Source organism: Sylvia atricapilla, chromosome 1 (genome assembly GCF_009819655.1).
Source record: "Sylvia atricapilla isolate bSylAtr1 chromosome 1, bSylAtr1.pri, whole genome shotgun sequence".
Classification (NCBI taxonomy): Eukaryota; Metazoa; Chordata; class Aves; order Passeriformes; family Sylviidae; genus Sylvia; species Sylvia atricapilla.
This window is the reverse complement of record NC_089140.1, coordinates 60,241,531-60,385,709: the sequence shown is the minus strand read 5'-3', so window position 1 is coordinate 60,385,709 and position 144,179 is coordinate 60,241,531. Positions and strand designations below refer to the sequence as shown.

At 38.8% G+C, this 144,179-nt stretch overlaps 1 long non-coding RNA gene across 1 annotated transcript; it reads left to right on the top strand.

The window, feature by feature from the left end:
* Positions 1–47,706: 47,706 nt before the first annotated feature.
* On the top strand, positions 47,707–110,800 carry LOC136367431 (uncharacterized). Its single transcript, XR_010744693.1, has 2 exons — positions 47,707–47,812; positions 110,720–110,800. It is a non-coding gene; the product is annotated as an uncharacterized lncRNA (long non-coding RNA).
* The last annotated feature ends 33,379 nt before the right edge of the window (positions 110,801–144,179 follow it).

Here is a 144,179-nt window from a genome sequence, read left to right as displayed (position 1 = left end):
GGTTATTGCTGAGCAGGGCTTACAAAGAGCCAAGGCCTTTTCTGCTTTCCATACTGCCATGCTGGCAAGGAACATGGGGATGCTTGGGAAGCTGGGACACAGCCAGGACAGGTGACCCCAACTAACCAAAGGGGTGTTCCAGACCATGTGACATCATGCTCAGTATGTAAAATGGGAGGAAGAAGGAGGAAAGGGAGGACACTTGGAATGATGGCATTTGTCAACCCAAGTAACCATTACATGTGATGGGGCCCTGCTGTCTTGGGAATGGCTGAACACCTGCCTGCCCATGGGAAGGAGGGAATTAATTCTTCGGTTTTCTTTTCTGCTGTGTTTTCTTTTCTACTGTGTTTTCTTCGCTTTTTCTTTTCCTATTAAACTGTTTTTTCTCAACCCACTAGTTTCCTTTACCCTTCCAATTCTGTACCTGATCCCTCTGGTGAGAGAGCGAGTGAGAGAGTGTGGGGCTTGGCTGCTGACTGGGTTCAAACCACAATACTCACCTAATCTCCTTCTGTGACTTGATCTCTTTCTATGGCTCAGAGGGTAAGAAAAAGACTATGGATGTTGCCTACCTAGAATTCTTTAATTTTGACAATTTGACATTGTCTCCCACAATGTTGTCCCAGAGAAACCAGCTTCCTATGGTGTGGATGGGTCTACTCTTTACTGTGTGGAAAAAATGGCTGGATGGCCAGGTCCAGAGAGTAGTAGGAATGGAGTTAAATCCAGCTGATGTCTGGTCACAAGTGCTGTTTCCCAAGGCTCAGTACTGAAGCCAGTCCTATTTAATATCTTCATTGGTGACTTGGATAAGGGGATCAAGGGCACCCTTGGTTTGCCGACAACACAAAATTGGTCAGGGGTGTTGATCTGATGGAGGAAGGAATGTGGACAGGCTGAATTGATGGACCGAGGCCAGTTGTACAGGGTTCAACAAGGCCAAGTGCCACTCCTACACTGGGGTCATGACAACCCCAGGAGGTATTACAGGCTGGGGGCAGAGTGGCTGGAAAGCTACTCAGTGGAAAAGGATCTTGGGATGTTGGTTGAAAGCAGCTGAATGTGAACCAGTGTGTGCCCAGGTGGCCAAGAAGGCCAGTGGCATCCTGGCCTGTATCAGCAACAGTGTGGCCAGCAGGACCAGGGCGGTGATTGTCCCCTGTACTCTGCGATGGTGAGACTGTGCCTCAGGTCCTGTGTCCAGTTTTGGGACCCTCACCATGAAAAAGACACTGAGGGACTAGAGCGTGTCCAGAAAAGGGCAACAGAGCTGGGGAAGGTTCTGGAGAACAGGTCTGATGAGGAATGGCTGAGGGAGCTGGAATTGTTTAGCCTGGAGGAGACTCAAGGGGAGACCTCACTGCACTCTACAATTGCCTGAAAGGAGGTTGTAGCCAGGAGGGCGTTGGTCTCTTCTTCTAAATGGCAAGAAATAAAACAAGAGGATATGGCCACAAGTTGTGCTAGGAAAGGTTAAAATTTTAGGAAAAATTTCTTCACCATTAGGGTTGTGAAGTACTGGACCAGGCTGCCCAGAGGGGTGGTTAAGTCAACATCCCTGAAGGTATTTGAAAGACGCATTGGTGTGGTAATTAGGGACATGGTTTGGTGGTGGACTTGGCACTGCTGGGTTGATGGTTGGACTTACTGATTTAAAATGTCCTTTCCATCCTTAATTGTTCTATTATTCTGTGATCATATGTGTCTATGTCAAAAGTTTATCTGGCTACAGTTCCTCTAACAACAACTTCCACAGGAAAATTACAACCCACAAATTTTTGCTTACTGTTTTAATTGTCCACAATACATTTCTGGGAGCTAAAGTGAGTTTTGTAATTGGCACACGAAGGTTGTACTGAAAGACCAAAGTAATGGCAAGTCCAATGTAGCCAAGGCCACTTAGCACAAAATTACATTCTGCTAATCCTCCTGAAACAACTACATCCAAAATGTCAAGGGACCTGACTGTGCTTTCAAACCCTTGTGAACAGAACACAATTTATTTTAAAAAGTTATTTGATTGTAGCTACTCCTATTTTCTCTATTTGTTTTTGTTTAAGAAATACATAAGATACAGCCAATGCTGAGTGTTTGCTACCTTTAAATGCGGGATTTCTAGAGAATGATGTTAAGGCCCTTGTCTTTCTTTCATCTCACCTTTGTGAACTGATGTTTAATTATACTTTCTACAGTTTATTTTGTTATTTTTCCTGTGTTTTATGTCATATATTTACTGTTTCATGCTTTTCAAGTCTTTAGATCTACTTTAGTATCAGTAGACATAAACAACTGCACCTACCTAAGCCTATCTTTGGTTTTCTGCAAGTAAACAGCTTCATGGGGGACAGCCAGGGCAGTACAGACGAGCTGTGTTCTCAATGAAGTGTGCACAGAGCGTGATATCACCCAGGCTATAACTTGTGAGGAGATAGATTCATATACTGATAGATTCATCTTCTCCAGCAAAGCTACTAACCTAACCTTCCTGAGCAAGGATTGAACACAATGGCTCTAAAATATACTGCAAATAATTCAGCTCTTCACTGAGGTAAGGGAAGTGTAACTGAACTCCATGAACACTCATATCAGACTCACAATGTGTAGGTGTGCAGGCATATTAGTCTCCCTGTCTATGCCTGTTTATCCAGGAAAGCTGCTGTCATTCAGGAAGGATGCTTAAAACTTCTTAAATTTTAGCACTATTTGTCATCTGTTGCTCTTGTAGATGTAAAAGCTAATACACAAGAGGAAATCTCAAGCCACAGAAGCTCTTTTCCCACAGCATATATAGCTTGAAGGACAATTAAACCAGCCTGATTTATGATCCTAGATTTGTAATAATCTTGTTCTGCTTTGCCAAGAGATTACATCTTATCAGGTATCCTCTGGACTTGCATGAAGCATACATACTGCAGTTTGGTGGGTTTGCTGCTTTTTGCTTTAGCTGTAAGCATTTGGCATGATCTAACAGTTCAACATTTTCTCCTAACACCAGATTTCACAAGGAACTTTGCAAACACCTCCCTGAGACCAGGACCTGAAACTCAGGCACAGCAGGATTTCCTCCACTGCAGGATAGGACTTTCTCAAGGGGCATTCTTCTGCAAGGCCTGGGCTAAAGCATGCATTGGTCTGCAAAAGGGGAGTTCCACTCCTGTACTTTAATGATTTTCTTCTCTAAAGGGTTAGTGCGCTGCCAAATGACTTAGTGTTCTTTCTCACTTTGAAGCTGTAAGGTGCTGGAAAAGAAACAGGTTTAACAAGACTGGGATCACTTGTGTACACAGCAGTCAAGCGAGGATGATTGTCATCCAGGAGAAAGAAAGAATGGATGAAGAAAAAGGAAGACAAAAGGAAAAAGGGAACCAGAAGGATAGGCATAGACATAGACACTGCAAAACTGAAATTCGGCTTCCTTGTGCTTGCATAAAGGCATTGGGTAGAAAAATGACCTCTTAACCCAAGCTCCTGAAGAAAGATCGTTCTCTGTCAGTCCTAAATATTGAGGACCTAATAGCAGGCAAGCTGCTGTCTTACTCCACTCTCATGTATCCTTCTGGTCCAGTCTTATTTTGATTTGCATTACTTTTGCCCTAGTTTTTCTCTGAAAGATGATATCCAAAGGTATGTCACGTAATAGTTGTGGTTTCACATTGTTGCATCATCAAGATATGAGTAGCTGTTCCACAAAGATTTAGGTAGAAATCTTTTTTCTCTCCCTTCCTCTGCAGTAGCATGAGACTTGCAGCAGATGCCAAACAGGCTATCCCACAAACAAAATGTGTGAAATGGTTTTGCTGGTATAACCTTGCACTGTAATCAAAGGATGAGGAGGGGATAGAATCAAATAATGCAATACCGATGAAATCACTGTAGACACACAGAGTAAATAAACCAAACCATTGTCTTTATTTCTACTGTAGCTGAACTATTGCCCTGTATATAAATACCTTTACATCTGAAGAAAATATGAGTAGCTACACGAACTTTGCATTTCAAAGCTACTTCTTATTTTAAAGGTTGCATTTGCTGGAGTGCCATAAATACAAAGCTAGCTGTGTTTAGAGCTGGAACAAGTACTAGCCTATGAATACCAAGTGGTCTCAAGATGCCTGGTGACTCATGTAGCTGATTGCTAGGGGAAGACAGGGTATTTTCCATTTAAAGTGAGGGAATGAATGAAATGGAGAGCTAGCAATGCACAGAACAGCCAGTTCAGTTCCTCCTCGAGGGAGGAAAGGGACCTTGACATACTCAGTAAACTTCAACCTGGAAAGCTTTCAAAAACCCACTGTCTGTTACTTTAGAAGCAGCAGGGCATTTTTGATGATAATAAAGATTGGATGTAGATGGCAACAGAGATGTTGCCACATTGCTAAAATGTCCAACACTAACATAGCCACCTCTTACTGAATCTTGACATTATTGTCAAATTTTTCATGGCACTCACAATTGGGTCACGATGATGAAAACAGCTCTGCATGTGAAGGCTCACTATGACTGGCACAAAATCAAATATTTAGTTATCTGTCATCCATTATATACTGAAACATATTATATTTATGATGTAATGAAATATTCAAGCTTAATGTTGAGACACTTATATCTTAGTCTTAGAATTCTGCTAGCTCTTGAAAATGTACTTTGCATACACAAGATGTATATTTCATATAAAAAGATGTGCTCTGAAATATTAATAATATTTCCCTGAACTCTCTGCATTGTATTCTGTAGAATATGCCATACTTAAATGCATTCATTACATCTGGCTTCCACTAAAATGTGCTGTATCACTCATCTTACTTATGTCATCCATGGTCTGTCATTCTCATTTGAGTCCAAGCCCATCCCAGCTTTTCTGCACTTTGCCCAGTTGCCTCAAATCATGTGCTGATCTCTAAAAAAAGCCCTGAAAAACAAGGTTCATTTTATGCCTATCTCTGAAATGTACTTTTAATACCATGCACAAACAAATCTTACCAAAAGTGTTTTTTCTTTTGACAATAATGCCTGCTGTTCAGCTTTCCTGACAAGCAATGAAGATTTTCCTTTTCTATTCCATTCAATTCACTAAAAAAACCTGATTGTGCTAGTTAACAATGAAAGCATATCAAACCGAGACAAAATGTTTAAATAGCTCTTAGCCACCACATTATACCTAACTGAAAAGAATCTTCTTTCTAATTTATGCAAAAAAAAAAAAAAAAAAAAGCTGTTATCTCACTGAATAAAAAGAGAAGTGGGTCTTTTGTAGATAAAAACACACATAATATGAAGTCCTTGTTTAAGTGAGAAAAGAGACAGCTCCTCAGCATGTCTAGAAATCTTTATAAAATTAAATAATTTTAATAGGAGAAAAATAAAAAAGATGCAGGAATTGTGGAATTCTATCACATATTATGTGAACATACACATTCACATTCCATTTGAATTCTATCCGTGGTAATGAATTAGGTCTCCATGAGTCGATGCCATGATAGATTTTTAATAAGTGTTTATTTTTTAGTTTTTCAGGGAAATTTGTTTGTTTGTTTGGGGGTTTTGTTGTTGTTTTTCTTTTTCTTATTTTTTTCCTTTTATTTTTTATGCAATTGCCATCATTACGTTGCTAGTGCAGAAGTTGTCAGCAAATCACCTTGAAAAATGTGTTTACCCTTTCCAAAACAATTTGGGAAACCGTTTCAACATCAGTAAAATGTGAAATGTACTAACTCCAGTCATTTCTCATTATGTTAGTTGAGTCATGGACAATTACAGTTTTATCCTGGTCTTTTCTGATTAGCCCACAAGATGTTTGACCAAGATGTTCAGATGTGGTTATTGACCCAAGCTACCCACCAGGAGGCAATTTAGAAGGATCTAATTTGGACACAATCTAGCCACCAGTCCTCTTCATAACTTAGTTTAGCTGTCAAATTACCCCAGTTATTTTAAAAACTGCTGACCTTCCGGGATTTTTATTTCTTTAGTTTCATTTACTTGGCTCTGGTTTATAATGAAAGTTCCGTCTTTGTCTTCAGTGTATTAAAATCTATAGAACTTTTTCAGAGGTGAAGGAAACGTTTTCATAAGTGTGCAACAGTAATAAATAATTGCCTCTTATTTGTTTTTATTTACGGTAAATTTTAATTCTTAAAGCATTACCAACAGATTTAGACGAAAAGCAGAAGTACTGTGAAAAGTTGTCAAGTAAATTGCAATGTCTCAGCACAAAAGGAAAAGTGGAAGAGAGATTTGGAATGATAATTGACTGCTTAGTGTTGCAACTACACCTTGTACAACCTTCAACTCACAGTAAAGGAAGCCAGCTATATTGCATTGTATTCCTTGTATATTGAACTATTTTGACAAAGACATTTCATAATCAGGTACACAGTGGATTCCAGAATATAATACACCAAATATGTGGTGGCTTTATAAATATTTCAGTATATCCTGCTGGTTTCTTATGTGAAGTTCACATTTTCATTAAGTAACATACTTTTTATTTTCAGTGTACAGTGTATCAGTGTGACCTCATTATTCTCCCACTGTAGCCATGTTGGGGGTTAGATTTGTTCCTTTTTACTATGAAGAATTTTTCCCCATAAGTTACCAAGGAGACTAAGTGTCACACTTAAGACTATTTAACAAAAATCAAACGGGTGTTCGAAGCTCGGAGGAGGAGGTAACGTGAGTTTTGGGGCAGGTAAAGGACAGAGCTTGAGGCAGTTTGGCACTCTGGTTTTTCAGCATTCGGGGAGAGAGAATGGCTGGATTGCTCGCTCTTAGAAGAGTTCACTCTCTCTGGAGGAGTCCAGTGCTGGGAAATCTGCCATCATCTGCTCACCCTGGAATTCTGGGCTTCTCTGCTGCCCTGCGGGAGCTGGGCCAGCCCTGCCCCACTGTCGCGGTTTCGTGGGCACTGGTCCTCTTGTTACAGTGTGACCCTGCACCCCCTGCCCTGCCAGGACATCCTGCCACTCCAGCTACCAGCCCGGGACTTCACCACTGTTCCCAGCTTGGTGCTCTGAGGATCCTACAAAGGCACTGAGACCAAACTGCTGTGGGTTTTTGTGAAGCAAAGTCCTTGAGGTTTTTGGTACTATTTTTGTTATCAATGCTGTAGTTGTTTTTTGTTTGTTTGTTTGCTTTGTTATACATACTAGTAAAGAACTGCTATTTCTATTTCCAAATTCTTTTGCCTAAAAGCTTTTAACTGCAAATTTATAATTGGAAAAAAGGGTGGTGGTGGTTTACATTCTCCACCCCAAGAGAAGCTCCAACTTTCCCTGGCAGATACCTGTCTTCCCAAACCAAGACAAGCAGTTTGCAGATTTTGTGTGTATCATACATATGTTTCAGTACGCTGTGTAAGAACTCACAAAATATTGACATTCTTAGGGAAACCAGATGTATTTTCTATGACTCTGTATAGGGCTGTGATCTGTGGCCCTGCAGTGGTTGCAGAGATGAAGTGTTGGGGTCAAACATGACACTGACTACATGCCCTGAAATTAGGCCTTGCTGAAATGGAATGAGGCTTGAATGCTTTTTTCATCAGCTCTCCAAACGTAACATTTTCATGCATCAATCATGTTTGAAAAGATCAAGTGTATTGATGTTTTCCATTAAAACTCAGACTTGGTCATGTTTTGAAGAAATTCCTCCCAAATGGAGCCCATCCAGGGCTGTAAACCAGAAGCTGCCACACTTAATTTTACACTTTTTAAATAGGCAAATACAAAATTATTAGATTCTACGCACTGGAAATTCTCCACACCCATAACTGGTTTCACAGAGAGAGCCTGTGGCACTGATGGATTGAAGCAGGGGTTAAACTTTAGATTTTGAGTGCATGCAAGAAGACGATTGCTTCTACTGCAAGGAAAATTGTTTTTCATTGATTCTTCCCCTGGTGAGTAGCTAGAATGTATCATCATTTAAAAGCAACAGATAATAATCCTTGTTCTTCTAAATTCTACTTCTACATTAATTAGTTATGATAACTAAAACATTAAAGTGCAATTATGTATTTCCCTGACCAAAAGAGTGAAAAAGAGAGTTAGGTCGACATCATTATGCACTAGCAGAAATGCTCTTAGGTACACAGAGCCAAACGAGTCTGAGTTCTAATGCTGTAATTCTGACTCCATCCCCATGCCTCAAGCAAAGAAAGCTTGAAAGTGCAGTCTACACTAAACCACCATTCTGTTACTTTCTTCTTCCCAGGAATTTATTAAAAATGCACTCCTGTTTGAAATAAAATTGATGTATATATATATTATCAGACTCTCAGTTATCAATATGAGCAGTCACTGGAACTGCTGAAAGCCATAAATTTCTGCCTCTGATTCAAACAGAAGAGCTCATTTTCCTATTTAGAGTGGCTTTAGGCCCTAACTAATATGAACTAACTTAAAGCTTCGATTTAGATGTGGTGACAAGAAGATAAGAGCTCTGACCCTTTAGAATTTTGGGAGACAGGACTAAGTCAGGTTAGTCACTAGTCAGGTGCACTACCTTCCCTTCTGTCTCATCTTGGAATAATAGCCTCCCTGTTTTCTTTCATTAGAGAGATCCTTCTTTTCTAATCCTGCAAAGCAATTCCTTCCCTTTGGTGTAAAAAGGGTAGCACCTCTGCAGTCATGGCAACTTGTCAACCTCATCTCACATGACTTATATTTTTTGTCAAAAGTTCTTTACCCTTCTTTTAGGAGAGATCCTCCCCTCACTTTTTAGTTAGTACTAAGGGTCAAAATTCAGCCAAGTATGCTCAGTCTACAACAACTTCTCTAGTTCTAGTTCAATGGCTCAGAGGTACTAGCAAAGATAAATTTGAATTTTATTTAGAAATCACTGAATTGAAAGTGATTCTAAATTTATTTCTCTGCTTCTCAATGGCTGGATCAGAGAAAATGCTCTTGTCTAGACCATTCCAAATTTCTGTGTATCTCCTCACAGAACAGCTATCATTATTGCTGCGACACTTATGCTAGAAATTTTCTGTATTATTATTTCTAGTATTATACTGAGTTGTAAATGGCCTAAAAAATTGATTTTTTTTCAAGATTAGTTTCATTTAAGAACTCCTGAAAAATATTAATGTCCTTGGTAAAGGACAAAGTGGTGATCTGCAAACCTAAGTAATCCTCTAGGGATTTGACTACCTGCCTGTTTTCCTTGCTGGCAAATCTGTGCACTTTTCAAACTGAAGGTTACATTAACATTACACAGAGAAAGTCAATTAATTTAACAAATTATCAATTTGTAGAGTTTCTTGAACATGCAGTAACATATACACAAAGCAACTCTTCGTGATCCCACAGATGTCCTGTCCTCAGTGCACAGCTTCATTAATCATGTGCTATGCATGTTATTGTCTACATTGCAATGTCATTTGAGGCAGGGAAAACGCTGGGAAAAAAAGTGTTGCTCATTCTTTGCACACTAGCAGAGATTTCAAATTAACAGAGGGTTTAAAAATACTATCATCAGTGCTGCGAACATTTAATTTAATTCTTAAAACTATTTTAAAGCCCAAACAAAATTATTTATGCTATTATATCTATTTCTACAGCAAAACTGAGCATACTCAGCACGACATATCCAGTTCATGCAAGAAAGGCTGAAATCTGTAGTTACACCTGAGGAAGGCAAAGGTGTGTCCCTAGGTTTGGGTTATGCCTCTGAGAAATCAAGGAAATGCTGTTAAGAGTTCACGTGGTTCTGTTACAGTGATGCTGAACATGATCTCTACTCTTAGTGCAATGTAGACACAGGCACTGGACTGAATTTGCCTTCTTCCTAAACACTGAGCGAAACTCAGCTAGGGCAGAAGAATTCCTTCACACAGATTTTTACCACATCTCTGTTCTCATGGCCACTGCTGGCTGCTGGCTGTGGTCTCCGTTTTCTTACACTAGATAAACATATAAACAGATGACTATATATAAGTCATTTCTGATCTATACAGCGAGAGAGCCATGGTAATTTGATATGAATTGTGTACACCCTTTTGGCCTCATTCAAGGGTATCTGTTGCTTGAGGCTAGGACCTTCTGTGTGGTGCCAAGCTAGATGTCAGTACTTGAACAGCAGAGAGACTGCGACTTAAAATGTTTCCATTCCAACTACATCCCTAGCAGTCATCAGTCACGTGACCTGAATATTTCAAAATGGACTGTTATCTAATGTATCCTGTCAGAAATTTCCCATACAGCTTTCCTCAAATGTAATTCACACGTTCCATGATTCACAGATTCCATAATTTCTTTGCCTAGCTACCTATAAAAATTTAATAATAGACACAAGTTGACAAACATAGGAAGGATAACATTTTTATCTCTAAGAATGTGGTGAACAGTTTACTGCTTGAAGGACAGATAAAATTCAGAGAACTCAAGAGCAGAGCACAGCATGTTGAGCATTTGCTAAACCTATGTAAATTCTCAAAAAAACATTTGCCATTATTAATGTTTGGATTGCTGGCAAAATAGAGAAAAAAAAAAAAAAACACAAAAAAAACCCCCAAACTAATGAAATGATAATATTAGCGAACAAAAATCATAAGCAAAATTAAGAAAAGGATGCAAAGAAGGGGTTAAAAAGAGAGAAAGTCACAGATGTGGACAGAAAGGCCTCTCATTCACTGCAGCCATAAAATCAGTATTACAGATACCCCTAGGGAAGGAATGCTACAATTAGGATCCTTGATCTGGAAAGGCCTACTTGTTACTTCAATCAAGATGAAAGGTGAGATCAGAAAGGAAGAAATGTTGTTTGAAATCAACATTTTTGTTGGCTTGGAGGCTGAGGGAAAGTCATTCAGCCACTTCAGGCTAAATGGCAGAAGTGACTCTGCACTGTCAGTTCAACCCTCACTTCAGTCTGATGCCTTATCAGAAGCTGACACAAACACACCAATATTCTGTGCTGCTGATATTCCTGCTTCTGTTCTATACAGCGTGTGAGAAACCACAGAGTGCATCTGGAGATCATATCCCTGTAATCTTGCTAATAATGCATGCAATGCCTGAAAATGGAGAGGGAGAGAGTAAAAGAGGCTTGCTGCAAATGGCTCAGAGCACTGCAAATTGGAGTCATGGCACATGTTGTTGAAGAAGTGGTCACATACCCTTTAGTCCTCCAAGGCCTTCAGAAGAACACAAATTAAGCCCCTGGAGGATAGCCAGTAGACATTCAGTGGTGCTTTTTTTTTGCAGATTCTAGTAAAATTCTGTGCTTAAAATACAAAAACATCAGGCCATTTTAACACTCCAGCTGTAGAAGAGGGCTGGGTGCATATCACAAGAGCCACAAATCCATGGACATGTCTATGGCTGATACCTTTTAACCTGTTGGTGGAGTAGAAGAAACGTGCCTTAAAAACATGTTGCCTGTTGGACCTTTGTAGATCATAACAATCCAGAAAGCTACACATTTCTTGTTTTTCAGGGACTGTTGATGGAATTAGATCTGAAAACTTTGCTTTCACAATTTTTTTTTTGCCAAAGAAATCTGCATACAGGCTTATTTTGCTGCTTGCTAAAATCAGAATAGATAATGTATCATGAAATGAAATTTAGTTAATGTGAACTGTTTTGTTACTAGATATTCAGACCACAGTGAACTTTCATTTTAAAATATTTAAGATTTTGGATATGAAGTCTTTGGAAGTCTTTTTTCAAAAGTCTAAAATTTACAAGTTAGATAATCCAGAACAAAAATGTTTTACATCAGGACAACATAATTTGGGGGAGTGAATTTTTTGACCACTGAGCAATTTATGTGTTTTTCACACATTTGGGAAAGAGTTTCAATTTACTTTTTAAAAACTTTATGGTCCTGTATAAAATTTTGAAGAAGTCTCCAGAAAAAAAACAAAGCTGAAACTTATTTGCAGTGGTTTTACATTCCTCCCATTTTCTCTGTTCTTTTTCCAGAAAATAACACCATTTGAGAAAATTAAATGTTAGAGACAGTGAATATGAAATACTTAATTCTGTAGAGTTCATTCTTTCTGTGGATTATGTGACAAAATGTCTTAATATAAAAGAGACATATAAAACAGACACAATGCTTTTCTCTCTGTTTTTTTTTAAACAGTATTTCAAAAATTAAAAAAAAAATAACGTAAGAATGACTTTTTACACATGACGTGTCACTTTTTTCTTTTTTTTTTTTTTTACCTAGTGAATTGAATGAAACCCTCTAAAAATTTTATGTACATTCCTTTAAATTTTTAGAATTAATTTGACAATTTCTGTTTGTGTGAGTCCCCTAAATTATGTTTCAACTGTCCTTTTAGCTACACAGAACGCAGGAAATTAATTTCATATATTTCAAGACTCAAACGTGCATACAAAGCACAACAAACCAGCCTGGAACAGTTAACATCTTTTCAACACACCACCATGCCCACCTTGTAATTGCACATTTTTTTAAATGGATTCAGGAGCATGAGAGAAAATAATACAGAGCTACATCTAGCCAGGTGAGAGAAACCAAACCCAAATCTCCCAAACCCCTGCATCAAAACCTTTTGTGCTTCAGGTAAATGGGGATCCATTAGGTACGTTTCTGAATTAAATCCTACAGGGAAGAGAATGTTAGGCATTGCTTTGCAATTTGCCAGATGTTTCCAGGTTATTTTTCTCTTTCCACCAGAGTCAAGTAAATCATGTTCAATAGGCCACCCTGCAAGGAAGAGTAAAAGTAACTTCCTTAGACAGCTGCTTTGCATAAACTGTTTGCTTTCAAGGAATATTGTGCAGCCTGAAGATACTGGAAAGTAATAACAGAATAAAGAAGGGGAGGGAAAATCTGCTCACACATCACCACCCTACTGAGTGCTTCCACATCCTTCCAAAATGAAACTAAAGCTTTGTTTTCATCTTAGGGGTGGCTAAATCAAAATTTGTCGACGACATTAAAAAAGCCAACTTGATCCACAGTGAAATACTGCCACCTCATCTTCCTTTATGACTCTAACTAAGAGTTAGAGTAAGGCTATTGTCTGAATAGACCTTAGCATGTAAATAATGACTAAATGATAAGACAGTTCAGAAACAGGGTTTCCAATCTATAGAGAAAGAAGTACAGTGCCAGTGGCTTAGTGCAGGAACAGAGTGTAGGAACAGACCCAGGTCTGCTTGCTAGCTGTCTTTTATATTTTTAAATTGTTATATTCTCTGTTCTCCAACTGCTTGAAAAAAGTATTTCAAGGCCTTTGATTACACATGGAGAGATTTAAGACAACTCAGCTGGCAAACACATTTATATCTGGGAAAACCCCCACATACATCAATATAAAAAATACAGACACAATTCTAGTGTTGAAAACTCCCTCAGTTTTTATTGCATAATTATTGTTTTTAGAGAATCCGATTTTAAAAGAGCCTTACCAAAACTATGATTTTATGACAAAATAATGGGGTTTAGATTAGGCATAGGGAGTCCCCCGTATAACTGAGAATCTTCATGCTCACCATCATCTACTTTTCTAGTTTCTTAGAAATAGAAATCTATCTTTGGAAAGTTGACATTATTATAAGATTTTTTAGGACTTTATCTACTGCGTGCAGCTTTCTTGATCATAGATGTCATATCGAACTCTGACTTATAATTGCCAAAGAAGATTTACTGCATACACAGCAATTGCCATGCACCAGCAAACACACACATACATAAGCCTAGAGAGGCACATGAGGCACACATGCATAAATATACTTACAAGTATATAATTGGGGGTGGGAGGTGGTGGCATTAGTTAGTGGACATGCAACACAGTGGATCCAAATACATCTCTGAATTTAATTACAATGTCTTCTGTAGACAGTTTTGAATATGATCCTTGACTCAAAAGAAGGAGCAGTATTGTTACTACAGAGAATGCTAAACAAAATGTACTGACATACATTGAGTCAGTAATGCATGAAACACAGAATTGCTACTGGTCCCAGTGGACACAGCTGAGTGGTAATTTTGCATTAACATTGCATTAATTATTAATTAATTAATTAGATCTTCTGCCTTACCACAGCTAGGAGAAGAACTCACCACCAAAGGGTGCAGCACCCAGGGGGTGGAGTGCAGGGACAAATCTTCAAAAGAAAAATCAATTTTCAGTCCTTGTGACCAGTTCTGTGTCCTTTTAAAATTTTAAATGTTTCTAGTTTTTACTCCTAATAAAGTGACTCCTCAATGTGTGTGTGAGAGTGTGTGGGAGTATAGAAACCTTCTGGCATTCCTTGTAGCACTAACATAGAAAAATCTGGGCACATCCCCATGACCCAGCTGGAGTTGGAGGTGTTTTCAGTCTTCCTATACTTAGGAACCCTGGAACTTTTTCCAATAGAAGTGTAGGTCAGTAGGAGTGAATATAAACCTCCTCATTACTTTCTGCAGATCTCTTCTAGAAGAATTGCTTGAATGAGCATTTGAAAATGACTGTGCTTTATCCCTTTTATCACACAGTCACCACGATTTACTTACTCCCTGGCAGGGACTCCAAGCTGTCTGCCTCCATAAATCAGTAGTAGTCGCCCTAGCCTTCTCATGGAGGGTTCAGGTTGAGGTGCATGCAGGTTGGGATAATTCATGGGAAACATGACAGCCCCCTTAAGGACTTCTTTATGACTTGATAAATGCGCAGATGTGCCAAGGTTTTTGTAGGTGAATGATACTTGGATGTTTGCTGCTGAGAGATTATACTTTGATATAGACATCCAGTCTCTAAAAAAAAAAAGCATATTTTTGTGGATATATTAACAAATGTAGCTCTTGCTTAACACCACTGTTGTATTTTTTTTTTTTTTGCCTCTTTAATCTTAAAAGTAACATATGGACTAAAGACCAGCATTCGTTAAACCAACGTGGGAACAGACCAGACATTTATAAATCTAGTCCATAAGCACGTTTTCTCATGTTTTGTTTAATCTGATTGTAATTATGTTGTGTTGGGAGAAGAGCAGTAGGAGCCAAACCCTAGCACCTCAGTGGCACTAAGATCTGAGTGGCTCTGAAAATCTGAGGTAGAAACCCTTGCATTTGGCAGAGCTACATGGACAGATTTTGCACCAAATGAGCAACCTGAGGAGCACGTGTTGTTGCCCCTCCACCCCACATGCTCCACGCACTCTTGTGCTCACAGCATGTTCCCAACGTGCCCCTAACAGCAGGAGCTACTAAAAAGGGATGAGGGAGAACCAGGACACATCTATCTCTGGGCTGTGAAGAGAGAGGCTGTGGCACAGACATCCTGCTGGGCAACCTGTGCTGCATGAGGCTCAGCCATAATGTGCAGACTCATCCAGGGCGTTTGGCTGCTTACTCTGACAGCAGTAAACCCCTTAATTCACAGTGGCTAATTTTAACTTGGAGGATGTTCAGACACCAGCTTTGCAGCAGCATGGACCACTAGCATGCACCTTATCTCTTCCCTTGGCACCCTGGCTTCCCTGGGAAGATGGGATCCCCACAATGTTCCCACTGGCATTTCAGTTTGGCACATGTACCCACAGGTCAGCAGAGACGCAGGCGCTATTTCTTTTCAGGAACAATGGATGTAGTGAAAGAAGCAAAAAGACTCAAAAAAGGAGAGGTAAGGATATTGATTTGCTAGAGAAAAGTGTTACTCAGAGCCCGAGCTGGGATAATAGAACCGCAGGACACGTCCCTACACAAGGAACAGCTATTCATGGCTCTCCTTGAGATGTATAGATTTAATGGCAGCTGTATCGCCTTCTAAAACTGCCTTGTGCTATGAGACACGGTATGTACAGTAAAAATAGCACTCTCCACACAGCAGGTTTCTATTATGGGATTAACCAATTGTACCCACGTTGTAAAAACCTGCTAACGACTAGCAAAGGCAAATCTCCCCAAAGCAGCCAGGCAATGAAAGAAAGTCACAAACAAAAGACTAATGACTTAAAAGTAAAATTCAAACCTGAAAATACCACAGAAAATACTGATTAAAAGGGTAATGGTAGAAAACTGTGTGAATTATGCAACTGAACCCAACTAACAGCATCCATTGTTTGTTCCCCCTTGTCCTGTGCTACTACTTCTGTTAATGCCTGTGAGATTGTAAAATGCAGAGGAAAAGATTACATGGAAAGTGTGTGTATTTATGAATTCCATATTTAATGATTCTTCAGCTAAACCAGAAGAGGCATGGATGATTTTGACTAAACTGGAAAGGTTATGCTAACAGCAATAGACAATCCCCTGCTAGCCCCTGCAGTGACTGAACTTTTATGCAACCCATCTAGATAACTCTGAAATAAATCAATTTCTTGATTTCTGGACACTTCTAGAGTTGACCAGGTCATTCATTTAATTAAACTTCAACAAGTATAAAAAAAGTTTTGCTTTCACTTCAAATGGTCTCGTATTACATCCTTTTTTAGCATATGGTACCAGGCAGATTGCCAGCCCTATATGGAAGGAGAAATTCAGCAATATGTTGCAATAAAGCTCTCTCTTGGCTCCTCAGTCAAAACTTAATTTCACCTAAAATATTCTTTCTTGCCCTTTCTTATTTCTAGGATCTCAACGTAAAGTCATCAGCATTCATGCTGTAAGATTAGATTTAATGTGTTTCTAAGGCCTCCCATTAACCTTTCAGAAAGTCTGACATTTCCTGATTCACCAGACAACTAAGTCTTTTTCTATCGGGGTAGACAGTCTCTTCTCAAATCACTTGCATGTGTCAATAATGACTCCTTTCTTTCCCCACAAGCTGGAGGAGAGTGGGGCCCCAGCTTCCTTTACTGAAGGGGGTTGCTTTTGCAACAGCTTGTGCACAAGCAAAGGCAGGGATGGAGAAATAATGCTAAGCAGCTTCACAATCAAAAGCTTCTGCAGATAGCCTCAAACCCAGACATAAGTGGATTGGGTAGTAGATAATTCTTTATTAAGGTACTGACAGAAATGTAGTCTTTCAGGATGCTTATGAGCCTGAGGAAAAGGCACTATTATTCTTGAGTTTCCATTCCTGCTGAGCCAGCACCTGTTTGCACTTTTCCCTCATTCTGGTCAAGCAAAGATTCTCACTTAGCATGTAATAAAATGTTGCTTTATTTCCCCTGTAAGCCAAACACATTGACATCATTGGGTGTGTGCCTGGTTTATAGCCCAGGGATTTGGTCTTTTCTATGTACACAATTATCTAGATCACTTTTCCCCCCTTCACTCCACACCCTCTACTCCCCTCCCACCCCCAGACTCATGTCAAAACAACAAGTTTCTCAGGTCTAATTTTTAAGTTAATATATGTGAGTGTCATATGCTTGCTGATCTATTTGATTTTCTTGAGATGGAAGGGTGAGAGAAATTCTTTACTTTTTAGCCATTAGTTTGCTTTATAAAATTAGAAATCACACAGCTTTGATGATCTGGTCAACTTACTTGTCTCCTGCAAAAAACAAAACTAAAAAATTTCCTATAACCTAGACACCACGGAAATTCTTGATTGTGTGTACATTTGTCATATTGAATGATTTATCAATTGACAATGAAGTACCTGTTGAATAACATTTTTGAGGAAGGACAAAGAAAAATTTGGTCTTTTGTCCTTGATTTTGTGTTTTCTTCCCACAATCCAAAATGGCTCTCAAAAACATATATACTTAGGATTTTTCTCACAGATGTGAAGTACAAGATATACTATCAGGAATTTATTGCCACAAAAGCTGAAACAAAGTAACATCTTTTAAACTTGCTTGGAGGCCACACACAGCGTTTTTTATGCAACTCATATTGCAAAGAGGAATCCCCTCCTTCTTTCCTCATTGTCAACTCTAACTAAAGCAATTGAGAGGAAGTACTGTTTTCCCTGTCCTATATGCATATATATACGCATCTATATGTCAATGTAATTATACAGTGATCTCTACCTATACTATCAGTATTGATAGCTATATTGATACATGTTTATATATGTATTTATAGATATAAATATATACATATATATATATTTCCAAATAAATAGTCATATGTAGCTACACATTAAGAGCTCACAATAGGTATCACTACCAATGTGCATTCATAGATGCTGTTATCTATTTATACTAACAGATCTTTATAGGTACTGATCCTTTTTGACTTGCATATTGATATCCATAGGTATGACTGTCTATTGACTTGATAACTAGTACTGCCTATGGATTTGAATATCTGTTGATAGGTATTGGTACCTGTTGGCATCAATACCTTTTGGTAATATTAAGGCCTCAATACTTAACAATACTTATATTAATAGCCACTGATATCTATCAATATTTATATCTATGATATTAATACCTATCACTAGTCACTGATAACATTATTACCTCTCAATAAGCAGTGGTACATTTTGCTGTCAATAGGCATTGATACCAACCAATATAGATCCTTTTTTAGATCAATATGATAGGCGTCAATACCTATTTGTTTGGATACCTATTGGTGGGTACTGATGAATAGGTATTGATATCAATTGATATGTCCAAATATCCATACCTGTTGATAGTCATCAATACCTCTGCTTTTTGATATCTTTAGTGATGAGTATCTATGTCTATTATTTTGGATATTGATTTGGATCTTGATATGCACTGTTAAATATCAACAGCAATACCCTTTGATAATATTTATCAAGAAGATTCGAAACTGAACAATCGAAGTTCAGTGTTATCAAGAGAAACAATCGAAGTTCACTGTTATTAATATCAAGAGAAACAATATCTATTTATATTTGTAGCCACTCATTGATACCTTCTGGTATTGTAAACAATGAATAAATATCAATACCCATGTATTTCGATATCTATCAACAAGTAGCAGTATCAAAAAGTATGGCTACCTATCACTAATACCTGTCAATATTGACAAATACCTCTCAGTATCAATAGTTGTTGATGGTCATCTATGCCAGCCCATTATGAATAGTTTTTTTTCACCAGTATCTACCAATATTGATAAGCATATCTAATACCTATAATTTTTGATATTGATTTTTGATATCAGTAAGCATCAATGCCTACCAATACCAATATATTTTGATATCAATAGTCATCAACAGACAATCAACACCTATCAATTTTGATACCTATCAAAGGTAGGTAATGATAGGGACAGATATCAATAGGTGTATCCACATGTATTGATGGACACGTATCCACATCAACTGGCATTGTTAGACATCAATACTTACGGGTTTCAATGCTGATTTCAATATATATATTTATCAGTAGCTATCAATATTGATACTTACTTTGATGCCTATTTTGGCATCTCTTAGTGATAGAAGGCATACATACCTACAAACACCAGTAGAGCTACTCTTCATCACACTGTAAAAGCTCCTTAAATTTCTAAAATTCAAAATGCGTCTTTATTCATCCCATACTAACTCCTGCGTTCAATCAATTAGTCTGACACAGAGACACTCCACACTTTAGGAGCTCCTTCTGAGAAGTTCTGTCTGCAATGAAGCCCCAATTTGCACTAGGGTCAAAACATACTTCTTGGCAAAGCTGTGCTGATAAGCCTTGATACAACAAGGAGGTCAGGGAGTCTCAGTTGTCAACAAGGACAACTTCCATGGAGTATTTTGATAATGCAATAATGTGTTGGAATAAAATGGCCTGATGGCCTGGCTCATATAGTGAAGGATAAATTATTGATATGAACTACATTTCTAAGACATCTTCATGTAAAGGCTTACGTGACAAATGCCTCCATGGAGATAACTCATGCATAAGTGGCACATATTTTCATTATTGATTTACTAAAAGGATATTATTGCTACTGCAAATGCAGGAAAATTGTCTCTATGGGTCAAATTCCATTTTAATGTTACTGCGAAGAAGGTAACAAATACACCGGGGATATTTTTTTTAGCCTTCTCATCCAGCCCATCAGATGAACTCTAGTTTAGCTGGTGGTTTAACTTTTCCAAAACCATATCCTAATATGTTTTGAGCTGCACTAAGTGTCTAAGAAGAGAATAATAAACAGAAAAGAGCTTACTCCAAACAACTTAAGCCTTAACAAGCTGGTGAAGCATGAAAGATATTAAACCTTTCTTTGCTGGTGAGAATTTTGATTAAAATAGAGGAGAAATACAGAAGGCAAACACCAGGTATGTAGGTGCTGAACCCTTCATGACTGTGAGAAGTTAAATGCTCATTGCTAATATGGAGGCTCTTCCAACCTGATTGCAAGGGCCCAGTCCCACAATGCTCCAGCAAAGGAGAGGGGCAGACCCAGAGACTGCATCAGGTTCAGTCAAAATTCCGACAATGAGTCACCTCCCTGGGGATGGGCTGGGACATCAGCCTGTGGCTGGGCCTCTGTCATCGGAGCCTGTGGCCAGGTTAGGCTGTCAGGAGGTGGTATGGATGCAGCACCATTTCCTCAGGGACGGATGGACCTAGAGGGTTGGAATTGGGTTCTGATCCATGGACAGGGTGAGAACACTCCCAGAGGGCTGGGTAGAGATTGTCAGCACTGATGGTGCCCCTGAGACCATGACAGGATGAAAGCAGCAGTGCCAACATTCTGTAGCTGGGCATATACCTGATACGTATCATGCCAGGGTTCCCCTACCAGACTGTAGCAGAGTGTCACTTTGGAGAACACTTGCACATTTTTCTACCCATTTCTACAGAACCTAAACAATACTAAAATAGCATCAAAACAAGACCTCTCCAGCATGCTAGATGCATGGTAAGACCAGGTAAGGGTGGGAATTCTGAAAACTCCTCTGAGAAAGGATTATGTTCCAGCAGCAGCAGAGTCAGTGATAAGACTATAAAAAATCCCCACAGTGGTGTACACACAGCACTGCTGGAAAGGAATATAAGCTATACAGCTTGTTTCTTTTCTGAAGCTTTCCATCCCTGGAGAGGTTTGGTTTCTGAAATCCTAATTCTGGACCAAGTATGGTTAAAACAGAGTGTGATAATCCAAGATGATGTAAATTATATAGAGTGCATTCAGATTGCAAAGTGACACAGACATGAGGGAAATAAATGCCATCATATTTAAAATACATTTAAGCTCCCAACTGCCAAATCTAAGTCTGGACTTATGATTTTGAAATCCAAACTATATATTCACATTTGAAAATTCTGCGATCATTATGAAGTATTTATTAACTGTTCATTATCAAATAAAGCAAATAATTATTTAAAAAGTGCTTAGCTATCTAAAATAATCCATCTAGATTTCAGTTCTGTTTTCATCCCAGTGTTAATATACTACAATACATTAAAAGATTTAAGTAAAGCTTTAAGAAATCCTATTTTTCCATGTACCTAGGCCAATAGTTTTCTACCTTTGGAGGGGCCACTTCTAAGGGTTAGGAAAAAGTAGCCAAGAAAAGAAGACCTATTTCTAGAAGTTTTATATTTGCTATACAGATGTATATTTCACAGAAATACAAAACCAGTAATACGGGTGTTAGAGAGAGTTCCTGCCAATAAATTATTGCACTGTTCTCTATTTCTATATAGAAACAGCTGTATTTTTCTCCTAGGAAAATTTCAGGGGAACTACAGGGGCATTCTTGTTGCTGTTCAAGTGAGCCATTACTCTGTCCATGCTAGCTAACACTAGCATCATCTCTGTCTTTGATTACCTTTATCAGACCCAGTCATTTCTGTGGTCAGATGCTCAGCACAACCAGAGTCTGTGCTGCTTTCAGTGAATCTGGGTTTTGCACCAGGACCTCATGATCTAGATGCTGAAGAAGGCAGCCCAGGTGGAAGTGTATATAGCCAAGGGCCAGGGCTCCAGGGAGTCACATAGCATTGGCATCATGGTCTAGATGACACCTTTCTCTTCAAAGTCCGTTTCTCTCTCTCTCTCATGGCAAGAGCAAGTGTGTTCTGCCAAAGCCAGGGCCACAGGGGAAGTGAACTACTCAGAGCTGAGATGCTTTAACAGCAACATCTCTTAAGCAGCTGTGCCAATATCAGTGAGAGTGCAGAGACAGACTTGAGTAGGTAATCTATGCTTTCTCTGCATGGAAATGAATACAGGTTAGTCAATAAATTGACTTTTTCTTGGTAAGTGATTTAAAACCATGGAGTGAAGGTTGGCACATGAACTCCTGAAGGAGTTTAAGCTACTACTGCTACTGCTACAAAAATTCTCCAGTCTAGGATTTTAGCAATTTTTGTATTACAGAATGAAATAAAAATGAGAACTAATTTTTTTTATTATTATTATTAATTTGTGTAGCTGGCAGGTGCTTAATCCTTTTCACTTGAAAATACAAGTGACTGAAGGTGAGAAGGTGCTATAGGGCGCAAAGATATTGGAGGAAGAAGACAGCAAGCTACACTGTCAAGGTGGATAAAAGCAGACCCTCTAGTAATTCTGCTTCACTGAGGCAGGTTCAGGGCAATGCATGCTCTCTCAACTCTATTTCTGCAGCTCTGCGTTAGATAAATATAAACACCTATTCACACCTCATATACTCTTGAGGTTTTTTCTTATTTTAAAATATTTTATTTTTAGTTGTTGGGGTTTTTAAAATTTATTTTGGGCTTTTTGTTGGTTTGTTTGGTATTTTTTTTAAAGAAAATAAAGGAATATATTTCTTTGCCAGCAATCAATACACTATGGAATAGCAAATTAAACTCTAAAGCCTCTTAGGTCTAGATTAATTCTAGCTAATTTTAGTTGAATAAATGAGATACAGTTTATGTGCAATGTCAATTTGAGTACCCTCTGTTGTCAGGACAGAGAGACAGGATACCTCCAGAGGACATTTAAATATTAAAGTGGCTAGACATCACCCTCAGAGAGTGTCTTTCTGTTTCAACTAGCAGTAGAAGGCAAGTACCATAATCTGAATTTGGGTGCCTTAATTAGATGCCTGGAGTTGCTTGAGTTGATTCCAGATTTATTTAATCAAGAAGATGAATACAGGACTTGTGAATGAAAAGCAAAAGGACAACAAATCAGTATAACAGTCAGCTTTTCTTTCTAGGCTCCAAAGGTCAGTTCAAAGACAGAGAGAAATAAATAAAAACAATATTTTAAAAGGCTGAAGAAAAATCATTTACAAAATTCCTTCGAGCTAAGACATTTAACATAACGGTCAGAGAAAATCAGTTCTTGTTTCTTTGCTTCTCTGCTTTGTATGATATCCTCAAAAGGACATTTGAAGTTTCAACAATAATATTTTTTTTAATATTAGGCGAATGATTAAAGACACTGGTAGTGGAATCAGAATTTTCTCTCTTTCTAAAATAATGCAAATGTTTATTTTAAAAAAATCACCTTTGGCATGATGGAAATTTCATTGAAAGTAATGGTAATTGCTCAAGTTAGACCCTAATATTCCGTGTATTTCCATAGCTTTTCATTTAATTATGCTTCTTTTGAAGCTCTGTTATTAAAGAAAATAAGTGCTACTTTTCAAACACAGCTGGAGTAGTGGCAAGGGACAGGGGTTCTCTGTAGCATTAATTTTTAATGTATTTTCATTCTTAAGTTTGACCTTCCATTTAAAAGATAAAAGTACATTTGAGACAAGGAGTCTCCCTGAGTTATTAATAGCTTATATAATTATTCTCCTTTCCTTGGTAGTAATACTTCAGAAGGCATTCAGAGAAGCTGCATGAACACACTGCGCAGCACTCAGAACATGCAGACATTTGTTTTATTTGCCCATTTACTTTGATTTACCAACCTGTTTTAAATGCAATCGCCAAACTCAATTGATGTCTTTCATTTTGTGATATAGAGGGGAAAAGGATTACACATTCTCTGAGGCTAGCAGGGGCAGAAATTACCCGGGGTCACATTTCCAAAGCGAAATTTAAAAGCAGCAGAGCTCCTGTCTTGGAGCTACTTTCCCCTGTTTTGGATGTTTTTGGAGGTGCCCAGCACTTGCGCCAGAACAGCAGCACTCTGACTTCTCCTGCTGCCAAAGAAGGAGTTTGTGAGCACAGTCAGACCTCAAGACCTGGCTTCCCAAGGATGTCTGGTCCAGTGCTGAGCAAGCCAGGGAGGAGGTGGTGGTGCCACCTGCAGAGCCCTGAAGCTGTTGGCAGCTCTGGGGTAGCAGCACATTCTCATGCTGCCAGTGATCATAAAGGCCAATTGTACTGAACTGGGCCAGACCACTTCCACCACAGCCTCAGGTTAGTTTGGTACAAAGAGAAGGGTGGACGAGAAAAAAAGCTCTTGTGGGTACTGCTGTGGAAAGCAAATAAATTTGCCCTATGATATTTTCATTTACCAAGAGAAACAGATGGGAGTGGGTGGACATGCCAAAACTAGCTTTCATTATTACTCCTTTGAAAAGGAATGTGCATAGAGACTCATGCTGCAGTAATCTGGAATCAAGCTGGCAGTAATACCTCTGTCTTCAAAAGATCCCCCAGTACTTGTTCCAAAAGCTTGGTCTTTTTACTTCTAATCTCCTTCACCTACAGCCCAATACGATTCCATTACACTCAGGCTGCTCGATCTATGGAACGATTTTAGAAGCATATAGCTGAATATGTTGCAGACATCATCTGTGGGGACTCTCAGGCAAAGAAGATTTAACACTGAAATTTGTTTTCAAGATTTCACAAAGACTTTCCTTGTACTTGGACAGGCAGATGGATTGCCACTGTGGAAGATCACTTTCAGAGCAGTGAGAAAATTTCACAAGGATAGATCTGTGCATAAAAACAGATTATTACTTTCTCTAAATGAACTAGTTTAATCCAATGGAAAGAGAAGCCAAATTGATTCAAATTAAAGTTTGTCTGAAAATACTACTACTTACTGTACAAACCTAATATTTCCTCGACTGCGGTTTAGGACAGATATCACACTGTGATACCTAATGAGGCTCAGATGCAAATTATTGAAATAATGTAGAACAATCAGGTGGGGATTGAAAATTCAGATTCATTCTGTGTTTGCTGAGAAGTCATTATTAAAGAAAAAAAAAAACCTAATTCATTTCCACTGAGTTACTTGGAGACATTAAACACCACATGACAGAGATTACTCACATTTTACTGGCATCTAGGACAGCCACTCTCTCTAGTAGGAAATAGCCTCCCTATGGATGTATCTAAACAAAGGTGAACTTGAAACACCTTGAGATGAGATGGAATAACTGAGGACAAAAGGCTAGAAAGCCATTAAACAAAAGCTGATTAACTCAAACTTTCCAAATTCCAGTCTAGTGGCCCAAATCACAAGACTAAGTCTCCTCCATGCTATGACTAGAAAATCAGGCTGAATCACACAGATTATACAACCTTTCCTCTTGATGTCAAGCAGCAGCTTCAACTTTCCTTGTGTTGTTTTTTTGTTTTGGTTTTTTTTTTTTTTTTGTCTTTTATGCTCTGATGGGTGTGTGTATGGATTTGTAAGCCTCTCTCCTCTGAGGCTGCTTCCCCTTTCAGCTACTCACCTTCCAGATGGTTTTTTAAATCATATGTTTCAACATCAACGTTGTCTGCAGGTCTTGGTCCTAAGCACTGGGAAAGCCAGACTGGGAAGATTGCCCAAGGGAAGGCAGCATGGTCTCCTCTTCCAAGAAGCTGAGTAACATCTAGTTTCATATGTTTCAGTGAAGGCGACCTTGTATATTCCCAAGCTGCTCCAGCCCTGGCAGGATCAACCCATACACAGTTTGCTGCTCTTGCTGCATGAGGTCAAAGCTGGTAATCTATTATTTTGTTGAAATTTGAGTGCAGGAGGTGCAAGAAGCTAACAGTTGGAGAGACTTGTAATTTATATCCCACTCTCAACTCACTGCAATAAAAACAGGCCAACAGTGCAGAAGAGTTTTGAGACTTGAAAATGAAAACTGGGCACTGGGATTTATTTTTCTGTGGTGATTTTAAGAGACCAAAAAGAGTCTACAATAGGTGTAGGCCAAATACTGAGTCTGTGTCTGCTCACGTTCTGATTGCAGTGAGAATGGGCTTGGATAAAATCCACAGGAGGACTTCAGGATCTTGCCCCATGTAGGGTGTTTAGGAGAGTCTGGTTGTCAGCAATTGGGTCAAGCCAACAACTTCTGTCTAGTTAAAATAAAGTCATTATTCTCAAACCCACAGCAGTGCCTGCTCCTGATGACTGCTACAGTCACTGATTGAAACCAGAATTAGCCAAAGTCTTTCTCAGTCCCTGCTTCTAATTTAACTTCCCAGCCTTGTTATTTCTGGCTGTAAATGTTTTTATTTTTTTACTCTGAGAGAGAGTTCAAAGTTTTTAACTGATTGTGCCCAAGTAAATTTTCTAGCCAGGAGCCTGTACTGCTTCTTGAACTTGAAAATAATTGGTCCAGTCTGGGATTTTTTCATTATTGAGGAACACTGGATAAAATGCTCTGTAGGCATTTCAGGGGTAATCATAGGCTAACCTGTCCCAGGATACTTAATCTGTTAGATCATATTTAATATTTTTATCATGATAGCATCCAGAGGCCCCAGCAGGACCCCCAGTGAGATAGAAATTTTAGAAATGCAGATGTTTACATGGTCTCTTTCATGAAAGCTAACAATCTAAAAGAATCCTATAAAAAGTATATTTAGGGAAAAACAATAAACCACTACAGCCTTCACTGTAGTGAATAATCTTATTTGCTCATATTAAACTTACTTTTGTCATCTGACCAGCAATATCCAGCTTGTGTCAAATCAACTAGCAAAGATATGGACATTTCTGTGCAAAACTCACAGGAAATCTTGCAACATCACTTTTTTGCTATACTTTTGGATAGCTGCAGTTATTCCCTGTTAAAATTATTAGTACTCTAAATGAATGAGATCACCTACTGAATAAAAGCACAGCCAAGCCACACTTATAACATGATCTCATGCAGGCTTGTCTTCAAGAATGCCCCCCCGAGAGTTTTCAACAATTGTTCATCCAATTGTTGTATGTAACCTCTGTTCAGAAAGGAAATGTGGCTGACAAAATCAACTAAAAAAAGAACCCACTGGTGCCAAAAAAAATATTAAAAAGTGTTTGTGCCTGGGTATTTTAATATATATTCTTTTCTCATCACCAAAAAAGAATCCATTCATTTTAAACAAATCTACATAATGCTAATTTTTCACATACAAGGGCCATTCATTTATTTCAGAGGGGTCTCATGAGACTAGGTCTTAAATAGGTTATGCATGAGTGTCTCCATGCCCTAGAGCCAAATATAGCAAAACGTTCCCTTGTCTTATGGCACCCATACAGTGCAGCACTGTCAGCACAGCTCCAACACCAAAAATGTTTTTGTCTCATCTACAAGGCAAGAAGTCACTGCTTTTCAGAAAGGAATGGAGGCAGTGGGAGAAGAAAACACCCACCAATTGAAGAGCATATTGGTGCTAAACAAGCCAGATGATTTTTTGTCAGATTTTCATAATTCATCATCCACTTGTGAAAAGTCCCCCATCTGCATACATGTCCTAAATTACAGGAGGTTCTAAGGGACTTGTTGAGAGGAAGTGTGCACTGGAGAGGGCACTTGAACCAGGTCACTAAATCCCCAGACTTGCCTTATAATCACAAGCTCATCCTTCTTCCCAAATCTCTGCCAAGGAGATCACCAGGAACTCAGACATTACACAACATTGACTTTCTGTCTCTTTGAAGAAGAACTTTGATCCTTGCAAGCAGACATTTTGTACCCAAGACAGCTCATTGCCTTAGTCTGTCCCCTTGCCAGCTCTGTGCAGAGGCTAAAGAGATACTTTGCTGTACCAGACAGAGTGAAGCATAAAGATGTGGTTCGAACAGAAAGCATAAGTGGCCAGAAAAAAGAGAAGAAAATATGGGGAAAGGGGAAAAGAAGAAAACAGGGGATGGATGAGAGCCAAAAAGAAAGAAACAAATGCTTGTTTTGTGGCATGGGTTTTGAAAGCCTTTTTGTGAGGACTAATGTATGGTATTACTGATATTTAGCTCTCAGAAATGACACTACATTTGGTAAGCACCTTTGGACTGAAGACAGATGTGGTATCATGCAAAATACCTCACGGCTTGTTAGCAAATCAACTCAATGATCTTTTATTGTCTGAGTCACAGATCCCACCGACAAACTAGTATAAACAGTCTGCTAGTGTGAGCCACCAGCATGTTTGCACAAAATGCCACCACTCTGAAGCATAGAGATCAGGTTTTCTAGACCATGATATTCTCCCAAAAATCCCTCTAATTCAGATTTTCAGGATATCACTGAAAAACAGATTTTCAGGATATCACTGAAAAACAGATTTTCTGACACTGTCACTGGCATTTTGAAAACGTTTTGTGTTTTTAATTTTGGTTTGTGAGGGATAGTGCCAACCAAGTGTGCCCACACTTTTTAATATTTCTGCTAGTTAGAAGTTACCTGACATCCATCCAGAGCACATGACACCCCCCAAAAGGTAAGAACCATGTAAAGGGACAGGTACAAAATAGTAACACAGGAGGACCACAGTGCTGCAAGTCTTCAGTCATGTTTGTTTGCCAGGCACATGTGGCAGAAAGGGAAATGGGCATGCTTGGTCTGCTAAACCAAGCAAAGGAATCTAACAGAGAATTGGGGCCAGGTGCTTTTTATTCCCTAACAGATGGTACGAAAAAAACCTTCTTGTATGCAATTTCAGCATTTCTGTGCATGTGAGAGAGAAAAACTCTGAATTTATATTTAACTTTTCTTGTGCAGGACAGACTGCCATTTTCACTTCTTTTTCCTCACTGGAAAGCCTGATTCTCAGCTGATGTAATCTGGCATTTTGCCACCCAAAGCAATGAAAGTGCATGGGCACAGGGGAAAGACAACAGTTTAGCTAGGGACCCTTGAGAAAGCTCTGCTTTTAAGTGCTACCACAGACTGACATCCATGCAAAGCAAACAGGATGTCCAATTTTAAATCTCTAACAAGCCACATCCTGTAAACTGCATTCTACTCAGCTGACCCAGGAGATAAAATGGTTGGGACTGATCCACAGCCATGATAAGGCCGGTTTGCTCAAAGTTACAGCTCAAAATCCCTCCTGAATGGAACTTTATTCTATTCCACCTGCCCCACACCCCACCTCAGGCAGGAAACACATGAAAACGGGAGATGAGAAGTGAAACTGTTGTCCCAGCACAGCTCAGATGTTCCTGGTGGTTGTGTCCAGGACATCACTAGCCTCAGAGTAATCATCAGTCTTACCCTTCACTAAACCTGATCTTCAAACAGATAAAAAATAAGGGGTTTTCCCTCTAGGGAAGAAAAAAAAAAAAAAAAAAAAAAAGTGCTTAATTGCAAACGGATTTAAGAAGATCACAAAGACCTGACAGCTCATAGCTGTTGAAAGAGGCAGTTTGTTGGTCTTTCATTGCTATTCCACTCTTAATTTACAGCAAATCTGCTATAAGAGACTTTTAAAGCCCATCCAGGTTGTCTGAAGCAATGCTGGCTAAAAAACCTGCACAAAAGCTATTTGGGAGCATTTGTTGCTTTCAGGTTTATAAACAAATATGCATCAGTGATACCATAGTACTCTGAGGTCTGACTTTAGTCCTTTCTTTTCATTCACCACAATATTTGCAAGTATGTCCATGTGAGAAACTACTAATCAGAGTCCACAAAGGCCAAATAATTTTGAGTCTATACGTGTGTGTGGCTGTGCCTCGTGGCCTAAAAGCCATATACTTTAATGCTATATGTTAATAGAAACTTTGCATATTTTTTATGTTGGAGGAAGAAAAGCTGGAATTTTCCAAACATGACTAAAACTGAACAAGGTGCAGTTTTTGGGCTATTCTCCTGACATAATTTTATCACAGCACTCTCAGCATATACTTTGTTGTTCATTTTCTTGTAACACTGGCAGTACAGGCTAAAGGCCTCTGCTGTACTCTAGTTTAGTGTAACAGCCATCAAGCCAGCAATGAGGAAGCTGGCAGAAAACTCTTGGTTTCTGAGTGCCATCCACTACTCCCATCAATGAAGGCACAGTCCTGCTGGGAATGATGGCAGAACAACCCAGCAGAGACTGGTGACATCTCATCCATGAGACAGGTAGAAAAAGCAGAGTAGGGAGGATGCAGGAACAGGTTGAATTTTGCTGAAGTCACATATTTGATTCACAGGCAACCCAAGTCCTCAGAGCAGATGCCAGTCCCCAAGACTGACTCCACAGCATTACCTATATTTAAATTGTACAGTGAACTGAGACTTATCTTGGGCATATAAAGCAGGCCTTAGAGCAAAGTCCTACTGCTGAATTAGTCCTGCACCAGTATGGATTTCAGCAGGTTGGCTGATGGCTCTTCATGCTGCATTATTTTGTGTACTGCTCTATGAATTTATTTGTGGCAGACTGTGAGAGAATATGCCTGTTCTTCCTAGGCCCTTGTGTGCAAGTCCTCTCGGCTTGCCAGCACAGTAAATTAAACTGCTGGTGGAAAGACACAGATCCTACTCTAGAAGATGAACTCTTCCAGCTGTTAATGTAAGTCAGATTTTGGGACAGGGAGCAAAAGGGAAAAAAAGAGGGAGATGAAGGGTATGAGACTTGGTGGAAGGAATTTTGGCAGTGGGTTTTGCCCTGACAAGCAGCAGGGTGCCTTGCTTAGCAGATCACGCAGGCTGCATGCAGGCCTGGATTCATGGAGACAGCTGATGAGAGTTTAGGTTTTGCTAGACTATAGCATTGTTGTACACACACTGAGAAAAACCTATCAGATATGAGTGGGAAAGTAACTTTCTGGAGAATTCCCTCATGGAGTTGTTGCTGGACCTTCCCAGAGCATGCTAGCATGCGTGCAGACACGTGGACAGACATTTCTCTTGCTATGAACGATGCCACTGGGTACCCTATGCTGTAGCATATTCCAGAGTGTCCACCACAAAGCATCTTGTGGACACCATAGCTCCTGATCTGCTCCAGCATTCCTGCCTATAAGCAACTGGTTCAGTTATTCCCCAGGAGCAGACTCTTAATCCTTAGTGAGGCTAGCTATCATTGGAGTAGTGGTACTTATGGACTGTACTAGAAAAAGAGGAATGAGCAGAAAGGAGAAGAGGAATTGAGCACAGCCCAGAGATGGGTGCCCAGATTCTATCAAAGAGCATTGATGAGAGAGCATTGTTCATTGCTCTCCATTGCTTTTAAGTACATACCATCAAAAGCAACCTGGCCTGCTTTAGGAAAAGCAGAGCCAATAGGTCAAGGGAGTAGATCCTTCTTCTCTGCCCAGCCCTGCTGAGATGTCATTGCAGTAGCAGGTCTACTTCTAGGCTTGAAGAGAGACCTGGACATACTGGAGTGGGTCCAGTGAAAAACCACAAAAGTAATTAAGGGATTGAAGCATTTTGCATAGACAAGAGAGGGCTGAGAGAGTTGAGACTTTCCAGCCCAGAGAAAAGAAGGCTCAAGCAGGGATTTTATGAAAGTGTATAAATATTTGAAGGGGAGGATTGCCAGTAAAGAAGATGGAACCACACTCTAAGTAGTGCCCATTTATGGGACAAGAGGAGGTGGTTTTCTGTATGGATGGTCAAACACTGGAAGAGGTATCCTGCAGATTCTGTGGAATCTTCATCCTTGGAGATATGCAAAATCCAAGTTGATGTGGCACTGATCAACTGAGTATTTGACCCTACTGAGTGTAGCAAGGCCATACTGGATGACATTCTGAGGTCTTCTGCAGCTATTCTGTGACATTCTGTCCTTTGAAATGAGGACAACTGTGCTAAGCCAGTTTGTCTTTCCACAAGGCTATTGGAGTACAAGCAAAATTCCATAAGTGGACAAGCTTTTTCTTCATCACTCTTGAAATAGCAGTCAAAGGAAGTTGGTGTTCTATACTTGGATTTTAGCAAGACCCATAATGGCTTGGCTATCTCTACCAACTATCCTTCAACACTAAAGTCAGCATGCTTTATAGCCAATGATGTTAGCAAACCTGTGCTAAGGAAAAAGAAACAATTGCAGAATATTTCCAGTCTCAGGCCAGAGGCAGGATGTCCAAGACTGAATCTGTCTGAAAAGTAATTTCCTTGGGATGTAAAAGACATTCTCTTTTTAATTCTCCCTCCTGCAAATACCATTGCTTTCTTATTTACTAAATGGGGCCAAATATCAGCCAGCAGAAAGTGTCTAACATATCCCACGGTAAGTATCAACTTATACCCATTTTGGAAAGCTTTATGCAGGTCTGTTGAAAATAAGTGGCTCTTAAATGAATGTTTTCTAGAAACAAAATAATTCTCTCAGCAATGTCTTAACATTTTGTATCGAGAGGAAAAACAAAAAGTTCATGTCTATAATATCTCTGCTGAAAGTGTGGTACAGCAGAAGTTGCTCTCTCTCCTTGCTCCTTTCTTATACTTTCATATCTACCTATGGCAGGTAATGCAGGTTATTTATTTCTCCAAAGAAATTGCTGCTAAATGATTGTGTAAAGTGTCAGTTCTCTCATGTGGTGTCTTAGCTGACTCTTCAGTTGTGGGTGCTTCTACTCTCACAGAGCAGAATAAGGTTAGTTCAGGAGTATTCCTTACATAAGGAAACCAGGAAAATCTGACCCTTTATTCCCTCTCTACTTTCATAAATAGATGATCTGTCCCAAAACATCTGGGTCTGCCAGCCAGACTGCCTCAATAGAGGACTTGGTACCTGGCCCTGTAGTGGTTTCAGGTTGCCCTAAGCAATTCCTGGTAAGATACTTCTCCTTAAGCTATTTTGTTGTGCAAGCTGCTGGCATGGCACTTATGTCATGCCTAGGATGGCACCACAGCCTAAAAACTGAAGAGCCCTGTGCTAACTAGAAGGTATCTGCTCTTTGTGAGCCTAGAGTGACATTTTGGCTTCCAAACCATTTGACACAAGGGGCTCTGAGAAGCTTCCAGGCCTCCAGTAGGACTGCAAGTTGTGGTAATCACAGGGTCTGCACTTCTCTTTGTGCAGGCAGCAAAGGAAGATACAAATGCAAATGAGGATGTCTTCTGTGACAAAGGAGACAAACAACACCCGATGTCTGGCTTGTACAAGTAATTATTAGCACCTTTTTGTGCATTTCCAAATGCAGAATAGTTGCTTTTCACACAAATGAATGACAATAAGGTTTACTACTTATTATTTATATCATTCATTTCTAATACAAACTATGGAATATAGGACATAGGGAAATATTCTAAGAAATACTGTGAGATTACCAGAAAAGCAGATGAACATTTCTAATAGAGGAATATAGAATAATAGCAACCATAATAAGTTTTAAAAGCCCCAGGTAGTGTGCAAACAATAAAATGATACAAAATCATAAATCCACAAGGTTATTAACACAAGAACAATGATGCAAATGGTTTCAAGTCTCATTTGGCTTTGAGCATTTTCTTCTAGGTCACTGATTAGAATAAGAGGCAGGCAAACACTGAGATGATTTTGTGTAAATATTTGTTTAACATTTTTAATGAATTCACTTAGCTTGTGTTTATTTTCCACTAATATTGTAGTACAGTGGTTCCCAGTCTGCTACATATTATAGAAAGTCTGATACTGTACAGGGGGAAGGTGGATCTACCCCAGGCCATAAACTCTTGTCACACTGAGTGTGTTTTGTGGCAAGTTCACACATATGATTCATTTTAGACAAATATTGGCAAACTGGTAAAAGAAATCCAATTCTGTATTTGTTCACATGAGAATTTGTACCATATGCTTTGGATATAGGAATAGGATACATTTATTCTGTCCAGAAACAAGCTTGTACACTGAATCACCACTTAGCCTGGGAATTAGTATTTCAACCTCAAACATTCAGAAAAAGAATGTGATTCACAGATATCTGTTCTTACTGAAAATTATTTGAAATAAATATAAGGACATTAATATTTTCACAAACTTTCAGTAAAAACAGAAAGACACAAAATACATTTAACAGCTGATGCATGATTGCTAACCAGACATTATATTACATTTTAGTTATTACTTTCAATACACTTTGTTCAAAAATGGGTCCAAATATGCAATGCCTGACAGCAACTCACAGGCATCTATGAAAAGAGTTTAGCTCAGCTTCTACAGGAATAGTCTTGCAAAAACAGCACTGCAAACGCAATCTGCACTGCCTGGCAATACAGCAAGGAGGCCATGGGGAGGCAACAAATCTCACTTTAATGTTTACTCCCCCCTCTTTCACTGTTAGCACTCTGCTGAAGTGCCAGTGTTGAGAAGGACTTAGGAAGGCAGGGAACATGGGTAGTGCTGTTCTAGCAGAGTGGCAATACACCTCCTTTAAATATGTTGCTCATACAGGCTGTTACCAGGCTGAGATATAATAAATTCTTCCCTTTTCCTAAGGCAGCACCATCCAATTCAGTTTCAGGTTTGGCAGTGTCCAAGTTCATTACCCAGCTTCATCCCACCACCTGTCCTGTGGATTCTTGCTCAACAAATTTCCTTCTGGAATTTCATCTTTTCACCATCCAGTGTGCTTAAGTTTTTGCTGGGAAGTGGATGTTTCCAAGGCTGGAAAGAAAATGGTAGTGAAGATCCTGCTAAAATAAATCTTGCTGAAGCCAAGGATACTGGAAAATAAAAGGCTAATGTCTAACCTACTATGTTGGCCATGATCCTGGGTAAAAGAACTACAGGAATATCCAGAAAGCAATAACCTTGATGATACAATTCTAATCAAGATTTTGGATGCAGAAACAGTAATAAAACTCACCCTTCCCATAATCGCATGCAATTTATTAACCACAGTGGCTAAAGAAAGCCTTTTGTTTTTCCATGTTGTTATAAGAACTTCTGTGGTATAACCATGTATTTTAAAAGGCCATTAGTTGCTGCTAAAACACTGATTTCTCAAATACAGGAATCCATCTCTCAGTTTATGAAGCTATAGGACTTTCTCAATTTCAAATAATATTTTTGCAGACTTATAACAAACCTGATGATTGCCAAGAAAATATAGTTCAATCTATTTGGAGACTAGAGATTCAGAAACACATGCCAATAGAAGGATCTAAGTGTAGTGTCCATATCATGACAAACCTACCACTCTTTATACAAAATCTTGTGTCCTGTAAATTATGTCCATCAAAAAATTTCCTGAACTTTACTTCATTCTGATGTATACCCATGTAGAAATCATACATGGATGAAAATCAGTATGATTTTGCTGAGGTATGGAACTATGGAACTGATAAATGGCTTGAGGTGTATTTGGGCTGGTAACTAGAAAGAAGCACACGTACACACACATGCATGCCTGCATAAAACCAACGTTGAAGTACATCAGGCTGCAGTTTGGGAAATGCCAGAGTCAAGTTGATCTTGGCAATTCCAGATTCAAATTTCCTGCCAGATGAGCAGGTGAAACACCAGATGACTACAGCACTTCAGATATTCCATTTTCTGGAAGGCAAGTATGTGTACATATACATATACATACATATATTACTTTATCTGGGAAAAAAAAAAGTTACATTTTGAATGAAAAGTGCTGCATTTACTTTCAAACCTCAAGGGCTGTGAAGGAAAGAATGTTACAACATCACAGATCCTTCCAGACAGCCCTTTCCTCCCCTGGCCCCCACCAATTCCTACCCAGATGTTAGAGTCCTACCCTCCCACAGGAGAGAGCAGTCTTTCCTGCTCTCTCTCTGTCATTGTGATGGCTTTCCCACACTCTGCCTTCTCTTCTCTGTTCCACTCCTCTGGGACATGGCCAAGACAATTGTCTGGTCTTCAGACATCCCAGTCTCACGGTCCTTGCTCACCAGGTTGCTTTTCTTTCCTTTTAACCTCCCATTTTTGATACAATTTCTCCAACCTTAGAGACTCTATTCTTTTCAGCCCTAGCTGTACTTTTCTTCCTCTCAAAATTTATGGTATCTTTTGCCTTCTCCTCTCCCCATTTTGCATCTTTGAATATCTTTCATACCTCATTCTGCAGCAGGATCCTGTCAGACCTTCTGCATCTCCTATCATACATCTTTAGCCTCTGGCTATTTGCCCATTTCTTTTCCCAGGAGGCTGAAATCCCACAGATCCAACTTGAAGTTGTTCTTGCTAGACCTTTCCCTTGCCTCACCTCCCAGCTTCTGCCCATTCCAGCATTTCTAGCACACTGTAGCACTATGGTCACGAGATAAATGTCAGTCACTCACAGCAACCACTGGACTATAATTAATGTGGGGGAAAGCTTCAACAGAATTAATTTGCAGTAAGTATCCAGAAAAGCCTGTTTCAGTTATACTCACTAAATTTCTAAAGACATATTGAGTTTCAGGATGGCCTTATATGGAGGTGAGGAAAGGCAGATCAACTCAAAATTCTGCCCCATACCATAACAACTGTTAAAAGGCACACAGGGGCAAAGGAGACAACACAAGGGATTTTACCCTTGCCCTGTTCTAGGAAATGCCTGAGCATTCTATTAGAACAATAATCACAAGAAGTGATAATCATAGATTTTTTGACCCACTGCACTTAGAACTTTTCAGGCCACAAAGTAAAAAATTGAAAATTTAGTTACAATAAAATGACTTTTGCCAGAAGGAGTGTTTGGCTTACCGGCTTGGATATTGGTCATTTTGTGTTTGCAAATATGGAGTTTTAAAATTTGTTTTTCCTACTTTTCTTGGTTTGTTTTGTCTGTGTTCCTTTTATTATGTATCACAGTACTACTGGCATGATGGTAGCATGTTTTAAAGTTCCTTGTATTCCAATATTCTTGACAAGCCCATCATTTTTTCAACTTGAAGGACATTGTCCAAGCCCTCTCAGAATCATGAGGAGCAAGGCCACTGCCTGCTCTCAAGACCAGTTCTGGTTTCCAGCTCTCAGTTGCTGCTAAAGCTCAAATACAGCAGAAAGCAGATAGTCTTACTGCATCAAAGAACATGCTATCTGCTACTGGGACTGTATTGGGCTGGTGTGCAGGACTCAGAGACCAGTCCAGTAGGGAATGTGTGTGGCAAAATAGAGGAAGTAGTTAGTCAGGTCATCTGGAACAGAATAGCTTTAATGGTCAAACTAACAATCAAAGAAAGGCACACGAGGTATAGGATTGACACTGAAGGACCCAGGAAAGGGGAAAACACAACAATATATAGGGTAGGTCTGAGGGTAAGGGTCCAATCAGAAATGTGAACTGGGAACACAGCCACATCTGTAAAACATGACCAATCATAAAAATATTACCATATTTGCAATAACTTCATTAACATGCAAACTCCTGTGAACCTTTACTACGCACAACTAGAAAGGGGTTTCCCATGGCCTTATGTTGACAGTTGCTTCAGCTTGGCCAGCTCCCACAAGACTGAAGATTCTTCTTTCTGCATTAATTAGGTTTGCATTGATGATCTTCATGAGTCATTCTTGGATTCTAGAACTTTCTAAAATATATACACGCTACTACTGCGCATGGTACGTGCACAGTCTATAAATCTACAGATTATGTTTCCTCTGCCAAAGACAGATAGTACCCATTTCCCCACCAAGATGATAAAACTGTAATTCTAGTGACTGATACAGAGAACTGTTTGAATTTCAGGAGATTCATGCGGATTTGTTGAGGGTCAACAAGAATTCTGTGTAGACATGCTGTTTGATTAAGGAGCTGACTATGATATCAATTATCAGCTATGACTGACTCAATTCTACCATTTCAGATATAATCGCCTGCAGTCAGACCTGGCAGCTGTGGTGCATTCCTTTGCAGCAATATAGCTGTGTATAAAATAATGATATTTTGGATTACCCAAGCAGCTGGACCACAACTCATAGCTGGAACTGAAGAAAGTAATATACATTTAATTTAGAGCAAATCTGGCATTTCAAAGTGTACAAAGGCCTTAGCTTTAGCAGAGATGACCAATATCTTGCTCCAATATCACTTCTTTTCCTACTAAACAAATAATTTCTAGGGTTCTGAAGAATAGATCATAACAGCTTTATCAAATGTGTCTGGGACTTTCAGCCAAAGTCTTACTGAAAAAGCCAAAAGGCTGATATTTAACCACCACAGGTGAAGCTTTCCTACGAGAAATTCTGTAAATTTCCCAATTTCTATTTCTTCACAAACCATGGCCAAATGATATCTTCAAGTTAAGAATCTTATAGACAGAATTGATTAGACCAATGCTTGGCAGCTATAGCTGCATGGATCAATTTTCTTCTCTTTTTTTTTTCCTTTTCCTTTTTCCTTTTTTTTTCTTGACATATGGAAATGTTAAGTATTGCAAATATTTTGGGCTAGCTTCAACTGAAACATTATTACTTTGAGGAATTCATTAGGTCATTTGAAAACGATTTTTTTAAAATGGATTATTTGGCCTGCTGTAGGATAGAATGATCTTAATAAAGCATGGTTGCAAAATGTTAATTTCAGAATGTCATAATCAAGTTAAATGAGAAAACCGAGTAGCTCCTGGAGATGTCTGCCTACATCAGCTATATGTAACAGGGTCATTGTAGAAAAAGGTCTCAAATCCATTTGCAGCTGCTTAGATTCGTCACTTCTGCTGCAAAGGCAATGGAGCCAGCTTTTCCTCCAGTCATTTCACTGCAGTGCCTTTGGTAGGTGAGGAATGAAGCTATGCCACAGGCACAGCTGCTTTCTCTTACCAGAGACCAAAGCAGCTGCAGCCTCAGAGCAGTGGAACCACGGGAGAGCAGATCTGTCCAATCATTATTTAAGTCCCAGGAAGAATGGCAAAAGTGGCAAGAGTAAAATATCCTAAAGAGAGAGAGAAAGAGCAGCCTGCTGCTTAACATTGGCTGAGCATTGGCAAGAAGCCATGCTGCCACACCACATGGAGAGCTCCCACAGATGACATGGGGTGACAATTCTGTGTCTACAGCCCATTCATCCTGGCAACACACAGGCATCTGTGCATTCCATGCACAGGAATTTTTATAGCAGCAGTTGTAAGGAGGATTAAATAGGTGTCTGATTCTGAGACACACAGGAAGGACATCAAAAAGTATGATGGTATAAATTTAGGAGGGCAGCAATGTGAAATAAATGAGAAAGGAATAGGGAAAATACCAAAAAGCTCTTCAGGTCCTCTTTGCCTCTGAACTTAAAAAAATTACTCTAAGCTGGAATCAATGTCTGACAATTAAAACAAGAAAAGAAACAAAAATTGCTTACTCTGAGCAATGTCCATGGATACCCAGATAAAAACTCAGCATTTCCACTTTCTTGTATGCTTCAGATGTTTTCCCAGAGGTAAATATATGCCACGTGTTTTCATCTGTGCTTTTCCTATTGTGTTTCAACATCATTAGAAACTGAATTAAGCTCAAATGGAATTTAAAGCAATGGAAATTTGTCTAGACAAGGTTTCACTACATCTATTAACTCAATAGGACTTTCAGATAGCAAAATAACAGTTTGAAAGTTCCCCCAAAGAAGCAGGAATGATACTTTTATTTGCGTTCACAACTTTTCTATTTCAATAAACACTGAACAGACAGAACAGCTTTGGAATTGAATATTTAATCTAGTCAGAAAACATGAAGGTTGTTTTGTAACAATTTAAAAAATTATTCTTATTTATATTTTTTTTGGCCACAAATCCCTACATGTTTTATTTTCAGACAAGTGGAAGAACTTTCTGAAAATGTCCCAGGTTTGTTCAATCTCATGCTTCAGGCTCTGAAGGGAATGAAAACAGCCACAAGAAGATAAGTGACTTTTTCCTTTCTTGTCAAAAGTAAGTTCACAAAGTAGGTTTTCCACTAGATTTATCTGGAGCTGGACCTTGCTATGTCCTAAAGGGATGAGTGCACTATCTACACCCCAGATGGAAAGCATAGCATAAAACACAGGGCAGACTGTAATGTAGCACAGTATGTTTTCAATGTATCTCCACACACCTTGTGGATTAGGAAAGACAAAGATGGAGAAGGCACTGCTGAAATATCCCTGGAAACACCAATGCTTTGGAGCTTTCTACTACAACTGTAGAAAAAGGGATTGCACCCATCTCTGCAAATGAAGATCACCAGGTTGGCTCCTCCACTCATTATCACTATTTTTGGACCACGTCAACAGCATCCGATTGCTGGTCATGCTTTGTTCATATAGCTGTGATCATTTCCTTTCTTGAAATAGTGAGCCTGCATATCTCTTATGAGTGACTCCACAGATTCATTTAGCATCTGCCCTTGACTTTCCTTCTCTCTGCTGCCCCATGTCACCCAAGTTGTGCTAAATCTTGTAAATCCTTTCTCTCTTTGTTATGCTTAATTACATAGTTGTCAATCTTAAAACACACAAAAGAGGGAAATTTGAAAACATTCTGGGATTCGTATTGTACTGTTGAATGAACCGTGGGGTTTTTTTCCTATTGCATGGGAAAGACAGATTTAAATGGACTTTTCACAGACAAAAAGATGGGTGAGTCTTTAACAAGAAAGAAAAAAATTGGCAGGTATATAATTATTTTACTGCTTCTACTTTTGTTACTTTCCTTCCTTACTGTCAGTCTTCACCTTCTCCCCAAGCTGGTTAAAAATAATAATAATAATAATAATAATAATAATAATAATAATAAAATTTCAACTCTCTTCTTTCTATACTAGCATTGTGGGAAGAACTACAGCATCCACACACATATAGAAAAGATCCTTTCTCTGAACAAAGTTATCTGCTGCTAACCACACATCTTGACACTTGCACTGGAGTTGAGGGCCCTGCCACATAACTGAGCTATATCTCAGTTACAGCAGCTTAACAAAGTTTGGTCAGTCAACAGACCTGGTAAAGTTGTCCAGCCCATACAGTTAACCTGCCTCTATTGCAAGGTAAAATGAATCAGCTTAAGTCATCATGACACACAGGACCCATTAGGACAGCCCTGATGATCAATGGTAACTGTTTATTCCACAGTAACTTAAGACGTTTGCTCCACTTAATCAAGGGGAAAAAACTGTCAGGGATGCAACAACAGAACAGAAAAGAATAGCCTGCTGTTACTGCTGATGAAGTGACAGATAACTGAAGGAAAAAGAAAAATCTTATTTAGCGTGTGTTATTGAAATCAGACCTGTGTAATATCTGCTTGCTTGAGGGCTTGGCTATGACCATGAAGAATACAGTCTGACAGAGAAAGAGCACATGAATAGGAATGTACACAGCAGGACACAAAGAGACTAAACTAAAGCCAGTCATGCCGTCAGATCAACATTGCTGCTGCTCAGTGTGCGATGCCCACAACAAGAAGCATCATGTGGCTTTGAAAACAGAGGAAGTACGACAGGACAGAGGGGCAATGTGGAGACCTATGGCATCAGTGATTGTGGAGAAAGCAGTAAAATGAGCAGAAACACCATTTCTAACATTTATGTTAGCATTCCCAATGTGTAAGATCTGACCCACTCAGAGATAAATCTCTTATAAGAATGTATTTCCTAAGTTCACTCAGAAAAGAATCAATGGGAATAGTTTTAATCCCTTTAGACACAAGTTTTAATTTTCTGAATGCTGGTGATATGAGGCACCTTAACATCTAATCACGTGTTCAAATGTATTGTGCTTTAGGCATCCTGAAGATACAGCACTTTGTGTTGCATTAATAAAATGTGCAGGAGGAAAAGTGCAAGTGGAAACCTTAACCTGTTAGATGAAAACCACTGTCTTGTGGTCTTAGTTTTGCCAGTTTTCCCTTTCCCCCAAACTTACATGTATGTGTGAAGGGAACTGAGCATAAAAAACAAGTGCTCAGACCTTATAGCCTTCCTTATGATGTTGTGAGGTCTGAGAGTCCACAAAAACCAGGCCTTCATTTAAGAAAACGTTTCATGTGGTGATTTGGTGTTTCCCCTCAGCAAATCCTTTCTCTACTCTTGGGGCAGGCTTTAAGCTGCATCTTAACTTTCAAAAGGTTAAAATGTTTTCTCACAGCTGCTGATGTCTTCTTCAAGGAGCTCCTTGAAAACTTATTCTTAGGACATTGATTTGTTGCTATTAAAAAATAACGAGCTTGTGTTTGTTGTGGGATAGGTAGTCTGTTTAAAACTATTCCCACTCCTGGGAGTGGTTGTAAATAAAACATAATTCTTGCAAGGGAACTGTCATCCAGAAATCTTGCACTGAGCCTTTCCAGATGATAAAAACAACATTTCTAAGACATGAAGGACAAAGATGACTTACCAGAAATACATACAGCCCTGAGAGTGACTCAGAGAAGATGGAACCAGGGCCCAGAAGGAGAGACACTGATAGAATGTTGTACTTTGTGCCTCGGTCATGAAGAGACAACAGCTTCCCAGGCTTTATACCCCACTTCTCTGGCTATTCTGGCCTCCTTCAAGCAGACCAGACATGCAACCCCTCCTGGTCAAAGTGCCAAGCCCAAACATTAGTTCTAGAAGTTATTCCATCCATGAATTGATAACAGCAACATCGTTATGGTTACCCACTGCTTTCTTTTTGCAAGTTTATATCTACAAACATCTCTCAAGCTCGGTCTGAAGCCTACCTTCCAGACGTCCCCAGGCACCCTGAACAACTGCTACTTAAGCAATAATAAAGCTTCCTTTTCTCCCTTTACAGGATGCTATATTCCTCACAGCAGCAGTTTCATTCATCCACAAAACATCCCTTCTCAAATAAAATCCAGACAATTTTGGGGCATGGTGCTCAGCCACTCACCATGTGCCTTTGCTTTGGGAGAAAGACAAGCCTCACTCTCTCTTGCAGCACACTTGAATGGGCAGCTGTGATGGGACCACCAAACTCTTTACCCAAGTCTGTCACCAGGTATTTTTGTACGTCTCAGAGAGTTCCACAGGATTGTTCACAAAGAACAGTTTAGTTGAGGTTTGTCTGATCCAGCTTAGGACTTTTGTAAGGCCCTGGGCCATGCCTTGATGCCTTGTTATAGTTAACTTCTTGCAAGACAGAAACCACTCTAGAGTCCTGGCTTTGCTCAGTTGGCTCAATTAATATAGATATACATATACACATTTAGGATAGCACAGTGTGTATACAAAGTATATACACATATTATAGTATATATCACCTTTCCTTACAGTTTACTGTGACAGACACTTGGTTCTTCTGTATCTCAGACAGATTAAGAGGGATTTTTTTCCCCTCAAGGAAGGGGAATATCTGTGTATTTAACCACATTGCTGCTGCCCACTTCACTGAGTTATTACTTTTATCCTCTCAGCTCACAGAACTGTATTAACTAGCAAGAAAACACAGCAAACACAGACTTTGGAATAGAGGGGTGAGTAGTCCACTCATCTGTATGGGAAAGAAAAGCTCTGCCTACTAAATCATACTAAATCAATGTATGGATCAGCATTGCCAAAAGAGAGGAAAAAAATCAGATTTACACAGTTTTGCGTTCTCCTAGTGGAAATCTTGAGCTGATTGAACATGAGCTTCTAAAAATAAATTTAAGCAAATCCCACCAGAATTGTTACAGACAGACTGCAACTTCTGTAAATAAAATGTTGGCTTTTCAGTCCCCCATATTTCATGATCTTTCTCCCAGTGGGTGGGAAACACTGTGCTTACAGTGATGCCTCCCATGCTATAGCAAAGCTGCCAGCTGTCTCAATGTATGCAAATGGAATTATATGCTGAAGCTTGCACTGCCCTTTCTGGGGGCCTGCTCTTTGGCTGTGAATGGCCTCTGACTTCTCCTGACACAGCAGGCAGAGAGCCTTGCAAATTTGCCAGCAGCTCTACCCAGTCACTTTTAATCAGAAAGTATACAGACCTACCAAAACCTTACTCCTGCCTGAAACATGTGTATCGTTACACCTTTGCAGTGTGGATGGGACTACGATGTCGGGAACTCACCTTGCTTAAGGTAAATTTATCATTCAGCAGCTCTTTGACATGGAAATAAGCAGGTTGACTCTCATATTAGTTACTGGGGTAGATTGGAGGCACAACTCTTGGTTATCATTAGCCAGGAGCTAACCTAAGTATGGCAAAGCTGGTTGTTGAATGAAGCTATCCTGTGTCCCTCCTGTACTTCTTATGCTAAGGCATGCAGCTTAGGAAAGATAAATTTACTTATTTTTTTCCAAAGTCTTTCTTACTCTTTATCAGTTCCATCCAGGAACACAGCATAAGTAGGTGTTCACTGCATTTTACTTGTCATCATGAATACGAACCACAGCTCTGCCAAAAAACAGCTTTATCCAAGCAAAAACATGGTGCAGTAGCAAGAAATATCTGTGAAGTTTTAGGAAGTATTACTGGTCAGGTTAAAAAGTCATCTTCAGTTTACAGATTTACCAATCTTATGCCCTTCTCAAAAAAATGGATTTGTTTGCTTATAAACAACACATTAGGCAGAATATTAATATACTTACAAGATTAGGCATGCAGAAAATAGCTTCAAAATTAGATTTGTCAATAAATACTTGGAGAACAAGAGCAGCTTTTTGGCGATAAGTTGTCCTGGTGGATGTTAGTCACATTTCCAACCAGAGATGAAGGACAAGAAAGGTCATTGCTGTATGCATTGATTCAAAAGGATTTTGTTGAAGTTACAGCCTGCAATGATATTGGAGATGAGCCTTCAATCTCTCCTGCAGCCAAGTGGCACAGCTGTCAACAGACCTGCTCTTGGCACCACAGCCCCTTTTGAGGGCAGGCCAAGCTCTTGAGGAAATGCTGCCATTTCTGCCTACATTTCAGAGTCTGTGGAAGCCTTCTTTCTAAGCCCCAAGTGAAGTATGACAAAACCCCAAACCTCTCACCTGCAGCACCTATGACAGGAGCTGAGGAAGGTTGTGCAAAGCCAGCTCCCTCAAAGCTGCCCACCAGGGCACCCTGGAGGAGACCTAGGCTTGCTTTCATTTCAGTGCACCACCAAAGAGCATAGATAGTGCAACTGCTCAGCATTTACATTCAAGTCCCTCTCTTCCACATCATCCATAATGTTCTGCCATTGCCCTTGGTGATGCTGAGTTTAGGGCCTTTATGGCCCTAAACTAGATTCTGCGAGTTTTATGGTGGTCATTAAGTAGGATTGTGTACTGGTGCTTTTGCACAGGCCCTCTAACAGCCTCTGTGGATGTAAATCCAAGAGCACACATCCTGTGATAAATCCATAGGCACACAATGCATCCATTAAAAACTAAACAAAACCCACACAGGTCTGAGAAGCACTCCCTTGAGAATCTTTCTTCCCTGTACCTTTTGGTAAACATCTCTCTTTTTTACCCCCACCACTGACTAGCGATGACCTTTGCAATATTTGTCAGACCTTGGAATCAGATTTTCAAAACTACGTACTAAAATTGTCAAAAATGTTTGCGCTTGCTGCAGCGTTGTCCATACACTGAGTATGAGTCCGATTAACAGATGGGATGGCTCTGCTCACACGAACATGCACTGCCTGTGCTTTTACCTCCTTCAGGCTATAAAACTATGATCTTCACACCCCAGCTTTCTGTGCAAGTCTGAGGAGTTCCATTTTTCAGAATAGGCCTGTAACTTTTAAATATTTGCTTTTGACTTAAAGCTAAATAAATCAAGTCATAAAGCAAGTAAAATGCAAGAATTTGCCTCTCTTGTGTCAACAGAGTACATGGGAGCTAAAAGGCCTATGCTCAAAGAGGAGGGTGACATTTAGGTTCTTTTCCCCCGGTGACAGAGAAATGGCTCTTTGTGTATTCTGTCAGGAAAGTCTACCCAAGTCACACCTCATTTAAAGTGATCTGGATTATGAAACTCAAATTGCCTGCCAAGGGAAGTGCAAAAGCTAGGATAATAAGTGAAGTCCTCAGAGCTCCTGGGGAAAGCATCAAGTATCTGGAAAATAAACTTAAAAGAAAAGATACAGATTCATTCTAGACCCATGAGCAGGAATTACCAGAGGCCTTTTTCCTACAGGGCTTTTCCTTGGCATCAGCCATAGAAACCTGATAGAAATTTTGCAAGCCTTTCAGAAAACATACAGAGGACCATGATGCTTGAAATGAGGGTTGCCCCACCTAATTCTTGTCCTCCTGTGCAATGATTTAGCACATGTACAGCTACAGCAGTTGATGCTTGCAAGGAAGCAAAATGCAGATTTAATTCAGTGCAGGTCAGGTTCTTGATAGCTAAATTTGGAGGGAAATAGCTATCACTCATTGAGACAATTATTTTCCTGTAAGACAAAATCCTGAAGGATTCACACAGTACTTTTTCAGATGAATGTCTATCCTGTAACCAATGGCAATTTTAACCAAAATTATTTGACTTTTCAAATATGGATGGCATGAAATCAACTACGTCTTTAAGGCCTGATGAAATACTTTTGCCTTCATCGAGTTCTGATTTTGTTTCTATCTAATTCACAAATCCTGATATTTTTCATGCATTGCCTTTTAGAGGACTAACAGATCTTGCTGTAAGTGGGAAGGAGTTTAATTTAAAGCAATATAAACAGTGCTGCACAGCTGAACTAAAAGAGGGGGCAATTAAAATGCATCTGCTATGATGGAATGAACTTTATTAAAGATCTTAAGAATGATATTAGAAGTCATGCATGAAGTTTTATTCCTTATGCATGGAGTAACAGCAGAAATAATAAAAAGCCTTGGCAAAAATACAAAACATGGCATTTGTAAGCCCAGTGGAACTATGGCATTGCAAAAAAATCATTGCAACAACAAGAAGAAAAATATCCCTCCTTGATAGCCTGTTTTTCATTTGAATCAATTTAGTCTAAATTTGCTTTTTCTTCTGTTAAAGGTCATTCTTTTGTAAAGTGATTTTTATAATTGTTGTCATTGTAGATCATTTATGTCAAATTTTAGTTAGATTAATCTTGAGAGGATCACTCTAATGGATGACTAGCTAATAGATTCATATAACCATTCAGGCACAATACTCACTCAGAGGACTGTCTACAACAAAAAAATAAAAATTAGGCAGAACTTCCTGCCTTTAGGTGTGCAGCTATCTGTACTGATTTCTACTCCAAGGTCTTTGAATGAGTGCTATCACTCTACTGAATCATTCTGTCCATAAATTATCCTCCACAGATCTTTTACTTTGGCTGTGTGTATCAGAAACAAGGCATTCTTTGAATTGTTCTGGGAAGCAGGCAAGGACAAATGTTTCCACAAGGTTGAAATGGTCAGCCAGTCCTCTGAGCTGATTTCCTGTTTAAGTATTTAACCCACAACATAGCAAATGGGAACTCCAGGAAGGCGCATCAAAAAGCCAAACAAAATTAAATCAGTATAAACTCTGCCTGCCAGCTCTGTTCCTGACCTGTGTGTATTTGGCTGAGGCTACCAAGTACAGTAGCTGAGTGTTCAGTGTGAGATGTGAAATTGTGGTATGACAAAATGCTCCCTGGATCTGAGAATGGAAGGTGCCACAATACTATCCTCAGTTATGCTACCAGCTCACTGGGATGTCCAGAAAGGCATTCAATCTTTCTGGGGCTCAATTTCTGATGCCATTTTTGACCATGTGACTGTGCCTGGGCTCAGAGTAATCTGTGCTAAGCCCTCAAAATCTCAGTTTCTGCAAGGTTTTGTATCCCCTCTGAAGATGAAGTCCCCTGCTCATAATTGGCCACCACCTAGTAATCTGCCCACTGCTTTAATTGCATTGCAGATGTGCATCCAAGGTGAATACAGTGGGAGATATTTTCAAAATCAGCATTTCTCTTTCACATGTAAAACTTCAAAATTAAAACTGTTCCACTTTAAACTCCACAGAGATGTTTTGCCACTTTTTAACTTGATTTCAGAGACAAACTTATTGGAGCCAAGTAACTGGGTTGTTTTGTTTTTTTTTGTTTTGGTTTTTTTTTTGTTTTTTTTTTTGTTTTTTTTTTTTTTTTTTTTTTTTTTTTGTTTGTTTTTTTTTTTTTTTTTTTTTTTTTGTTTTTGTTTTTGTGTTTTTTTTTTTTTTTTTTGCAAGGTTTTGGTAGCAGCAGGGGTGCTACAGGGGTGGCTTCTGTGAGAAGCCACTGGAAGTTCCCCTTGCATCCCTGTGGGGAACTCAGACTGATGCAGTCTGTTCCAGAGAGACCATGCTCTGTTCAAGGGACCCACACTGGACCAGTTAAGGAAGAATTGCAGCCTTTGGGAAGGACTCATGCTGGAGAAGTTTGTGGAGGCTTGTTTCCTGTGGGAGGGACCCCATGCTGGAGCAAGAGAGGAATGTGAGGAGTCCTGCCCTGAGAGAGAGAGAGAGCAGTAGAGACAACGTGATGCCAGAGGAGACAGAAAATTTGGGAGTGGAAGAACGAGGAGGTGCAGGAAAGGCCTTTTCAGATTTGGTTTTAATTACTTTAATCCGACTCTGATTTGATTGGTAATAAATTAAATTAATTTTCCCCAGGTCAAGTATGCTTCACCAATGACAGTAATTGGCGAGTGATCTCTCCCTGACCTTATTTTAACCCACAAGCTTTTAATTTTATTTTCTCTCCCCTACCCAGTGAAGAGGGGAGTGACAATGTGGTGATGGTGGGCACCTGCTGTCCAGCCAGGATCAACCCACCACAAATAGAAAGATTGAAAATAACATGCCATGGTTCTCTTAGGTAGTAATTACTGGCAACATGTGGAGTCCTTGTGGTGGCCATTAGTACAATATTTTTTATTGTACTCCATACCCTTACAGGGTGTATCAAGTGCTAGCTGAGGCAGGTCCATGTTTAAAAAAACCTAAAACATTGTACAAGGACACTGACGACCCTATTTTGAGATTTTTACCATCAAACGGTGCTGGGCACTGCATTAATCCTTAAGCAAGTTAAGAGCTCAGTCCAGCAATGACTTGAGCTGTAAATCAGCAAATAATCTCACTGAAGTGAACAACACCATTTTGTGTTCATGGCTACACACTGAGCCAGGCACTTAATTCCACCCCTATCAGAGCACACACTGACATGCCTGGCTTTATGTGCTGGGTCTAGGCTTCCCATCAGCAACATGGTATTGCCAATCAGTGCATGCTGATGTATGACTTTTCGCTAACCTTATGAGACGTCATTTTTTTCTTTTTCTACTTTAAATTCTGTTATTTTTTCCACTCTGCCTTCTGGTTTTTGAACATTGTGAGAGCATTTCGCACATGTTTTTTGACTTCCCCAGTAACCACAAGGGTTCAAATCATGCTATTTTTGGTTACAGTGGTGTTTAAGTGAAAGCTGAGGTTCCTATGCAGTTGCCCAGTTTCAAAGGCTGTGTTTTTTTCAAAAAAAGCAATAAATGCCACAAAGCCTGTGATGAGATCATGACATCTGACAATACAGGGTGTGACAGCTGTAGAAAAACAGAGATATTCTCTGTCACACTGGTAAGAGCTAAAATCCCAAAAAATTAGTGACCACATGTTTTGTTGATCAATATTTCTAACACAGCTACCACAGAGTTCTTTTCTAGTTGGGGGTGGGCTGTTTCTGACCCTTTGGGCATCCATATTTTCTCATTTATTTTTCACTTCCCTTCCTTCCAGCACCTACTTAGCCTGTTTCCCACATTTACATTAAGAAGAACTGAAGAGTTATCAAAACTTCACCTTCCTGCCTGCCCATAACCGCATAAATTCATCTAACCCATAAATTCAAGGCAGCAGTGTGTACATCCTGCCTGAATGTAAAGAGCTTTCAGTTTTCTGGACATGTAGATTGAGTTAATATTTCCCCCCCGCCCCCGCTGGACTTTATGATGTTGAAATGCTGCCACCTTCTGATAGACACTTGAGCTGCCAGTAGGCTGCAGAAGCACATTCTCCCATTTCCTCCAGACTTGTAAGTTGATTTATACTGATCCTCAACTGCATTGCTGCAATATATAACATGACAAGTTAAACGCAGTGCCTGCCAAAAAATCTTGATAGGCTCAGCTTTTGTGCAGCGGCACTTGAAAAGACCATTACTGCTGCCATCCAACTAAAGTATGCTCAATATTTTTGACAGTGAATTATCTGAACAGCAGTTTATCTCAATGTTCACTTGGTGTTATAACAATTTCAAGATTAAAAAGATGGGAGATTAAAAAAAAAAAAAAGAAATAAAAGGAAAACCTGCTTTTGTTCCAACTACAGAAAAGTGGAATTGCTTTTTCTGTGAATTTTAGATCCATTCTGTACTTGCTCCCAAATGCATTTCAGAGTACGCACACATCAGTGAGCTGATAATTAACACAGGTGTGGATCACATTTAGTTCTTGTCATTTGTTGTCAAGATCTTGGGTCTTCAAAAATCCACCTATGGTTGTATCTTCTCAGAGATAACTTGTGTGGGATCCTCAAGGCAGTGGCTTCAACACTGAACCAGTGGCGACTAGATCTGAATGCTCCATCTGCCTCTCTTTGAAGTCTGTGTTCTTCCCTCTGAACCTCTTTAGAAGATATTAAATCAACAGCTGCATGACTGCTGCAGTGATTCGATGCAGAGCCCCATCTCAAGAAAACATCATTCTCACTTACTCCTTGTTTGCAGCTTTATGCTCAGGAGAGGAGAATATATTTTCCACCACTCTATTTCTGTAGACAAGAAATCACCTCTGGTTGTAATGTCAAGACTGTCCTAAGACCATTGTCAAATCTAAAAATTGACAAAGAGATCTTTCTGCTTATTTATGTGATCAAGTGTTTGGAACTAAGTAAACTTTTCTAGCTGGAATGTATTATTTAGGAGATAAGGATTTAAGTCAACTAAGATGTTTTGTAAACTCTTGCAAATTCCAGCAAATTATTCTGGCTTCATAATTAAAATAACTGTAGAAATAATATGAATATGTTGGCATTTTCTAAACCTAAGGCTTTGATTTGCCAATCTACAATTATTTGCTAATCTTAATTTTCAAAGATTGTTAAAACCTCAGAAAGTTCGAGGGTTTTTTTTCAGTTAAGCTGAAATCCTCATTTTATTTCTGCTTTCTGAAGTGCCAGCTGAACTAAAAAACCATGCTGTTTCCTACTGAGCACTCAAAAGTACCGTGGCCAGGAGCTGTCAGCAATTAATGGCTTCAAGGTAAAACACCCCCAAACCCAGAAAACTCCAAAGCAACAATGTGATGGGTGCAACACCATGGTGTGCTCTCTCTGGTTGGGATGACATGGCCAAGAACGAAGTCAGGAGGTGCCACAAGCAGCGTGGTGCCTGACAGCTGTGTGCTGGGGACAAGGGGCTAAACCACAAACTGGTCTGTGGTCTTGTAGTGTTCCTTAAGCTGCTGCTAAGACATTTGTCAGACTCAAAGAGGAGGGCAAGTCTCATGTCATTTGGCTTAACTTACTTAGGCAGGATCTGCACCTCTATATTTAGGGCCCCATAAATCAAAAAGAGTGGCAGATTGCTGGCCTGAGCTACCTATTGTGATAGATGCCAATCACTTTGATATTTAAAACAAGAAAGTTCAGCTTCATTTCGTGTAGGAAAGTGCTTCTGGTGGAGAAAAAATATTTCATGTGAGTTAAGCAAAGCTTACTACACCAAACTCTGCCAGAGTGTCTTTATGCATTCATACGCGAATGTTTCACTCCTCCAGCAATTGAACACTTTCTTTCCTCTACCATAAACATTACACAGTGATGTTTTAACTCATTTCACTACTCTACTGGATAATACTGATCCTTTCTCTAAGCCACTTTTGGTTCGTTTTCCTAAGCAGTGAGGTATTAACAGAATCTGAGCAAAACAAGACAACAAATTGTCATGCGTTGGTCATATTTCTGTGGCCACATTAAAATTACACCACAGTGACCAAAATTCTGCACTTAATGGCAATGCAACACAGAATAATATTTTACATGTGTATTATCTGAATTAGACTCCATATTCTGGCCTGGAGGAAAGCTTTCAGCAGGAACTGAGCAGGAGACCTGACAGCAGACGCAGAGAACTAGAGAGGGAGCAAAATCCTGATGCATTCTAGCAGACGTGGTGTCACCAGAAATGAAGGCACCTGTTTGAGTCCAAGAGAAAAAGAGGAAAGAAAATAAGTGAGGCATATTTACTTGAACTTTAAAAAATTTGATCTAATCATAGTATGAATACTGGAAAATGTAGGAACTTCTGTATCCTGATCCAAATCACTGTGCTCAAAATAAAAGTCAATGATTACTGTTTCACAGATAAAAAAACCCATCTTGACAGCAATGAGTAGGCACGATAAAAGTAGGTCAAAATTTCTACTGCTCTCTGCAGGCTATGGCAATTCCTTGGGGTCAGTGGAGAAGGGGAGATCTTTTCTGTGTCTATAATAAGTAATTTCTGCACTACACTTCAATTGCACAAACTGCATATTTTAGAAAAACAGTGGATATTCCACTGCAAACCAGATGACATTTTAGAAATGTCATTTGTCACGAGTCTTTCTTCTAAGAGCAAATTCCTACTTCTGCTAATGGCTGAGAGAAATTCCCACCCATGTCACTTAGTATTATCATATCAACTCCACCTTCCAGACCCTTAGCCATCTTGGTACTTCTGGCAGTGATACAGGCTGCTGTGACCTACAGAGCTGCTCCAAAAGTAGTGTAAAAATTGTGCAAGAAATACCTCTGGGTTTTAGAGAAACATTTTAATTAACTGTGGTCAAAAGGATCACAGTCTTTCTCTTTCTTAATCTAGTTACATTATAAATTATTCTCTAATTTACCAGTGACCAGTGATGAGTGGGTCAGAAAGAGAGGTATCACCAGGGCTTTGTGATCATTTTGAGCTCAGATTCCAGCCTCTGACTGCCTCAGGGATGCTTTTTTGCCCATCACCCCTCAGCAAGTCACCACAGAGCAGTTCACATCCTTCAGGCAGTTCCTTTCTTCACAACGTGGAGACACGAATATCTTCTCCATTTCCCCTGGTAGTTCAGGTCAATACCTTGTCACTTCATTCTTCTGCTGCTACTTTAGCCAGTAGTGAATTTTCTGGGGTGGATGTGGGGGTTTATTTTTGTTGTTGTTGTTGTTTGTTTTGGATTTTTTGTTTTGTTGTTGTTGTTAGTATTTGTAGTTCATTCCTTCACCTTTCTTTCCTTCACCTTTCTTGCACAGCAGCCATTAGCTTCAGTTTAGCTCTCTCCTAGCTCCATATTTCACTTCATTACCAGAGATTCCTTAGAAATCAACTTTAGCACTCTGAATAAAAACACAACTTGGCCTTTGATTTCTGGAAAGTGTTGTTCTATGGGATGTCAGAGTACCACAACAATGAATTGTGTGATCTGCAGCTGGCCTTTGCTCAGTGCCTTGAGCAATATTATCTCTGTTTTCTGGTTTCCCATTTGGACCCATTTTGGGTGCTGCATTTTTCAAATGCTGGAGCATGTTTCTGGAGTGTAAACATTGTAATACCAAAAATCAGCTGCTCCTCCATCTGTAACTCTCATTTAAACATCCCATTCTTGCTACACAAGAAGAAGAAACATTGGCAGATTTGAGGGGCTGCTGATAAAGAATGCCTTTATTCTGCTCTACTGCAGCTAGAGGTGGGAAGCACTGCTCCAGTGAGAAGTCCCTTTCCACATCCATGGCTTCTGCAGGTGTCAGCCCACACAGTTATTTCAGCTCTGGAATTTTGGGGGCTTTTTTTTTTTTTTTTTTTTTTATTAGGACATACTGTGCTGAGAATTCATACTTAGGAAAAATGTAAATCAAGGTACTGTGGCTTCTGGAAACAGGATGCCCAGTGACCACCCCTCAGCACTGACCTCTGCCCTTGCTGGACATGTGTGAACCCGGAGCTACCGTCACAGCTTTGTGGGCAGAGGGACATGGTCTCATGGGCAAACTGTGAACCAGGTTGTTCTCTTTTCAGAAATCAAAGTAATCAATAACCCCTCACTCCTCATTGCCTTTTCTGCACACAGAATATGTCAGTCACTTACTACCCTTACTTTAAGACAGAAGTTAAAATCATTCAAATAACTGAAGCAATCAGGTGTTATGTTGAGAATAGCCATGAAAGTAGGTTGGGAAGTAACATCTAGATGGCAACTTTCTGACAGAAAACAGATTAGAACTGCAAATACCATTCAGGCCAAAATACTGTCCATATTGCCAGGAAAGAACTTTAAAAAAACAATTATTACAAAGAATATTGAAAACTTAATTTTTGTTTTAGGTGTGTATGGGAAGTAAAGAGATATTTTTCTTTCTCAGCTTGAAAAAATGTTGCATTAAAATATTATAAGAAGCTTTTACAGTATTTCCTAAATCAAACATTTTAACCCTTTCATTTGTGCAAACCTTACAAAATTGAAGACTATCCTGAAGCATATGTTCTATGTTGTAAAACTTGCTGATACTTTTTTTATTTGTTTATGATTGGGTTTTAACTTAATAAAACTGACGAAGTTCTATTTTAACGAATTTTAACTTGAACAAATAGAACTTTTACTTGAAAACCTGGGAAAAAAGATACTTGAAAGAACCATTCATCATGCCTACGATAACCTTCACTCCATCCACACTAACAAGCAAGAGGATTCCAATATAGAGACACAGGCACTTGACTCTAATCTGAGTAAGACCAAGAGGACAAACAGTTTTTGTGAGGAGAAGACTGCCTATGAGATATTTCTGTAGTACAGATGCCTATGCATACTAGGGTGAACAGCAAGAATCTGGGCTGCTTATTTGAACAGCAGTAAGGTAAATACAAAAGCAATAAGACAAAATACTATTAGTTTTTCCCACTTTCTCTCCTTGTCTTATTGAACTCCACTTTTCATTGTCTATTAAGGTCAACTGGACAGACTTCTCTGAAACTCCTATATGTTGAAATGTAAATAAAATAAAACAAGCGGGAAGCAGGAGGAACATGAAAAGAAATGTCTGGTCCTAATGAGTGTGAGCTTATATTCTGTACTACAGAGCCAACAGGAACATCCCACAGGCAGGTCAGATAGTGAGGGGGATGTTTACAGCTCCACAGACATCAGCTGAGGGCTCAGCCTGGATGTAGAGCCTGGTTTCTAGCATGGCAGTAAGCGTCGGCACGCTGCCTTTTTTTGGCTGCTCTTTGGCATCTGCAGAGCAGAGACGCTACTGCACAGAGTACTCCAATGCTTTCCCTCCTCCATCCCTCCCGTGATGCAGCACCAGAAAGGCTCAAGGGGAAAGGATGTGTGTGGCTGCCCTGTTCCTCCATCCGGCAGTGAGGAGGAAGGGGGAGGAAGGAGGGGGAAACCCTTCATCCCCATGCGTTTCTCTTTCTGCCAGCAGCTGATGGGGAGCTGCCACCAGCCTTCCCATTAGAAGTTTACAGAAAAGGTGAGCTCATCTCATTTGATTAGGACTGTCACCATCAGACAGTGTTTGCAATTAGTCCACGCCAACCTTATTCAGGCTTTGGATGCCTTTCAACAGCGAAAAAGGGAACACTTGAGCTCCATTGAATTGGAGCGTGGCATCTGCTGCATGCTGGGGGGAGAGGTTGGGGGTCAGCACTTGATTTTGATAAAGCGTGCCAGATTAATTGTCTTCGGTAATCCTGTTTGTCATGGTAGATGTGCAGAGAAGTCTTTGTGGCACAGCCTGACATATGGGCTGGCCGGCTGCTTGCCTATTCAGTCCCTCCCAGCACATGCTCTTCACAGTTGGCCTAGTTCCCAGCGCCTTGTTTTCCCGGGGAGCCAGCCTCCTGCGCCTATTCAGCTGGCCCCCCGCTCCACAAACAGGCTCCCTAATCTTCAGGCCTGTCTGGGCTATTCAAAGTGATTGCATGATTCAAAGAGATCAAGAAAGAGAACGGGGCGGGAGGGGCAAGAGCGAAAGGGGGAAAGAGAGCGGTGCAATTTGGAAAAGAAATAAGCAGCCATGTACTTCAGGCAGAGCTCTTCAGGAGGCTGATTATAGTCCCTCTCCAAATCTGAATCTATCACAAAATTATACCCTGCCTCTTTTGTAAAATAAATGCTAATAAGAGGTAATTTGGACCCTGCTGATTATTAACTTCAATGGAGATGGTCTTTTTACCCCATGTTTTGTTATGAATTCTTGGATTTCTCCCCCCGTTAGGATTCATGCTCTGCAGAAAAAGAAGAAACAGGAGAGTTAAGGAGCAGGACAAATGTGGCATGACAAAGGATAGGCAAGCATCTAGCTGGGCAGACCAGTCTGGAATTACTTAGAGACCACAAGTGGATCAGTGTCCTGAACACGGATCCGAGCACACCCGTGTTCCCATAGCTTAAGTGCTGAGCCTATCCTGCAGCTGTACAGCCGCCTCACAACAACTTGCTTCCCCAGGGAAGGGGGGGAGGGAAATGGTTCTAAGTTGATGTGGAAAGTACTATTTGAGTATACCTTTCTTAAGTACTATTTGAGTGTACATTTAATTACACGTTCATAAATGTTACTTTACAAGAGCTCTTAGGATATGTAGTGTCTAGTTTTTAAAATGAGATCAGCTTTGGAGAGATGCTGAGAATTCAGTATGTTAGCCAAGACCTTGACTTCTACAGGCCATAACCTAAGCGATTTCAAACCCCACCTTGACTTGGCTAAATCGAATTTTCTACCAAAGGACAATTTTCTAAGTGTATGTGTAACAAATCAATAAGTTAAAAAAAAAAAATCAAACCCAAACCCAACTAACTAACCAACCCAGAAAAAAAACCACTCAAACAACACTCCCTCCTGTCAATTAAAAATAAAGGACACAATTTCCCTTGCTACATTTTTTGCCTTTTTATGATTCAGAGAAGCAGCAGAACAAAATGGCTGCTGCTGAAATGTATGTCTGGTATGAACATTCAGAGAACACACTGTGTCCCTTTCATAAACTGCCCTGACCCAGAGTACATGTACTCTATTTCCTCTATTTATTTTCTCCACCAAGAATGTGGTGGCATTAGTGTGGTGTGATGTGCTTGTGCTGTACGGCCATCTGACAGATCTTTACTGTCATCTGCCACGTTTCTGTCAATGTTGAAGAATTCTCTAAATCTCTGCCTGATGCACTATTAAAATCTGGTATAGTGTCCCACAGAGAGACAACCAAAGCATTGAAGAATGACAGGGATTATCTAAGGCAGTTTAAAAGATGATATTTTGATATTTTTTAAAAGCAAATTTTAGCTTTTTATGCTTCTCCCATAATGTCTTTAGCATCATCCTCTATCATTGCCCAGAATTTTCTAATTAACAGTTTGACACGCCAGTTCCTGGCTTCTCCTGAGCCCTAGAACTTTTTCTCAGAAAGCTCATCACAGTCACATGCTGTCTTCTGCAAAGGCTCAGCACCACCCAGATAAATTCAGTTTAACATTAAGGAGATCAGAGCTTGTTTGCTCCATTTTCCTTATGTTTACCATCCGGGAGTTACCCATGCTTATTTATGTCAGCTGTCAAAATAATGGTTTAGTACTGTTTTCATCCCTGCCCTTAAGATCACATTTTAGACTGTGCTTTAAGTACAGCATCCATAAGCTGTTTCAGAGGTAAGGTTGCATGGGTTTGATATTAGGGAGCAGGAAGTCTATCCCCATGTTATCGCAAGTAAAGACATTGTGCATATTTATTTGACTCTTGCCTCTGCTATTTCTGCTGCTGCTGCTTTCACTGAGCTTCATTTCACCTACTTCCCTGAATACAGAAATAAATACTGTGTTGTAATAACAATTTAAGGAATGTAGGACACCAACATCTCTTAAGTGTTCTCTTCCAGGTGGGGGTGTAACTGGAATGAGAGCTGTAGAACAGAATTACCATCTTCTGTTTAGGCCTGTGGTTTTTTACTATTTCTGATGGACAATTCATTTTGCAGACTAATAAAAACGTTAATTTCTGAGACTATTGTTCTTCTAGTGAGGACCGGCATAGACAAATGACCTAGACAAACAGAGCAAACTGGAATTGCCATGGGCCTGATGAGCCAAAAGTAGGCATATCTTCTGATAACATGAAGCCTTTGAGGCCATTAGGTTTTTGCTGGGTGTGTGCTAAAGGAAAGTGGTGGCATGCTCAAGTCAGCAATCTCATTTTTAACCACAGTTTTGTTGTTGTAGCAGGATAGCTCAATTTGTTTTGGCAACAGCGTTGGTATATCTCTTAGAGATACACAGATCTTCATTTTTGAAGACTGCCATTTTTATGGTCAAATGAAAAAAGGGATTTTTGTAACTCTGAATTTATTTGTTAACATATCTGTAACAATATAGTTTTCCCCCATAAACAAAATTTTAGAAATTCTTTTTGTATCAGACAGATCTAATGGAAAGAGGACAAGCATCCCAAGTATTAATATTCAAGGCAAGTATTTTCCAATTTCCTGAGAAGTTGAAAGTTTCATCCATTCTTGGAAAAATATCCTGATATCTAAGATAAGTTCATACAGACAATTATCAGAGAAACAAGTAGAACCTAAAAATCTGGTTTTAATACTTCACACCAACAAGTTCATTCAGGAGACAAAGTTTTACATGACTGTCATGTCAATTTTCTTCCATAATGTCTAAGAAGAATGAGAAAAAATTATCAGTAAATAATTCCAACTGAATTGGTGTTATTCAGTGAATTTGAGTCAGGGTGAAGTGATCACAGCACCAGCCTTCCAGAGTTCAAGAAACATTTGGATAATGCTCTCAGGCAATGGTGTGATTTGTGGGGCAGTCTGGTTTAGGACTAGGAGAGCTTTTTTCAATAATCCTTGTGGGTCCCTTCGAACTCAGTATAGTCTAGGGAATTCTAGCTATTCGAATTATTCCAGTTACATTTTAAATAGACGTCATTAATTTAAGGAATACCTTAAGATTTTCTTAAGAAAGAAGGAGGAATCTTCTTTCCTCCAGTGTCTCTGTAAGTTGGCCATGGGCAGGTGCCAGCAACAAATAGGAGTTTCTAGTATCAGCTGTCCCTGGTGCACATCTCCCCTTTCCTCTTGTTTAAACCTACAAAGATTTATGAGAAATGAAACACCCTCTTGCTTTAGGGATAGTTTGAAGGATTTCAGTACTTTTAGCAACCAAATGCACAGTGAAAGATTCTTCAAAGATCAAAATAAAGTAACAACTGGGACTATCCTTGTGAATTTAGTAAAATCCTTTAATACATTTTGAGTAAAGCTTGCCATGTATTTTGATGGAAATGAAGGGCAAACTTCTGACTTTGTGTGTGACCTAGTGCAGCTCATATAGAAAAAAGCAGGGAAGGCAAGGAAGGAGTTCATCAGTGCCCTCTAACTTGCAAGTTAAAACCAAACGTGCAACATTAACAGACATGAAGGTCTGTTGAGATATATTGAGATATATTTCACAGCATTAAGCTGCTCTTGGAAGAAGTTTGTTGGTTTGGATGAGGTCACCTTTCAAAAAAAAGTTGTTCTCAGTGGATAAGTAAGTCATAAATAGTGCATTCATGTCCCTGCCATCTTCTTGATAATACTGTTCTCCTTCTGATATCTTTTGCAAAACTATTTTTTTGTTTGTTTGTTTCTACAGGGAATAAAGTAAGTTCCAGATCCTTCCTGAGTTCTCGGGCTTATTAGTTACCAAAACAATCAAAAAATTGTAGTTGAACTAGGGAACACATGTATGTCATTTTGTTGTATGACACAGTCATAGAACTTGTAGTAAATTAAAAACTGTAACATGTATGCAGTGAAAAGTCATTGACATAACTAGTGCCTTACTAGAGATAAGCTATTATTTTCCAATTTCTCGGTACATATCTACAATTCCATTTCCCTGGAGTTTTTGAAAAACCCAAAAGTAAAACAGGAATTGAAATTAATCTAGTCACTACATATTACGTTACCTCTTTTACTTATTGACCTTACTACTTAAGTACCACACCAAAGAAAAACCAAAAATTATATTCCAGCCTTATGACAATTACATCAGTTGCCTGATATCAATGAAGGTAAGAAGAAGTCATTTGCATCAAAAAGTCCCCAATGAAGACAAAAATACTCCCTGTATTGTAAACAGACTATACCTTCTGTATCTTCACGAAAGCAGCATGATGTTTTATATTAATTATATTTATTTTGTATTTTCACAAGAAGGAATAAATTTGGACTGACTCAATTCTTCAGTACTGTTAATCTATACCCCTATGAGTAGCCAAGATGTGTGCTGCTCTCCTGATTTAGGAGCATTCACTACATTCCTGCTTTGAAGACTGAGAATATTTCTGTATCTTATTTACCACACTCTTAAAGTCTTTTTTGGAGTTGAGTAATGAAACAAAGAAAACTAAAGTAGGACAACCAGAGCACAAGAGAAGCTTTTGCAAAGCAGGGAATGTCCTTTCATTTGTATCACTCATAACATTTTACTGAGTTAGAGAGGAATAAATTAATCTCAGCACATTGTTTTACATTCTTGTTCATACGTCCATTTTAAGGAGAAAAAGGTCCCAGTCATCTCACTGAACATGTCAGGAGAGAGAGCAAGTCCAGACACATACCTTTGACAACTAACACAGTTTCCCCATCTGAGACTTCTACCTTCTCCGTTTGTCCCTATGACAGCAGTGCTCCCTGATCAGTGACTTCAGGGTGAGCCTCATTGTCCCAGCACTTGAAAGAAATACATCAGAAAGATTTACAAAATACACAGGATAAATTAAGATCAAAAAACTGACGATACACACAGTAAATGTCAGCCTAATGTTCTGCCATGCATTTTTAAAATAATCCTGGGACAGAAGCATGTGTTTTGGGTTGAGATTCACCTCATTTCACTTCAATAAACCAAAAGTCAAGTGCCTAACTAGAGCTCAGTTTCAGAACACACAGAATATCCGAGAGGAGACACCATCTTCTCCAGCAGGCAATTAGTCCTGTTCTAAGATACCTGATCTCAGGTTTAACCTCTGGAATGACACTTTCTGTATTAGATACAAAGGGAAAAATGGGTTGTGTTATTCAGATGAATACATTTCAATTCAATTAAAGCCTCCTTTAGTGTTACCAGTGGAATTTTTTCCAGGTAAAAGACATTAGGATTTTATCTGACTGTTGTTATTACACACTTCTGTAATGCTGTGGGACCATAAGGTTCTCCATACTTCATAGAATAGAATTTTATTCTCCCCGATAAGGACTTGATATTTTCCTGGATGCAGTTTTTACCTTAAAATAAGCTATCAAAGTAAATTTCCATGCACTTTTGTTATTTGCTAGAAAGTGAAACTATTCTCCACAGAAATGGCATGATATTTTAGTATGCTCTGATTTAATAAGACAGCTTGCACCATTCAAAGTAGTATGTCAGATATGACCAGCCATTGTAAATGCTTTCCAAGAGAAAGAAGTGAGAACAGAGGCTCCACAAGTCAGAAAGTAATGCTAATTCCTCTGCGTGAGAAGGCTGCTGGATCTGCATCACCATAAAATCTGAAGTGCAATTAATGTGACTGAATTGGGAGACATGCAATTGAATATTTTTTTCCTTACTGATATTTTTTCCACCCTAGTACTGGAGCAGGCAATACAGTCTTCAAAGAATCAGAAGAAAAAGTTGCTCATTTATTTTCAAATTATGCAAAAAACAAACAACAAACAAAAAACCAAACCTCGGAGAGTACATAAAGCTTCTGTCGAGCTAAGAGGGAATCACGTGTCGAACAAATCTTACCAGTAACCAAGGAATCTGAAAAGATGAATTTATCAGCCTTTTCTGTACAGGGCCTATTTAACCCCCAACCCTGTTCTTTCTGACTTCTCTATTTCCACTTCCCCCAGTCTCTTTGAAGCTTCCAACCACTGTCATAATTTCCCGTGTTTGCAAAGGGATGAGCAGAGTCCTGCTTCCCAGAAATGCCCTGCAATCAGCTGGCTCACTCCATCTCCCCACCCCCAGCCCACTGCTCTCCCCTTCCACTGTGCACAATGTCCTGGTGACAGGTGGTTGCTGCTTTCTGTAATTCTGGATACAGCTCCAGTCAGACTCAGTGGCCTGTAAAAAAAAAAACCTAGAGCTTATGAAGAGAAAAAGCTCTGGCTCTGAAAGTGCTGAGACAGGCTGGTACGGGGACTCAGTACAAAAAGCATTCAGCACAAAAAGCCAAACCCAAATGAAAAGAGCTGCTGCCAGGATCATCACGAGGTCCTCTGCTGCACAGATGTCTACTGAACTAAGCTGAAACTGATGAGTCTTTTATCGCGGCCCCTACCCCCCTCCCCTAGATACCCACAGCAAGACTCAGCTGCCTGGCTCAATTATTATTATTCCAAGGACCACAGTGTATGTGATAGACATATGACACTCGGAGAATTAAGCTCAGATAGGTCTGTCTAGCAAAATTACTCTTTTATTTTTTAATTTCCTTTATTTTTTTTCCCTTCTTTTTATTTTTCTTTTTTTTCTTCTTTTTTTCTTCGTGTTTTTTTTTTTTTTTTTTTTTTTTTTTTTTTTTTTTTTTTTTTTTTTTTCCTAGTCAGCAAAAAAGAGCTGAGTAGTTAGTTTACAGGAATGGAAAAAATTTGTATGCACTGTGTTTTAACAAACAAATTGCTTTCAATATACTCAAGCTGGAGAGAATAAACAAAGGTGGCCTCTGCAGCTTGGTACTTACATGGGTATTCTGTGTTTTACTGCCTCCCTTGCAGCATTTTGCCATTCCAGTTAAATAGAAACAAGACTGTTAACTGTGTGTTAACATGCTCAGTCTGTGATCTATGCACATTTTACCCCTTTACCTTGTTCTATGCCTGCAAGTTTATTACACAGTTTCTTCCCATGTATTATAAAATGGGTTTATAAATTATGAGCCAGTTTATTTCTCAGTGAGTCCGAAGCATACGCTTATTTTCACTATCTTGCTATCAACCATGGGACATAGACTTTGTTTTGTTCGAGTGCCTGTCAAACACCTGTTAATTTCTCTAAAGGCAGGAGGCATATAAAGCAAGCAAAGGCAATGGAAACTGGGCACTCAGCACCTTGTGAACCTTGGCTATAGAGGAGAGAAGTGAGTAAAAGAGAGCTGCCTCTGGTTACTGCAGGTGCTGCAGTTTGCTAAAGAACAATTTTCAAGAAATGTTGAACAGGCGAAACATAAAGATCCCATTGTTTATATATTAGAATGGACAGCCCGCGGGGTTTTTACTTTAACCATCTGCCTTCCAACTTTTATATAAAAATTCTGCTCCCTAATAAATGTTTAACACATTAGGACACATATATTGCTGGAAAGAAACCAAACCAAACTCCTTCTGCTTCACAAGGATAAATTAGCAAGTGAAAAGCAAGACTTTGCAAACCCCCTTTTGTATGAATACAATAATTTAACTTAGATCTTGGAAAGTTGAAGGTCTAGTCACTAATCTACTGACTCCATCACAGAAGGGTGAATTTAATTTAAGAACTGCTGGCTCCAGCACTGCATTTAGTTATACCAACCTGAAGAAATTTATGTGATAATCCTTTTTATTAGCATATCTTTTTTTTTTTTTTTTTTTTTTTTTTTCCCAAACAGCAGATCAACCAAACAAAAGATGTGCTTTACTGGCTGAGAAGTTAGCTGGCTATCTTTTTTGGCTGGACTGTTCCCTGCTTTATCTTCAGTGAGTGATAAGGCATATAAATCAGTGACCACATGGAGAGGTGACATGCTGTTTACACAGTGGGCTTGTATTATCATAGCAATCATTTATGGATAATAAATTAAACTGCATGAGGAAGCCAAAGATTTGCCTTATTGGAACAAGGTCTTTTTTCTTATAGTTTTACCAAGAGCCTGATAATATATACAGATCTCTCCTGTAAATTGTACCAAAGCACTCAGGTTTGACAAAGTTAAACCCGAAATATTAAGCATTTCTCTGTTGCCCTTTAACTGGCCTTATTGAAATCTTAAATCTTGCATGTAGCCCTGAGCTGGTTTTGAGCATTTGCATTGCCTTGCAAACACCTGCTACCTTTGCAGGCAGGAACAAGGAAAGACTTTGTGACACTTTGTCCACCCAACAAAGGACTCAGGACATTATTGATGAGGGAGTGAGGAAACATGAAACATGAAACTGGACAAGACCAATGCACCTGAATCCGCACTAAAGGGGAGGGTGGGGCCAGCTTTTCACCAGTGGCTTGCTCCAGAGATTGCCTGGGTGGTTGGTGGTTTTGGTTTGGTGAGTCCTGAGCTTATGGATCACAATGCATGATGCAAGTGTAGCTGCTGTTCCTGTATCAGTTGTTGTTTGCAACCCCCTTCTTAGTCATCATAGAGATTAATGCAGACAGCAACCTGGGAACCTTTTCTCACAGACAGCTACTTGTCTCCTGCTTCCGATTCCACCACTGATTTTGTTAGGCAAAACTCACAGAATCTCTTCAAGTGAAGAAAAGTGTCCTTTTGCAGAGTATTTTAAGAACTTTGTATTGAGGAATCAAAATATAAACACAGTGGAATTTAATAGTTCAGCAAATAAAAGCACATAACTATACTTTCACTTCAAATAAAAATATTAGAAGGTTTTGGCCTATCTTTTTTTTTTTTTTTCTTTCTTTCTTCCTTTTTTTTGTCATTTCAGCAGAAAGAACTCCAAAAACATAGTGTCTTTCTGATTCAGTGCAAGGGGTTTGTTGTTGTTTAGACTCCCGTGTGCAAAGAACACATGAAGTCATTGGGCCAAATTTATCCCTGGATTAAGTGCACTGACGTCAGTGTAATTACACTAAGAATTAATTTGCCTCACTGATATAATTTTCTGGATCCTATATCTGCTTCCAAAACGCAATTAGAATCCAATTTCCTCAATATTTTATTTTGGAGCTAGGCAGCTTGAGTTTCCCCACAAAGAAACTGGGCTAACAAAAAAAAAAAAAAGGGTCTCTTACTCACTTCCCTGATCATTGTTGTTGGTACCAGCACAAGGTAGGCTCAGAGGTTTTGCAGTGTTTGAATGGAAGATGCCTGCATCTCAGCATTGCAGCCTGAGATCCACAGTCCTGGTTTAACTCCCTTAATTTTCTTTTCACAAGTTTGGTTCCACTGACAAAATACAACATAGCAATTGATTTTGCTGTGAGTATACTGGGTGTCTGTACACCATGAATCTGTTGTATAGTAATGCCATTACTTGGGAAATATTGACTTGCTCTGTGCCATTACAAAGGATTACTGAATCAGACAATATTGAGCAAATGTTTATTATATTAGGTTTTAACAGTAACTTTATTAATCAATGCACCAGCTGTCTCATCACTTGCACCAGATCCAGGCACGGGATTGCTAAATGCATGCTTTTTGAAAAGTGTATCTTCTTACTTTCTAAAAGCTTCTTTTGAAAAGTGTATCTTCTTACTTTCTAAAAGCTTCTGTTTCAAACTCAGCAATTTGCCTGTACAAAAAAATGTACTAATCTCATTAAGAAACCTACAATATGCTAAAAAAAAAAAAAAAAAAAAAAGGTGTTTAAAGTAATTATTAAGGAGACCCATTAAGGCAAGCGTGAATTTTCCACCTCATACAGCAGCTGACAGGTCTGAATGTGCTTTCAGCTCAGATGGAGTCTATGCTGAACCACAACAAAATACACCATCATTAATGTGAGGAGAAGCTCCAGCTGAGGGTTTGCTCACCACTTCATGGCAGCATTCATATTTATTTGCCAGGAGGGAAATATTAAACAAAATATTAAACAAAATAAGCCTACTCTTCTTCATAGAGGTGTTCTACCATTCCTTGCTTCTGTCTGCCATGAATAAAAGTGTAGCAAAGTGGAAACATTGCAAATAATAGAAAAAGTATATGACACACAGAAGGAAAAGTCAGGAAAAGACAGCATGAAGTAGGAGAAAAAATTAGATGAAAAATGAAACATTAGCAATCACTCCATTGTTAGAGTAATACATTACACAGAGCTCACACCAGATTTGCCTGTTTCTGGGAAAACAATAAAAACAGATTATAGTCACTTCTCAAAGACCACATTTACTATACCCGAGCCACTAATACGCAATCTACAGCAGCAAATTCCCCACAGGGAGGGGGCAGCCATGCCATGATGCCATCCTGGTCTGTGTTGCTCCAGTTGCACCAGCTGGAGAAGGGCCAGAACTCAAAAAGAGGGGTTCCATAAGGCCAGTCACAGAGGGTCAAGCTGAGATCAGCTATGCAAGGCTCAGCATCTTCCATGGTGCTTGCTGGTTGACATCCCCTCGTGGCATAGATTAAAGAAATGTTTATGTGTATGTTAAAGATAAATGCTAGCCCATGTTCAAAAAGCCCTTGGCATATTTAAGATTTGTCAGTTTTAGCTGTCCTGTGGATTTGCCTTTGAGTCTTTCCCACATGGGGCACAGCTTTCTGTTCTAAGAAGCCAAAGAGTGCATATTCCCCAAATCTTTCTCAGATGTTTTTGTATACTGACTCAGTGTTTCTCTAGATAAGGGCATAAGAAAGTAAAGCACTTTGGAGCCATCTAATAGAACGAAATTTTCTTTATACATAATATGCCTATTTTCCGGGCATCAAACCAGATTTTAGGGAAATCATGCTCCTTCCCTTCTGCAGGTCCTACTCCAGCTGTAAACATGCTTCACATGGGGAAGAGTGGCTGGCACCAGGCCTAACCAGATCACAAAACAATTTATATAAAAGTTTGGACCTGAACAATCTCATGGAGGGAACCTTACTTAATCATCACAGAGATCAGAACTGGAACAAAATTTCCTGGCCCAGTTTTTGGAGGTTACTCTAGGTCTCTGGCTAAAAGTTAGTCATTAATTTGTTGAATGCATGGCCAGCGTGCCAGGGAGAACTCCCTGGATAACAACAGGTTTCAGCATGGAGGAGATTTTTTAGTGCCTGTTCTTGTAGCATAAGCTGAAAATGACACTAGAAAAGGAATAGAGGAACATATCTGCTTTCTCTGACAAATGGGCTCTTAGGCCTCTGGGAATTGAGACCTCCACCCCACTACAATAAGAAAAACAACCTCTATGAGCAGAAGAGGACTCTTCTCCCTGTCTCCTCCTCCCTTTTCCATTCTCTTTCTGGGCATATTATAAAACAAAGAGAGAATTTCTGGAGTTGTCTCCAGCTCCTGCAGAGTTTCCATGGACACTGGTTGCCTAAATATCTTTTTGTGTCTTAAGGGAGAAAAAGTATCTCCTTGTCTGATTCAGGGGGGTCCATTCCTTTGAATGGCAGCCCTGTCCAGCCTCACATAAAAGATTACTGAAGCATACCAGAAATGTAATAAAATTGAGAACTTGTTTACTTGTTCCAAGCAGCAAACTGCTTGACTGGAAGACAGAAGGCTCCATGAAGGCACTAGGGCAATCTTAAGTGCATTAATACACAAATTGATCATGGAGTTTGAGTGTTTGATGGTTTTTGATTAGTTGGTTGGGGGTTTTGTTTGTTTAGAGGATTTTTTGGTTTGGGGTTTTTTGAGGGGTTCTTGGGGGTTTTTGTTGGGGTTTATTTTTGTGGTTTGATTTTTTTTGGCTTTTTTTTTTTTTTTGTGGTTTTGTTGGTTTGTTTGCTTTTTTTTTTTTTTTTTTTTTTTTTTTTGTGGTATTTTGTTTCGCTTTTCATTGTTTGTGTTATACACTGTAAGTATGCTAGACATGAACATTCCAACCATGCCTCATTTTATGGCAGGTTTTGTAACATTTTGCTGTTACCATACACTGCATGAACAACAGTAAATTATAGGATTGGCAACCAAATTAAGATGCACACAAAATCAGCAGATTTCTTGGATGGAGATAGCTCCCACATTTTGGGTGAGATGAGATGCTTTTACACATCTTAGTACTTAATTTGATCGCTGATGTCTCACTGATCAAATTTTATTGATTATTACTCCATACCAGTAATTTGTCAAACTCTACTGCTTAGAGGTGTGTAAATCGAGGTAGCTTTTGAACAAGCACATTAGAATTTGGCAAATTTTGCCAACAATTACTCTGCCTCAAATAAGATGCATGGATATGTTCCGCTTTAACTGTATCTGACATCTGTTGAGTGCTTTGGGGATACTGGCGATGGGAAGAGAGGCATAAGGTTAGGGTCATTGCTTAAGGGCAGCTCTAGTGCATGTTATTTCTTTGATCACATATTTATGCTGTGAGAGAACATAAAGGAGTCTATTCTCCACTTGACAGACGTATCTGAGTGTCATTGATGCTAGAGGACTCAGATTACTCAGTTACAACTTTGCACCACACTCCTTTTTGTATATTAATTAGCTTGAGCATTAGGGCTATTTTGATAGGGATCCTTTAAAAGTACAGTCTATATTACAACCAAACTCCTGTCTCCTTCCATGGGAGCCCTGCCTTCTGTCAACATTTTGCCTGAGGATGAACTGAAGGACTTTCTCCCTCAACCCCCTACAGAGCCTCCATCACCTCCACTACATGTTTAAAAATCAACTCAGACTCTTGGCAAGGTGAGATGAAAAGCCAAGCAAGGCAGACTAAAGCAGAGTTTGTTTTTTAACATTTTGACTCAATCTAAATTTTTTACAATAGTTCCTAAAATGTTGTACCAGAGAAAACACCACTGAGTTGTAGACAGAAAAGCTGCACACGAGTCGCAGAATTTGCTTTGCAGACTTTGTTATCTGTTAAGTAAGCAGGAAATGATGCTATTAATGCAAACAGAAAGGGAAGATTTATTCCCAGAACGGTTCACTGTGGAAGTCTATTCATACAGAGTCATTGCCTCTGGGGATCCCCGGTCGATGCAATGTTTTCACCCTCCACCACACCCGGGCAGAAATTTTCCTGATGACTTCTAGGCCTCGTATACATTTCGACTTCAGAAGGCTTTTAAGGCTGGTGATAAATACACAAATGTCATACATACAAACAGAATGTCAAATATCACAAGAGCATTAATTTTACCTATCTCGCCCCTGGGTTCGTTTCAGCCCTTTTCACTGCCATTTGCCCTCTCGGTGCTATTTCCTGGCCCAGCTCAATTAAAGAACAAATTCATCCCCGCACATATCCTAAGGGCCCTAATGAAGTCAGCTGTCAAACTCCCATCATGCAGCTGCCTGGCTGCAGGATCTGATGGCCACTTGTCAGCTGCTTCACCAAGTCAACCCTGGACAAAGGCCCCTTTGATGGGCTGCCTTTCTCCAATCAATCTACACCTTCTCCTCTTGGACTTCAGCATCTGCTTCTCTGTAATTTGATTTTATATTCAGTGCAGCCTGACCCTATTGATAAATTAAATCTATCTAAACCTGATATCCTCATGCCACCACGGGGTAAATGACTTGCTTTAATTTTGGCTTTTGCTAGACGTGACATGGTATTAGTACTGGCTTTTTTTGTGTGTGTATTTGGGTCCTTATTTCAATAGTTCAGGCTCCAGGTCATGATTAGGGTGGGGGGGAAAGAGGAAAGAACCTTTTTAGGAGAATGTACAAAAACAGTAAATCAGAATAATTCCTTCTAGTATTTTAGTATTGCTTTTCATAATGATGTTTGTTTCTTTCCTGATGATCACATTTTATTTCTCTGCCTTCCAAATATATTTGGTGAACACACAAAAAAATCCAGCTTTAATAAACAAACAAGCAAACAAACAAGTAACATTAATTTATAAAATCTCTAATAACTAGAATAACTACTCACAAAAGTCTGTTTTCTATGTAGTTTGAAATAGATTTTTCTCATATGCACAGTTTTTATTTGTAAGCAAATAAAATACACACAAAAGCAACAAATGAGAAAAATCCTGAAACTGTATATACCTTAGTTGATATTTTTGCGATGCTTCAAAATTAAAATAAATACAATATTTTGTTTGCCCAACATCCTATTTTACAGGTGAGAAATTGTGGAAGCCTACCTTCCTAGGAAATCCAGCACTTTTCCTTCAAACTACTGATGTTTTACGGTTGTTAACTTTTTATTTTTTTCTCTCAAAGAAGCCTAAAAGCTCTGTGAGATCTTCTGCTTCCACACATACCTGCCTCCTTCACCAAAGATTTGTTGATCCCATCTTCTCTTCCTCCTTCTTTTCTTTTCATGGACTGGGAGGGCTACCTACAATCATCACCCTGCTCAGGTCTAGGCAAAAGTTCCAGGCCATTGGGAAACTGCTTGTAAGTAACTGTGTCCACAGAAAACCCTCAGAGGTGTTTGGTGAAGAAGAAAATTCTTCTATTTTCACTGTAATCGTCTGGGAAGGTTTTCAGAAAAGGATCTTACTATTCCTACTACTGTCTGTCTGTCCTTTGCCAGCTGTGTGTTGCACTAAGACTATTGTTTGAGAACAACTGATGTAGACTGAGTTTTTCTGGAAGAGGAATGAACTGAAATTCTTAGCAAGCTGTCTGGCAACAAGAAAAACCCAACCGACCCACCAACCAATCAACCCACCAACAGAAAAAAGAAAGGAAGAAAAGGAAAAAAAAAAATCTTCATATTACATTTGGAATGAGACCTTGTGAAAGTAAGCACCAATTCATCACTACATAACAAACTGGGTTCTCCAGTCATAAATGGGCAGCATCTCCTGTTATAAAACCTTGTTACTTGGCAACTAACAATATTATAAAACCTTCCCCAGGTGGAATAAAATTTTCCATGTGATGTTTTCTGGTCTGGAGCTTCTCTTCTTTTTAAAAGCTAAAAGTTCAAAAGTTTTAGAAGTTTTGTTCAAAGAACAGAGTGTTTCCTTATGCTCACCCCAATTTCCTCACCCAAGAAGGCAGAAATAGCTTCTTTGCCTAACTAAACATCCCCGGCTTATTACCTGAGCATTCAGGGCATCCTGGTCCTATCATCACATGAAGGCATCTTGCTGACCTACTTGTCCAGGTTGAATCTCCTAATTTTTTTGCAACCAGAGCATGTCTTTCTTAGAGGGCTTTTTGGAAGGGTAGTGTACAAGAGGTTTCTCCTCTGCTGTCTACCTGTGTTAGTAGTATGTTTGCAGACACGGCAGCTCTAGCCCCTGTCAACTTGCAGATCAGCTGCCAGACTTGGGCACCAAAGCCTGTGAGGAGTTAAAGTGATAGCAGAGTTGCAGTTTTAAATTTCAATCTAAACCTAACAGTTTAGCTTTGGATTGTTTTTATTTTTTTACTTTGATAGCTGAAATGTAAACTTTTATCCAGCTTAAGAGAGAATGTCAAAGTAATTGTGTATCCATGAAGAAAAACCACTGTTCTTTATTTGTGTTTGAGATCTAATTACTCAAACACTTCTTTCAGCTGTTGTGTGCTAGCTTGACAGTGCCTTGAGAGTGGTTTGAAATTAGAATTGCTTTTCAAGAAAGAGGAGTCTAGACTACAACCTTTTCCAATCACTGTTGTTGTTTAAGCCTTTGTAAAAAACTGAGTCCTCTACAAACAGCAGAAAGCAATCAGTGACCACTATCAGGATTACTCTATTTCAAAGAAATGCCTGTAGACAGTTTTAAACCAGGGCACCAAATTTCCAAAATATGCACTTATTATTATTCTAACTACATTTTGTTCTTCCTTACATTAGTGTAAAGTGGAATGAACTGTACAGATGCACCAGTCTAGAAGAAAATCTGTGATCTTCCACCCTGCTAAGTTTTGTCTACCTCACCCCACTCTAAGAAACCCTAAATATTTCTAGCAGAGAAGTGCAGAGGGCAAAGCCAGGTCCCTATTTGCCATGTAAAGTGCCCAAAGACCAACAATCCCGGGGGGAATCAGTGATGTTGATGAGAGGACAAGGGTGTATAACCACACATGAATGCATGTGCACACGATCTGCGAAATTCCTTAAAACAAAGCTACTCAGTTTGACCATGTCTCAAAAGAGTGACCTTAGGAGATGATATTAAATGCCTGTGGTTCTGTGTCAGTCTCAGTTGTGCACCTTGAGCCGTGTTTTAGATACACAGTAGTTCTAACATTTGTGTAATTCCCTAGGATTGTGCTTGCCCATGTGTGGGTTGTCTCACAGTGGCAGCCTCACTGCAGCCACCCTTGGGGCTGGGCCCTGAGCACCATGGAAGGTGCTTGCCCCATCACTATTCGAGCTGGTTTAATTAGGTTACCATCATCATGTTTGTGTCTGTCTTTGTTTCTATAGGCTACAGTTTGATTGGGCCTTCGTGAGTCAGAATGTGAAGAAAATTCAGCAAGCCACTATAAACTGCTTTGGATTTGGGAATGATTGGTTCCATCTTTTCAAACCTTATCTTTGCTGTGACCCAAATGTAACATCTTGTCAAGTCTGGAGTGTAAAAAGCTTCTTCACAGAAAAGAAGTTTCTCCACAGAAACCCTAAATCTGCAAGAGTTGTCCGGAATGAGGACAAAAATAAGTACAACAAGTACTTATAAGCCAACAAGTACAAACATATCTGCCCATTTGGAGCAGCACAAAGGAACGGTGGATGTCCAAAGGGCAGCACAGCAGTGCCCCTTCCCACTGCAGCTACACTTACAGAGAAACTGGTAGAAATCCCATTCTTCCTGAACCTTTCTCATGCTTCTTAATTGGCTTGAGATTTTGGGAGGGATAGTAGCTCTTACTTACAATATTCAGTTTAAATACATATATATAAAATGCACATAAAAATTACATGGATAGAACTGAATTTATTAAAAAAATTTTATTATTCTATGAAAACACTGAAAGTGAGGAAATGCTTCATTTTATGTGGAAATATGATTTGTGTAAATCTTCTGCTGTTAAATAAATTTTGACAGCTGTCAGAACCGACAGCAGCCAGTGGTACTTCCACTGTTGTCTTTATAAATCTGTATGAGCTTTAAAAATTGAACTATCCTCTTCCAGCTGTTGTAGTAGGAAGATAAAATTACAGCTTGTACATTGTCCAGCTCCTAGTTTTTCCAATGAAGCTACATATTCATGGAGGGATTGCAATGTAACAAAATTGGTCAGAAACAAATGATATAGCGAATTATGTCCAATCAGTAGTTACTGAAAATCCACTGACTTAATGTAAAGTAATTTCAAGTTACTTCAGTTCTTGCGTTTAAAGGAAAAAAAAAAAACCCAAAAACACTAACTTTATAAACCTCATATTCCACCCCATAATTCCATTATGAGATGAATTGAAGAAAGATTTGGATTGAAAGCGATTTTAAATATCCAGTTCTAGAAGTCCTTGCCACAGGCAGAGACACTTCACACTAGACCAGGTAGTTCAAAGGCCATCCCAATCTGGCCTTGAACACTTCCAGGGATTGGATATCCCTGGAAGCATGTTCTAGTTCCTCACCACCCTGACAGTCAAGAATTCCTTCCTAACACCTAATCTAAATCTACCCTCTTTCAGTTTAAAACCATTACCCCTTGGCCTATCACCACATGCCTTGTATAAAGTCCCCCTCCACCTGTCTTGTAGGCTCACTTCAGGTTCTGGAAGGTGCTGTTAGATGGCCCTCGGACCCTCTCATCTCCAGGCTGAACAACCCCAAATCTCTTAGTCAGTCCTCATAGAAGAGGTGTTCCAGTCCCCTGGTCATCTTTGTAGACCTCCTCCAGGTATGGTCTCACAAGAGTGAAGTGGAGGGGAGAATCACCTCTCTTGACCTGCTCACCACAAATCTTTTATTTTTTTTTTAAATCTGGGAGTTATGTTTCCCCTTTTTGCATCTCCTGGGAAACTTCTACCCTTGGTTTTGGCTGGTATAGAGTTAATATTCTTCACAGTAGCTTGCATGAGGCTGTGTTTTGCATTTGGGCTTAAATCTTCATTGATAATATAGAGATGTCTTTGCTATTGCTGAGCAGTGCTTACATAGAGCCAAGACCTTTTCTGCCCCTCACATCACCTCACCAGCAGGTAGGAGAAGTGAGGAGCTGACACAACCAGGAGAGCTGATACCAAACTGACCAAGGAAATATTTCCTGTGACATTGTGATCGGAAATTAAAAACAAGGTGAAGAAGAAGGAGGGGCAGGACAGTTGGAGTGATGCCATTCTGACTTCCCAGGTAACCATTATTCATGATATAATTCTGCTTTCCTGAAGATGACTGAACATCTGCCCTCTGCCCACAGGACGTGGTGAATCAATTCCTTGTTTTGCTCTGCTTGTGTGCGTGACTTTCCTGATTTAACTGCTTTATCTCAATCCATGAGTTTTCTCACCCTTACCCTTCCAGTCTTCTCCCCACCATACCAGGGGAAAGTAAGCAATTGGCTATATAGTGCTCAACGGCCAGCTGTGGGTAAACCATGACAGAACTTCACTAGTCTGCAACAAATTTTCAAATATGATAAAATGGCTTAGTAACTGAATCTGTCATTTCCTTCAAGACTCTTGGATTTATCTTGTCAGGTCTCATGGACTTGTGTACACTAAGATTCCTTATGGATGGTCTTGAGTCTTATCTTTTCCTATGGTGGGCAGCACTTAATCATCAAAACAACACATAGATCTCCGGTTAAGTGTTATTCCTTCACAGGACAAGTCACTTTTGCTCAATATTTGCTCAGTTGAAAGCTGTCTTTGTTTACTGCAGTATGGTATCTAGAAGGCACTGTTCTCATACATCAAGGAAAAGGAGATATGTCTGTGGAAAATGTTTTACTTCTTTGCTAAAAGAAGCAAAAAATCCATATCCAAAAACCAGCCAACCATAACTACTTCAATAACTGAGTGGCTGAGCGTGGACAACTTAGAAGAAAATCAATGATAATCTCACTTCTGAAAACCTGACCTTGCTCACTGAAGCATAGCTAAATTGCATCCAACCTCAACCTAACCCACTATCCCTTTATATTTAACCATATCCGTGGAATTAAGCAAATAGTTAAAGACAAAGATACACTATTAGTCTTTCAATAAAGATAGTTATCTGCCCTTAGTGTAAAAAAGCCACTTGTTTTATACCTGCTGGTACATATCCATGAACCCAGATCCTATACGAACACCTAAACTAACTGGAAGTTGGCTGCTTGACATAGTAGTTCACAATACTCCTTTTACATTAAAAAGGGAAAAGTATCTGCTAATTATTTTCAAGACATTGCAGAGGAGCAGCAATGCCTTCATTGTGCTCTTGCACTGGAAAAAATCATCCATTCCTTTTGTTTTTCCACTGAAGTTTTATTTTTCTCTCTGTTATCTCTCTTGTTCTTCTGTTTTAGAAAGGCCAGTATTTCAAAGTATTTAATTGGAAATGCGAGTATAGGGATGGGTGTCAAGGAGAAGAGTTCTCCAAAGCTCAGCTATTTCTCTATTTTGACAATGCATATATTTTGTGACTGCCTCTCCTTTGCCATACTAGCCCTCCTCACACTACCCAAAACATCTCTAAATTGTCTCCTCTTTTGAAATTAACAAGAGTGTAAGTTCAAAAAATCAGTCTCTGTTTAGTAGTTAGCAGGTGAACAGTGCTGAGACTAAAATTAAAATGTTTAAGATGAAGCATCATGGTCTCAAAAGGTTAGAAAAGCTTGGACACCCAATGACATAGAATTCTGATACGAAAAGTTTAAATGGCAACTACCCTAATTTTCTGATTTCATTACATTCAAGTTTGTTGCCTGCTTTTTCTCACAGATTTACTTCATTTTTTGTTATTTTGCTAAGAGATATCCTTTTTGTGGACCACCTAGTGAAATAATGTAGGTGTCCACTGGGATTTTTCATGGCTTGTTTTCATGGCAACCAAACTCATGTGATCTAGAATCATAATTGGACAACTCTCTAGCCAGTGGCATCTCCAACCAACATTCATAGAATATTGTGGTGATGCAAGTGCACCTCATTTACAGGAGTACAAAGTTGATCTCTCTTTGAAGGAGAGGCATTGGCTCACTGAACCTCTTCCTGGCAACAATAAATGAGGACCTTAGATGGACGTCAGCTAAGAAATATACAATGATGGTTGAGGCTTGAGTTTTCACTCATTCTCTTCTGACAACAATTCAGAGTACTCTATGAGAGGAAAAAATAGATTTACTAGTGGGAAACTATGCAAGGAACACAAAAGACATATCCTAATGAGTTCATTGATGAAGTCAAGCTAGTTTGCCACATCAAAAAAACCCAGGGAGATGGGAAATCTTTCTTCTCTGTAGCTAGCTGGGTTTCCCTGCTTAACACAACTGGTTTTTCTAGTAATGTGCACTTCACTTCTAATTGCAACAGAACGTTTAAGTGCAATGAACAGGCAAGGCAACTTACTAATCTCTTTTATTTTATCCTATATATTTTTATTTTAAAAATCTACTATATATTATCAGTAGATCAGGTCATTTACCACTCCTTTACTACACTCACTACTTTGAAATTTCCTACCAAAATTACCAAAGGTCTCTGTTACAACTTATTTGATAGTCTATACGTGTAGGAGTCACAATTATAGACCTGCAAACATCACACAGGATAGAAAATCAACCTCTTAAACAAAGGAGAAAAGAAAGTCAATGCAACCGTGATATAGATCACTCTCTACAGAAATTATTTTCCAGCTGTTGGGAACAATTCATTCATTATACAAAGGCATTCAGACCTACTTTTCCTGTAAACTGCTACTAAGATTTGACTTCTCATGGAGACTATTTGTTTTACTGCCCCCTCATCCTTAAAGGTTCTTGACATGTAGCTGTCATGCTACAAACATTCTGGAACTTAATCTCACAATTTTTGGTTTGTCAAAAATTCCTGCTAGAAAAACGACAGGTTTTTTTGGGGGGTTTCATAAAGAGAAAAACAACAAACAAACAAACAAAAACAAAACAAAACAAAACCCAAAAAACCCCCACCATGTAAGCAAAACACCGCAAAACTGATTTTTTGGGTTTTGGTGGGGGCAGGTTTTGCACTCTGTAGCTAGTTTAAATAGAAGCTCGCAATGCGAATCCAATTTGACATGGGATATTCACTTCCTCGTCCTACAAACAACATTTTCCATCTTTTTCTGATTTATGGCCTTTTGTAACTTGTTCTACAGTAGTCATAGCATGTTATGATCAAACTGGTTTTTACTAATTCTTTTCCAACAGCAAAATATTATACAACAATTTAACTAATGGTCTGTTACATAAATCAATGGAATATAACATGTAAAACAGTAGCTGGTGTTGGCAAAAGGAATGACTGTTAAAATTTAAAAATCAACAACTGATATGAATGCTTCATATTTGTTGAAATATTTTTCTATATTCCTTCACTCCCCTAGATCAATACCTTTGCCAGGGTAATTATAAGTATCACAAGCTAAACAAAGTAATCAGTTTCAATTCTTTTTTTTAATTAGACATATTATATTAGCACTTGCAAACAAAAGGCATTCTACTGGACACCCTTAAATTGATCAGCAATGCTCAGCTGCAACGTTATTTATAAAGGGAAAAGAGGAGAGCACGGGAGAGATGGTGGAAGCAGGTTGCCTGGGAGATGGCTTACCTCAAAACAGCCTGGAAAGAAGTGCATGTCAGGGCTCAGGACCAGGGTGGAGAGGTGATGTCAGTCTCCATAGCCTTTAGGCTTAGCTGATGTGTATTTGTTTGAAATTAAGCAGTTGCTGCTGTACAGGTTCATGAAAAGTACAGTATACCAAGTTCATACTTGACTCTTATGCTTCAGTTTGTTCTGCTCTGAGTTTCAACAGCATTCAAAACAAACCTTAGACTTGCTTCTGGATGAGCAGGAGTCATCTGGAAGCATATTACATTTGGCTGACCCCAGGAAACCTACCACAAAAGGTGAGCTAGGCTTAGGAGTACTTGCTATAGGAACCTGCTGTGATTTACATTAAAACATGATATGTTTTAACAAAACAACCAAGTAAACAACAGCTTGCTGGACTAAGAAGTTCAAGGGTCATTCTGCCTTCATCTAACTCTCTCTTCATTTTTGCAGTGGAGTGTTTATCAATGGAATTGACTCTGAGCAAGATTGCCATAACACTGTTTTCAGCCTAAATATTGCTCCAGTTGAATTTGTCTTTTTTGCTCTCTCTTCATCCTGAAAGCTGCACCATCAAGATTTTAAGATGAAAATAATACACAGGCTTCATTAATGTTTTTAAGGATAAATATTATCCCTACAGGGGATTTTCATTGGAGCTCGCAAAAGCCAGATCTCAACAACGTATCATAAGATTAACAAAAGCAGAATTAAACACATCAACACGTAGACAAGGGTATAGTGCAAAGTCACTAATACACAGATAGAAATGCAAAGGCATGTCAGAAACACTGAATTTTATGCATAATTTAAGTCCTACCCAGTTTGAATAATAAAACTGGGTTTAGAGGGAGGAGAGTTGAACATCAACTTTGCTCAACATCCTTGATGAAGAAGGAAAAATCTTACTTGCAAATGCACCCAGTTTGGAGTATGTTTCCTACCAATAAATCTAAGGGTATAATCCATAAAGGGAGCTGAAACCTTTCTCTTTGACATTTAAAGCAAAATGTTTCATATCAGAAACATGACTTGTTTTCAAAAGCCTTGATTTTTAACTTTAAAAGAGTAATTCACTTTACCAGGCTTGTAGAAATAAAGCAAAATGCTACCAAAAACTGAAAGAAAATAGTTTTGTTTCAACTCAGGTTGACTTGCACTTAATGAAAATTTCTATTTTCATTTTACTCCAAACCTTCCAAAAAATTCTTGTTTTTCCTGACCTTACCTCAAATATTTTCTGGAGCTTTTTGCTCTATTATTTACCAAGTTTTAAATGTAAATATTTTGATTTATATATTATAACTGTGTACTGTATTGTACACGACAAGTTTATAAGAAGATACATAGTGCTGATTATTGGACTGATGGAAAAGCTGACATATAGCCAGGATTTTTCTTGGACCATGTTTCAGGTAGCAGCTGGATCAGAAAAATCACCTACTTTTCCCTACCATGTATATAATCTAATTCAGTAACAGAGATTTTACTGCATACTAAACCCCTTTCTTTCAGGTATTTTCTTATTTTTCTGCTTTTATAACACAATTGTAGAAACTACAAAAACTATTTGCAGGCTTTAGTTGAATTAGGTAAATAGTGTCTGACTCCTACGTTTAATTCTTTTGCTTTTGTACTTAGTTGTAGGTGTCAAACAATTTGACACATTTACAAAAAATATAGTAACCGTTAGTTCTATTTCCCTTCAGAAATAATGTTTTTTTGTTTTTTCGTTTTTTTTGGTTTTTTTTTTTTCCCACTGAATAAAAAGAAAGTCACAATGTTAACAGTAGTAAAACAATTTTATTTTAAGGTCAACTATTTACCTCTGTGTGACCTTAAAAGTAGTGGTCAATCATTTGCACAGCCATTTACATGAGCTTAGAATTTGGAGCATGAATGGTAATGTCTCAGCCAGGAAAACTTCTTGTCTTCCATTAAATGGAGCAGTAGTACTAGAACAGGGCATTGTATAACAACTCAGACTTCAGGGCTTTTTTCTCTATCCTCTCTTGCTGCCATCCCTCCTTCTGGTCATATCTTTGTTCACACCCAGCTCTCCAAGATAGGCAGTGGAGCTGTTGGGGAAAAAATCTTCCTCATTTCACATGAAAACCTGAGAAGTTATGGCTGTCATGTTAAATAGCATACGCTTCTTAAAAAAAGAGAAGGCAAGATGAAGACTAATTATTTGTGTTACTGAGATGTAACTTAATGGGACACATGCAAAATGTTATTTTAAAACAAGATACATAAAATCCAAAACTATGAGTACATATGTTTGCCATTTCACATGCCAGTATTGCATCCTTGAGGACGATGAACCTATCATTTAAAACCTTTTTTTTTTTTTTTTTTCTTCCTATAAGTATTTTGTATATATTTCTGTGCTGTACATATATCCTATACATAAGCTGTCTCTTCTATTGGGACAAAAAGATCATACTGCCAAAACCAGTCAGCAACAGCATTAAAGAAAAAAAAGGTATAGGATTGCTTTTGATTTGAAACTAATTGCAAGTGTAAAAAGAAGAGTAATCACACTTGTGATCACACAATGTATGAGATACAGTCTTCTGTGTGGCTGAGTCGATGGGCTGCTTGTAACCAGAAACCAGAAATATACTGTGTATCAGCTGGTTTTTCACAGGCAAAGGGAATCATCTGCAATTGTTCTGCAGCAGTGACAGCCTGTGGGGCCTTGGGGTCCTACACAGCACTGCCAGGGAGGAAGGCAAAGCCTGCTGTATTTGTGTTTCAGAGTAGCACAGGAAACTAAATTACAAATTGGGAACTTCAGAACATTTTTCTCTCCTCTTGCTGCCATCCTTCCTCCTGGTCATACCCAGATAACTCCAAAAACAACGGAAAAAAAAAAAAGCCCCAAAGCCCACTTTTCCAGTCTATGCTTGTATTCAACTCTTTATAAAACTCTGCTATCCACATGGCTCAGTATCTGACTGAGCTTGTGTTTCAGATGGTGCCTCCTATTGTTTCAGATATCTTACTCCAAAAGGGGCTTAATGCTTCTTCTGTTTATTTGAACAAAAAAGTAGCATCCCATCTGCATACCAGATGCAACAGGACTGAACCCAACTTTTCAACAGTATTTTAAATGAAGTACTTGTTTGCTGGTAGCTGACAGCCTGTAACAGCAGACTCAGATTCTGGGAAAATAAATGAAATAACTCAATTGCCCCCTACCAATTACCCTCTGCAAAAGGGCACACAAAAGGGAGAACAACTAGCCCAATCCATCCTTAAACTGCATGCCAATTCAAGATCTAATTAAGTGCATCAGTTTCCCGGTGTGGGTGTTTCCTTCATGTTCTTAGCTTGATTCTAAGCTAAATAACATTTTTAAATAGTCACTGCAACTCCATTGCTTTGCTTTTGTAGTGGATAGTTTTGGAGTAACTATTCTTAGGAAAGCTGTCTGTCTTTTCTTGTATATTTGTGTGCGTAGATTGCATCATTGTATAGACTGGCCAGTCTTTTGGGAGTGAATCTGAGTAGAAGAAAATATCTCCCTCCTGCAGCTTGATCATAAAGAAATATCTAATTTCTGTCAAATTATAATCAAAATCAAATACATTAGTGAAATGTACTTAGTGACCTTGGCAAATGAGGCTTTTCTCTGGGAAAAATTCAAATCCAAAACCAGGATTCTAGTGGAGTACCTGACTTATCTAGCAGACAAAATACAGAGCTTTCCAGGTACAGAGTGTAATAAACCCCCAGAAGGTTATGATGCCATTTTCAATCATAGACAGTCATTTTCTAAGGAAAATTTTATCTTAACACTTTCTGGTTGGAGTTTCATGGCTCTTACATCTCAAATTATAAAGTTACTTGCTATAAAACTGAACTTACAGTGTATACTCAGAGATGGGGGAGGCAGGGTGTGGTGGTAAACATAGTCACACTTATGGCTATAAATAAGAGCATAAGGATCTGACCTGTTCTTCCAAAAATGAAAAAGCCTACCCTAACTGTCCCAATAGATAGACTTGTGTATCACTTAGAATACTATTTCAGGACTCCATTAAAACAAATAACATTAGTATATGCTTTGTTAAGCAATTTAAGCTGTTTTAATAAGCTAACCAGACCAGTACCTCCTAAGAGGCATGAAAGTCAAGGTTTTGAGTAGCCCAGGCTACTAAATAGAAACACAGTTTGAAATCTTTTTCTGCTATGTCAACAAAAAAGAATTCAAAAGAAAAGGAAATATAAATAAAGCATAATCTCAAACACTCATGACATCACATCACTCCTGCCACGTGGATAAAATTTACCCTAGTCCTACATTAGTGCTGCTAGGTAGACTCTGCAGGGTTTGTACACACCTCCTAAATGCAAGTCCTGCTACTCAGGTGGAAGGAATGATGTTAAAAAATTTAACTCTCTAATTAGAATGTGGAGAAGAGACCACTTTTTGAGGAAGAATTCTGCCCCATTCAGGAATACTTTGCAAGCATCTCTACTTTCCATAAAATTCCACCTTTTTTATATTTCCAACATTTCGGGTTACTGTCCCCGATAGTTACTAGTTACTATTTAGTTACTAGATAGTTTCGGGTTACTATTTCCATTTCACATGGGAATTCCTCAAACCAAGAAAATCTGGAGTTCTTTAGACAGAAGCTATAGTGAGAACAAAGTCTATTTTCCTCCATGACTTTTGATTTAAATCTTTCCTAAGAACAGTTTAACTCCTGTAATGCTGGATCAATCAGCCTTAAGGATTGACAGGATTCCTCAGCTTAGCATGCAATTCTGCTGCTGGAGATGCTGCACCCTTTCTAACAGAGCTCCTACACCACAAAAATACTAGACTATTTTGATTGTGGTGGGAAAGAAAGGAAAGAAGGTGCTATTGACAATAAGCTTTCAATTTCGCACAGAAAGAGCAGGAAAGTGGAAGATGTATACAACTTCTGGGGGCAGAAGATGGTCTCAAGCCCCCAACTCTCAACTCTCTTATAATCATAGGGAAGAGATCTATTCTTTAATTGGTTGCTCCAGAATCCACAGGCTCACCCAAGGCACAGTCACTTTGGCTCATGCTACATACCTGCAGTTCAAGGCTGCAAATATTCACAGCATTGTCCCTGGAGTTTCAGCCCAGAATTTTTAGCCCTGCCTTCCCAAGCACAGAACACTACAACTATTGTGGTATTTGCTATTATAACAGCACAAAACAAAATAAGAATAAGTAGGAATTTCTCATCCTAGCAAGAAGTCAGCTTCCTGCCTACATTTTACTTACTTTCCAGCTTCAGGTTTGATGCTTTCAAGTAACAGAGACACACAGGAAAATTATGTTGTCTGAAATACTAGGGACTCTCTGAAGCTTGGTTTTGAGCCAGTGTCTTCATTGCCATTACAGAATATAATATCTAATTGCAAGAATATTGACTTGCTTATTGACATAGCACACATCAGGGTTTATGTTTCAATTTTATGGAAGCAAATTCCCTCCACTCTTACTCTGAAGGATACCTAAAAGCAGCAGAAAGGTAGGATATTCAGTCTAACAGTGACTCTTACTCACTGAAGCCAGACATATACTCTTAAAGAAGTGCTCACAGTGATGGAAAAAGGCTCTCTGAGAAGGACTTAATCACTGCTTCTGGACATGATGTTCTTTCTCCTCTTCCCACCAATTAAGAGTCCTTTCCAAACAGCAGGTGCTCAGACCCATTTCTGGTTTTAAACTGTGAACGTTTCTAAGGCCACAGAGGTGCAAAATATTTGGGAAAGGAGGCAAGTAGAGATTAGATTTATACCTGTATGTAAATTAAGGAACAGGCTTGCAACATGAAGCAACATCTGCTGGGTGAACTATTTGTTTTTGCTGTGTAACAACATTAGATCTGTCTGTACAAGCACAGAACCTCTCTCATCACTGTGATTGGATTGCACTGTGGTTGTACCCAAACTAGAAAAACAATTGTTAATTAAATTAAAGAGAATACATGGTGTCAGAGTATGTGGTGCATTCATTCATCACGCAAACTCTGGACAAAGGTGCTCCAAACAGTTATAAAACTTGTTGCAAACAAGTCTTAATTCCCATGTCAAGACCTTGGGAGATGTTTTCTAAACACTTGATCCTGAGGCAGTAGCAATCCTGTGCTGAACCTTCCCTTGAAGGACTATTAAAAATTATATCTAAAATAAATAATATCCCATTATTATTAAACAAACAAACAAACAAAAAAAAACAAAAAACAACTCTAACATAAATCTACATGCAGAAGTAAGGGTTACTGCTTTGTTTGCCTGCAGTGTCCAGCAGGGCTCTGCAAGTTTCATCGCATGTTTTGAGTAGTTACATTTTGCTATCTAATAGCATGTTCTGAATACATAATGGCTGAAAAATAATTTTTCACTGCAATACTAGATTCATCAAGAACTCAATCACCAGCTAGATGGGATGTCTTATGCACATAGAGAATACAATGCAGATTTGCAATTTCATTTAAGAAGTGTTAACAGAGAAACTACAAAAAAAAAAAAAAAAAAAAATAGTGACCCCTATGCTAGCAGTAGTTAGTCAGTGAAAAAATACCAGGGGCATGGAAGACATTCCATTTCCATATGCCTTTATCACCTTGTAAATCTTATTTTGCAGTGCCAGGACAGAGGGAGCTTGTAGCTTGCTTTTGTACAACAGCTCCATATTTCTTTTTAAGGTTCCATCAATTTTGAATACAATTACAGAAGAAGAGAAACAGACCTAGCAGCTCCACTAATTCTTCTCACCCTTCTCTGAGCTCAGAAGTAATTTGCCTTTTATTTGCCTTTCCCCCTTAATGGGGACCTCAAAGAGAACTCCCCAAAACTTCATGGTGGGGAAAAAAAAAAAAAAAAAAAAAAAAAAAAAAAAAAAAAAAAAAAAAAAAAGAAAGTGAAGAAAGTGTAGGTTTTTTCCTTTAACTGATGCACTAATTCTGATACAAGTGCCCTAAACATCTGAATTAGAATAAAATCCTATCATGGTAAATGATAGCTAGATACTGCCTGTTATAATTAATAATAAAAATTAACAAGCTCTTCTAAAGATACAGGGGAGATGGATTAGGAATAAGGAAAAGCAAAGACTTCATCCAATATCTTGAATATATTTACAAAATCTAACAGTATTTAGCTAAACAATCTCAAAATATATTGTACTTACATAATCAAAAAATATGGTTTTAAAATTAAAAATATTACAATAATAAAATATTAATGTTTGAACTGTGAGCCATTGATGGACATGATAATTTAAAAAAATTTTGATTTCTTAACCATCAACTCAGTTCTGAAGAAAGCTCCAATCCACAATCTCATATTTGAGTTACTAACAGGACTTTCAAAAATGTGTGCAGGTGCCAAGGTTTAAATAAACTTCTCTGTGTGTAAATATTTTAAAATTTCAGGTTACATTATTACACCTTTTTTTACAGCCTAAAATAATTGTACTAACTTAAAAAGAAGTTTTAAATCCAACTGAATAAACATATGTGCAATGCACCATTAAAGTACACTCCATCACATAATGGCATAATACAGTTTTTGAAATGGATCTGTAGAAAGGATTCATTAAGATAAAGTCCCAGCATTCCACCTGAGGCCAATAAAAATTCTGTGCAAACCTCTTCAAATTAAATTTTCTTCTTGAACATATCCTGTCTAATTATGTTTGGTATTATCCTCCTTTAGGAATTCTGATTCATCAGTGCTATTAAGGGAGGGAAAAGGAAAACCAGATGCTGTGGACCGGATACCCAGCTGGTAAGAAATCACTATAGTTTCACAGAAGCCAAAAAAGCTACAGTGATTTATATCAGCTATGGGTTTAGTAAATACATAGGAGCACACATGGACAGATGCACAGATAATTATATTTATATCTGAAGTTACACCAGCAGAAAGTAAGTCTGTGGAGTTGCACCACCAGAGAATTTGACCCAGAAGCTCTAATAAGCTGAAGTTTATAAAAGAGCCACAGCTGTGTTGAGATTTCTTGTCTTTCACTCTCTAGAACTGAAAATAAATGTAAGAAACAGAAGTGCTCTAATTAGACATTTGGCTTTAAAAATCAGGAAGATAGCCAGCTAATGCTTAAGCAGTTTTTTGTTCTGGGGAGTTTGACTAACAAAGATAATCATAATTACAATCATACTACATACAGATGAAGTGCACAGAATATACTGGTAAACGAAGTTGAGGGACTGAATTAGATTCCAGATAAGTTGTTTCAGTTTAGGCTTTAATGAATACCACTTTTGTTGTTCTTGTAGTCCAGACAGTAAGCACAAATTTAGAGTGATATTTACTAGTGCATCTAACCCTGCTGCAAGCTGAAAAAACAAAATTTCTGGGTAGTACCTGTGTTTTCTATTCCACTGACATTTCTACATTGTTATCACCCATCCACAGCCCAGACCTGCCTGCACTATGGACCAAAGAGGTACTGCTCAGGACACTTAGTGCCTGCCTCAGTTTCCATGAGCCACACAAGCCATCCTGTAAGCTCTTGCTATGCTTTGGCTTTCCTCACCCTAACATTTGCAACCCAAACTCCCCTGCACCCCACTGCACCCTTTCATTTGTGAGACTCTTCTGACTTAAAGGCTGGAAGGGAAGTGGAAAGAGAGGTGCTCACGCTTTTGCCTTTACCAAATAACTCTGTACGTGAAAGTCTAGCATAAAATTTACTCTACACCTGTTTGAAGAGGGCTTCATGCCTCACCAAACTTTTAATCTGGGACTGCAGTCAGCCTTTGAAAGCTGAACAGATAATCTTCAAGGAGTAATGCTGAGCTCTACTCTGTTAGACAGAGGACACCTTAAAAGAAAACTGAGTTGAAACAAGGTTGTTTCCTCTTTCAGTTTTCCAGTATTTTATGCAGGAGCCTAGTGCTGGGTAACAGACATGGGACACAGCAAACCCAGGCTGCATTTCCATTCCTTGGAGGGACAGCAATTAGCTGTCCCACTGCTGGCGACTGTGTGTTGCCTCTCTGCTGCTGACTGTGACTCCATTGCACAGAGGCTTGCAGTGAGGAGAGGAACAGCCCCAAGCCCACACAACCACTGTACCAAGAGGCACATGCCTGCACTTCTATTCCTCTGTCAGGGACTGTTTTCCTTACAGGAATAAATCCTTGAGTAAAAGAGCTAATTAAGCCTCAGGACAAGGACCGCAGGCTTCTCAAATCGTTCACACTTAAAAGCACATAACAGCAGGAATAGAGAGTCTATTTCACTGAACTTTTTATCTAAATAATTAGGCCATTTATTACAAGATATGCAGATTTGGTCTCCTGTTGCACAAGTGCCAAATCTCCATATCCCATGTTCTGGACACATGCTCTATGTACCATTTTTTCAGAGAGTCAGAGAAGGCAGCAATACCAGCTCCTCTACACCAGGGTCTGGAAACAAGACTGACAGATACCAAGACTGACTGAGAGCTCACTACAGGGGAAGCATCCAGACAAAATTCATTATACTGAGCTGGTTTCACTAAACAGCTATTTTGTGGATTACTGCAGTGTTTTTGCTGAATTATATTTATTCCTATCAAAAGCAGGCAATTTCTGTGGTTACTCAGAAACAGAATGTAATGTACCTCAAATCTCTGTTGACACAACCTTCCTCCTGATCTAGGCCATTGCAGAGTTAAATGGCAGCTGAGAAAATGTTGAGGTTTCAACTTCAGATACCTAATCCCTCCCTCACTCCAGCTGTTTTCACATCTTATGCTGCACCTTCACATGTACTATTATTTGCTAGGTACATCTCATACATGCAATAGAAATTTGAATCTATAAATGACTTCACATTCAGATCCAAATTCTCCTCAAGAGCTTCTGATTTCTCTGCAGATAGCTTTTAATCTCCAATGCACTTATAATTATTATTATGAAAGTAAAAATAATTTGAAAAGAAGGATCCAGAGCAAACAGTGCTGACTTTCCCAGAAACATAATTTTACTTGGAATTGTAATTATTTGATAAGTGCATTAAAACATAACTATAATTCTTCTCCTTGGCTCTGAGATACTCCCATAGCTACTGCTAAAGCTTTATTAGCAGGTTGCAGTCAGCATCTTTATATAGCTTTTAGGCTTGACTCATGAAGGATAATTTATGCTCACTTCCTGATGGGAAAAGCATTTCTTTGCATGGTAGAATGCGTCATTTGCTATTTGAATCCACTACACAAATATTCAAGAAATAAATGTCTTAAATACAGGTGTAATTTGCTGTAGCAAGGTCTACAGGGATGATGTATACTTGTTGGTATGTATGGTTTTGTTCCCTACCATACCATAAATTACATTGATTGAGGTACAAAAACATATTACATCTCTTACAGTTATTCATTTATCCTTAAAGTAAGTCCATTCATGACAATGTTCCAGGATCATGCTGAAAACACAGCATATCTTTAAAGGACAATAGTAGCAGTCTTAATAGACATTAAAGTGGAGATATTTCTGGGGTATTTTGGAGGAAGATAATATTGCTGATATTGCTAATATTACAGCAGGAGCTCCAGAAAGTCAAATGCAAACACTAGGGACCAAAAGCAATTCTGCCACTTCTACATTTTCTTTTGCCCTCATATGTTTCCTCACCAGACTTGAAAAATGTCTCCAACAGGACCTGTCCTTTTCTCTAACACCCTGGAGTGATAAACTTTGAGCAATTAAAGGTTTTTGGATCAGATGGTCTTTTCTCACCCCTGCCCCCATAGCCATGGAGTGCCTGAAATGGGACACCCATGGCAGGACCCACGCAACTGATGCCTCATATGCCCCTGGCAGAGAAGATTTCATTTAAGGGTTTTTTTCCAGAACAGCTTGTACAACAAATAGCTTTTAGCATATACAATTTGCAAAGTTGCCAGTTTATCATGAATAGAGCTATTTGTAGTCTAGTCATATCATAAATCTTGTTAAAAGAAACAACACAAGAGACTGCTCACTTTTCAGTTATGGCGCTTTTGAATTAATTTGAATCCAGATTGCCTCATGAGTATTGTTTGTTCCAATATGAAACAGTTTATGGTGATAAATTGCAGCAGCAGCACTTGAGAGCTGCCTGGTATAGTGTACTGCAGCAGAAGTTGAGTCAGCTTTCATACTGAGTACACACTGTAGCTACAGAGCACCCAGGTTTTGTGGTTTGGAGGAAACCTAAGAAAATCAGCAAAACCAGAGTATTTTGTGGCATGTGCAGGTACTGGGTAAGGTCATGGGTTGTGGGGGCATAACCAACTAAAGCAAGTAGTGAAAATCCAGTAGCCTACCTCCTATCTGAGCCTTCCTGTCTCACTGAGCCAGGTTTTTACTCAACATCTATAGAGACTGACATAGGGCTGTTTTAGCTATACTTTCAGTACTAAGCCATTTAATGTATATGAATTTTTCATCTAGCTCTAAATTTACTATTACAGCAGATGTTAGAGTCAAATCTCATTAGTTAAGATTTCAGTAATCTGCAGAGTAATGACAAAAGATTTCTGCATCCTCTCAGTTATAATCTTAATTAAGACTAAGCAGGGTATGTTGTGTAACATATCTCTCTGTGAATGCACAATCTTATGTAAGCCAACATGGGCCTGATTCAGAGAGGGAACAAGCATTTGTCCTTCCCACCAAAATTATCAGGGATTCAAGAAGTCAGTAGTCCTCCACTGGACTATTCCCTTACTACTGCGTGATTCGGCATCTTACAGATTTTCTGTAGCCACTGAGAGGAAGAGACAGCAGTTCCCTAACTCTGCCAAACATACTGATATCTCTAGCCTTATGACAAGTATTTAAGGTCTTGCTCAGTGCTGCTAGATCCCGTTATAGGGCAGAAGAGTCACAGCTGTCACCTCACACTTAAAATATTTTTTCACATCTAATGAAATTAATGAATTCGATGAGGCAGTATGCCAAATTAATCTCTAGTGCCCTTCCATCACATACAACTGAGTTAAACAGGGATTAATTGAAGCCCATGCAATTACCTCTTAATTAACCCTGAAGGGCTGGGATTAACCCTGTTGTTCAAGGTTAGGTACAAGTGTGTTTGTCATGGGAACTCCTATACCATGGGTATCATGAAGTTAATATTGACCAAAATGTCTGTGCCAAAACACATTAGGGGAATGAAGCAGATTGCTCTTGCTCTCCTGCCCTCAGCATGTTGCAGGATTCTGGAGGCTGCTCCTACTAGAAGGGAAAATCAAGGGTGCAACCAGTTCCTCCAACTCATCTATTAACATAAAGCTCTGAATACATGCACAGCAGGAAGGCACACAGCAGGAAGTAGTCCCTTTCCTTCCACTTCCAAGCATCTTTTCGAGCACTATCCTATTCAGAATTTTGCTGTAGCCTTTTCTTAAAAATTGCAAGAATGTTTTAGTCCTGGGCTTGGTTTCCCAGCTGCATTTTCTCTGTTATCTTGAGATGCCTACATTTCAATCTGGGATGGGAAGCAGAAATGCTGGAATTAGCAAGGACACTGAGCAGAAGCAGAATGCAGCAGACCCTTACCTACATTTCCACACTCCTGCAGGAGTTATTATTTGCAAAGATCAAATAAGATCAAAGATCAAATTACTGCTGCCAGGTAATTTATTGTCATGCAGATCTTGGAGATGTTCAGGGACTCCAACACGTGCACATTTCTACTAGTCTTCCCTCCACCTACATACATAAAGAAATTGTTCCTTCACTCATTTGACACAAGGACTCCAGAAAAAGCCTGCAGCCTTACTAGGCCATTCCTGTGTTACACACAGTCAGATCTTCAAGTACTATCTTTCTCTTGGCCTGATGATGGTGAAACTGGAAGGTATGTTTCATCATTTAATCTGAATCAAATGAGCAGCTGTAGCAAAGAGTTTCAATGAAGCAACAGGACCGGCCATTATCCAGCATAACCCTGTGCAAAGATTGCCACAGGATGCTGTATGTGCCATTAGTACCTGTTTCATACTAATCATGACTACAAAAACCATTTTGCAAACACCATTTAATGAAACAGAAGTTTACCCAAGACTGATGTACTAAACAAGTATGTATCATGGCTATCCTACAATGCTCTGCAAATGAATAAAACCACATTTTGTCCACATGGAGAAGAAAAAAGAAAAATGAAGGTCTCACCATTTTCTTTTGGGGAGAAACCAGCATCCTGAAAGAAGTAGAAAAGCAGATTCTGCAGTGCAAATGCATCTTCTTAGAGAACCAAGACTGAGAAGTCAAAAACAAATAAGCACTCCTACAAGGGCTTATCCAGAAATCAGCTCTTTAACCAAACACCACTCCATTTAAACCATCAACCCAGACTAAAATAATCTGCTTTATTTGTATGAGAGCACCCAGTGGGACCACTGGCATTTCTTTAATGTGGAGTCAGAGGAACATGCCTCCCTGACAGAGAACTACTGGTTTGCACTTGTCTTTAAATTATGAAGACACTCAGGAAAAGGGAATTTGTGTTACATTATCTTAAAACATGCCAATAAAAACCTTAGTAAGGATTTGACTCAACAGACAAGGGGAAGGAAGCAGGGACAAACCAGTCCTTTTAGCCTGTTCCATCTCTACTTCAACTTTTGAATTTATAGCAATATCAACTTAACATATTCCTATATTTTCCTAGGACAGAGACAAGTAGCTACAGCGTGCCTTTTATTAAATTACAACACTCAACACACAGGAGCACAGTTTAACTCAAAGGTTTGCTACAGCATCCTGCAACAGTTGGTGAAATTGCTCAATTAAGAGTTGACAACCAAAATTCAACACTAATTTAAGAGTAACAATCTGAACCCTCATTGCCAAATATATTAACATCTACAGAAAATGAACACAACTTGACAAAATGCTTTGGTGCAGCTGAACTGTTATTAACATGTAAAGGATATCAAGAATAATTATCATAGTGACTCTGGGTTATGCCAGGCTCAATTCAGACTTCAATGGAAATAGTTTTGCATGATACGAGGCACTGCATATGATTAAAATGCACTACACATCTCACCGTCTTAGAGATCGATGCGTATGTGAAGTCTGAAATATGCTAAGGAGGTTTTTCCCCACCAATTTTAATCATCCATAGTAAATACTGAGATGTGGTAATTCCAAATCATGGTGACAAACATTTAAAATACCCTTCACTTACAACAAACGCAAAGCATCACACAGAAAAATAAAAGTATACTATGCACTTGCTTGCAGAAGCAACTTATAAACCATATCCATATGAGCAGTAAATAAAGATCCTCTTTTGCCAACATGAATTTTGTACCTTCCACCCACAATTCAGTTGGCAGAAATTTTACTGAGGAAACCAGTGAAAACTATACACCCAACAGCAGGGAGCTGAAAATTTGCAGTGTTTTACTATAATATTTTACTAGCGTCAGTGTTTACTAGCTTCAGTATTGCAAAAATGTTGATAATAAAGCTGTTATTTTTCTATTTAAGACCAAGAAACAACATGGAAAAGCAATAGATTTTTTCCCTTAAAATGGCGGGGCTGGGGGCCAACAGACATATGTATACATACACAGCACACACAGAGACAAGTTTCATATCCTTTATTCGGTGTAGAAAACTATGGCTTATTTTCTGAAACTGCTTTTAAGAAGAAAGAAATTGATTCATCTCACTGAAGGATTTAAAGATATAGGTGAATACCAATAGTCCTTGTGCTCTTGAAATAGTTTATTAGGCTTTCTAATGGTCTTTAGGTGCCAATATATACTTTTTTTTTTTTTCAAAGAAAAACCCAAACAGCTTATCCAGGCAGACATGAATTACACAGACCACAGATTCAAAAATTTTGTATTGTTCCTATCCTTCCTCTGGCAATAAAGGCTCAGCCATTTCTAAGCCCTCAACTTAGCTCTGTACATCTCTGCACATTTTTCCCTTCTGGCAAAAGATACTGAAGGACAACAGAACATTAAAAAAAAGCGCAAATAAATAATCACTATGTGTAATTTCCTGTAGTCACACCTACACATTTTCCCCCATGAATGTAATTTCTAAGCCAGTTCCACAAAGGAGCTGAAGGTGAGGAACTCAAGCTTTAGACCTAGAACTTGTCAGCTTCCTTCCATTCCTACGGAATGGAAACACAGGTGCTCTCTTACTCAGGAAATGGGGAAAGTTTTAAAATAATGCAGACAATTTGCTTCTTAGAATTACCAAGTTACACTGGAAGGTGAGGAAAGCTTGATCAGTGCTGTGGTTTAACACTGGCCAAATACCAAGACCCACAAGAGTTGCTCGCACACCCACACCTATCACAGCTCAACAAAGGAGGGAAAAGGAAAAAAAAGTTAACCAAGGTCTCATTAGTGAGATAAGAGCCAGGAGAAATATTTCAAGGGCAAAAAAAATCTCAACTTTATATGTAAAGTGAATTTATTACCAACAGAATCAGAGGAGAATATGAGAAGTAAATAAGCACTTAAAACTCCATTTACCAGCCCCCCCCAGCCCCATCCTCCTTCCCACCAGCAGTGCAGGGAGATGGAGTAGGGGAGTTCTGGTCAGATCATCACTGAGATTTTCTTCTGCTGCTCAGGGAGAGGAGTTCTTCTCCTGTGAGGTCTGGGGTCCCTCCCACAGGAGACAGTTCTCTGTGAACTTCTCCAGTGTGGGTCCCCCTCAGAAGCAGCAGCCAAACCACACCTGCTGCAAATGTGAGTCTCTCCCATAGGCACACAGTCCTCCCAAAACTGCTGTGACATGGATTTCTCTTTCCACGGGGTGTAGTCCCCCAAGGACAGGCTGCTCCAGCCTGGAAGCAGGGCCCCTCTCTCCACTGGGTGTCCCACTGGATCACAGCCTCCTCCAGACATCTACCTGCTCCAGCATGGGCACCTCCCCAACAGGCTATGGGGTGGATCTCTGCATCCCCATGGATTCCCAGGGGCTGTGGTGGGTCTCTGCATCCCCCATGGATCCCCAGGGGCTGCAGGGTCACAGCTGCTCCACCATGGTCTCACCACAGTCTGCAGAGGAATCTCAGCTCTGACACCTGGAGCACCTCCTGTCCCTCCTTTTCCACTGGCCTTGGTGTCTCCATGTTTTTTCCCCTCACCTCATTCTCTTCTCTGGATATAAAAACATTGTGCCCCCACTTTGTTTTGATCTTCAATATGTTATCACAGAGACTTTACCATCCTCTCTCATTGGCCCAGCTTTGGCCAGTAGCATGTCCATCCTCAGAACCATCAGGGATTGGCTCTGCTGGACATGGTGGAAGCTTGGAAGCTTCCAGCAGCTTCTCACAGGAGCCACCTCAGTGGCCTCACTGCTACCTAAAACCAGGCCAGGTCAAACCAATATAATTACAAAAAACCTAAGTGCTGTTTACAGTATTGTAACTGAAGTAAAGGAGGAAAAAAACCCACAAACCCCGAAGAACAAGCCCAAGTAATTTAACTGGTACTGTTGGGTTGTATCAGTCCATCAGTCTATCTGGTTTGGTAAATCACCTTCCCCAGGTTATATTGGTCAAGAAGAATATTCTGTCAGAAAATAACAGACGCTTACATGGTTAAAGAAGTGATATTGATATATAGCCAAATACAAAATATCTACTTTGGGGGTAGTATTATGTGGTCTTATAAAATGGAAAGAATTAGACCAGAACAGGTATGTTAGAGTGAAAAAAAGAAAACCACCATAAACCAAAATCAGGTTTCAAAATTATTTTCTCTCACTTGAGTCAGCCCTTTCTATTGCAATGTTACTCTATTCACCATTCAAACACTGAGTAGTAGTGTCTAGATTAGAAATATGAACACAGAACTTAATACTGAGGACCATGCTGCCTTAACTCGAAGTCATGGTCACAGCACCGGTCAAAGCAGGGGCCTTGGGACCAACCTTCCATTGCCCTTCACCAACCCAGGTAGAGACAGAGACAAGAAATGCTTGGGCTGCACTCTGTGCTTCCCAGCACAGGTGTTAGAGAGACACAGCCTTGGACGAAAAGCTGACTTTATTCTGTTCCCCCCAAGAATGGTGCATTTACAAGAATGTTCCACCCAAGAATGGTGCATTTACAATCCCTCTCTTCTAAACTGTTCTTTGCTCAAAACCATCCTTTTAATTTTTAGTTACCCTGACATCCTGTTCACCCACAATACCCACATATTTATCAGCAGTCAGATCACCATCGTGCTGTAAAATGGACACTCAATAGGAGTTGCACACAATACTGACACATAAATGAAAAAGAAATTCAGACTAAATGGGTAGGGGAAGAGGGGGAAGGGAGAAGCTAGCAGCTCTGAGGTAAGAAACAGATTTAGTCATGTAAATCCCATATTCATTTATTAAGCTTCTCATTTGAGTCTTGTGGCAAAAGCATATAGCCATCATCATTCAGAATGCACAAATTATATACTCTGAAATAAAAATAATAAAGCAAGAAGCATAAACTGCCATATCCAGGGGCTTTGGATTACATTTATTGTAATTGTTACTAAGCACGACCCATTTGCAAAATGATTAAATAATTCTCATACTCAAACCTTTAGCAAACACGTAGACATAAGTGAAGAGAATAGCTTTTAAAAATCTTACCCTATACTTTCAGGCAAAATTTTGCAACAGAACTTCAAATGTTTTGTGTAGTCCTTGCAACACAGCTGTTCCAGATTGACAGTCAGTCAGAGAGGCAATCCATCCATGCTCACCATCCTGAAATTTTCTCACCAGCTTTGCCACTGCGAAGTAAACAAGGGCCTAAAGCTGTCACTGCTAAAAACTACAGTTTTGAAGGCAAGTAGTGGTCCAGTACATTCCAAGTAACTTGGTTCTCTCACTGCATGTTGGAATAACTTTGGGAAGACCCCGGTTGATTGACAACACATCCAAGAAGATGGAGGCAGAGAAATCACTTTTCCTTCTCACCCTTATGAGTCTCACTGTGAGGGACACTGAGCTGCTTAGTCTTGGTCTGGATGACGTAATTCCACTGCATTTGGAGAGGCACAGCTCCATTCCTCAGGCTTGCCTCTGTAAATCAAAATTAAATAAGTCAGTGTACCTACCAAGAGAACAGTAGCTGAGTAGGGGCTGTCAGAAACACTGTTTGGGATTTCAACAGCTCAAGCTAGAAAAGTTTTCCAGAGGAAAAAAAAAATCACATAGAAAAGGAACACGTATAATCCAAACTACTAGGAAAATCCCTACGTATGCATTTGGTTAAGGCAACAGCAGATTTTCCTGTACCAGTCCAGGTACATGCTGTGTCTAGGAGATGGGAAGCAAGTCGACTCCAGCTTTACCAATTAATGGATTAGTGAACTTTGCCATTTCCTCTGGTGTCTACTACCAAAGTTGGAAAATGTGTCCTAATGCCACAGTCACATGCTGTGGAGCCATGTAAAAATCACAGCAAAATCTGATCCTCACAAAAAGTGGACCGTACTATTGCATCAAAAGAAACAACAACTGAGGAAAACAAAGTCCTGTGTGATAAATGGTTGCTCCTTTGATCCTCAGGCTTCTGTAATGGATGAAAAATTAGGGTGGGCTGTTTAGCTGGATTTCAGCTAAACATATTAACGGATCTGTTAAGTCTTTCCATTACAGCCTAAGAATATCCTCAAACGCCTACTGGGTCTATTCAAGTCTAAGTGGAAAAGATTGCTGTGCATGCATTTAATGCTCTCTTGAGCTGCTGTGGAGCTGGTGGTAACTTCATAGATATCACAGAAGAGAAAGCAAGGAAAACAGAAAAGGTGTCAGACAGAGCTATGGAGGAGCAAGGAGAGAGAAACTACATAAAATATGCATCCCATAGAAAAAAACATATTGTTAATATGTATATGCATTTCCTCATGTATTGCAGAACACAAGTTATCCAAATACCAACAGGTTTGTGAAGGAAGCTGAAAGGAGGCACAACATTACTTCTGTCTAAATAGTTATCAGGGACAGAGCAAGGCCCATACAGACAGACTGGCCCAAAGTACTGTGAGTTTGAAGTGGAAAGAGAGGGGTTTAGACTGTTCATGAGACTTTCCATTCCAAATTGAAAAAGAGAGATGATGGGGGAAGGCAAAACAAGAACGCAGCAGTTATTTATTCTTGATGGTTTGATTTTACTGTATTAAAGTCAGACTGGACAAATACAGTCCATCTGAAAAAAACCAGCCACATTTCTTGACACTAAGCCCAGTTAGAACTCTCCCTCCCATAGCCAGGGAGAAAACAAACATTTTACACTTGAAGTTCTCTGATAGCCAAGGCCCTTTTCTGTACTTTTAAGCTCATCATGATCATATCACCTTTCTAATGTCCTTTACAACTTCATATGTCCCAAACAGCCAAAACTCACCCCTTATAGTGACATTCTACATGACAACCAGAGGCTGCAGTGTCTTCTTTGCCCCCTGGTCTGGGCTACTCCCTCCTCTCCCCTCCTCCTCTGAGGCAGATCTGTGCTGTCAATTCAATTCCAGCCTTATCTATCCCATTTCACATGGATAAACTCAATGTAGCAGGTGTATTACATTGCAAATCCATTGCTGTTTAATCTTGCCAGTGCTGTGTTTGTTTTGATATATTCTCACTGGCTTACCTCAGCAGCAGGATGAAGAATATTAAACAGCTCGATGCACACTTACACACACTTTCATATGTGTATTTTTTGTGCTGAGTTGACTTCTATTAAATAAAACATTTCCAAATCATGCAGCATGGATGAAACCACAGCAAGAAGGTGCTTCAAGGAAGGTGAGCAAAAATGCTTCAGAAATATAAGGTGATTCAGGTTGGCAGTACATGGGAAACATCAGCCCAAGGAGATATTAGACTGCAGGAAAACAAGCAAGAAAACCTCCAGATTGTCACCTTTCAAGCTGTTCACTCAAACATACTAAAAACTCTCAGCAATACTACCCACTAACACTCAAGCACTGATACAGTACATGCAACTAAGCAGAAAACTAGCAGGAGAGATTCATATAACACTTTGTTTGCTATGGGGGTTGCAATCCCATGTAATTAGCTATTGAGTAAAGAAAACCTTGCTAACATCCTCTGACTGCCCATAACCAGCTGATGAAGTGACTCTTCTTCGTTGCCTTACACTCACAGCAGGGGTGAGGGCCAAAATCTCACATACAGCACCAGATCTACCTCCCTTCTCTTTCTGTAGCTTTGTCAGGTCAATCTCAATTCAACAGTTCACGGCTCTTTCCCTTCTGCCAGAGAAGAGTCTCAAGCATCCTTGGAAATTTCTGCCAAGTGCAGAAGGGGGTGACTCCTTCAACCAGTCTCACCTCCACTGCAAAAGAACAGTCATCACAGGATTCAACACTATTTCCTCATTTTCTTAGGCAAGGTTTTAAAATACATGATAAAATCTGATTCAAATTTAATCTTTCACCTTCATCATTTCCCTGCAAAGGAGTCCTTCTCCTGCTGATGTCAGGCTCTGAGTCTCCAAACACATTCTGCACATACAGAGTGCTGCTGGCATTACTGGTTTTACCTAGAGGCTCACACTACAGTAAATACAAACAACAGGCAGAGGCCATTGGGACAATACTAGCAAGATAAAGTATCTACTGAAAAGATAAGTATCTTTAAGATAGCAGGACATGCTAGTGGTCATTTGTCATACTTGTTTCTTATCGTTCTTGTGTTAGAACATTTTTTAAACATCTTTTAATAGTTGAGGGTGAGGGAACAACTGACATTTATGCTTTCAAGACCTATACAGATTCCTACTTCACTGTAAAAAAAGCCTACAAAAAAGCTTTTGCTGGCTTCCAGCAGCTGCCTAAGGTGCTGAATGAATTAATTTCTTCACATTTAAGTAGGGACAGGCAAAAGTAAAGTTATTTATTGTTGTTTATAATTAGTGTCATTTTTGGGCAGAGAGTCCATTTTGCTCTGGGCTAGTCCATAACCAGCAGAATATGGACTATGGGGAACACAGACGGTGGATTTTGGCATCAGATGAGTATAAATATGAGGTAATTGAGAAAATAATAAACCTGGATGCTTCCTGAGAGAATATGCTTCATTAACAGATGTAACCACAAGAATATCTTCATGATAAAGCTGGTCAGTTTTCTTAAACTCCTCATTCTTTGTTTGCTAAGGTTTCCCCCAAAACTATTAGCTGCCCTGTGAGCTGGCTAAATGTTATTTGCCGATCTACCTATCCTCTCTGGAGATGTCTCATATCTATTAACATCCTACTGATAATCTTCTTTCTTTCCTCAGTATCACAGGAATATATATGTGTGTTTATATGCTATATATGTACATATAAACATATATATATATATACACGCACATGTATAACACTTCAGAATCCCAAAGGGGCAAGAGAACTGGAAAGGACCACCCAGTCACAACATTCAACTCCTTTCAACTACATAATAAATACTTTCTCAAGAAATCCACAAAACACGCACTGCACACATGCCCTCAAATAAAGCAACTGGGCCCATTTCAAAAACTCCAGCAGCTCTATCATCTTCCTCTTCCAGGGCTCTGGTCTAGAGCACTGTGGCCACACAGTTATGCGGACCACTAAGCAAAAGCACTTTCTACCAGCAGCTCCCTCTTCTCTCAGCACAGCCCACCACACACCTAAACATCACTTGCCTGCATTTGCACTTGTCTCTTTGCTTACTAGAGCTCATTTAGAGAGTTGAGGAGTTAAGACAGTCTTTTATCTCTCTGGCTTCAGCTCCTGATGCTTTATCCAAGTTCCCATCCCTGTTCAGAGAAGTCAGCTGGTGAATCCCTCAGCTACTTTTCTCAGCCTCAGCCAGGAGACAAAACACCTCTGTTATTCCCACAGCCCTTCCACTGAACCTCCCTCAACCCTCCTAGGAACCCCCTCCAGCTTCCTCCTCCTTCATTGCTTTCATATACTGCCCTACCCTCTTATTGACTCAGCTGGGAAGAGTTGAACTTTCCTCACCTGGTATTTGCAGAACCACACACACAATTCCACACACCAACATATTTTCTGCCAGGCTTGTGTTTATGTTCCACGGTTTCACAGTGAGTGTCAGTACAGCACGGGAGGGCCTATGTTCAGATGTCTGTGAACCAAATCAGACATACAAATGTTACAAGCCAATTGGGAAAAAGCTTGTGCAGAAAAAAAGGCAATGGAGGAGAATCTCATTATAACAGCACAAAATTACTTCTGTTTTGCTGTATCTATCCAGGATTTTTCCCCCATTTTTTAACATTATTTATTCTATATTACTAGTCTTTCATTCATTGATTACCTACTTTTTCCATGTAAAACCCTTTATAAGCCAGTGGTCCAGGTTCTCAACTGGCATTACTGCTCCTCAGCTTTCTGGAACTGTAACTGTATACATAGCTGACTAACTGATGATTCATCTCCCAAAGCCGTATTTAAGATCACAACAAGTTTCCTCACTGGGACTGCTCAGAATATAGTTCTTGTTGTAGCAAAGCTTAAACTCTCTCTTCTGAGATATGAGTTTATTAACAACAAGGGGGAAGCGGGAAAGCAAAAGACTAGCTCAATCTTTCCAGGTTTTACTACTTATAAAATTTCTTTCCTCAAGTTTTCTTGATCTGAGTGATTGTCCTTGGCCAGTGTCCTCCTACCACACTTAAAATCATATGGATACTGAGTCCCCTGTATTACTGTATCTCTAGAACCTTCACAGTGCTCTCTTGTAACAACTGATATCTGCCCACAGGATGGCAATATCTTTTATTGTCTTTAAAACAGAGTTTCTGTTTCTCCCAGAAACATTTTATTATGAATTACTGAAGACAACCTGTTTTATCTGAGAATGATCTGTGGAAGTGACTGACTCCTTAATTAAGATGCTGAAAGGAGGAGAAAATGCTTCTCTGACCCACACTGACTTTCTCTTTCTGAGGACAGTGTGAGAGAGACTATTCCAGCAAAGCCATGAGGACCAGGTGGCCTAGGTGGGCTACTGCTACCACACTGTTTTCCCTTTGCTTTGAAATTACCTAATAATACTAAGCCAAATACTGCTGCCTTCAGAAAGAAGAATCACCATTCCAGTCATTGGGTACACTAATTGTTTATCTACAGCAGAATTTGAGCCTGGGCTAAGATATTCATCATTAGCAGGTTTATCATATATTCCCTGGGCCAATTTGCCTGTGTGTGTATAACGTTTTTTTAAAAGCCCACACACAATGCAGTTTTGGCTGGTGGAGAGAATTCCATAGTTTGGTGAGTTCTTTTCAGAAGTTTATTTCACTCATTCTTGCATTTCTTATTAAATATATCAAAAGTTGCAGAGGATGTTTGAACAGTAAAAGAGCTTTGCAAACTAAGCTTCATTTCAACATTGATCAGGCCAAGGACATAACTTGGCATAAGTATGAAATCTTGGCCTTAGAGGAATTCAATGGGAGCTTTGAAGCGGATTTTTTTCTGTAGTACTTCATTTCACCTTGAATTCCCCATATACCCTTTTAGAAGTTTGTTAGTGAAGAAACCATTGCATTTCCTTACCTAGTAGGTCTACATCGAGAGGTTTTTGCATGGCATCCACACAAACAGCCAAAGATGGATCTGTTACAAAAAAAGGAAAAAAAAAAACCCAACAAGATAAATTTTCATTTTTAAGGAGGGAGAAAGTTGAATGAAAAAGAAAACTCTTAAATCAATGGTGCTCTAAAAGATGCCTGAAGATTTTAATTACTTTTGTAAGGAACTGCCTTGAAAATATGAAATGTTGATTTAGCATGAACCATTTTTAATTAAAAGGGGCTGATTTTCCTTATTATAGTCCACCAGTTTTAAATATTGAATAGTACTAAAATACCCAAATAGACTACCTGAATATTTTCTGTGATATGGAAGATCAGATAATACTTTATGGTGTTTCAGTGCAGTGGAGTGTTGAAATATTACTGTGGCCTTTCTCTCAGCATGATTTCATTTTGGTTTGTTTGAAATTGATTTTGAATTGAAACAAGAACCTGAAGGTCTGATGTAACTTAAGCTGACTTTTGTTCCATCACACTGTTTTTGTAATGCAATTCTGAAACAATTTTTCCCTGCTCTTTAATATCTAATTTGTATATATCTTCACTTTCCCATAGTACTTTTGTTGAAGTATGTATTACAAGCTAACAGGACTCCTGGCATAAATTTCAAGGAGAATTCTCTAGAACAATTTTGCTATAAAGGAAAAGAAGGCAAATTAACTTTTCCTTGCCTATTAAAAATCCTTCTAATATTTGAATAGTGACCCTCTTGAAGAATGGTTTTCATATTTAAGAAGTTTCAGCTTAGTTTGCAGTAAGACTGGTACCCACTGTTCTGTGCTGGGGCCTTGCCTTTGCACTATGATGGATTGTTAAAGCCCTCACAGAGGGAGGACAGTTTCTCCTAAATTCAAGAATCTACCTTCATGCCAGTGTTATTTGGCTAGCCTCCTTATTCAACCACTACAATAGAAATAGTCTTCTCTGAATAGTACTTCAGAGTAGAAGCTTAACCTGAGGGAACAAACTGTCTTTAAGGAGCCTTTCCCACTCAGTATCGATTATAACATGAACACAAAAACAATTAACCTAACACTAAGGCTTATAAACTGCATGCCTGTACCTGGCACATCCTCTCCACCTCCTGGAAAAGATATGAATATATAAATATACTGTAGGGTTTGCAATTGAAATTTGAGTTAATTTTAAACAAGGTATTGTTGTATAAGCTGTATGAAAGCTGGATGAGGCTTTAATGATAGCTCAGGTAGGTCAGCATCTATGAGGGAAAATAAACGGGTACTAAATCAAAAACATTATAGCCGTAAAATTATACTGTTATAACTACAACACTTGAAACTTTAGGGACATTTTAATGTTTTTCACCTACACCTAGAGCTGAGGAAATAACATCTTGGCAAAAATCAGCCAGCTGCTGAAGGTAGAAGATACCACAGCTTCATGGCCTAAAGTGATCTTGAAGGCAATGACTACCACTGAACCAGTGGGAAGGTGGCACCTCTGAACTGCCCTCAAAAGATGAAAAGCCTCATTCAATTCCAATACTTGGCTATGTGGCATCTAATTTTGCCTGTTCTTTACCAGCTTCCTTCATTTCACATTGAAGAATGAGAGCAGAATCCACCACATAAAATATTACAAAATAATTTCCCTGACTCTTCAAATTCCCCGTATCCCAGTCCCCAAACAGACTTGGGTGGCATAGCATTTGGACCACACATACTTATTACACCCATGTAAAGTGAGGATCCATTGCAGCCTCCTGCCTTAAAGCTGGTCTTTGCCTTCTAAAGTGGCTTCAGTTGCATAATTTTTAATCATCACCATGATAGGCTGTGTCTGTGATCTTGATGGTCCTCTGATTCATGGCCTAATTTATCTGCTTCTAGCATGGAATATTTCCAATGAAGAGGAAGAGCTGAGTCAGGCACTGATTTCTCTGCCTTTGATTTCAAAGAAGAAATCTCTAGTACTCAGAGAGAAGTGTTTAGAGACCTACAAGAAAAGAGGATTTTTTCTTAAACACGTGGTGTAAGGGGACTAAAATCACAAACCAAACAATCTGTTTTGAAAAGAAGCCTATTGTTTATTAACCTGAACAAAAGAAGTCAAAGAAAGGGGTTTATCAAACCACACACAGCTCCTAAGATAGTGAATTCACATCAGATTGCTCTGAGCAAAAAGTTCTGCCTGGTCCAATACTACAGAGACGATTAATTGAATAATGTATTCAGTCACAGCATCAAAATGTGTCAATACAGTAAATGGACAGTGTTCAATCAGCTCCAGTAAACACCATTTAAAATACTTTGGGAAATAAGGAACTCTTTGCCAGAATGCTATTTAACAGAAAATTATTCACAGACAATTTGGCTGGCCCTATACAGATGAATTCTTTCATGCTCAGCTAGGAATTAGAGGGAAAAAAAATACTAGACATTATAAAATTCTCTACTCCTTGGTAATCTAAATCTGAAATTATATTCTAAATCACAAAAATAATTGGGACATGCTATCAGAAGTAAAAAAATTGGAAGATATTTATAATATATATGTGATTGAACATTGTTTACTATTTGCATATCCTCACATTCTTCTTCATCCTAACCATTTGCATGCAAATAAGGAATCCTTAAGTGCATTTTAATTTCTACACTACCTTCAAAAATAGAGAATTTTAAAGAAGTATTTATTCTTCTGTAGGAAAGGTAATGGTAATATGAACAAAATAATCACTCTGTTTGAATAGTGATAAGATTTATTTATAACAAAATCCTCTTATAAATATAAAGAAGGAAAACAACACTTGACAACCAAATAACAGAAAATATCATCAAGAAAAGGTGCATTCATAGGTGAAAGACTTCCAGTACATTACTTTTCAATATATCTCTGCTACTAATGTCAGAGTAACAGGTCAAGGCATATCCAACATATGCCATGTTTATCAGGCAGAAATAAAATATAGATTGATAAAAAAAAAAAAGAAGTCAGAAGTGTCTGAACTGCTTGAACTTCAGAGGATTTTCTTGTGAAAGCATTTTTTAAAGCTGCTGAACCAATGTTTTCAGTTAGCAAAGATAAATATAATTTCCTGTGTATGACCTTGAATTATAAGTCTTAGCCCAGAGGGAATATTTGCAACTTGTAAACAGACTCTGATAATGGAAATTCTGACAAATCTCACCATTATAATGCTAGTTACATATATCTTCCATTTTTTTTTCCTTTCTCTCTCCCCTCTCTAAAACATAAATATCCACAGCTGACTAAAATCCTTGTCTCAGGTGTCTATCAGAAAACGTCAGACCTTTGTAGCATAAAGTCCAGAGGATCACTTCTCATTTACTTTGACTTGGCTCTACCTTAGTGTGTATAAAGTCAGTTTGCATTCAGGCCTGTATTCCATTTTGGAGCCTTTCACAAAGTAACTCATATTGCCAAAATTTAAGCATACAATTCTCTTTGTTTTCACAAAGACTGAAGCAATCAAAAAGTGCTTTTTTTTTTTTTTTTTTTTTTTTTTTTTTCCTGTGTTCTGACAGTCTTTCCTATCTCCTACTGCCATTGTAAAGGAGGAGTTTTCTCTCCAACTGCCGTTCAGAGCCCATCCAACCCCTGCCTAGTGCAACACTGACAATACAGGCAATATAGGCACTTTTTTAGAGACAAAAAGTGGTGTGTGTGGATTTTTATGATCTCATATACAAGCAGCATTGCTCTGAAGTTACACAAGGTCCCTTCATTGTTTTGTGGGGAGAACGAGGTGATGAAGGATCTGCACAACTACTGACAAACCTCAGCAGTGCCACTTTCACACTGCAGCAGGGTTTTGTTCAGCTTGAGAGGGACACATCCTCCCCCACGAATGATTCCCAAGAGTGGACTCATATATGCCCTAAAGCTTCTGTGTGCTATTCAGGTGCTCTGTCTCTGAGTCATGAGTGCTCTGTCTCTAGCCTGACAGTCAACGTCTTTTGCTCCAGTCCTGTCCATCATCATGTGGCACACACTAGGTACAAATTCTGATCAGGACATGCTTTGACCTGACATGCTTTGACCAACTACTACATCAGCTACTCCATGGGCCTTATTCCAGTGGTAAATTTGATTTTGTTATCGGTAAGCAGTGATCACACAAGAGCTTTTCTGCTCCTCACACTGCCCCACCAGTGAGTAGGCAGGGAGTGCATAAGAAATTGGGAGGGGACACAGCCAGGACAACTGATCCCAGCTGACCAAAGAGGATCAGCCCGATATTCAATTGCCAGATTTGTTTGCTGCAGTATATAGAGGGGACTGAGCAAGCAGCCATGTGCTGCTTAGTTGCCAGGTGTGTTTTGGAGATTGGGTTTTATAAAGCCAGACTATAAACTGTCCCTTGCAGATCATCATAATTCTTGTGCTAAGAAACTCACTACCCTGTGCTTGTTCTTACTTATTGTACAGTTTGTTTTCAGAATGGCTGTAACTTGTCTTTAGAGAAAAGGATATGTAGATATTAAGCTCTTCTCAACCACCCCTTCTGGTGGGCAGAAAAATATTTTACTATGCCAGTACACTTCACATATTGTAGTGTTCCTTGGGGTTTAGGATTCACAGTTATTAATGTCTACTACTGTTATTTCAGTATTTGGGGAATGAAAGAAGTAAATAAAATCTTCTCTAGAATCTATCTCCTGCAAATATATCCATTAAATGGGAAGTCTGTGAAAGGCCTTGGTGTCAGCTCTCTTGTTGACTTGGAACTGTACCACTACAGGTTGTAACAAATGTCTTGGTGAAAGTCTTATCCTATGTGGCTACACAAACTGCTTATACCTCCTTATACTCTACAAAAGAAGTTAAGAAGTTAATTTGAGGAAGCCAGTCAGCAATGTTCTGCCTTATTGCATCAGACAGATCTAAGGAGAGGGCAAACCTTCCAGCAAGTGAAACACTGTGTCATATGCCTTTCAAAATCAGGAGGAAAGATTTGTCCCTTGTTCCAGAAGAAAATACTAAATGCTCTCAAAACAAGCTAAACCTTTCAGCATGACAAGCATTTTATCTTTTGAGCTGTACCTCTCCTTCATATGATAACATGCTATGGAACTACAATACTTTGCATCCCCTTTTATTTTGTTTTGCTTCCTAAAGCTGGAATTCTCCTAAACTGCTTCTCAAGCTCCAGAATCATACTGAAAAAGTAAAATTCAGTGCAGCTATTTGTGCAGATACGTTCAGTAACTGTGATGGAAAAAGAAAATCACTCCAAAGCAGAAACCAGCTGTATCCAAGCATGTATAGCAGCATGTATAATTTCCATAGCCTTGGGCAAGAAATCTATGCACAGAAAAATTCCTAAGGTGTCAGATTAACCACAAACGCATTAACAAGTAGATAATTAGGGACTGATTATGAAGACTTACCAGATGGATATAAAATTAAAGTTTGGTGTTTTTTTGGTTGTGAGTTTTTTATATATTACCCAACTAACCTGTTTTTAGCTGCAGTATGAAATTTTATTCTCCCCATTACCCAGTATAGCAAAAAAGTTCTTTATCAGTTGTTACTCTTATTTCACTCATGCATTCTTCCAAATTTGATTCAAAATGCTTCATCTGGTACCCAGTTCATGCTTTTTTTTTTTTTTTTCACTAGGTTGTCAAAAGGTTAAAAATAATCAGTAAATAAACAGAAGTATTTTTTTTTTTTCATTTTGAAGCAGTTGTAGAAGGAATTGCCTTTTCAGTAATATTTACATTACAAGCAACTTTCAAACAGAACTTTGTTTGAGAAAAAGAAAAAGGTATCCTATATGTAGTCTAATGTCCATAAAAATGACATTACTGACATACTGTATTTAGGAGTCTAGGTATATAAATTCCAAAAGTTCACTGTCCAAGCTTCTTAGCTATTTTGATCTCGTTTACACACACTGAACACTTCTTTAATGGCTGTATACAGCAAACAAGCCCCATAACAAAATTCTTGCACTACCTGTGACATCTGAGATGTGTGAATTATATTGATTAGACTAGCAACTGAGAGGGAAAAGCCAAAGTTGCTATCAGCATGTAGACTGAAAATGTCTATGTTTCATCATAGGATGACAGGTTCATCATGAATCAAATGTAAGGCATACAGGGATAAAGTTTTCTATTAACAAAGCAAGTGATTGTGTAAGTAAAATTGAAGCAGTGTAAATTTTTCAAGATGTTCTTTTGCTGTGTCACAAACCACTACTGGTAGGGCAGGTCCCGAAAACTATACTGTTAGTTCACTGCTGCCACACTGAGATTGCAAGTGAGAGTGACAATAGATGCTTAAAAATAAAAAAAACTCACCACTAAATATGAGTTCATTTAACATAATTTTCCAAACAGCTGTCAAATGGTAACAGCTTTTGTTTATTACTACTAGAGTCAAATCATTGCTCTGGATTCAAAATCTCCGGGTTTGAATTATCAATTCCCCAGCCTCTTGAATCCTTCCAATTGTCCATTCACATGTCAGCTGTAAGGGCTCTTGCTTTATGAGGGAGCTGTAGTAAATACACACATTATACAAAAAATATTTACCACAAAAAGAAATCTATGCATGAGTACATCCTAAACTCACAGCAGTGCTCTGAATATCATCTTGGTGATGCCACCAGATCTTTTGTCTCAGGAATGTAGAGATCCTTGATAGCTCTCCTAAGTCCATCTTCACCCTGCATCCCCAAAACAAAGAGGACTTGATACATGAACAAAGAGAAGGAGACAGAGAAAGAAATTTTTGTGTGCTCTCGCTAAATAAGTTGTCTGACAGGGAACAAGGAGAGTTGTACTGCCCATATGTACTATTGTGGGAAAACCTATTTGGGTCTATTACAATAAAGAAACAGATGAAGAACAGTCCATCTGTGCACAAATATGACCCCTGTGATGCTGCCAACATCGGAGTGATCTGCCAAATGATACCATCTGCACAAATGGAAATTCTTCCATGGGCAGATTGAGCTCACGTGCAGATTTAGTAAAACTCTTAAAGGAGCACTGTATGCAAGGGGACTGTCCACTTTGGAGGTGGAGGAAGCTTGCTATCTGCTAAGGCTGCCTGGCACACTGGGGGTCTGGCAATGGGGAAGAGGGGATGAAGAGAGTAGGGCAATGAACTTCTCCATCTCCTGGGATCCTGAGTAGGACAAGTACATTTTGTTTTCCAGTCAGTAAGAACTGGCTCCTTCCCTTGCACTTCTCTATGAGGAAAACACGGAAATATCTCCATTTTTCTTTTCCAGAAGCAAAAAATTTCTAACCAGCATTTGCTGGTCCTGATTTGAAATACAGGCCTTGTATCCACAGGTATTGATTAAATAAAGCCCAGTTCCAAAACTGGCCTAAGTCTGCAATGATGAGCACTGAAATAATGACCTTGAGGGGCTGAAGCTCTGGAGCAGAAGTTGTGTAGCTGTGACAGGTACTTGAGGATCTGCCCTGGGCAGAGGTACAGTGTTTCACACTGTGCTTTGCCAGGTGCTCCCTGCCCATGCAGTGCAAACTAAAGACACCCACTCTGCTCTGTCCAGAACCTTCCTTCCCAGAAAAAAATTACTTGCCTTTTTTTCTCCCTTGGGGAGCACAGCTACTGTAGGATGTGGCCCCACCCTTTTACATAAATAAATCACCTTTCAAAAATGCAGAAGAGTAACTTTCACTTTATTCCTCAGCCTAAAGGGATTCACAGCTACACCTCTCCCAAGAACATGTTAAAGCTACCAACTGTTCTGGAAAGAAGATACTCTCCTATCCTGTAGCAAAAAAGAAGATAGTAAAAGTGCCTTGACAAGTAGCTACCATGTAGAGAGGTTAGCCATCAATGGTTTTTCACATGAAACTGAAGCAGCCTGTGGAGCACAGAACTTCTTCCTCTCCTGCAAGCACTCTGATTACAGATTTATGACCTAAATCAATTGTAATTTAAAAGAAAATAACAGCTATTCTGTTTAATGAGAGATGCTACCTTCCAAAATGTCTGTGTTGAATTTAGTCAGTTTTTTTTTCTTTTTCAGGGAAAGCATTTAACTGTTCAAAGATGTTAAAAAAAAGGAAAAAAGAAAAAAGAAAAAAGAAAGGAAACAAAGAAAAAAAGAACCTATATACTTGTGAGAGACGACTGATTGATACATGCTGTCAATGGACCAGTTTCCAGGCTGATGGTGACAGCTCTTCCAATACTGCTTTAGAACTAGGTTTTGAGGGTGCAGAGAAATATGTATAAATATAGGTATAACAGAATGCCTTCTGTTCAAAATTATTTTTCTTCTTCCAAGAAACGTTTTAAATGTTGACAACCAAGCTGTATCAGAAAACTAATCAGCACATCGACACCTCAGAGTCAAAATGAAATGCAGACTCCACTTCACTTGAATGGCAGTTGCATAGTGACACTTGTCTTCTGTGAAAATTATTATGGAAAGGAACCAAGACCTGAAACATTTGGGTTCTTTGTTTTGCCAGTCTTCCTGTGAGATACTAACCAAGATATGAGACTTATTTTTGTGGGTGTGTTTTGTGGGTGTTTTTTTGTTTCTTTGGTTTTTTGGGGGTTTTTGTTTTTTTGTTTGTTTGTTTTTTGGGGGTTTTTTTGTAGTTAAGCATTAGATTACTTTTCAGTTATGTGAGGAGTTTAGTTAGTGATAAAAAATTGTTGGATGAATAGCATCAGCCTGCTGTCCACATTTTGCCATCATATTAATCACTCAGGGACACATCTGAGGTTATGCACTAAAGAAATTAAAACATATCTACAGGGAAGGTCCAGTGTTTTCTTCTTCAGGAAGGAGTAATCTGAATAAAAATCTTCTTCAAGAGATACCTGTTCATGTAATTTCCACATGATTTTTTTTGCTTTGAGTTTGCTGCATCATTTTATTGTAATAGAATTCAGACAACTGGTAAATCTTGGATCAATTTCCCTAATTTTTTCTCTTGAACAACTTTTTTTTTTTTTTAATAAAAATTTATATACAATAATGTAATAATATATTACTTTAAGAATAGTAGGCATATATAAATGACTTAGTAATTTGTAATTGTTTTTTCTTGTCAGCATAGGATATCTTATTTGATCCATCTTCACTCTTCATTAAACACTTAGAAAACAAAAAATAAGGACAAGCTATTATAAAAACATGATGCATTAGGACACAGCAATGTGTGTCATAGAGAAAATAATAAAAATGAGACTAATATTAATGAAGGTTATTTTTTAACCTAATTTTAGAATTCCTGCTGATAATAGAACTCTTGATGCAATTCTTTTTCAAGAAAAACAAAACAAATTGATAAAAGTAGGAGGAATTATTTGCTTTATGCAAGATGATAATTTGACTAGGTATTTTCTACTTTTGTTCCAGCTGAGAAGTCTTTCAATTAAGGCTGCATAGGTTGTGTTATCAGCAAGATAGTGCCTTTCCCTGAGTATTTTGCACACTGGGGAATATCTCAAGGACAACTCTTGTTCCTCTCTTGTCAAGATATGCTATAAACTGTCAGATGGCTATTTATTCCACCCAGATGAAGGTCTGTCTTGAAGGATGTTTGATTAGGTTCATCTGATCAAGACAGAGATCTTACATTACCAGAAGGATGGAAATTTCTATCACCGAGTTAAATGTCCAGAGGTACCTGAATTTAACATAGTTCTGTCTCCAATTTCAGACGCATTGTAGAAGTTTCTTCCCTTGTAAGATGTAGATCTTATTTCAAGTACAAGACTGCATCAGTCTCATCTAACAGAGTTATCTTTTATGCCATGTTACAAGATTAATTTGCTCAGTTTCATGAACAATAAACTCAGTTCTAAAACTTTGCTGTTTCACTGATTTAAAAATCATTACTAGTAAAAGTATTTAAAACTGTGTGGCCTCAAAACATGAAGAAGAAATGGACATGAACTGACTTCACAGCTCAAGCAGTTATTCCCTTTAGATTTTGAGGAACTACATCCTATACTGTTTAGATAATTCAGTACTTTTTTTTTTTTTTTTTTTTTTTTTTTTTTTTTTTTTTTTTTTTTTTTTTTTTTTTTTTTTATAATAGAAAAGGAAAACCTTGTGCAGGTATTATTAAAAGCTCTCCACCAGGGTACCAGGCATACAAAATTTAAAAGATTAATCGACCTCCAGGAAAGAGATGGATGACCATTGATTACCATGCACACATGTCCAAGATAATAGATGAGTGCTGTTGGACCATTGATCTTTTTGAATGAGCCTGCCTTTGGTCAACTTATCACTCGTCTTTGGGAGTCCTTCCATTAGCAGCTAACCTTAAGTAAAGAAAAACAAAAATCAGCACATCCCACTGTGTTCTAAGCCATTATTTTGAACACAGTCTCATCAATATAGCCATAGTTCATCACAGTGTTGGAACTCCACTGTAAAAAGAGAAGAGATGGTTTCATTTTTTCACATTTCTCTAAAAAGATCCACAAGATTTTTTGTGGTTTTCTGCCAGGATCTACATTGAATCTCTTGCTCAGGTAATTTTTCCTGTTAAAGTTTCAATTTGCGTTCCAAGAACAGGTTGAAAATGTGAGAAACCATTCTGTAAAGATAGAAATGTTTATCAAAGGTTTCTCTTGGCTCTCATTCTAATCTCATACTTTTATACTTGCACAATGTCCAATGCTCTTTAAATGAATGTTTCTGACATTCACCAACAGAAGCAAGATCCAGAGCAGCCTACTGAAAATAGGTATTAGTGTTCTGCTGACCTTTGTTGGGCTGCAGAATATCTGGGCCAAAGAGCCAAGTGTTTCCTTTATAACATCTGTTGGGGGATATTGAGCAATCTAAATTCTACCACTGCAGGAGACAAAGGAGATGAAATGGATACATTTTTAAATAACATTCCTATTCTCTATTCTTTTTTTGAGATTCCACTCTGAAGATCAGCTGTAATTGCTACATGAAGCACTAAATTCAAAATCTGATCTGTGTATGTATACACAACATGTTTTAAAATTAAACAGCTATATGAGGAAATTAAACGTGCCTATTTTGCCACCAGCTGTGCACAGGCTTCTTGGAACATAGCAATTGATCATGTTTAGGCTTGTCATTATTCACAGCAAGATCCTCAGCTTCAATTTGCAGAGTTCACTGACGTTGTACACAAACTCAGAAGTAACAGATGATTTTGAGGCTTGATGTGAGCTTCCAAGAACGACCATGTCTGTACGTGTTATTAATGCCAAGGGAACTTAGTCTGGGCACACACTGGCCTCATGCCCAGGGGAGATTATAGAAACTGCTGGCTGGGTTTCTAAGGATATATATTCCTGACAACACAGGAAACATTTCAGCATGTGTACTGGCTGAGATTTTAATGCTGATAATTAAGAGAAAAAAGTCTAATAGGTAGAAAAAATTCTCATTAAACATGATTATTTCATCCAAGATTCCTTCCTTGCCCCCCGAAGAGGTCTGGTCTGACAGCAAAGGAAGGAATCACTCTAGGAAAGGGGTTGAAACCAAGACAACTAAAGAGTGTATTAATTTCCTATTGCACTCTTGATAAGTGACTAAATTTATTTGCCTTAGCAGCAGATAAGGCAGACTATATGCAAACTTTGCTCTTAATGTTACATAAATCAAGATCCGAGGTCTAAAATCTTGACTTTATTAACAACTATGGTTCACAGCTCCTAATAGGCAAGATCAAATATGTTTATGCAGGGGAAAGAAAGCTAAAGGCATCAATGATACACAGGTCAGGATTAAACAAATTAATTATTTTACCATACCCAAAATACAAATGAGAAAGAAAAAATATTCGACATATCACAGGAAGTTTGTGAATCATTAAAATCCGTTCAGTTGCTAAGCTGATTACAGAATAGTGTTGGCCAAAATCAGTTTTAACCACATGGATAATTCAAATATTTCAGTGTTTGTTTGCATCCAGAATTAAAATGGAAAAATCCACGCTTTCAAATTATTCATGAAAGGATTCAATTTCATAGAAATGCCTCAGAAATGTCAAAATGAAATTTAACATTGCCAAGACAGTCAAAATATTTTGTCATTTGCGAACTTCTCTCATTTCACTTAACAGCATGAGAACTTTTGGGAGGGATGAGGGTATGTTCAGCGCATCCATTTTCCCCAGCAGCGCTGGAGAACTCTGCAAACCACAGCCCACATTGCCAGGTCCATTTCCTCCTTGGTGGGTGAGATCCTATCCTGACAACAGGTATGAGGATACTCTGTGCCCATCTGACTTAAAAGATGCCCCTTGAGTTCAGTCAAGTGAGAAAACTACATATCTCATTTTCTGATTAATTTAGGGAAATTTTCCATTTTATGAAAATCGTGTTTGTCATAATAAAGCAATCAAATACTAAAGTTCATGAAGAGTTTAACAAAACTTCACTTAAGTTCCCTTGTTCTAGTGTTGTTGTAATAACAGCAGGGCTCAAATTATAGGGTGCTTAAGCACCTTTTCTAATACAATTGTAGAACAAGTTGCTTCAAGATCAACTCAAACCCTGTGATTGATCTCTTGTACTGAAACCAAACTAAAATATTCCATTTCTTTTCTTTTTTTCTGTGTAGCTGCTCTCACTTCAGTCTGCTACCAGATGCTTATTTTCTGTCACTGTCATATTCTTTTAGGAAGCATTTTGCTCGCTTTAAAAATGTTTCCACTTAATCATTTCACTTGACCAAGGTGACTTTTTATCATTAGTTCATTCTGAGTAAACTTGTGAAATTCTAATCAATGCAAGTTCAGAGCCTGTTTTTCATCCAAATCCCTTCTGTTTTCACTGATCTCTTGCTGAGAAAGCAATTTATCATCCTTTGGTTATCCTTCATATATCACATATAACGGCTGTTGTACAAATATTTGTCTATGCCTTCCACAGCACCATCTTTCTAGCTATCAAGAGAGGACTGCTGTATTAAATAAAAGCCTTTTTATGCTTTTGGGGTTTTTTGGTTGGATTTTGTTTGAGGTTTTTTTAATTGTTTTAGGTTGGGTTTGTTGCTGCTGGTGGTGAAGTTTTTTAGCCACATCTATGAACTTGTGCCTTCCATGTTTGTTATCAGAGGATATATCAGTTGGAAGGAGGACACCTAGCCTTACACTCTGCTCTAAGACTGCACAATTTCTCTGCTTGACTACCCTTATGGGGAATCTGAGCCTCTCAGACTGTTCCCATTGTCCCTTGTGCTCCTGAGCTACCATTAACATTTGTGAATTTTAGGGAAGTTCTCTAGTTCCCTTTTCTTGAACTTCTGTGCCAGGTTGGCCATCACTCCACATCTGTACTGCACAAGTTCTGTGTGAAGCATGATCAGGATACCCGTGTTTGTTCAGGTGTCTCCAGCTGCCACTGTTAGTGTTACCAAGGACATCTCATTTTGGTTGCTGGAGGTGTATTTAGCCCAGAACTCCATCCCAGAAGGAAGTGCCAAAGTCCTGATATATTCCTCTGCAGGAACACTGAGGCCTGAAGCCTTGTGTTAATTAAAAAAAAGTTGCTCTTTATTTATAGTTTATTGCTGTAATCCATGTAAAATACTATTTTTAAGAAAATAAGCCACTGAAGTGAAATCTCCACTGTTTCTAAACAAACTGCAAGGAGTATCCATTATGAAAAATAGGAAAAATATCTAGAAGTAAAGACATAATATATGTGATACCTTTGGATCATCCTGTATATTTTTATATATGTCCTCCCATAATGATTTCACTACCCTTGTTCTTCTCTGAATCAGGCTGGCATTATTCCAGAAAGTTCAATCATCCCAAACTCTTATGAATGCCAGTGACACTCCTTCTCTTCAAACCACAGTGGAGCTACCTGCTCCTCTACCAGTCAGGAATACTCCCATAAACACGGAAAACACACCTAATAAACATTCAGAATAGTAAAGTGCGAAATTATGTGCAACACTATTGTTTTCTTTTCATAGTCATTTTCGTAATCTCTCATTGTCATCCTCCAAATGCATTCTAAATCTGGTACAACATCCCATGCTTTTATCATACCCAGTAAAAGTACTGACACTTGTTCTTAGTCTTGACTGTAAGTCAGGATTGAATACTCTGAGTACCTCCTCTCAACCTGCCAGTCCAAGAATCCATGATGCATGTTGATAAATATCCTATTGAAATATATGTATGCTTACCAGTTAAAACTTCAGAAGTGATCGTTAATCTTGTTTGAAGAGGAAGTATGCTGTAACTGAGCTTCCACAGCACAACCCCCATGTTTCTCCAAACTCCTCTTATGAATGATATGATCTATAGTTACTTTGAAACCCATTTGTAACTTGGACAGATAAAAATCAAATTCAAGGCATATTATGTCTTTATTTTGCATGCATAATTTCTTTGACCCAATCACATGCTGCATTGTAATTAAACCAGACAGCCATACACTTATGTGTCCCTTTGAGTTAAAATATGTGAATGGTTCTTAAATTCTCCTCATTAATCAGAAAAGCAGGTTAAACACCTTGCACATCTCACAGTATTTCATACCACGGCATATACACCCATCCTCGAGTTGTCAGCATTAGGCACTTAGGTTTGAAGTTAGAGGTGTTAAATATGCACTCAGGTCTTTGCTCTGCCTTTATCTTTACTTGAGTCATGTGACCATTTCTGTGCTCCCCTTTCCTTGGGGAATTAGATTTTCATTGTCTGAACCTGTTCCACATTTTCAAGTTGTTCAATGGAAAAATCATTTTCTGCACCTGTTTCCTCAGCTATGTTGTCCCCCGTGTATCATTATTAAAGCTTTGTGCAAAGAGAATTTTCTGAATTCATCCTAAATTTGTGAATAGTTTTGGTCATATGCAGTTTTACTCATCAGACGATTGGCTTTTTCTGTAGAATATTACCATTCCTCTAATTAAAACAACACCACCACCTCCAGTTTTATAAGACCTAACTTCTGTGATGTTTTGTGCCAAAATATTTCTAGAAGATAAGTTTAAGGAGTAATTGTCCTAGATTGTCAGCATGAAAGCAGTTCTTGAAGCCTTAAGAAGTGCTTTGACAACTCCAGATGAAAGATGTAGGTAAGACCTAAGGGAATTCTCTATATTTCTGACAATGTATTTAATTTGCTGGAGGATTTAACTTCTGCATCCGCTAAGTTTCATCAGCAAGTGCAAGCATTTCCTTTCCTTCTCTGTAAACTCATAAGAATGAAAACTCTGTTCACTTCCTTTCTTATGGCAAATTATTATGCTCGTTCTTCTGATTTTTTAAAGGATACCACTCATTGTTTTGCAAGTTTGTTTGCTTTCTGATTTTTTTTTTAAAAGATGGATTTTTGGCATACGCTATAGATAGGAGTAATTATGGTTGAAAATAGGGTACATTGACTGGAGACTTTTTTAACCCATGTAGGCATGTTTGGAAAAATTCCAATTACCATTGTGAAGAAAAGAAAAAGAGAGACAGGGCAAGGAATTTTTAATGTTTTTTGTTAATTACAGGAATATTTTAGAGACTGTTTTCCTTCCAACCAAACAGGAAAAAAAGACAAGAAAATGAAAAAAATTCTTTCAGGCCCCCTCAGGGTTTCTCAGCCTGGTTAATTCCCCTACTGTGAGCTTTTTTAGTTTACAAGACTGTGGTCCATCCAGAGAGACACAACTTTATTAAAGAGGCTGTCAAAGAGCAGAAGCATGAAGCATTGAAACAACTGTTCCTTGGCCCTTGGCCACATCTTGGAGTATGTTTATCATCCCAGCCCTGTATAAGATCTCTGGGTACTGCTAAAGTCAAAACAGTTTTAGATGAAAATGAAGATGTTCAGGTTGTAGCAGCATATATTGTCCTGGACATTTGATGGAGTTGAAATGGTAAATTATGATTCCTTCGAGATGACCAAAATGTTGAGAAGTAGAATTCCAGTAGTGCTGTGTACTTGTTGTGTAGAAAAAAGGAATTATAATTTTGACATTATTGTGATAATAATCAGAGGGAAAGCTTTTATTTTTCTTGGCCAAGACAGTGAGATGTGGCTTGATGGCCTGCTTGATATGTGCTAATAATTATTCATTTTACCAGAAATGAATCTAATAAGGTGTTTCATGTAGGTATGTAGCCTTTTTTTTTTTAAATATGACGCTACCTGAAATGTATTTTCATGTATTTCGCTCTTGGTCAGATCTACTAAAAAAAACCAGAATTACAAGATCAGCACAATTTTAAATATATCTCTACACATCTAAAGAAATAACAACCTAATTCTTGTCCCATCTTCTTTGATATGATCCAAAAGCAGTCCATCTTTGAATACACTGGCTGTGAAGAGGGTATACCCCGGTTGGCGTGCATTGAATAAAACGTGTGTCTGAACCTTGAGGCAAGGGGTGCATCTGTTAAATATGAAAAAGTGGTCTATCTACCCGCCATGCACATTGTTGCAACCTGTTTTCTATGTTGGAGTTGCACAGTCTTCTGCCACAACTGAGGTTGTTTTCCATTCTAAAAACATAGAAATGAATCTCATCTTTTCCATATAACACAGGTGAGAGCTGTTAGCCTTTTCAACATCTACTGAGTATAGTTTGCAGAGGGCCTGACTAGAATACAGATTCATCATGGCCAAGGCTGCTCATAGAGATACAGTGCTACATTTCACTGAAGAAATTACAGCCCAGATTGTGTTTTATTAGGGCAAAAAGAAAAGCCCTATACTGCTCGCCTGCCCTGTTTCTTCTCTTTTAAAATGTAATGGGGTGTTGCTCTGCCAACAATAGCTGCACTGCTGGTCCCTGGGAGTCATTCAAGCAGAGGAGCACCATTCTTCAGCTCCAAGGAGAGCAGTTTACATAAGATGTTGTGCAAAACCTCCAGAACTGAGTTACCTCCTTCCTGCTTCAGGAGGTGCCACCCTTGATTATGCCTCTCTTTGCTAATCATTAGTGTTAGTAATGTCTTCTTATCATTAGTGTCAGTAATGTCTTTTTATCAAACAAACTTTTTTGTTTAGCTTCCATAAATCCCTCTTTATTTAGCCTGAAAACAAAAATAAAAAAGACAACCTACTATATTCCTGCAAGAGAAACTACTGAAGTGAAGGGCCTGTTACCCATCTTTCAGCACCTGACTGCAAAGCAGGTTCCTATGGAAAGGTCACATGAGCATGAACAGTGCTTTGTACCTTGACTGGCAAGGACTCCCAGAAAACCACAGCAGTTGCCTCTCCTCCCTGTTCACACAGGGTCTCAGGAAGGCTAGAGTCACTGCTGCTTCCCAGTGCTGGCCATTAGCACAGCTGATGGCTAACAAAGCCTTGCTGCAGCTTAGTTCCCTTCCTCCTGAGTTCTGCTCCCCATAGGTGAGCGGTGGCCCACAAAGAGGGACCCTTCCACATCACAGGATGCCCCTGTGGGGTGGGAAGGGCAGTGCATTCAGGCTTCATTCATCATGGCTAGGGAAACCTGGGCAGCTTCAAATGCCCTCTGAGATACCCCAAACATAGCTCTGCCTGAGGAGATCCTGTGCACAGAGTCTGAGTGAAAACCATGCCTGTGTGACTAGGATTGAGAAACTAAAAACAGAGTTATGAAAGGAAATGCACTTAAACCTAGCAACAGATCTCTGAAACTTTCCCACTGTCCTTGCCCTGGTCTCAGTAACAATGATTCTGTTTCATTCACATACCTTAAACTTCTGTAAGATTTTGTAACACCTTATAAATACGTGTTCTCAAATCTCAGAGGGCTGCATAAAAAATGCTTGTTTCATACTTTATTTTCAGATATATATTTGATGAACTGTTGATTAATTAGTTTCCTCATCACATCCAGAACTATATTTGTTTATATCACCACAGTTCAGTATAAAACAAATTATTCTGATTCCCCAAATCTATTGCAACAGAGTCACTTCTTCAAGTTGTGTCTTTTTTCTTCTTTTTTTCTCTCTCTCTCTTTTTTTTTTTTTTTTTTTTTTTTTTTTCCTTTTCCTTTCAGTTCATTCTACTACCACAGACAAGGTGTAGCCAGAAGGATGAGAATTGCAGACAGAAGTCTGCAAGCCCTGGGTTCTGTAGGGGATCTCCTGAGAGTACTGGCAGACCAGATGAATTCTCCAGCCACAGGTTTTAGAAGGACCCCAAATTAGAATTGTTCTCCACAGAAAGGTGAAAGAAGCTGAGCAGCCATGAACTGGAAAAGACTCTTGATGATCATCCATTTCCTCAAGATACAAGCCAAGGACTGGCCAACCTTCCTCTTGGAGCACAACCTTCTGCCCTGGATCAGCATGCAGCCTCGGAGAGAATTATTGACTCCCTTCCACTGCAAATGCTCTTGATAGCAGACCTGGGGCAAGATGCCTTGTATTTTGTTTTTGCAAGGAAAGAAGAGACAGATGGCTCCCGTGTGGCTAAGATCCTCATAAATTCAGAGGCCTCTTGGTCCAAAGAATTAAATGTGAATTTTCTTCCTGTGGGTGAACCCTGGAAGTAATAACAATACCCAGGACAAACAAAACAGATTGTAGCACCTTTAATTATGTTTTTCTCACCCTGCTTAATCACCAGGCAAAGCAGAGCTCTTCATATGCATGATTAATGTGATAATTTAACCAGTGATCTATTGCAAAGGCACAACAAGAAAAGTGGAGGCTCAGTTTGTTGGTAAGCAAACATCCATCTGCTTACCAACAAACAGCACATCCTGATCTACAGGGAGATAGCTTGATATGGACACTGCTCTGACTCGATCTTTTAAAATATTTATATATGTACTGTAGTCCCTTATGGACCTCTGCAATAGTCAATTGGAGGCACTTAGTCCTTCTGCTGCTCTTTCACTGTGGTGAATATTTAATCACAGATGGAAGTGTGCCTTTGCAAGGGGAAGCATCAGTCACGGACTTTTACAAACAGCACAAAGGGCACTATTACCTAGATGTATTTCATTCTGTAGTCTAAGAGTCAAGAAAGGTCCATCTAATTATTTCTGCAGTGAAATACCAGTGTCTCTCTCTGTGAATTTGACATTTATCCCCTCTTCTCTGGAAAAAAAAAATTGAAAAAGAAGTTGAATACAGAATTATCGCCTTTTTTTGATAGTTTATTACTAGATTTTGCAGCAGCATGCATAATGTTTGATTAAGAGGCCAGCAGTATATAATTTGGTTTCTAAAACTGAGGTGGAGGCAGTAAAGGTTCTGGGACTACCAAAAATATCTCATGCCAGGTCATGCTTATTCTGCCATCTAAAGTTGCCTCTGTCAGGACAGAGCTTTAATAATTCTTCAGAAAGTATGTGTGTGTGTGTTTGACATAATTCAAAATCTGGTTTAACTGACGCAGGGGATAAAAAATTAATGGCAAAAAGATGTCTATTTTTATGAGTTTGACAAATTTACAGCAAACCTTGAAAGATTGTTAGGATAGTTAGGATCCCTGCAAAAATCAATTGTTATCAGAAAGAGGAATAAATAAATTCAACTTGGTATATACAACAAATACACTGATGATCTGAGCAGCTACAGTCATAACTTATAGAACAAATGAAAAGTAACAAGATAAAAATGGAGCAGAATGTGATTATTTTGGACTCTGAAAAAGTTTAGTGGGTCAAAATATACTTCTTATGCTTGAGTCTGCTCTGCAAGAGGTCTGGATTGTTAAACAAATGTAATTCTTAGTTCTTTGCAGACAAATATTACCTATAATCTAAAAAATAAAATTAAAACTGCTTTTTAAGTTTGAGTCTTAGTATTTTGATTGGGATTTTTTTCTAACTGGGGTGCATACCTGGATTACAAAGTTAGGCAAGACAACAAAAGGGTACTAGTATTAAATAACTGCTTCTTTTGGTACTGAATTATATTGCAATTCATTAGTCAGAAACCATCCCAAAGTATATTCTGTAGTTTAAATTTTCAGACTGTGGCTTCCATTGGAGTTGATGACATAAGTTTTTCTTAATTATACTGGAATAAATCAAAAGTAATAATGCAGCAATCTGTGGAATTACTCTGGGTGTACAACAACTTAATTGGAAACAGAATCTGAATCACTAATTTAATGAGTTTGGTTTTTTTACTGCTTTGTGTGTATATGTGTTGCACTACATTAACTTTTTATGAGGAATATTCTAGAAATACAAACTCACCTATAGCTATTACTTTTTATTTTGCCTGACAGACATCTGCATTTGTTGCAATTTCGATCATTTGGGTAAAAATAATTTCTGGAAAAGTTCAACTAGGGATAAAATAATTTCAGGATGATATTACAATAAAAGTGATGCAAAGGTTTCTGATCTACCTAAGGGCACCTTTTTTAAGAAACATTTTTGCTCATGAAATAAATCTGGATCCTAAAGCCAAGACTGAGGAGTAGGCAGCACATAAGGATTCTAAAAGCACATTAGCGGGAGAACAGCAGACATAAAAATGTCAGTATGGTAGGGTTTTTTCAATAAAACAGGTTTTTAGAAAATGTCCAGGAGCTGAAGTTCAGGTAAATCCATGCTCACAAGTTAATATTCCTCGAGTAGTAAAACTGCCAATACTACACACAAACTTTCCTTTTATTTAAAACGGGGTTTTGCAGTTGGTTTGTAATGAAAACCTAATCAAAAAAACACAGCTCCATAGAGAGGAAATTGATGAATAAGTGAGAGACCACACACAGGCATATACAATTTCCATTTTCTGGTAGTGGTGAGATGCAGTTTGTGGTCTTCACTGACAAAAGACTGAAGTTACACTTAATTTGTTATATGGTTAAAGCATTGGACCAACTGTATCGGGAAAATTGTTATCAGACATCTGGCAAGGAGTCTGCATTGCAATTTGGGCATGGATATTATTTTGATGTTTCAGATTTGTCACTTCCACTACTGACTATCAAAGTGTATGAAATCTGACAGATGCAGGTCAACAGCTGGGTATCCACATACACAGCCTTCTTCCTTAGTTCGAAGATGGAATTCCATTTCTGTTCTCTGTGGCTGTCATCCAGGAAGTGAGAAACTGCAAACAAAAATTTGCCTTGAGAATTTTTTTTCTTATAAAATCGTGTATTTTCCTGGGAAAAAATCATGTCAGTGGAAAATTTCCTACTCCAGACAGCTCAAGATATTCTTATGAATGTATCTTTCATGATTTCCTGAGAAGTCTTCTTCACCAGTATTTTTCTATGGGTTGTCTCCATCTGCAAATCCTAAGCTTGGTGAGGTGATATTCTTAGAATTTGTTGCAAGGCACAGATAGCCTGATGATGTCAAGGCCCTGGGTCGTATTTACAATATTTGTTCTTATAATGTTCTGTATGCTAAGTCAGCGTCCAAAAAGAGAGGAATTTTGGATGGTTTTTTACCAATTTAATAAACAAATATATATAAACCAATGATTTTAAAGTGATTCCAAGGCCCATAGAAAAAAATCTACATTTGAACACCTGACAAAACTGTTTTCAATACACCAGAACATGTTCCACGAACCATAAATCTACACCTCATATCTGAGATCTCATCAGAGTAGATATTTAAGGAATCCTGAGATTCTCCAAAGCTGATGCTGTGAGTTCAGAGCCCACGTGGGAACATGAGACAGACACATAATCGTGACGAATCAGACTACACCAGAAAGAATCTCAGGACACATGTACCATTTCCCTTGCAAATAGCTTGTATAGTTATGACAAAGGGGGAGCAGCCCCACAAACCCAGACATGGACAGCAGACTGTGGACATCAGTCCTCACAGACTGTGTGTACTTCCAGATACCCCTCCAGCTGGCCATGGTAAGACTGGATGTGTTACGTAGGCTTCCCTTTGGAAATTCTACATTCCGCATGCACAGCACTACATAGTTACATAGTAATCTAAAATGTCACCTTGATATGCCTAGGATTGAAAAGACAGCCACAGTAGAATCATCTCTCTCAGATATGACCAGAGCAGAGGTTCCTGGGTGTATGTCTTCACACACAGACACCAAAGTGCTGACTGATTTTTAGGATGAAGTTGGCACTTGGGAATTTTCCTCACAATAATCTTTCAGTGGTACACCTGGCCAAGGAAGCCAAACAGAAACACACTGCCAGGGTAGGGTCAAGAGCACTGAGCAAACTCTGAGCTCACACCATCCCTGGGTGGTGGTTGGAGCCACTAAAGGCACATCTCATCAAAATCCACACACAGATCGCAGATGTGCCGAGTTTATCTGCAGCATCCAGCAGTTTTTATACATATCACTCCCAAAGGAGTCATCTCATATCTGAAAATCCCCTTGGACCTATCATCCTTAACAATAAAAAGCACATTAAAAAGTGAGATTAAAAGCCATAATCAATCTATAATTATAAGGTAAAAAGCCAAGAAGTTGTTAAAATGGAAGGTACTTTTTTTTCTTTTTTTTTTTCTTTAAGATGACAGCATAATAGCAATGGGCCAGCACTGTTAGTTTGAAGGGCTGTCCCAGCTCAGAATAAGAAAGTAAATCTTTGTGCACATTTTAATATTAATGAAACAATTAAGCAGTTCTCTCTCAAAAGAGGGAATATTTTCTCTCATAGTCTCTGTGTGTACTTTAGCCAAACTGTGGTATCTCACATTGGAAAATCATTGGGCAAGACATTAACCCAAATTGTTGGGTTTCTGGTACTTGTAATTAAATATGCTTATTCAGTCTAGTTTCAGATATTTTAGAAATGCATATGAGGAATGATATCCTGAAAAGGAATCATCTTTATTGCAGGTGTGTGGAAGTTTTGAAGTCCTTGGTTGAAACCTGAGGAAAGAACTTTTTTTTATGATTTCTCAGAGGAACAAAGCACTGACTCATTCATTTTGGTTCAATCATTAAGAAATGACTATATAATAATAAGGTTTCATCTCTTTGACAAAGATCCATTTTCAGACAGGCTATTAATTGAAAATGTGCTAAGTATTACTTTCTGTTATCAATGCATTGTTTTAAGGTCTCATTAACATTACAATGACTACAAAATAGTAATACGTAAGATACTTCAACACAGTAATATATACATATATAATTTTATATATATGTATTAAATAGCTAGAGGACAGAAAAAAAATCCAGTTAATCCTTTTTTAACAAATTGCAGTGAAAGGTAAAAAAGGGACCTTTCTAAGAACTGAAATTCAAGTGGCTTCTGGTGAGAGATGAATCTTTAGAAGAACTTTGTTTTTGTGGGTAGTTGTCAAATAGCGGTGAAATTATGGCAGTGAAAGCAACCTGTGTACTGCTCCTTAAGCATTGTTGTGAACTCTCCAGAGCATATCCTACCTATTTTTAGCTAAAATCTTCAGCTACAAGAAGGGGTAGAAAGGGAAAGGAGAAAGGATATGACAGCTGTTAATAAGTAATCTGCACAGCCACGAAATTACAAGTCAGATTAGAAGACAGAAGATGAAGAAATTAGAGAGAACTGTGAAAGTAAGAAAAACAGAAAGAAATGTCATCTGAGGACTTTGAGAGGGAGACAAAACAAAACAAAACAAACAAAAAAAAGTTTCACAATAAAGATAGTAGATCTTGATTGTGGTCAAATAAATCAATAAAAAGAGCCAGTATCCTGCTATCTGCCTGTCAGAGGTTGATGGCACAGGCTGACCAAGGCCTCAGCACAACGGTGTCTGGTCATGGCGTGCATGCAATGCACACAATCTCTTCAAAGTCACCACCATGTGCCATTATCCTGCTAAATTCATGCAGTGCAGCAATGGAAGCTGCCCTTAGCAGTTTTCCTCTGTTGAAGAGAAGGGTCACTAAATCCTAGAGGAATTATTTTAACTTTAATCGTCATTGGAAGCTAGGAAAAAAGTCAGCAAGTTCAATATTTTTCCTAAATCTCTGAATCAATATTTTTTTCCTTCTTGCCCACCTATCATCAAGTAGGTACATTTAAAAAAAACCCAGACATTTGTGGGTTGTTGTTGAGCCCTTTCCAAAGTCAATTAAGTGTATTGGACAAAGAAAATCTTAGGGAACACAGACAGGGACAGAAACACAAGTTATATTTAGTAAAAAAGATTTGTTTGGTCATTTTTATTTCTTGACAATATTTGATTCAATACCCTATTTGACAGGATGCTGCCAAGCTTTGCACACTCAAAATGGGACTAGTCTATTTTTGGTTAATTTTAGGGATAAATAGTTAAATATTCTCACTTCCTTATTTACTGCTTGCTTCTTCTGCTACCAGAAAGCTTGCAGCCAAGTAAGTCAAAGTATCCAGATGGAGGAGAAAAACAATTCACTCAAGAAATGGGTTTCAGCTTCAGTTTTCCCAAGAAGCTTTTATAAACACTAAGGCACAGAATGTTTATGAAAAATGTCTCGTCAGTGTCCTTTTAAATGTGCCACGCATATGGAGCATATAAAAATCGTTAGAAAGGAGATGAAGTTCCCGTAGATACTCCATGTCATTTGGGCATTTGGAATCCACCCATCCCCAACTTCAGAGTGTATTCAGCAATACCTATAAGCCCAGAAAGGATCCATTAAAAGAAAGGTTTCTGTCTGCCATATATGGGAGAGAAGCACATTGAGTGGAATATGCTTGTTTTGGGAAATCTGGTTCTGCTCATAAAGCAGAACTCTCCTTACACATTAATAGAAAGATGAACCTAATGTTCATTGCCTCATGTGGTTTTGTGTGTCCCAGGAATACTAGTACTACAGTCTACAACCACAAGGCTCCATCTGGCTGCTCAATTAGAGCCCAATGTGACAACTGATTGTTATGCAGAAGCAATTGATTAGATTTTTATGTCCCTAAACAAGCTGACTCAATTACAATGAGTATAATTTTTCTTTTATTTTCTTTTTTTGTTTTCTTTTTGCTTCATAGCTTATAGTTTATTTTATTGTTTTCCAGCTCTGGCATTGAAGTCTGTGGACTATCAAATGCCCTTGCCAAGAGGAAGCTACATGACTCTGGGAGCTTGGTGTGCTGTGAAGGACTTCTGGGAGGCTTGACAGGAACTTTGCCAAAGCACAGTTGTTCATGCACCGTTCAGACAGAATTTTTGAATAGCCTTGCTAACTGCCTCTCCAAAACAATTGGGAGATGAATATTAAAAAGGAATTTGAGTTACTAACTGCTCATCTGTTCAGATCTTCTAAGTTGGTGTGCTCTTCCATTTTTAAAGGTCTGCTTTTGAGACAGGGTGAGCCAAAGCAAGCCTCGGCAGTACTGATCATGCCCATTTTCCACGCACTAGAAACAAGGTCAAGGCGATAGAAGCTAGCAGGAGCTGGGAACTTAGGAAACATATCACATTCTTCTTCTGGAAGAATTGTTTTCCAGCAAAGTTCTTCACATTTCTATTGATAGTCTGAGAAGAGAATTAGAGCCTCAGAGCTGGGTATTTTTTGCCAGCATTAAAGTGATGAGCTGGAGGGCAAATAAAGCTCCTTCTCTCCTGCATATCTTGTATCTGGGGATGACATCCTTGTGTTTACAGAGATTTGAGACCTCTATACTTATTTTCCCAATGGCCAGGGCATGTGTATATACAAAATCTTCATCAAGAGTGCACTTTATCTGCTCAGGCCATTAAAGCACCTCCTAAGTATAGAATGAGAAATCAAAAAGAAACAAAAAAGACTGTATTTACTCATGAGCTGGTAGAGACACTGCATTTTTCTTAAAACTGGAAATTTGGCTCAGACCCAAAATTCATCGTGAGTAATTCAAAGGTTGTTCAATTCCAGCCTTCCAGCACATTGAGCCAGTGACCTCACCCTCTGATGCTTCCTCACTTGCTGCTCTGTGTAAGTCAAGGGCTCAATACATCAACCACTGACACAGGTAAGTAGTGGGAAAATAGTTGGTTCTCCCCACTCTGAAGTTCACTGTTAGTGCTCTAGTTGATTTTTTTAACTTTCTCCTATTGTCAGGATTTCCTAATCATGGTTTCATGGTTTTCTAATTGTTTTTTTCATTACAAAAAAAAACCACCAAAAAAACCCACCAAAAAAAAACAAAACCAAAACCAAAACAAAACAAAACAAAAAAGAGCCAGGATGCTCCAAAAACATCTGGGAAGGAAAGAAATTGAAATAGTTTCCTATTCAATGATGAAATATTTTTCTGAATTAGCTGTTAACATGAAAATTAAGCAGTATAATATGAGGTTTTCAAACCAAAAATAATCAATTTAAATAGATTTTTTCATTGAGTCGAAAGTTTTGTTTTTTTTCCTTGAAGGGAAAACAAAAGGAGAGGACCTGAAGTCAGAGATAATTTTGTGGGAGACTAGACCCCACTCAAAATTTCCCTCTTCACTTGTGAATGAGAATTGTGTAACCAGGACATCACAGAGGGCATCACAAAGGCAATCTGGAAGTTTTATACAGACAAACTGATCCTAACCTGAGCTAAAAGCCAGAAAATTCTTAAAAAGTCTGTTCTCTAAAGAGCTTAGCTCTCTGAAATTCTTTGAAAGGACATCATTCTTACAACAGATTGGAATAACTACTGTTTTATGCCTGCCTTAGGCAGTAGCACAAAGATGCTAAATGGCAGTATATTCTGATTCTAATAAAGCAGTTTCTTCTTGCTCTTGTAGGTGAGGCTGATATATCAAGCCATGAAGTCTATCCTGCCCAGGCAGTGTTATTAGACTTGCTCCACTGGGAGGGACTCCCAAATGATTCAGTGTAACATGAAATTATTCAAGCTGTGCCCCCTTTTTTTTTTGGCAAGTAACCTTTAATTCTGAGTCACACTACCAGGCCTTATTAGCAACATCAGTCTTGCTGGCCCATGGTCCCTCAACACCTCCTGGCTGAAGGAGTTATGAACTGTCTTCCCTGCTTCTGGGGTCCCCAGAGCTTTAAAGTGGATCTAAAACTATTTATGTTAAAAAACAAAAAAAACAAAACAAACAAACAAAAAAAAAAACAAAAAACAAAAAAACAAAAAAACAAACACCAAACCAAAGTAAACAAACCAACTGAGCAAAAAAATGCCCCAAACACAAGAAAAACAAAAACCAAAACCAAACCAAACCAAACAACAACAACAACAACAACAAAAAACACAACAACAACAACAACAACAAACCAACAAAAAAAACCAAAAAACAATGGACTGGAGGTGTATAACTTACCAGCAATGGAATGGGCTCAGGCCTTGCTGCTTAGCTGACACGGGATAATTGTTATTTGTATGTGCAAGTACTCACTAAAGTGTATACCACATTAATGTTCTCAGCAGCAATGCTCTTCAGCTTCAACTGTACTGTCAAAGCACCAATTTTACCAAGGGTTGTAGGGAAAACAGCACCAGCATCACAACCTTTTGGAAATAGTAACACGCTTTAAAGCTGAGTGTTTTGCTGAAGAACACAGTTGAAATTTAATTTCCCCACCATATGAAAAATTGAAATACTTAAGTAATAACATTCAGCAACATCATCTGCCATCTGATAGTGCACAGAAACTGGGCAATTATGTTTCGCCTCGGGTGGCTAATAGGCCCATTTCAAATTTCAGGCATTATCAGATAATAACACTGCCTGCATCTGAGTATGTTATTATAATTATTAACCGTAAAGAAAGGAAGGGGGGAAACTACTCACAAGGAGGGAGAAGGATTGTTTTTAATTATTTAATTTTGAAGTTACATAAGATAAGTTCATTGTTCCCCATGAGCTAACAGCCAGAGACTGAATACTGGCACCACTGCAGATTTAACTCAGTTCAAACAGACTTGTTTTCAGACTCATAAAACCTTATCATTGCTGTTTGGAATAAGTAGGCTTCAAAGCAGTGAGACTTGTCTAGAAATATTGCATGCAAGTGAAAATGGCAATGACAACAGAAATTCTGAGTAAACTAAAAAAAGCCAGTTTATTGCTGATATCATGGTAAAAAACCTGTAATCAGTGTTTTAGATCCATTATTCCAATTTAATTATTTTGCTTTCAAACTCTTCATATGATGTGGATATTCATAAACAGAGTGATGAAAACAGAACTTAGATGAAATATCCTTCATACATTCATGCGCACCAAAATTTAGAGAAGAAGATATGTACACATTTGGAAAGTGGAGAAATGGCCTTTGGAAATAGGTCCCCCTAGGCAAAGAGACACTGAAGGCCAGTGTTTTGCTTTTGCGAACTGGGTAAAAAAATATATAAAGGCAATATATAGCTATTTTAATGAATTTCACATCCTCCATTTCTCTATCCTTAGCAAAAGTTACATAGTACCAAGGTGAAATACAGCTTTAGGCTTTCAGGATTTATAGCTGATTTAGTTCATGGGAAGAATGTCAAATGTATACCTTCCTACAGGAAGGAATAGAAAGTTCCTAGCAAATACACATAGCAAATTTAAGAAATAAAATTATGTAATGCAGAAATCAATATTCTTCACATCCCTCGATTTGGATTGATTCTGTGATATTGATATTCAAAGCTTAAGGCTCAGAGACAACATGCAAAGTGCATTTAATATTTCCTTTATTTTAAAAGTAATTTTCTAGCATTCTGTAGGAAATACTTCAAAAACAGTGAGGTGAATTTACACTCTTTGGCCAAAACACAAGACAGCATAAGAAAAGCCAACCAATAACTTTAACCCTTTTCATTATTTCATGTAGAACTGCTCTTTCCAGCTCACAAAGTTTATTCAGTACATAGCAAAAGTATAATGCATAAGAGGTAGATGCTGTGGAAAAGACACATTTACCAGAGTTGCATTGAAAAACAGAGAATAAGAAGTAAGGTCAATTAAAAATGAGTATTTGTCTAATCACCTGGAGGCAAAAAGTTCTCCATTTGAACAGCCACTATGAGTCACTTCAAGCTATAAGCAGCATATGTGCTGCAATCCCACCGGCTTTCTAGCCACATCGCAAGCCATCTTCACATCTATCTGTGTTCGTGGATGTGCTTCAAATAACTACGTCTTTCAAAAAAATTATAAACTTTAGAATTCAGTTTTCATGGGTGTCCTTTTTCTCTGTGCATATTGAAGTTTACTTGTGAGCTATGCTTTATAACTAGAAAAGCAAGAAAAACCTGCTTCCCTCTGCAGTGTTAGTGGGCTCTGATGGAAGATGCAGTTCAGGAGACTCACAGCAGTGGACAGCCAGGCACTTCTCCTCCAGATCCCTCCAAAACAAAGCTGCTCCACTTCCCTAGAGGGAAGCTTTGGCTAAAACGCAGCATTCACGTTTTTCCACTAACCAATCTTAGATACACATGTGGAGTTAGTTTTAAGGGATAAAGCAAATACAACTGAAAGAAGGTCTCTGCCTCAGCAGCAGTGGATTTGATGAAGAACAGATCTCCTTTCTGAACCTTTGTGAGCTCTCACAAAACAGTCTCGCCAGTGCTCCTGTAGCTGGTGCCAGCATTAGCAGCAGCTACTCTGGTCCAGCACTCCAGGAAACCAGTGGTAGTCTCCAGTGCTTTGCTTCTTAGCTGTCTGCAAGGTTTCATGACATGGCCAGCCCAATCTGCGCAGCCAGACCATGCACAGCACAAAGGAACTCAGGAAAAGGGAGGATTGATTCTCCCACATGGCAATAGGGAACTAAGCAGCAAACATATACCTTGGTTAAGCTTACACAAACTGAGGTCACCAGTAACATACAGAGCTAAGCTGGATTGTGATTTTGATTGTGATCTCCAGCATAAGGGTGCTGTAAGCCCTGGGGGGCAAGAACAGCCTGGTTTCCTTGGGCCTGTATGGGAACAGTTTATAAGCAGCAGTCATGACCTCATCTGAGAATTGAAATATGAGTGATGTTTCATGGTTAGGGGCTGACTTTAGGACTTTTTTTAACTAGTAAGGGAATTATTTGGAAACTTAGTTTTTCAGGGTTTTTTGTTTTTTTCAGGGCCTCTCTGTGGAGTTTTTCTGTACGATGCATGTAGTTATTTAATGTTTTAGCCTTTCAGTGCCACATGAGAGGGAAATGGACAGGACATGGGAATTTTCCATTTCTGCAGAGCATTGCAATCCGGCAAATATTTTTTTTCAAAGTATGTTATTGATAGGCAATTTAGCAAATTCCAAATGGCAGATTACTTACTAGTTTGCAAAGACTGATTATCTCAAGACATTGTGAAGATAATCAAATCTTATTCCTCTCAAATAGAAGTTGATCACATCACACATTTTAAACAAACAAACAACACATTCAAAAGCAAAAATAAAACAGCTTAATCTAGTGAAACAAATCTTTTAGCTGTGGAAATCTTCCTCCCTCTCTCTCTCTCTCTCTCTCCTTCTCCCCCATGTTTTGAAGTGGCAATGGCCCAAGGTACTCAATCCAGTTTGTTCAGTGAGCAAACACTCTCACTCCTGGAGAATCAACTGAAGATGCCACACTTGAGAGAATCAATTCGTGAAGCTCACATACGAGCACCCTCTGAAGGCTGCAGTACCTGGGGTGCCTGAAATGTCATTATTCTCCCTGTAAGTGGCGAATCTCATGAGGTGGAATCACTTGCTCCCTGGCCTGTTTTCAATGGCAACATGTCAGGTTTTAATTGCCTGAAAGGGTTTTAAATTTAAAATGCTTTTTCCCAGGTTCTTGGATAATTTAAATCCTTGACTAGTTCATTAAAAGGCCATTTGCAACGAGGCAGGCTGGCGCATCTCTCCCTTAGCACGCTCAGCTGAGCTAGGAATAGAAGCAAATAAACAGCAACTGCACTGCCTGACACTGAGCACGAGTGTTCGAGGTCACCCACAGCAGTGGCAGAGGGGCAGAACAGATATATTGTGCTTAACGGGCTCCATTCTTCCTTGAACAAATAGATAAGGCAAAATCCTTGCTTTAGTGAAGTCAGCAGCAAAATTCCTCTAGATTTCAGTGGGACCAGATTTTTCTCTGTTAGTTTCAGGGTTCCCAGGGGGTGTAGTCTGTGAAGGTGCAATGTGAATAGATAGCTGATCCATCACAGTCCGGTGTAGCTCATTGGAAAACATAAACCAAATAGATCAACAGCATGCATGCTTTGGCTTGACACCTCCCTCAGTGTTTTGCACTTTCATTTTGTGTTCTGGTAGTGTCTGTGTGTTGTTTCAAAATGGTACAATATTAGCTTAGATCCAGTAGCAGAAAGCTGATTTAAAGGAGCATTCAGGACATCAAAAAAGTCAGTTTCCTGATGAATGGAAATAGCCCTATAATAAAAGTGGAAAAGATGTATTCTTAAGGCATTTGGAGCAGACTTTAGGAGAGAGGTGGGAATAGCCCCTTACAGGTTCTCCTTTCTATGCAAGATTATTATAAGGGCCTATTATTTTTAAATTTGGAAAATACTAATATTTTCCAAAGTTTGGGAAAATGTAATGAGGAATGTATCATTAAAAAATCTCAGCTGATGTTTTACATATGCACATTTGTAGGTGGTTCTCAAGGACACAGCTGTCACTATTCATATATACATGAACAACAATAAAATACATATATAATACACACACAAAAAAAGAAACTCATAATGCAGCCACCCATATTGTTCTTACATGAATGCACATAAATTGTGCACACTCACCTCTCAAATTTTACAGACCCTGACCACAAATATTTCACCAGCCAGTACTGCTTGCAAAATTCCAGTTCTTAATGTCAACCACTTTCTCAACAATTTTACTTGACACTTACATAACCTCTTTAGGGTAAATGATACCTTCAGTGTGCTGAGAGATTTTCCCTTACAGAAAAACCATGTGTTTGTGGTATCAGTTTCTTGCCACAAGCTTGGCACTGTAGAGAGTTGAAAAGTTTTGCTCTGCAATGCTGCCTAGTCTGTTCTACACAAACGTTAAATGCTGTTGATACCTCTAATGAATTTTTCGGGTACTTGAATTTTGGCTTTTAAGTATCTGGAAAATGAAATCTGGGAGCAAGTTGCAGCTTACCAAAAGACTTCAGCACACTTACTCATTTCAAAATGTCTAAGTATTTTTATTTTCCTGATGTAGTTCTTTCCTTCACAATTTAAATTAAGTAGCTTGTTTAAACTTCCTTTCACACATTTCCCAAGGAGACTGAAATAGGAAGTGTAACTTTAAACTATTATTTTTTAAAATCTATCTTGCTTTACTCTTCACTCTTCATTTGAAAATATTCTCTTCCTTGGCAATTGTGTTCAAAAAAAGCAATCTTTTTTCTTTTCTCTTTTTTCTTTTTTCTTTTTTCTTTTTTCTCTTTTTTTTTTTTTTTTTTTTTTTTTTTTTTTTTGGTGACAAGTCAAATTTTCCCAATTTTCCTTTCTTGCTTCTCACTGTCATTTCACTGTAAAACAAAACAGTGAGTAAATGATCAGTGAGAAAAAGTAAAGGTTGCTTGCTATTAAACTTAATACCTCTTTGAACTGCTGCTTCTTTTTCTTGAAGGCCTATATTTGTCTTTAATTAAAAAGAAAGGATGTGGATGATACATAGCTAGCTCCCTCTGATCTTTACTATTTGATCCCATCCACTTGAATATAAATGTTCCTTCTTGTTCATTCAGACACTAAATCAATGCAACAAATCCAAAGGTCTACTGCAGTGTTTGTTTGTTTGCGGGATTTTTGTTTTCTTTTCTTTAATGAATGTGCTGAAAGAGAGATATTGCAATGGTTGAAAAACAAGAATTCAATATTTAAAACACAGATCATAGCAATGCAAGATCTGTTAGGCAATTCAGCATATTTTGCAGCATAATGCAAACACTTACATTAGGGAAGCATCAGACTCAAAGAGTTAAATATCAAGAGTGAGATTACTTGAAGCTGACCCTACCTCTCCCTCAGGGAAGGCAATGCTAATACACCCGGAGGATTAGCAGCCTTAACACAGGCTAAGTATATCTATGTCTGACTAGTCCTCTTTCACGCTGTGGTTCAGTCCATACTCCCAATCAGTTCGATTTACCATTGCATTCTTCTTACAGATGTGAGCTGCACCACCACTTACCGCCTCCTTTCTCCCCCAGATAATTATAATCCTCCCAGAGACAATGGCTTTTCTGCTTTGGTTTTAAAATTTTCCAGTTTGATTTGTAATACAAGATGAAATTACCTTTCTATATCTTCTTCTGCTAGCTCTCCCAGCTTTCCTGCTCTGCAGCTTTGCATGCTCAACTCACAGCATTTCTTTTTAAGCTGGGTCTTGCTAATCTCTTCTATTCAGCCCCGTTGTGTTCTGCACCTCAGGGTGGATCACACTGGAAATAGGGAAGACAAGGGATCTGATATGTCATGGATAGAAGGTATTTTGCTTGTTTACCCACTTTCTCTTTTGAAAAATATTTTCTTCAGATGGCTTAATGTCTTCCTCATATTGCAAGTGTCTTTCATGTCAGAGCCATTTATGAAATCCCTGCTGGAGAATTCTATCTTAAAAATTAGGCAGCTGGGGACTGGAATAGTTAGAAAATAATGTCATTACAATGCAATAATGTGTTAATAGTGCTGTTATAGCTTTGTAATTCCTACTGTTCTCATATCCCTGGCCTGCTATATGCTGATTTTTTCTTGCACTAAAGGAATTGCTATAGCAACATACCTTCAAACACATATGATTAATACTTTATATGCCCATGACTGACTAGATATTTGTTCTAGACATAGCATATTGAAAAACAAGATGGAATACCTGCCATGAATCCATAGAACAGAAACTGATTTATACCAAGAGAAAAATAAATCATAAAATGAATAAGAACAAGAGAAAATACAATTTCATAGATTCAAAATACAGGCACGTTGATAAAATATACTGCAATGCTTTGATCTCTCTGGTATATCTAAATAACACAGAATATCACAAGCCATTGTAGCATTATATAAAAAAGTGTTATTTTTTCCACATAGGAAAACAACTTGATCACTTTTCTTCACCTGCAGATAGATTTTTCAATCCAGGAGCCAGATTCTTCTTTAGACCCCAGAGACGATAAAGATGTATCAGTCTGGGAAACCAAAAACCAGTCACATTTTGCAAATTCAGCTCACGTGCATCTACAGTGGCCTATAGTGAAGACAATGCACATGTTCATGGCTCCTGTTAACTACAAGTCCACCTGGCATCATTCAAAACCTTGCATAACTAACTAAAACTCTTGTTCCTGGTCGGAGCAAGCAATTAGAAACCTATGCTTTCTTAAAATCTAATCATATAAAATTTGCTGTTAATCACATGGGATGATAGTTGCTAAGGCCGATTAAACTGATTTTCAGAAGTCACCCAGTTTGCATGATGCATCTAATGGCAGAATTTCCTCTTCTTCTAAAGCAAATAGTACCAGAGTCTTACCAGGGTATTTACAAATTTCATCTTTTAAAATACTGAATAAGGAATAAAGTTAAGTCACACAGTGAATGGGTGTTATGAGTTAACACAGTTTGGTTTTCAGTTGAAGAGGAATATGGATTTTTTTCTCCCTGTCAGGACCCTTAGAACTGCTTGGAATGGACAGGGACCTATCAGAGGCCAGTTCTTAGCTTTGGCATGTGGTTTGACCACTGAGAAAATGGAACGCGACTTTTGGTCATACCATATAAAACTCAGAGTGGGCTCAAGGCCTTCTCTTTGCGGCCAGGTAACGCTGTTGGCGGCTGAGGAGGGCCCGGCTCAGGCCCCACTGCCCCGGAGCAGCCGGGCCCAGGCGGGAGCCTCTGCCCGCAGAGGAGGCAGCGCTGACTGAGCCCAGTGTCCCCCGGCTGTCGGCGGCAGGGCTGCGGCTCAGCAGTGCTGACTGTGTGTCTGGGGCCATGGCAGAGATCGAGGACAGGCCATGGCAGGGCTGCGCCCTGGCCCCCCTGGCTGCCGGCACCCCTGGCCCGGGGAGAGGATGGGATCTCTCCCCACCCTACACCGGGCCCCAGGGAGCAGCTGAGAGCGGATCACACCTTCAGATCACCCCTTCACATCGAGGGAATTAAGAAAAGGCATCCACCAGCCCCCTCTGGCATGGCTTTGAAACCTTTGGGCTGCCATGGCACAGATCATATGAGCACTGGAGGTCTGGGCATGCTTTAACTCTTTCCTGACACAGATTGAGACTTTCTTAAACTCTAACCCTTCTCAGAGATGAGAGAAAAAGCCAAATTGGAGACATGTAAAGGGACAATATGAAGACATCTAAGTCAGTAAATGAAGGGTAACTTCTTAAGTGGGAGAGATGAAAGGTTGCCTGAGTCATAGGCTGAAATCTCCTGGGAGTTTTAGCAACAGACTGTAATATGAATATGCCAAAGTCTTCTTTTAAATCGTGGACAATACAAGCTGGGGAGATGATCTGTGGATTTTAAAGCAAAGGTATCTGTGATTTAATGAGTGAATACTGAATTAGAAGTTGTGATTTGGTGAACCCATGAGGTTTGAACAGAGAGAGATGAGAAGAAGCCTTCTGTCAGTGAAGAAGTGAGAAGACATCTCTGTTCTAGGATGAAGAATTCTTTGCCTTCAAAGTTGTTTATCTTTAAAAGTGCCTCCCCAATCTGTGAATCTATGACCCATATGTGTGGTCATGGGAAAGGCTACATGAATATAGGAGGTTCCACAATTGCAGAATCTCCTGGGCGGCTGCTTTTGTGTGAGTTAGAAGCCACAAATAGACTGTTGTGGAAAGTTAACAAAACAACAGAAGAGACTTCTCTCAAGGACTGCATGAATGACTATTTTATAATTGGTACTGACCTGGAGTTCTGAGTTTTGCCTCTTTGCATTGTTTGTAGAAAATGAACAGTTTGTAGGGGGGAAGAGAGGAGATTTGAAGTTTCATTTGTTTTTTTTTCTTTCCTTTTCTGCCTTTGGGGTGTGTGTAAATAAAATCTTTCTGTTTACTTTTAAGTTTGGCCTGTTTTGCCTTTTTCTCCCAAAAGCATATCTCCCAGCTGGCGAGCAAAATTCAGCAAACGTGGAACCACCACATAAATGGTGCTGTGACTTGGGTAAGTGAACCAAAACCTTTACAATTGGGCAGTTGTCAAGTGCAAAACTGCCTTGCTATGAACTAAAGTAGCAATGTCTGGCAGATTCAGGAAGAGGCCCACACACTACTAACACTGATTTTAGGACTTTAAAACAGGGCTTTGACCTTGCCAAGGATAAGCTCCACAGCATGGAGGGACAGTGCAGGTCACGGTGAAAAGTGAGGCTGTGCACCATTCAGGTCTGTGGAGCTCTTGCATCCATTTACTAGCCCAGGTTTTCCAGTCCATTTTTGTCAAACTCCTTCAAATGAGCTTCATGCATGTGCAGAGTGTGGTTTGCATGATGCAGGAGTCAGAGAGTTTGTCCGGCAAAATGTGGAAGATAAATAAGGGGGACAAAGTGTGATCAGAATTCCAAAGGGAATCAGCACAGAACATGAAAAATGCCAAATGTCTCAGGAAAAATGGTGAAATTTGTTACTATGAATAATAGGTTACAGGGAACATCACTAGTATTGGAGAGGCTTTTTAGCATTTCCAGAGCTGGGATTGAATTTCTGGTTCCAATTTTTTCATGTTGGATGTGGTGCTCACATACTCTATTGACCTGATGGGATGTGTGTGCACAGCTTTTCTCAGTCTGTGATAAATGCATCTTCAAACCCCTGGCAAAGAGAAACATTTCAGACAATCTGTCTTAAATGACACTAACAGAGTCACTTGTGTTGGCTACTTTCCTGAAAGACCAGGATTTTTTAAAGTGTTGTCTTCCCATTGGCAATCACAGGGCCTCAGAGTCCAGGTAAGTTTGCATGCCAGACACACATGCCTTCCCATTTAATAGGGATATGATACCTAGACATCTCGAGGTATCTCTGACCAATTAAATAGGTAGGTAGCTGCATGGGTGAGTTTGATTTCTGACTGCTTATAAACAGCTGCTTGTCCTTTCATCTGAACATCTAATTCTTATGCCCAAGTTCTCAGATCATTCAACAAAATCTCAGTTTTCTCTGTTCTAGCACTTTTTGGGCTCACAGCCTTTTGTAGGCTTCCAGTTTTGACACATCATTAGGTGAGGGGAAAAAAATGTCCTTAGCCTCTCTCTTTAAGTCAAAATTTTTAAACTCTGATTGTGACAACATTCAAGGTTCAGACAGCCTTTTAGTATCATATTGCCACATAATTTGTCCCTTGGTTTCTTTGCTGGCAATTCTGACCCACATTTTCCAAATGCCTGCCTATGGTCCTGCACAACCTCTATCTTTCAATGCTCAAACCTGAGCATTTCCTCAGACAACTCTTCTCCAGTCATATAAGTCAGATAACTCTTCTCCAAGACCTATAAATCCTCCAGCTCACTCCAGCTCACACCAATTCTTCTGAGAAAGGAGTGAAACAAACAAAAAATAAATAGATGTGAAATCCCCTCCTCTATTCTCTTAAATAAGTAAAATTAGGTTGTCTGACAACTATCACTGTACATGAATGAAGTACAATCCTTTGTCAGAAAGGATGGAAGCCTAGGCCTAAAAGAATGATAAGCAACATTCATTAATGATGAGAGGCAAAGGGATGAACTAAATTGTTGGGTAAGCTTTCATAGAAAGGTCAAAGTCTTCCTTAGCCATCACAACTAGCTTCATTAGTAGACACAAAACTTGACCCAAGAATTCCTTCAGCACTTCTCTTTACCTAAGTGTTGATTGACAGCTGAATCCTTACTTGGGGGAACAAATGAAACTATGAAACACAGGTAGGTGGGAAGCAGAGAAAATGTCACTGTCCCCTCTACAATCTACTCCCTCTTTCCATCACACATCTTGCACCATGCATCCTTGCTGCAGAATCCCAGAGGCAGAAGAAATGACAGCTTTATCCTGTTATTTCAATGTCGCAAGTCCTAACTATGCTGATGAAGGGTCTGTGTTTCCTTGACTCTAAAGATGAGAAGGGCTGAGGGAGGCAGAGCTATAGTAAAGTGCTAATCAGAAATACCGTTCCTAAAGAATACCAACCTCTTTCTTCTTTGGTTATATTTTGTCATTATGTTTTCTTAAAATATTCTATGCCAAGTACTGATTCCACCTCCATTTGTCTGACTGCTCTCTACATGCCATCTACACGTAATGACCAAAGTGATTACAATAGTGGTCTATAATTGGTCTATCATAGTTCCTCATGAAGAAGCTGTATTTTCAAATACATGTCTTTCCCAATATCATTACACCTGTAGGAAAGACTAAGACACCTTTTTTTTTTTTTTTTTTTTTTTTTTTAGATAAGCAAATTCAAAACAAAAATATCATGGATGGAATGCCACTTTTCCATTTTTCCACATACTGAGATAGTCCAAGTTTCATTTACCTGGATAAAGAGACAAAAAACTGCAGAAAAGGAAGATAATACTTTATTTCTCACTCAGAGGTGAATATATTCTATTGCAAGTGCAAAGGAAAATCATCCTTTCTACACTGAAATGAGAATTCAGATCAATGAACACTCCTATGATGGTGGAAGGCCCATGGGTCTCCATCTGCCAGAGAGTAGGGCAAATATAAGCATGCCAAGTTTTAAAAAACCTGGAGGAAAAGTCACATATCCTGCATTGTCACACTTGCTCTTGCTTCTTTCTCAAGAAAATGGAAACAAGACAGTGAACAGTATATGGAAGCAAATTTGATCTCCAAATATTTGAAAACTGTGGAATAGAGCAATTTGGGTTGATTACACAGAAATGTGTAGACATAGAACATGGCCCTTACTAAATATGCTCAGATGTTTGGTAACTGTTTCTGAAGCTTTAAAAAGCTTTCCATCATGGGAAGGCCATCTGGCAGGTCATCCACAGTTGTTCAATGAGAAATTCTTTGTAAAAGTGAAAGTTAAGGGCTGTCCTGAGCCTGACTGATTAAGAACCAAGAGATATATCTCCTGGCAGGGCCAAGTCCCAGAACGTTATCAGTTTCAATTTAGACAAAAACTGCTGGGAGAACAGTCTGACACTCCAGAAAGTTCCTGACAGACTTCAGAAAGCCAGTGAGCAGTGAGGAAATGCTGTGTCAAGGACAGTCTTCTCAGACTCTAAGCATGGCTGATATTTCCACACACATACTGCCGTTATGCTATAAATTTCAAGAACTTCCTTGGGAACAAGATGAGAAGATGCCTTTTGTATGCAATAAAAAGTGCTGAAAACCTTATAAACAGCAACAGAGAGGGGTGGACTGCATAAGGAATACAAACAAATGCTGTAGTAAATTTTGTTTAAAATTTCTTGAGGGTATTCAAAACACAATTTAATGCTGTAGTTTACAGTATTTTCTGTGTACATTAAACATTTGCTTCATTAAGGAACTACATGGTATTTTTAAAATTGTCTGGAAACTATTAACACCTGTTCTCCTGAGCTGCATCTCCAACACCTTGAAGTGTGAAGGGTTAAGAACATCCTGAAGAATCAGGGCTGTAAACAACACATCAGCTAAGACTTAAAAGTGATGATAAGATGATTGGAAATTAAGGACTTGTGCAAAACATTGTCTACATCATTATGTTAACATAGCTTAGTTTGCCAAAAGCAAACATATTTAAACAGGAAATACCTCAAATATGCTAGCCTACAACTCAGTCGGTGTCCTTAATTCTTCTTTGGGGATGTGCTGCATCAGCCCAAGTTCAGCGTTACTGCAAAAATCTCCTGATTTCTCCTTCCAGCCCTCCTTAGGTCACCTTCCTTCATCACTAAAGAAACCATCATCACCAGTGACCTGTTGCTGCTTCCTCTGTCTGCAGGATATCTTTCATTCAAGCTTCCTGCTGAGGAAGCTCTAGGCTCTGCTTGATAAAAGTTAATATTTTCTGCTTAAAGTTCTTAATTTCTTTCCTTCAGAGCAGAAATTCTCATTACACATCTTGAATAGCACATTGTTCCTTCCCTTGTCCTGAACAAAGCAGTCTTACCTCCCTAGGAAGTGGCTGTCCCTTCTCCTGACTTGTGTGTTGACTGCATCAAACCTCTCTTCACATTCTTCCAGTGGCTTCCTTCTCTCCCTGATATCCTTGGTTAGACTTCCAAGATGACCCAAAAATCATCTCCTCCTTGAAATCACCTTTTCTGATACATTTAATCCCTGATGACAATTTTTCGATCTTGATTTTGTTATTTGAGTTTTCTCTATGAGCTGCTGAATAAATGTTCTCAAAGACACTCTGGTGTCTTTCTTCACATCTGTTTTCCTGTTGTCTCAATTTTACTAGCAGCTCAAGACCCTGTTCTGTACTTGTGGATGCCTTTGGGAGTTTTGCTGCAAGCATGAACAGGAGCAGGAGAAAACCTCTGTTATGAAATGCTGGGATAGTGCAATAAAGCTTAGCTGATGTTGTGCTTGCCATGTAACCAGTGCATTTGCTTGTATATTGTTTCTCTTCTAATTGAAAAAAATAAATGAGTAAAAGCTGTTTTGAATGAGAGTGGATTTTGTGTTAGAATATGTGTGATTCACTTTTAAGAAGGAGTGGAAGTAGTTCATTGGAAACTAGTCTGAATCATAGCCTTAAAACTCTAGTCCTTGAAATTCGAGGTTGAAGGAAAAGTTTGATCTTTGAATCTCCTTGGGTTTTAATTCTGGGCTTCAGTCAAAACCAGAAGGGACTAATATTCCAAATGATATTTGATGTGGCCTTGGACAGTAAAAAATCTCACAGAAACATCTGGGAAGAATTTTGTTGCTAGAAAGAGCATGAAAATACTGTTTCTTGATAATGGACAGCATTATAAAGTTAACATTTTTTTTTCCACAATAATCTCCAGTCTGACATTAAAACTGATGCCTATTAGTCCAGAAGAATAGCAGAGCAGCTTTGAATATTTTTTTTGCATCCCAATTATAAGTTGTAATTTTTATTTCTAAGAAAATAAAAGTACCTGCTGGGTAAAGCTAATGATATCAAATACCATCAAAAGGACAGTGTAATTTAGGGAAAAATATGTGAGCTTGGTCATATTTTGTAGTCTGCTCTTCTCATACTCCCTAAGCATCCAGAAAGAAGGTTTTAAGGATGTTCCAGGATATATTCAGGTCTACTGCACTCCAGTCTTAGTGCAGATCTGCTGCCCATTAATTTCTCTAACTCTCTTCCAAATGTATTCCATGGCTTCAAATGGCAAAAGGTTGTAAAAGCTCATGATGCCTTCATGAAGACACCCTTTCACCTGTTTAAAACAAATCTCCTGTCAACTTCAAATGGTCTCAAGTCCAGTCATTGCAGAGTGTGGCAGACAGAACTTTTGCATCTGACTTATCTGCTGACTTTCAGGATTTCACAAACCTTGATCATATCTCTACTAACCCAGGGGTCTGTTCAAGCTGGACAGTCACAAACTTTTTACTGTGTTGTGGTAAAGTAGCTGCTGCAAATCCTTGAACATTTTGTTGTCCTCCTCCACACCAGCTGCACAATATCCTTCTTCAGTTGTGGGGATCAGAAATACACACCACATCAAGACATGAGCCCATCAAGCTTTTATATAATTCCCTCCTTCTTCCTCCCTGACAACACCCAGCTTTTTTTTGGCTGCTGCTGAGCTGATGACTTCAGCAGCTAAAAACTCTTTCCTGAGCTGTCACTGTGATCCGTGTTTAACCCCATGCAGTAGACCCATCTAGGCTATTTCCAGATGCATTTGCTCATATTTATCTGCATGGATGCTTTTTTGCCACCCTCTTGCCCCCACACTTAGTTTTCTGAGGTCCTTGTGAAGTTCCTTACCACTGGGATGGCTGTCTGAGAGAACTTAGTGCCAACAGCAGCCTTAGAGATAGCACGGTGAACTCCCACCACTACATCACTGATGAAGGTCTTGAATAAAACTCGGTTTAGCACCTGTTCTGAGGGAACAGACTACTGATTGTAGTTTCATGATTTCATCCATGCAGCAAAGTCATCTGTTTTCTGTCATTTTACCAGGTTTCACTCCATAAATGATCTTTTTGTCCAAAAGCTCCCATAATAACTATTGGTTATGAATCTTAAGGAATTTTGGAAACTCCATGTTATGCCTCCAGGGCAATCCTTTATCCATGTGCTCATTGACAAGATCACTGACACCCTCTGAGAGCTTGATCAGGCTACTGAGACAGGATTTCCCTTTGAAGAAGCCACAGACCTTTCCTAAAAGACTGTGTTCTCAATGCTTTTAAACAATATTTTATGGTCTGTATGATCCAAACTGATTTAGCAGTCTGCAGTTATACCCAAAGACTTTCCAACCAGACTGTTGCATTAAACAATGATGCCTAATCTCCATAAAGCTTGTTCTCAATGTTTTATTCATATCCTGGAGATGGGTAAATGATGCAAGTTTCCCAAAGCTGTGGCTCTTGCTGAAAATTGTTTTTATATGCTAAGTAAGACAGACAAAGGGGAAGCCAGGTCCAACAAGTGATCACACCCACTTAATTTCATTGCTAAGCAAAGAAAACAAAACCAAAATAAATCCCAGGTGCGTTACAGCCTTACAGTTATAATACAATTAGTAGCATGATATGAACTCTTCATTTCAGCCAGGTTTCTCAGCTGGTATATACAGCCCTCTGAATTTCAATAAGATGTACTCTTTTTACTTTTCTATTTTAAGTCCTAATTAAGTTATGTTTGCTTTTCATTCACACTCTGTTGTTTTTCCTTCACCCATCAGCTTTCTCCTGTCTTCTACAGCTCTTAGCTTCTCTAATTTTCCCACTAAAAAGCAGAAAATTATTAAATTTTAACACATAATTAAATATTTGCCTTTGTTACTAGAATAAATATAACCTCCATATTCATTTGGAAAACAAAGTGCTGAGAAAAAATTGGTCAAATTATTGAGAAAACATTACTCTTTCAATGCCAGTAAAAAAAAAGAAATCTAAGCAATACAGAAAAAAAATCCTTATAATTTGAAGGTATTACAAATGCACCTAAATTAAGCTAAGGAATGTGCAAAAGTTGTGATTTTTAAAAAAATAAATAGATCTTTTAAAGAAATAGAATTTTGGACAAGCATACATACACACATACTTACAAAAGTTGTAGAGAATTTGTAGGAACTGATTCTCTGAGGGTTTGCCAAACTATCCTGGCTGGCAAAAACAGTGATGCAGTATTCAAGCCTGTCTTCCAGGGTTTCACTTCATGGTATTTATCAGCCTTGACATTTCACCCCCACCATGCAGGAGAAAGGTTACTAAGAGCACAGCACAAATAGCCTGTATTCCCAAGAGCATACTTTAATCAAAAAGAAAAACAGTAACTGCAGACTCTGATAAGAAAGGGGCTCTGTGTGAGGGAAATATCAGAAATTACATGGAAGAGTTTTGCTCCTGCCTATGACCAGGCACATCCTGTGGTGCAAAACGAATGGACCATTACCTGCAACCAGCTGGAGCTGTTCTCTGGGGTCATGCATGGAGGTGCAGAGGAGATACATCCCATCTTGCTTACATCCCATCTTCCATCACCTGTCTTTCCCATGGTTTAAAAAAAGCCCAAACAAACTTTTTTTTTTTTTTTTCAGGTATAA